At 43.2% G+C, this 110,970-nt stretch overlaps 1 protein-coding gene and 1 pseudogene across 1 annotated transcript; one reads left to right on the top strand and one right to left on the bottom strand.

Moving 5' to 3' along the window:
* Positions 1-1,854: 1,854 nt before the first annotated feature.
* Positions 1,855-61,871, bottom strand: LOC135510863 (cytoplasmic polyadenylation element-binding protein 3-like; annotated as a pseudogene).
* Positions 61,872-66,325: 4,454 nt separating this feature from the next.
* On the top strand, positions 66,326-109,187 carry LOC135510861 (E3 ubiquitin-protein ligase MARCHF5-like). Its single transcript, XM_064932156.1, has 6 exons — positions 66,326-66,428; positions 85,234-85,436; positions 102,904-103,034; positions 103,122-103,305; positions 103,949-104,115; positions 108,377-109,187. The coding sequence occupies exons 1-6, from the start codon at positions 66,361-66,363 to the stop codon at positions 108,512-108,514; spliced, it is 891 nt and encodes a 296-aa protein (XP_064788228.1). The 5' UTR covers positions 66,326-66,360; the 3' UTR covers positions 108,515-109,187.
* Positions 109,188-110,970: the final 1,783 nt, after the last annotated feature.

Below are 110,970 nucleotides of genomic sequence, written 5' to 3'. Positions count from 1 at the left end.
AAAAAAAAAAAACAATTTAAAATGAAGCAAAATAATGAAAAAAAAAATTCAAATCAACCACTTGTTAAATCATCTCTAGAATAAATGTATTTACTTGTTTTTATTTGAATAAACTTAGAAAATATCAATTTCTCTCCTAATATATTTCAAAATTGAGGTATTGCAAAAAAGATTGTGTCAGTCAGAAAGCACGCTTTTGTTTTTCTCTCAACCAAAAAAAAAAATAGCTGACTCTTGAAAACTGTCCAGATAGAAAGAGTAGTGCATAACAAATGTCTATTATAGAGAAAGAACAAACATAGAAACCCTTCTGGGCAGGGAAAGAAATATCACAAAAACACCCAGAATTCACTTTCATAGGGATACTTATTATTACTCATGGTTAGTCTCTTTTTTTTGTCTTTTTTCCAATAAAAAATAAAATAAAAATGTCCATTTTAGCAGGTCATTATTCTACTTCAAGCTTTGCAGGAAAATCTGGATAAATACGGTAAACCCAGATAGCACACAATGTTCTGGCAATGTTATTACAACCCCCCCGCACCCCCGTAGCCATGTCGAGACAACGTTACGTGCGGGCTGAGAAGCTCAGTTAACTAAACCACAAATCTCCAGTAGCTTCAATGTTTGGTCGGTCTTCTCATCACTGGCTTTAATGCCTCGTCACCACAACAGTACAAATGTTAAACTTTGCACCTTGAAGCCCACAGACATCAGGCTTAATGCTTCGCGCAGTATCATCTGTGGTCTCAGTATGTGTTGGTGGTTTAAGTTGAACATATGTTGCCTCTTTGGTTTTTTGGGGACATGATCCTACGCTTTGTCAACGGTAGACAGTGGTTCTGTGTTTCTCAGAGTCAAGCTCACTTAAGTCTGTGTCATATGTTCTGTGTGTTTGGGTCAGACTTTGAGTGCATAGGTGTGTGTTTGTGTGTAGAGAAGAACGAGAACCTGTGTAAAGTGAGTGTGTGTCAGACCTGGGTTCAAATAGTATTTTGATTATTTTAATTACTTTCAAAATTTTAAAATACAAGCAGTTGAATATTGGAATGTATTTGGAAATCCACTTGGAAAGTATTTGAAAATACTCAAATACACTGACTCAAATACACACCCATGCAGTTAATTCTTGTATTTGAAAATACATCAATATAGTAGGCTTTTATAGGAAATGATTTGAAAATACTTTCAAATACTTATAATAGAAGTAGTTGATTTAGGCCACATTATTAGAAAATACTCAAATACACAGAAAATAAGTATAAAAAAAAGAATACTAAAATACACATGTATTTGAACCCTGGTCTGGTGTGTGTGAATGTGTGTACGAGAGAACGGAAATACGTGTGCATAAACTAGCTCATGAAGTTCCACATGACTTTTGTCGGACATCAACAACAGTTAAAGCATATCACAGTTCTATAGGCATACTCAGACCTTACTACATATGGTATAAAAAACTCCACAATTATATTAACAAATCACTGCAAAAAAAGTACAACACCTATCATAGACAGCTTAAATGATATATCCTACATCTCATTGGATTCATGATTCATATGACGTTTTTGTCATCTGATCAGGTTAGCCACCTTGTGCAGAAGCAGTGTTCACACTGCGGCCCTGTGGCTATTAACATATATCGCACTGGAGGTGTAGGATTTTTGACCAGTCTGTTTCCCTATTGTGTCCAGTTTCTTGCTAGTTGTACGTACATCTATAGCATGTTGTGCAAACATGGGCAGAATTGAATAGTAGGCATGTTACTGAAATTATACTGCATGCAGCAACTTGATTGAAATACTGTATACATGCATTAAGGGGCGACCCCCCCCCCCCCCCCTTTACCCCACAACATACTAGGCATAATTTAGTAATGGACAACCCCCTCTCATCGTTAGAAAAAAAATACAAATACATTTGAGTCATTTAACAGACGCTCTTATCCAGAGCTACTTACAGGAGCAAATAGGGTTTAAGTGCCTTGCTCTAGGGCACATCGACAGATTTATCACAGTCGGCTCGGGGATTCAAAACAGCGACCTTTCGGTTACTGGCCCAACCGCAAGTCTACCTACAATGATAGCCTGTCATCATCCTTATCACCAGGTGCCATCATAATTGCTAGAACACCCTAGCCTGAATAAATTACTACGGTATCTGTTAATACCATGGATTTAGCAGCAAAAGCTATTGCGGCATTACATTAACATAATGCTAGAAAATAAAATGTAAAAAAAAAAAAAAGACCTACTAATCAAAAGCGAAACAAAATCTCATTTCACCTTGAGGTATTCATTTTACTATTTTCAAAGTCAAAATAGAGAAAATATAGCCATGTTATTTTTATCTGGGCTACTGTGGCCCACACTACTGGATAACTGTTTAGTCTTGCTACATCTTCATCTTACTATTCAGTTTTTCTGTATGCAGTAATTCTATTTTTGCCTTTGGTAATGTTTTTTTAAAGGGGCAATATCCTAAAAATTAATAAGTGCATGTTCCTTTCACATAGAATGTAATTATCTATATATATATATATGTATAGATATATATAGATATATATATAAAACAAAAAAATATATACCTTTTAAATATATATGTACTGTATAGTCTCACTTCTGCCACAGCTCAGTGGGGTTCTACAGGAGACACTGACCCACCCGGTCATGGAACAGGGGACTCAAACATAAATCAGGTTTCTCCAACATACCATCCCATGTGTGTTTAGTGAGTATTTGTGCCACAGTGCAAATTCTAAGCAGATAGACTTACGCAATACATTTTTTCCCCTCAATTATCATAAGGGTACACTGGACAATGAGTTTGTAGTCAAGCGTTGTAGTTTGAAAAAGAATGAACCATGTATTCGTAGTTCTCTTCACCGATGTCGTGGTGGTGGGGAGGGGGGCGCGAGGGCTCATCTCGACCCCCTCAGCTCCAGCGGAAGGACACTTGTCGAGGGCGGTCGCCCCCCTCCTTCACCAGTGGCTTGTGGAACTCTCGGCCCGCCCGGGAGTGGATACTAGCCCAGCAGTACTCGCAGTAGTACTGCAGGCAGGTGACGTTGGCACAGAAGAAGGGGGCAAACTTCCCCCCGCAACGCGCCCCCTGGCACTCGTCACACATCTGGTCGTCCAGGACGTAGGGCTTCACCTCAACCTGAAGGTCAAAAGTCAGAGAAAGGAGAAACTTTGGTTCATTAACTTGTTGGACTGAGGAGTAGATTGAACTCAAATGTGAATATTGATTCAAACTTGAATCTCTATGGTCAGAATGTAAACAAAGGTAGTCTATACACTTTAGGCAAAAAGTTTGACCAATTGCAAGATATTGCCATTAGTCCGGAAATGTTAATCTATTATTTACCCCTATAATACCACGGTGACTTCCTAAAGGTTCAAAATATCAACTTCTCAAATATGTTTCTGTCTCGGGCGGTCCTTATTTTTCTCTTTATGGGTAAAGCACTGCAAAAACTGGTGTGGCGAATATTGTAGATTCAAAATGGCTGCCATGTGTTACACAACATTCTTAGACCACTGTCGGACTCTTTTTGCACCGAAGCAGGTGCGTGTGGAGAGGCTATCTAATCTGTGTCTCCATGGAGATGACACAGTGTGTTAGCATGGCCTGGTTACATACAGGAGGTCCCTCCACAACAGCCTGACAGTCAAATCAAATTTTATTTGTCACATGTGCCGAATACAACCTTACATTGAAATGCTTACATTCAAGCACTTAATCAACAACGCAGTTCAGAACAAATTAAATAAAAAATAAAAAGTACGAAATAATCAAAAAGCAGCATTAAAATAACAGTAGCGAGGCTATATACAGGGGGTACCGGTACAGAGTCAATGTGGAGGCTATATATAGGGGTACCGGTACAGAGTCAATGTGGAGGCTATATACAGGGGGTACCGGTACAGAGTCAATGTGCAAGTTATATACAGGGGGTACCGGTACAGAGTCAATGTGGAGGCTATATACAGGGGGTACCGGTACAGAGTCAATATACAGGGGTACCGGTACAGTGTCAATATGGAGGCTATATACAGGGGGTACCGGTACAGAGTCAATGTGCAAGTTATATACAGGGGGTACCGGTACAGAGTCAATGTGGAGGCTATATACAGGGGGTACCGGTACAGAGTCAATGTGCAGGCTATATACAGGGGGTACCGGTACAGTGTCAATGTGGAGGCTATATACAGGGGGTACCGGTACAGTGTCAATGTGGAGGCTATATACAGGGGGTACCGGTACAGTGTCAATGTGGAGGCTATATACAGGGGGTACCGGTACAGAGTCAATGTGCGGGGACACCAGTTAATCGAGGTAATATGTACATGTAAGTAGTTATTAAAGTGACTATGCATAGATGGGGGGGAGGGGGCAATAAAAATAGTCTGGGTAGCCATTTGATTAGATGTTTGGGAGTCTTTTGGCTTGGGGGTAGAAGCTGTTTAGTAGCCTCCTGGACCTAGACTTGGCGATCCGGTACCGCTTGCCATGCGGTAGCAGAGAGAACAGCCTATGACTAGGGTGGCTGGGGTCTTCGCCAATTTTTTTGGCCTTCCTCTGACACAGTGATGTACTGGGCCATACGCACTACCCTCTGTAGTGCCTTGAGATCAGAGGCCAAGTAGTTGCCATAACAGGCAGTGATGCAACCTGTCAGGATGCTCTCAATGGTGCAGCAAAATAACCTTTTGAGGATCTGAGGACCCATGACAAATATTTTCAGTCTCCTGAGGGGGGAATAGGTTTCGTCGTGCCCTCTTCAAGACTGTCTTGGTGTGCTTGGACCATGTTCGTTTGTTGGTGATGTGGATGCCAAGGAACTTGAAGCTCTCAACCTGCTCCGTCGATGAGAATGGGGGTGTGCTCAGCCTTACTTTTCCTGTAGTCCACAATCATCGTCTATATCTTGACCACATTGAGGAAGAGGTTGTTATCCTGGCACCACACAGCCAGGTCAATGACCTCCTCCCTATAGACTGTCTCGTCATTGTCGGTGATCAGGCCTATCACTGTTGTATCATCTGCAAACTTAATGATGGTGTTGGAGTCGTGCCTGGCCGTGCAGTCATGAGTGAACAGGGAGTACAGGAGGGGACTGAGCACGCACCCCTGAGTGGCCCCCGTTTTGAGGATCAGCATAGCGGATGTGTTGTTACCTACCCTTACCACCTGGGGGCAGCCCGTCAGGAAGTCCAGGATCCAGTTGCAGAGGGACGTGTTTAGTCCCATGGTCCTTAGCTTATTGATGAGCTTTGTGGGCACTATGTTGTCACCAAAATGGACTGAAACAGGGAGAGACTACCTGAATGTGCCCAATAAGAAAGGCTCTTTTTGTTTTCCATTGCAATATGTTTTTCCAGAGTGTGCACTAATGAATATGACCCAGAAACAGAATGGCACCCAGGCTATTAAATGCAATTAACACCTTAGTGAGTACCATAATAGTCTGAGGTAATTGAACTATTCTGGCCTATCATTAAGACAATTCCAACAGGACATTTACTGCTAATGGAATGATTGTGTTGCTTGGGGTGGAACTGAAATTAAATGTGAAAACAAAAGTGGTGAGGTTGGACACCAATGAACGAGGCCTTAGGCCTCAACCACAAGCATGAACATTACTTTACCCTGAGAGAACTTGGGTGTGGCATAGTGGTGGTTGACCAAATGGGGCTATAGTGTGTATGGAGGGAGGGGAGGGAGCGAGAGGAGCCTTTCTGGGTAGAGCCTCCAATGATGTACCCCTCCCCAGCCAGTATCCCCTCATTCATTCCAAGCTTCCCTTGGCCTCAGACAAATATGGGGATCTGGAAAATAGATTTCTCTCATACCATCTCTATGGCTGATAGTGAGGGTTTGCAGGGCAGAGATCTCATCTATGACCCATTGTGTGCCTTGTTAGTGGTCTAGTGATCTGGGCCCATATTAAAAATGTGTCTCAGAGTTAGGAGTACTGATCTAGGATCTAACTTTTAAGTAATAATCAATATAAGTATATGGAATGGGAGGATCCTGATCCTAGATCAGCACTCCTACTCTTGGACTATGTGAATTCGTCCCAGGGTCAATCAGAACGAAGACACCGTCTGCTCAACCAGCCACTGGGGTTGGATATTAGATGATAGCAGCCCAGAGTGAGTGTGGACCGAGCAGCCCCCCCCAATGAGCCTAGGCCTCTCTGGGCTGGCAGACGATCAGTCTTGGTTGGTCACGATCGGCCATACGCGATCTGGCTGGCTCGCTCAAAATAACCCGTCAGCAGCAGAGCTGAAGTTAATATACATGTGTAGGGAAGTCCTATAATTAAACCCTCCCGCGTCTGGGACTTCTGTTAACCCTCCAGCAGCCAAAGGCCAGGGGGATTACACAGTTCCACAGACCTAACCAGGGCTCCCTGTATTGTAGGCTCGCTGAGTGGTTGGTTGGAAACCAGCATATAATGACAGCTCTTATGTATAGAAAGACTGAATTTGAGTTTAAAACGGTTCAGATCCACAGCAGCACACCAGAGGAAAGCCTACAGGGAGGTAAAACTAGGGTCATGTTTAATCGCCACCAAAACAAACAAAAAAACGACTGGAACAGGGAGGGACTACCTGTGCTGGTCCAATGAGAAATGCTCCTTTTTGTTTCTTGTTGCAAAAAGTTTTCTGCTGCGTGCCCTAATGAACACAACCCAGTCATTACTCATCTGCTAAATATATCTCCCTGTTATCCAGCATTTAGGGCAACTCCTGAATCACTATCGATAGAGACATTTTGAATACAGTGATAGGTCTTCACTAACCCGTTTGTCAATGTCATTGTGCTGCAGTTGAACGAATCGGGCGCTGATGGCAGCGATGTAGCTCTGCTGATTGGAGAAGGCCACACGGCCCGCCCCCTTGGGGTACTTGAGCTCCGGGTCAGTGTCGATGCCGGCATAGCACACGCCGCCATACAGCCTGTCCATGATCATAGCTAGTTCCACTAGAGAGAGAGAGATAGAGATGGAGAGAAAGATATTGACAGAAAGATATTGAGAGAAAGAGCGAGAGAAAGATGGCGACAGAATGTTATGACCGCACGCTTATAGTTTGTCTAATGAAAATGGAGGAAAAAAGTTGAAATTCATTTCTGTTGAGACAAACCGATGCGACATTCAACTTGAACAACATTCTTCGCCGACAGTCAGCAACATTCTTGGGACTGTTGTTATAATTAGCATAGGTCACATAGCAGACAGACAGTCAGTGATGTTTGTCCCAAGCATACCACCTAATGGGCCTTGCATGAATACTTTACATGACCACCAGTTGGCTCACCGCCTGGAAACAAAGTGGATTGCTTTCTCACGGGCACAACTTTATTATTTTTAGTCTACGCTAGTCAGCCAATACACAGACGACCCACCAACTTATCCACTGATCAACAGGCACTTTGACCAATCCCCTTACCTGCACGTAAAGGCCGGGGCACGCCCCCCACAAAGATGGTCTTTCGGGGGTCCAGCGGCTGGGAGCCGTCCATCACAAAGTCACTGTCACTTAGGTTCCAGGGGCGGATCTGGACCTGGAGAAGAGAGATACGTAATTCACGAAGGACTGTGTCGGACGAGGAATTCACACTCATACCCTTTTCACATGATTGTGGCAACCTGGCCCGTACAACCTTGGTTATTTTCCTTACCGGCACAACTCCAGCAACCATGGTGAATGTGTAACCACAATGGCATAGTACAGGTCTGCTTGGCTTGGTTTGGCTCAGTAGTGTGAAAAAGGTATTACAGTACAGTGTAATATTGTAGCCTTCACTTACTGGCTTGTCCTTGATAGTTGGGCTGGAGACACACAGGTAAAGCTTGCCATCGTCCTCAATGCAGGCATCAATCAGGGCCTGGACAGAGGTCTCCTCTTGGAACAGCAGGAAGGCATAGCCTGGGAGAAAAGGGAAGGAGGAAGTGTTTAAAAAAAATCCCCATTCACAGTAAGTACACTGTGTACTGTCTATATTGTTATGAATTTGTGAGTGACCAGTTCAGTGACCAGGTGAAGTTAGTAGTGGCTTTTGAAACAAATCTGAACCATTGACGACAGTCTCTAATGGCCCCATAGATTACTTTTAGGGAAAGTGACAAGAGGTAAGTCTAAGAAAGTGAAAATATCCTCTTATTTTCACGAGTCTATTCATATTTTCAGAGTATCTCCTCTTAAATCTGATTTACTTGAGGTCTGATCCCCTTCAGCAAGGTTTCAGAAGACCGGACTGCACACCCAGTAACTTCCCGCCTGAAAGCTGACACCGCTAAAATGCAAGTCTGTTCCGTTCCACTACTAAAATAGGACGCCATGCAAAATGTATCAACCTAATACTTTCCAAATATTTTTGGGGACAGATAGATTTGTTCCTATGGGATGATGAGGTCTGGCTTTGCAGCAGAGAGAGGGAGAGAGGGCGAGCAAGAGAGAGACAGAGAGAAGAGAGAGGAGAGAGAGACAGAGCGCAAGCGAGAGAGAGAGAGAGAGAGATGTGTACACACAGAGAGAGAGAGAGAGAGAGATGTGTACACACAGAGAGAGAGAGATGTGTACACACAGAGAGAGAGAGATGTGTACACAGAGAGAGAGATGTGTACACAGAGAGAGAGAGAGATGTGTACACAGAGAGAGAGAGAGATGTGTACACAGAGAGAGAGATGTGTACACAGAGAGAGAGAGATGTGTACACAGAGAGAGAGAGATGTGTACACAGATGTGTACACAGAGAGAGAGAGATGTGAGAGAGCGATGTGTACACACAGAGAGAGAGTACACAGAGAGAGAGAGAGATGTGTATGTGTATGTGTACAGAGAGAGAGCTATGTGTATACAGAGAGAGAGAGATGTGTAAAAAGAGAGAGAGAGATGTGTACACACAGAGAGAGAGAGATGTGTAAAAAGAGAGAGAGAGAGATGTGTACACACACAGAGAGAGAGATGTACACACAGAGAGAGAGAGAGAGATGTACACACAGAGAGAGAGAGAGAGAGATGTACACAGAGAGAGAGAGAGATGTACACAGAGAGAGAGAGAGAGAGAGAGAGAGAGATGTACACAGAGAGAGAGATGTACACAGAGAGAGAGAGAGAGAGAGAGATGTACACACAGAGAGAGAGAGAGATGTACACACAGAGAGAGAGAGATGTACACACAGAGAGAGAGAGAGATGTACACAGAGAGAGAGAGATGTACACAGAGAGAGAGAGATGTACACAGAGAGAGAGAGATGCACACAGAGAGAGAACGTGATCGAGCGAGTACACAGAGAGAGAGAGATGCACAGAGAGAGCGTACACAGAGAGAGAGAGAGAGAGAGAGATGCACACGAGTTCACACCGCGCAGAGAGAGTAGCACGAGACAGAGAGCGACACAGAGAGCGAGACGCACAGAGAGAGCGAGAGCGCAGAGAGAGCGTACACGAGAGAGAGAGATGCGCAGAGAGACCCGCGAGAGCGAGCCGCACAGAGACGCGCACAGAGAGAGCGAGCGAGACGCAGAGAGAGCGAGCAGAGCACAGAGCGCGAGCGAGACGAGCCGCACAGAGAGAGAGCGCGAGCGAGACGCGCAGAGAGAGCGCGAGCGAGACGCGCAGAGAGAGCGCGAGCGAGCGAGACGCGCAGAGAGAGCGAGAGCGAGCGAGACGCACAGAGAGAGCGCGAGCGAGCGAGACACACAGAGAGAGCGCGAGCGAGCGAGACACACAGAGAGAGCGCGAGCGAGCGAGACACACAGAGAGAGCGCGAGCGAGCGAGACACAGAGAGAGAGCGAGCGAGCGAGACACACAGAGAGAGCGCGAGCGAGAGAGAGCGAGCACAGAGAGAGCGCGAGCGAGACGAGACACAGAGAGAGCGCGAGCGAGCGAGACACACAGAGAGCGCGAGCGAGCGAGACACAGAGAGAGCGCGAGCGGCGAGCCGCGAGCGAGACGCACAGAGAGAGCGCGCGAGCGAGACACACAGAGAGAGCGCGAGCGAGACACACAGAGAGAGCGCGAGAGAGCGAGAGACACAGAGAGAGAGCGAGAGAGCGAGAGACACAGAGAGAGAGCGAGTGACACAGAGAGAGAGCAAGTGAGACACAGAGAGCGAGAGACACAGAGAGCGAGAGCGAGAGACACAGAGAGCGAGAGCGAGCGAGACACAGAGAGCGAGAGAGAGACACAGAGAGCGAGAGAGAGACACAGAGAGCGAGAGAGAGACACAGAGAGCGAGAGAGAGACACAGAGAGCGAGAGAGACACAGAGAGCAGAGAGAGACACAGAGAGCGAGAGAGAGACACAGAGAGCGAGAGAGAGACACAGAGAGCGAGAGAGAGACACAGAGAGCGAGAGAGAGACACAGAGAGCGAGAGAGAGACACGGAGAGCGAGAGCGAGACAGAGAGAGCAAGAGCGAGACAGAGAGAGCAAGAGCGAGACAGAGAGAGCGAGACAGAGAGCGAGAGCGAGACAGAGAGCGAGGGACACAGAGCGAGAGAGAGAGAGAGACACAGAGAGCGAGAGAGAGGAACTCGCAGTTGATAGGAAAATAATATATATTGTGTGACCCGAGTGAACAAAAGATCATGATAAAAAGTAAACGAAAAATAAAACAATGACACATTTGCGGTAGTCAAGGTATCACAGGGGTATTCCATTCAGTGGATTAAGGTACACTCGCCAATAAAGACATTTGCGGCAACTACTAATAGGCTAGCACCCACCAGAGCCATAAATTCAGCAAACATAGCCATCTGTGATGCACATGATTTGACATATGCTAAATTAGGGGGCCGTGGTCATGTGAGCAGAACAGTGGAGGCACCAGGGACATGCCATGGGAAGCAGCAGAACAGGCAGGAGGGTAAAGGGAAGGTGGGAGGCCCGGGCCCACACGTAGACAGGACACACAGTATGGCGCAGAAGACTGTCAGAGGGGCTGCCTCTGTGTGTGTGTGTGTGTGTGTGTGTGTGTGTGTGTGTGTGTGTGTGTGTGTGTGTGTGTGTGTGTGTGTGTGTGTGTGTGTGTGTGTGTGTGTGTGTGTGTGTTTATTTTCTGGTGTCAGCTGACTGAAGGGGCTAGGCATTTTAAATCTATATATGCGGAAGAGCAGAACGCATTGGCCGAGGAATGGAGTGGAAAGGGGGAACAGAGAGGGATGTGCAACTGTCGTGATTTACATTCCTCAAAGGGACTGCTGCTACAGACGAGGGGGAAAGGGAAAGAAAAATACCCTGACTCAGCAGATTCAGTGAACCGTGAAAGTGTGTGTGAGAGAAAGCTAGAGAGTCTACTTGTAAATGTAGGGGTGTGCGTGTATCAAAGAATGTATAGTTACAAGAATTAGAGCAGGGATTGGTAACTTTGATGGTGGTGGGGACCACAAAAAAAAATCCCCCCCCTCCACACTGCAATTCTACACATTTTGGCATGAAGCGGAAAATAGAATTAGCTGCCGTAGGGGGGAGAGAAATGTTTGCAGTTTTTAATGTGATATCTGAGTGAGACTGACTAGCAAAATCAATGGGGGCCGCCCTCGGCTAGGAATTTGACCATGACTACTAAGTTTAGATAGCTGGCCACTAGACTCATAAACCAATCCCCCCCAAAAAATTGCTGGCGTGGGATAATTGAGTGACTGACATAAGAGTAAAACTGCTGATGCACAACCACATTTTGAAATCGAACCTTGTGTATTCTACTATTCTAACTTGCAACAGTAAGTTCAGACCCCGACCAGAAACAAAGCACTTTGTTCTGAAACTCGTCAGTCGATTCTTGTTCTGAGAACTGAAGGATATTCCATGCGAGAAATTGCAAAGAAACTGAAGATCTCGTACAACACAGAACAGCACAAACTAGCTCTAACCAGAATAGAAATAGTGGGAGGCGCCAGTGCACAACTGAGCAAGAGGACAGATACATTAGTGTCTAGTGCGAGAAACAAACGCCTCACAAGTCCTCAACTGGCAGCTTCATTAAATAGTATCAGCAAAACACCGGTCTCAACGTCAACAGTGAAGAGGCGACTCCGGGAGGCTGGCCTTCTAGGCCACAAAGTTTGCTGCTTCAGAGTGTCTTTAGATATTTTTGTCAGATTTTACTATAGAATACTGAAGTATAATTACAAGCATTTCATAAGTGTCAATGGCCTTTATTGACAATTACATGGAGTTGATGCAAAGAGTTATTATTTGCAGTGTTGACACTTCTTTTTCAAGACCTCTGCAATCTGCCCTGGCATGCTGTCAAATTACCTTCTGGGCCACATCCTGACTGATGGCAGCCCATTCTTGCATAATCAATGCTTGGAGTTTGTCAGAATTTGTGGGTTGTTTGTTTGTCTACCCGCCTCTTGAGGATTGACCACAGGTTCTCAATGGGATTAAGGTCTGGGGAGTTTCCTGGCCACGGACCCAAAATATTGATGTTTTGTTCCCTGTGCCACATAGTTATCACTTTTGCCTTATGGCAAGAGGCTCCATCATGCTGAAAAAGGCATTTTTCATCACCAAAATGTTCCTGGATGGTTGGGAGAAGTTGCTCTCGGAGGACGTGTTGGTACCATTCTTTATTCATGGCTGTGTTCTTAGGCACAATTGTGAGTGAGCCCACTTCCTTGGCTGAGAAGCAGCTCCCACACATGAATGGTCTCAGGATGCTTTACTGTTGGCCTGACACAGGACTGATGGTAGCGCTCACCTTGTCTTCTCCGGACAAGCTTTTTTCCGAATGCCCCAAACAATTGGAAAGGGGATTCATCAGAGAAAAGGACTTTACCCCAGTCCTCAACTGTCCAATCCCTGTACCTTTTGCAGAATATCAGTATGTTCCTGAAGTTTTTCCTGGAGAGAAGTGGCTTCTTTGCTGCCCTTCTTGACACCAGGCCATCCTCAAAAAGTATTTGTCTCACTGTGCATGCAGATGCACTCACACCTGCCTGCTGCCATTCCTGAGCAAGCTCTGTACTGGTGGTGCCCTGATCCTGCAGCTGAATCAACTTTAGGAGACGGTCCTGGCGCTTGCTGGACTTTCTTGGGCACCCTGAAGCCTTCTTCACAACAATTGAACCACTCTCCTTGAAGTTCTAGATGATCCAATAAATGGTTGATATAGGTGCAATCTTACTGGCAGCAATACCCTTGCCTGTGAAGCCCTTTTTGTGCAAAGCAACGATGGCGGCACGTGTTTCCATGCAGGTAACCATATTTGACAAAGTAAGAACAATGATTCCAAGCACCACCCTCCTTTTGAAGCTTCCAGTCTGTTTTTCGAACTCAATCAGCATGACAGAGAGATCTCCAGCCTTGCCCTTGTCAAAACTCACACCTGTGTTAATGAGAAAATCACTGACATGATGTCAGCTGGTCCTTTTGTGGCAGGGCTGAAATACAGTGGAAATGTTTTTTGGGGGATTCAGTTCATTTGCATGGCAAATTAATTGTAATGCAAATTGCCATCATACAAACTGAGGCAGGAGACTGTGAAATTAATTTTTGTGTCATTCTCAAAACTTTTGTCCACGACTGTATATATTTTTTATCCAAACTCGCATGGTCACACACACTCTCCCTGTTGTGGATTTAAAAGCAGAGGATTTGTGTAAACATTGTCTGGAGGGAGGTTCCACCATTGTTAATGGACAAGTTAACTTTTTATCAACCAAATCTGTATTTTTGATGTAAATGGCACGTTATAAATGGCATGTTCAGACACTTTTTTAGCGATTTCACTTGGTTTTTAGAAAAAGTCCAACAAAATGGAATATAACGTTGCTGATAAAGTTAGGAATGACACAATTTAATGTGTAAAACACCCAAAGACCTGCATCTTTTACAGAGTTTATTCATTTGGGAGTGTTTGAATCCTTTGTTCATGCTTCATCTGTGCCCCTGCAACTGCAGAACGAGCATGAGGAAGCCTATATCTCGTGGGTTAAGTTTCTTACAACCAAGTGAAATCGCAAAAATGAAATGTCTGAACACTTCTATCACATGCCATGTACATCCAAAATACAGATTAGGTTAAGGATGGGACCCTTTTTTTCAAATTTCACCTAAAATGACCCAAATCTAACGGCCTGTAGCTCAGGACCCGAAGCAAGGATATACATATTCTTGATACCATTTGAAAGGAAACACTTTGAAGAAGTTTGCAGATATGTGAAATTAATGTAGGAGAACATAATACATTAGATCTGTTAAAAGATAATACAAAGAAAAAAACATGCATTTTCTTTGGTACCATCATCTTTGAAATGCAAGAGAATGGACAATGTATTATTCCAGCCCAGCAATTTCAATACTGACCACTAGATGCAGTGTATGTGCAAAATGTAAGACTGATCCAATGAACCATTGCATTTATGATCAAAATGTTGTATCATGACTGCCCTAATTGGTTTAACATATTTTCAAGTTCATAATTGTGCACTCTCCTCAAACAATAGCATGATATTCTTTCACTGTAATAGCTACTGTAAATTGGAGAGTGCAGTTAGATTAACAAGAATTTAAGATTTCTGCCCATATCAGATATGTCTAAATCCTGGGATTTTTTTTGTTTGTTACTTACAACCTCATGCTAATCACATTAGCCTACATTAGCTCAACCGTTCCACGAAAAAAAAAGTACATTTGTCTTTTAATAAATCCATGGGAGAAAGTATGCTAGTGTGCAAACTTCAGGGGAAGGGGAATTTGGGCCAGACAGGCAGGCAAGCCGCAGTGCAGAGGCTTACTTAAACCAGAGGAGGAGAGGAGAGCACAGATCTGCAGTGGCTCGTGCCTGAGATTTATAGAGCTTAACTGCTGAGCTCCCGACCGCGCCAAGGGAGGAAAGGAAAACATACGGCCAGGCAATCTTGGGCTGTAAAAAATCCCTTTAAAAGATAAACGACAGGTCCGGTTACCTCACGGTCCTACGGCTAACAAAATGACACATGACCAGGACTGCCCGACTCTTTCCCTCGCCGACGGCCAACACTGTCTCACCCGGCATTCGCCAAACACAAACACATGACCTCACAAACAAGCCACTGCAATTTCACACTTTGACTCAAAAAGTTCCAAGACTCCGCTGTACAAACAATGACCAATTTTCCACTTAATTGACTAACTCCTCTTGGAAGCACAGGGCATCCACCGTGGCTCTCCAAGTCAACTTACTTCACAAATCAATAGCCAACATCAACATTACCTCATAAATTACAGCAGGCATTTTTTTGACAGTCAGTTTCCTAAAATCAAAGTTTAAACGATGAGACTCGTTGCGAGACTCATTTCGAAGTACAGTTAAAGTTTGTGTCTGTTGATTTATCAAGGTTAATGTTTCCGGATTCAGGAACCAGTGAATCTTCCCAGATGTTCAGCCCTAAGAGAGGGGTGCAGAACTCGACCGGTCTGGCCTGTATTAGTAAAGCACCTTAGAGTAAGAGTTCTGATCTCGGATCGGGTCCCTGCCGTCTTATTCATTATGCTCTGAAAGGCAAAACTGATCCTAGAGTAGCACCTACTCGGAGACCCTTTATGGATGCAGGCCCAGGACCAGTAGAGAATAAAATCAGTGAGTACTATCTGTGAAGGATGAAGAGCGGACTCTGGCAAAGCTCATCAGCAAAATCGTCACACAAAAATCAGCTCTTTTCCAGTTTGGAAGCTGTCTCAATTGATCATGACTGAAACATATAGCCGGAGCTACCCTGCTGATATTATATATCCTCATAACAGAAAGAAGGAAAGAAGGGGAGAGGACATGGAGGAGAAGAGGGGTGAAGAAGAGTGGAAGAGGAGAGAGCAGACATGAGACATACAGCCAAGCTGTCCTGAAAGTAGGCCTATATAATCCAATCAGAGAAAGAGGGAGGAGGAGAGATATGGAGGAGAAGATGGTGGAGAGAGAGCAGACAAACCCACAGGGAGCTGTAACTCTGTCACTGAAAGTAAATAAATGTCCCGCTGACAGCAGCTTACATGTGGAGAGGAAGGAGGGAAGAGAGCGAGTAGGGAGGGGAAGAGAGAGACAAGCATCTGCTTTCCTCAAACAAATAGGCATGGGAGCTTGACGAGAGCACAGGCAGTCGAGACCAGGGGAGGTGAAATGAAGCTTCACTAATCATCTCAATTTGTGAGAAATCCCTCAATGCATCCTCGATCATCCCCCCACACATCTTCTCAGTACCATGAGTAGAGATCGCTAAACCCATCCTAGAGGTTAGGGCACTGTATAGGGAGCTTCAGTGGCATCATTACAGAGTGGCCTGACTATCTGCCCCCCTAGCCAGAGGAGGTGTTCTGTCCTATTGTGCCAGCCTATGCCTGCCTCATCCAACAACAGCGTAGATAAGCTCCCGGCATCCAGGCTCTGACACAGACACATTATCCTAAAAGCAGCCACTCGAAAACCCCCAAAGGAGCCCCCTCCTTTCCTCCCTCGTTCCGCTCTACCTCCGTATGGAGCGGACAGAAATAGCTTCAGCACCGTTTGGAGCTCGTCTCCAATGGTGACGCCCGGGACTACAGGCCAGAGCTCATGGAGCAGGTGTGAGCAGCACCGCAGTCATGGTGAGCTCATCGGTTGGTGACATCATCCGGCAGCCAGACAGACAGTCCCCATTCTCTCATCCTGCCTAAGCCCAACACTATCACCATTGGACAAAGGTACTAGGAAGTTTGAACTGACCTCAGGCCTGTTCATCAGGGATAACTGCCTGTCTGGACCCAGGCTTGCAACTGATCCCAGTTTAGATCCGAGATGGACCCTGCTCAGGCCTGGGAGCCACAACATGATTCATCCTAATCTCCCAAACCAAAAACTATTACATAATTGTACAGAGACACATAACTGCTCATTTTAATGTGACACAGGATTGAAGAAGTGACTACCAAGTTCCATTAGGTCAGCGTGGAACCATTTTTAACATGGGGAGAGATTGATGACTGCTTAATGGGAATCCCACATCTGAGAAACAGCCATTACAGCCTGTGAAAGGATAGGACACACACACATGCGCAGACACACACACAGTCGTAAGGTTGTGCACTCGCACTCCAGCTAAGAACTTGGCTTTAAGGGCGACTGTCCAAGCTCTTTATTAAAAAACATAGGTGGCCCAACACTACAACACCAACAAATGTGGGAAATTACAGCAAGCGGAGGTGGTTTCCTTGTGGTGTACCAAGTCTTCCCTCCCTCCCTTACAAGGAATTCTCTGACTTTCAAACTCATTCGCCTAAAAGGATGCTGCATTTTCCCCTCGTGAGATTAGGAATACTAGAGAGCTCCGAGCTGAGGCCTATTGAAAATAAAGTTGAACACCCCGCCCCCAAAAAAAGGAAAATCCAAAATGAGCGCGGGAAGAAACGGGCAATTTTCACAGCTTCCCCAGATGCAGCGTATTACCATATGCCTGAGGAATGTCAGCCATTTCCAACCCTCTGCTTTAATAGTTTCCTTAATGACACATTGAAGTGTGTGGAGGGGCGGGCGGAGTGAAGTGATACAGGGGCCTGGAAGGAAGGGCCCTCTCCACTATGGTTACCTGTCCAAATGAAACCCAAGAGGGCCGGTGGCCAGGGGCAGGAGAAAGCCTTTGCACTCTCCCGGTATTGGCAAAAAAACTCTCTCCCTCCTCTGGTCTGAGTGCTCTGGGCCCTTCAGGAGCCTGTAGTGAGACACCACAGAGTGTGTGTGTGTGTGTGTGTGTGTGTGTGTGTTTTTCTATCCCTGAAATAGCAGCAGGGGGCCATATAAATAAATAGACGCCTTAACTCGAGACCTGGGTGATCCTTGAATTCTGGGTATCGTAAACCTTCCCACACAACCAATGCCTTAGCAGCGCAGCATGCTCTCTGAGACAATGACTGAACAATACCATTTGTTACTGTGGACTTGTAAAGGAATTGTTGATTGGTGAACGTCGTTGGTTAATAATCCTATGTCAGGAGGAGGTCTTCCACAAACATTCCTATATTTCTTCATTGAAAAAAAGGTTATTTTACAGACCGGTGTGAACAAACTGTTCTTACCTTTAGGCGGAAAGTAGGACTTGCTCTCGGCTTTGTGGGGCCAATCCACAACCAGGTGTCCATAGCGACGGAAGCTGTTGGTGATCTCATCTGTTGAAATATTTTTTTTTAATGAAATTACCATGGTCATGGAGCAATTTCCCATGGAAACTACACAGAAGAAAAATGTTAACGCAATGTAAAGTGTTGGTCGCATGTTTCATGAGCTGAAATAAAAGATCACAGAAATGTTCCATACGCTCAAAAAGCATATTTCTCTCAAATTGTGTGCACAAATTTCTTTACATCCCTATTAGTGAGCATTTCTCCTTTGCCAAGAGAATCCATCCACCTGACAGGTGTGGCACATCAACAAGCTGATTAAACAGCATGATCATTACACAGATGCAACTTGTGCTGGGGGCAATAGAAGTCCACTCTAAAATGTGCAGTTGTGTCACACAACACAGTACCAAAGATGTCACAAGTGTTGAGGGAGGGTGCAATGGGCATGCTGACTGCAGGAATGTTCACCAGAGTTGTTGGCAGAGAATTTAATAAACATTTCTCTACCATACGGCACCTCTAGTGTTTTTTTCTGGAGGATGTGGCAGTACGTCCAACAGGCCTCACAACTCTCTGTGAACAGAGTGGTGGTGGGGTTATGGTATGGGCAGGCATAACCTATGGCCAACGAACACAATTCCATTTTAATCAATGGTAATTCAAATGCACAGAAATACTGTGACGAGATTCTAAGGTCCAATCGGAGGCCAATTTCTTTTAAAGTATATGTGACCAACAGACGCATAGCTGTATTCCTAGTCATGAAATCCATAGATTAGGGCCGAATTAATTCATTTAATCTGACTGATTTGCTCATATGAACTGTAACGCAGTAAAATCTTTGAAATAGTTGCATGTTGCTCTTATATATATGTTCTGTATATTTGTCCACATGATGCGCAATTGCATGTCAAGCAAGCCATCAAAAAGTCAGTTAAGAACTTATTTACAATGACCTACTCTGGCCAAACATGGACAAGGCTGAGCCAATTGTGCGCCGCCCTATGGGACTCCCAATCACGGCCGGATGTGATACAGCCTGGATTCAAACCAGGGACTGTAGTGACGCCTCTTGCACCGAGACGTAGTTCCTTAGACCGCTGCGCCACTCGGGAGCCCTATTAAACCCTCGTATTGTGGCAACTCATGAATATTCCAAGAGGCCATGGGCACGCATTGTTCACTAATTCTCTGTGCATTTTTTGGGGCGCGTTTCGTGTTCTGTGTTTGTGCGCGTGTTTACTCACGTGCACGTCTGAGCCACATTGAGCCGTGTCACCATTCCAGATTCCCAATGTCCTGCTATGCCCTCAAGCCCTGCTCACACTCTGTGAGATAACACACTATCAGATCTGCTGCCAGACTGACTGCCAGCTCACTGCCACAAACCCACAGAGCATAACCAGTCAGTCCACAGGCCCAGAGAACCAGCTCCATGACTGATAGACAGCATACAGACTGACAAAACCAGCCCTTTAGGGTGGAAGGGAAAGGGGATACCTAGTCAGTTGCACAACTTAATTCATTTAACTGAAATGGGTCTTCTGTATTTAAACTCTCCGAATCAGAAAGGTGCTGCCGTAAATCAACATCCTCGTCATCGGTGTCCAGGGAGAAGTTGTTCTTAGGGGTGCCTTGCTCAAGGGCAGAACGGCAGATTTGTCCACCTTGCCGGCTCGGGGATTTGAACCAGTGACGTTTCGATTACTGATCCAATGCTCTTAACCGCTAGGCTACCTGCCACACATTTAGCCCACTGAACCAGCAGACCACCAAAATACATCTGTAGACCCTCATCTGGCTTGTAAATCCTCCTCCTCCTTACCATCCTAGCCTGCACGAAACCCCTAAACGTATTAATCACATGCCATGCAGCTCATGGGCATTCTATAAGGAAATATAGTGAATGTACAGTAAGGTGCTAGCCTGGTCCAAGACCTATTTGTGCTGTCTTGCCAACTTCTATGGCTGTTGCCACGGCAAACACTGACAATGACCATAGGAGATGGCAAGACAAAACAAAACAGATTTGGGACACAGGCTCGTGCCACTGCCATCTGTCTGTACCTTCATCTATGTCAGGGGGCAGGCCTCCAACAAACACCTTCCTGGAGTAGCGCTCCATCCTCTCTTCGTTCTGACAGCGCGTGGGCGAGTTCAACCCCGGGGTCAGAGAGGGGTCACCGTGACCGTCGTCCAGGAAACCGTCCTCAAAGGGAAAGAGCGAAGAGCGACCTGGAAAGAGAGAGGGGGGAGCAAGAGAGAGGGCCGGGGGGATTGAGAGGGAGAGAGAGAACAAGCAAGGATAACAGGGAGAAGAGCGAGGGAGAAGAAAGGGGCACAGAACAGAAGAGAAGACAGGGAGGATATGAAAGAGAGAGAGAGAGAGAGAGAGAGAGAGAGAGAGAGAGATGGTGTTATTATAACTGGTAACAATAGCAGTCTCCTTACAGAGGAAGGTCAAATCACCATCATGCTGCTGCATTTGTCAAACATTGTGGCTTTAAAAAAACAGCAACATTTTGTCAATGCGGCCAATCCAGCATCTCTGTCACACCCACCATTTAAGTCCCATTTTGACCCCCAAAAAAAACAGAGTCCTTCAGAGCCTTGTTCCTGCAGGCAATAGGAACAAGGGGTGGACTATTTGCCACAGCAGTAGATTACCTCTTCCAGGTGAGAGCAAAAAGGACTGTGTACTGACTGAATGGAGCTGCATGTATCTAAGATCTGGAGGTAGACCAGGTTAGAGGCCTCTGTTAGGCGTAGGCTACTGTACAAATATGTTTTACTTCCCACGCTAACAGGCACACAGGTATAGACAAATACAGGATGACTGACAAAGATAATAACTGTCAGATTTGATCGCTGAGTCATAAGCGCCATCTACAAGTGGACTAATGAACTGCCAATAGCCAGATTTAAAACTCCTATAATTCTTAGATTCAATGCATGCATTGAAACAACAAAGTTTCAAATGTTACCAGGGTTTTCCTCAGTGAGAAAATAGAAATTAGTTGAACACTCCAAATCAGAGAAGAGCATGTCTGCAGCACCCATTCCTTCTATTCAGGACATAAATCGTTTGAGTCAGTGTACTTCAATGTTTTTATGATACCTTGTAAAAAACATGTATTTTTAAAACAGCTCCAAATGGACTTGGTTCTATACATTTGAATTCATTAATAATACACAAGTAGTAGCCAATACAGATGCCTATACCATATAAAATCAGGCTTAGCACAACAACTCAGAATACTAGAGAGAAAACAGGTTTTGGATACAAAATTCGGAAGTACAGTGCATTCAGTAAGAATTCAGACCCCTTCCCCACATTTTGTTAGGTTACAGCCGCATTCTAAAATAGATTACTTTAAAAAAAAATATATATTATCCTCAATCGCCCAAAATGACAATTTCTGGCAAATGTATTCAAAAATTATAATAATAAATATCTTAATTACATAAGTATTCAGACACTTTGCTATGAGACTCAAAATTGAGCTCAGGTGCATCCTGTTTCCATGGATCATCCTTGAGATGTTTCTACAACTTGATTGGAGTCCACCTGTGGTAAATTCATTGGTTGGACATGATTTGTAAAGGCACACACACCTGTCGATATAAGGTCCGACAGTTGACAGCGTATGTAAGAGCAAAAACCAAGTCATGAGTTTGAAGGAACTGTCCATAGAGCTCCGGGACAGGATTGTGTCGAGACACAGATCTGGGGAAGGGTATAAAAAAAATGTCTGCAGCATTGAAATTCCGCAAGAACACAGTGGCCTCCCTCATTCTTAAATGGAAGAAGCTTGGAACCACGGATCAATCGGGGGAGAAGGGCCTTGGTCAGAGAGGTCACTCTGACAGAGCTCCAGAGTTCCACTGTGGAGATAGGATAACCTTCCAGAAAGACAACCATCTCTGCAGCACTCTACCAATCAGGCCTTTATGTTAGAGATGGAAGCCACTCAGTAAAAGGCACAAGACAGCTCACTTAGAGTTTGCAAAAGGCACCTAAAGGACTCTCAGACCATGAGAAACCAGATTCTCATCAGGTCTGGAGGAAACCTGGCACCATCCCTACAGTGAAGCATGGTGGTGGCAAAATCATGCTGTGGGGATGTTTTTCAGCAGCAGGGACTGGGAGACAAGTCAGGATCGAAGGAAAGATGAACGGAGCAAAGTACAGAGAGATTCTTGATGAAAACCTGCTCCAGAGCGCTCAGGACCTCAAACTGGGGCGACGGTTCACCTTCCAACAGGACAACAACCCTAATCACACAGCCAAGGCAATGCAGGAGTGGCTACGGGACAAGTCTCTGAATGTCCATGAGCGGCCCAGCCAGAGCCCGGACTTGAACCCAATCAATCATCTCTGGAGAGACCTGAAAATATCTGTGCAGCGATGCTCCCCGTCCAATTTTGACAGTGAGGCTGTAATCGCTGACGAAGGTGCTTCAACAAAGTACTGAGTAAAGGGTCTGAATACTTATGTAAATGTGATTTTTTCTTAAATACATATGCTAAAATATATAAAAACCTGTTTTTGCTTTGTTTTTACTGTGTGTATATATATTTCTTAATTCATTTTATAATAAGGCTATAACGTAACAAAAAGTGAAAAAGTCAACGAGTCTGAATACTTTCAGAATGTACTGTAATCATCCACCTCTCCCCAACTTCATTAAATGCAATAATGTCAAAAAAAAGTGTGCAAATTAATATGATTTCATCCAATCACGGCACAGACGAAGGCAGATCATGTGACTTCACACTAGAACCCTCAGCCCTGGAAAGAGACACGTCCGTACGGACAGACAAGCAATTGTGCTCGTGCATCCTATTCATTTTGGCAAGCAGAAACACAGTAAAATTCCAAAAGTTACCTCTTCTGCGGCCATAGCTCCTGGCTGCTTGTGAACAGTGGGAGTGGGAGGGAGAGATGGAGGGAGAGAGAGACAGAGTGGTATGGAAAAGAGAGGGACAGAGACATGGGTTTTGTGGGAAGACAACCAGGCAGAACATCACCAAGGCAACAGTGAAACCACAGACGGCCACACCTAATCATCAGCGATGGAGGCAAACGAGGCTTCATTATGGGTTAGCTGGCAGTAACCCACAGGAAACCTGCTACTCCTGGGCTCGACTAGTCTAGAGTAGGATGAGCGATGTTATAATACGCCTTACTACTGAGAAATATTCACCTGCAATAACAGAGCAATGACAATCATATTATGCAGATTATAAAATCAGGCAATAAACACGGACTACTACCTAGCTCACATTTACTTTCCTTTCTGCCCAGCGTCAATATGTATGAATGTGGTTGATAAAGTGACATGCATAGACAGACAGATGTCATGAGTCATAATCATGAACTAGTGAAACAGAGTCTATACAGTGGGACATTTCCACTCCAAGCTGCCCTGTGGATGGAGCCATGGAAGTGCCATCCTGAGTCTCAGGGTCCAGACAGAAAAACTGTTAGAGGATGACTGTCCTACCATGTGATAGGGTTGGCTGGCAGATTTCAATTTAGTGGCCATGCAAAAAAGGTACAGCATACAGAGATAAGCCTTTGTGCCCAGTCTATCCATTTCATTAGATACGGTGTTTGTGGGCTTTCAGAACAAACCTTTGACGTGTTATCTAAGGTTTAGGAAACACAGTAGCAAAAGGACTTACATGAAAGCCCACAACAAATGTGCCATTTGGTGTGGGTGCGTTTTCACACGTTACATTTAAAAAAAAAAAAACCCTTCCTTGAACGCACCCAACATGCCTGAATAGGAGCCTTGCTGTGGCTGAGAAAAAGGCCTACAAGAGGCCAATAGAGTCGATAACGTTAATGCCAGTAGACAGTGAGGAGGGGCTCCTGGTAATACATCCCCAAACAGACCTTACAGTCAAGTGTCACAGAGAACACAGTCTTCTCCTAAAAACCAATATGGGGCTTTCCATTGTGCTGGTGCCCTTTCCCCCCCCCCCCAGCTCTTGACAGAGACATTGTACCCAGACCTTTTCTCTTACTGGGTTTCATTAAAACTCTGGCTCGTCTCACCAGATCACAGTTGTTCAGACCAACGTTCTCCTTTTTAATTCTCCCACTGTCAGGGCCTTAGGAGAGACAAAGGCACCTAGCAACAAGGGGAAAATGGTAGAAGGGTGGAACCCACTGATCTAGTGTAGACTAGTAAGCGCTGTTGGGAAACTGTCAGTCACTGTGGCGAGGGAGAATGAGACGAGGAGGATGGGCGTGAGGGAGGAACGGAAATAAGCACATACTAACACGCGAGTGTCAGAGAGGAGATTTTTGAAGGGATGACTGGAAGATCGTCCGGCCTGAGGAGCGTTGTGTTTGTTATGTCTGCACAGCTTCAGGACACTGTTGTACAGAGGCGAGCAGTTATTACAAATTATCTGCTCGGCCCTTACACTTCTCCTAAGATATCAGTTCATCTTCAACCATAAATCAGTGTTGTAGGCCTTACGGTTCATCCTCCATCTCAGCCACAAAAATCAGTGGAAAATGAGAGAATGTGTCAGACAGATTCTGGGCTACAAGGCTTCATACAGCTGAGACCATGGAGAGACGAAGAGTAGACTAACGTTAACCAGCTTTCCTCACATCTAAAGCAGTGTTGACATTGGAGACTACAGCTGCAAGGGTCAATTATGACAGTTTCCAGGGCTCCGTGCAGATCTGAGATCTGTGCTTAAGTTAAACCCTCCAGAACAGCAGTTTAACATCTATTTGAAATGTGTTTTCCAAAGGACTGATGATGAAAATAACAAGTTGAAGAGAAAACAGACAGCACAGTGTTGTCAAGCTGTGACAGCAGTAAAAGTAGTTACTATAAGCCTTGTTGGAGATCTTCTCCTTTTCCATCCATCATCATTTCCTCTCTTTTCTCACTGCTTCCCCTGCTGGCATCCCCAACCAGGCGAGTGAGGAGAAACCACAGTCGTGTTCCTAAGGCCACGCAACCGAAAACGCTTAAAAACCTTTTGCAATGTTAAACAAAAATGAGCATTTCTTATTGGACAAGTCCATGTAGCCCTCCCCATTTTAGTCAGTTCTCTCTCATTTGGTGCCTAATGATCATGACCCAAGACTCGACTAACACTCCCAGATGTCTTGAGCCGAGCTCCACCAGTCACCATGGACACCCCAATCCGCTCTCCTCTCACTGAAGTTGACAACGCTGAAAGGAAGAGACTTTTGCCAACTCACTGTCTAACTCGGAGGGAAAAGAGAGAGAGTAAAAAACTGGACGAAGGGAGACAAAGTGACACGAATTATGAAAAACAAAATCTCTCTCAGACCAAAGGGGGGGGGTAATCTAGTGTTATTCAGGTCGGATATTTTTAGAACCGGTATTCAGGGGTCGTCGCTGTGGTTTTCCCCCAGCTCCGGGCTGAGAGATAAACCCAGCATGGGAGCTAACACTTGGGATGCGAGGTGGGATTAGCAAGGGAGGGCATCTGTGCCCTGCTGTGTATGGGCACGGGCCCTGTGGCGATCCCTGCCTCAACCCTATGGCATATCCTGAGGCATCCTGCATAGGTGTGTTCATGACGACACTACTTCGGAATAGGTTTCTTATTGCAAGTTTCCATACAACAGAGAAGCAACACTGCCTGTCAAACCCGAATGCCACAGTTAAAGCACAAATACGTACATTCATAATAACATACAGAGGGATTTACAAAGAGAAACGTAGCCTATTGTATGTTCTGAAATACTACTCACTGTTTAATGGCGTAATGTGCTCTGCTCCGGGGTGGTGGAAGTTCAGACCCATGCGTCCTGTAGAAAAACAAGATATTACAGGTTATAACCTGCATGTAGGCCCTACATAAGTGTCTAAAACACAAACCCTCATCACGCTCCACACCAACAACACAAGACGTGGAACTGCTAACGCGAAACAGATTTTTTAATGCAAATGTTCTGAGGGGACAAGATGTCGCATACAACATGTTATATTTTACGTACGTTATACTGTCGACATAACCGGGCAAAAAGACACCCACGGAAACTAAAATAGTATCATTGAGAAACCAAACCAGGGCAAACGTGTGTGTGATGAACAACAACAAAATGGTGTAGATTAGGCTATGGAAAACAGTCATTCAATACTATCCCTCTCATATGTCGCAGCTCACACACACAAACAATGGACACTCCAATGCAAAGAATTTGACAGAGGATGCATTCTGCTCTAGAGACAACGGGAAAGCATCACAAGGCCTGGCTGTCCGTGTGTTGTGGACATGCCCAGGCATCCTCCACCTCAACACCAGCCAGTGAAAGGACTTCCTGGTACATACCCTAGTACTGTCAAAAGTACCCCTCTATCATTCTGGCTCGATCACTTTCATACACACAAACAAATACTACAGTTTTTTATTTTACCTTAGTTTGCGTCTTCGAGGCCTGGGTAAGGCCCAAATGTCATAAATATTCCAACTTTGATTAAATATTTCTCAATTATGCTTTTAGATATAAAATGGCAAATATGTCACCAATCCTTACTTCAAAAAAAACATTCTATTGATAAAATATAGTGAATATCCTCAAAATTGCGGTATTTTGTTGTCCTGGTTTCATGAGGAATCACTCTAGCAGTCTGTTTCATAGTTAAGTTATGACTCACTGTATCCAAAGACAAATGAGCATCTATCTTTGACACCATTTTGTTGCTCCCAGCTTATAGACAGAAACTAAAACAGGAAACGTCCGTGCATAGGTCTGTTCAACGCTGGTCCGACCAATCTGATTCCACGCTTCAAGATTGCTCCGATCATGTGGACTGGGATATGTTACGGATAGCGTCTAACAACAACATTGATGTATACGCTGATTCTGTGAGCGAGTTTATTAGAAAGTGCATCAATCCCCAACCAGAAACCGTGGATTGATGGCAGCATTAGCGCAAAACTGAATGCACGAACCACTGCTTTTAAATCAGGGCAAGGTGACCGGAAACATGAGTGAATACAAACAGTGTAGCTATTCCCTCCGCAAGGCAATCAAACAAGCTAGGCATCAGCATAGAGACAAAGTAGAGTCGCAATTGAACGGCTCAGACACGAGAAGTATGTGGCAGGGTCTACAGTAATTCACGGACTACAAAAAGAACACCAGCCCCGCCACGGGCCCGATGTCTTGCTCCCAGACAAACTAAACAACTTCTTTGTTCGCTTTGAGGACAATACAGTGCCACCAACATGGTCCGCTACCAAAACCTGCAGGCTCTCCTTTACCGCAGCCAACGTGAGTAAAACATTTAAACGTGTTAACCCTCGCAAGGCTGCCGGCCCAGACGGCATCCCTAGCCGCGTCCTCAGTGCATGCGCAGACCAGCTGGCTGGTGTTTTTACAGACATATTCAATCAATCCCTATCGCAGTCTGCTGTGCCCACCTGCTTCAAGAGGGCCACCATTGTTCCTGTTCCCAAGAAAGCTAAGGCTGTTGCCCCGTAGCACTCACTTCAGTCATCATAAAGTGCTTTGAGAGACTAGTCAAGGATCATATCACCTCCACCCTACCGGACTCCCTAGACCCACTCCAATTTGCTTCCCGCCCCAATAGGTCCACAGACGACGCAATCGCAATCACACTGCCCTAACCCAAGCTCAGTATTTAACTCCATAGTAACCTCCAAACTCGTCATTAAGCCCGAGACCCTGGGTCTCGACCCCGCCCTGTGCAACTGGGTCCTGGGCTTTCTGACAGGACGCCCCCAGGTTGTGGGGGTAGTAAACAACATCTCCACCCCACTGATCCTAAACACTGGAGACCAACAAGGGTGCGTTCTCAGCCTTCTCCTGTACTCCCTGTTCACCCATGACTGCGTGGCCATGCACGCCTCCAACTCAATCATCAAGTATGCAGACGACACTACAGTGGTAGGCTTGATTACCAACAACGATGAGACGGCCTACAGGGAGGTGAGGCCCCTCGGAGTGTGGTGTCAGGAAAATAACCTCACACTCAACGTCAACAAAACAAAGGAGATGATCGTGGACTTCAGGAAACAGCAGAGGGAGCACCCCCTTATCCACATCGATGGGACAGTAGTGGAGAAGGTGGAAAGTTAAGTTCCTCAGCATACACATCACAGACAAACTGAAAATGGTCCACCCACACAGACAACGTGGTGAAAAAGGCGAAACAGCGCCTCTTCAACCTCAGGAGGCTGAAGAAATTTGTCTCATCACCAGAAACACAAACTTTTACAGATGCACAATCGAAAGCATTCTGCTGGGCTGCATCACCGCCTGGTATGGCAACTGCACCGCCCAAAACCGTAAGGCTCTCCAGAGGGTAGTGAGGTCTGCACAACGCATCCCCGGAGGGCAAACTAGCTGCCCTCCAGGACACCTACACCACCCGATGTCACAGGAAGGCCATAAAGATCATCAAGGACAACAACAACCCGAGCCATTGCCTGTTCACCCTGCTATCATCTAGAAGGCGAGGTCAGTACAGGTGCATCAAAGCTGGGACCGAAAGACTGAAAAACAGCTTCTATCTCAAGGCCATCAGACTGTTAAACAGCCATCACTAACATTGAGTGGCTGCTGCCAACATACCGACTCAAATCTCAAGCCACTTTAATAATAAAAAATATGATGTAATAAATGTATCACTAGTCACTTTAAACAATGGCACTTTATGTTTACATACCCTACATTACTCATCTCATATGTATATACTGTACTCTATACCATCTACTGCATCTTGCCTATATCTTTCGGCTATCGCTCATCCCTATATTATATGTACATATTCTTATTTATTGCCTTTACACTTGTGTGTAAAAGGTAGTTGTGAAATTGATAGATTACTTGTTAGATATTACTGCACGGTCGGAACTAGAAGCACAAGCATTTCGCTACACTCGCGTTAACATCTGCTAACCATGTGTATGTGACAAAATAAAATATGATTTGATTTGATTAACCACACAGTGACAGACTTCTCCAGTCCTTCCTTTCTACAACACTAAACTACAGGCTGGATTGCAAACATATGGGCAGCAAAAATGCTACCATGGACAAACAGGGTTCAAGAGTTTGCGTAATGAAAAGATGGTCCAGCAACTCATCCTTGCCTTTAAAATGACAGATATTTCTACATCAATTACTCAACAGAACATGTGCAACTAACTAGTTGGCTCCAACAGGGCAACAAGTTTCGTCACAGTGCTCAAAATCTGCACTTAGCCTCCCAGTATGTTAACACAGCAAGGGTGAATGGCAGGGGCAGACATCTGTTTTACTTAGAGAGACACACACCACACACACACACACACACACACACACACACACACACAGAGAGAGAGAGAGAGAAGGCACAACTGTGCTGTAAGCTGGAATGGCCCCAAACAAGATGAGGTGTAGAAAAGTTTCAAAACTAAGCCGCAGCAGACAGATAAGCATTTCAACAGTTTAGACCAGGGTCAAATTCATTAACGCAGAATGAAGCTAAGGGCGGCAGGTAGCCTAGCATTTAAGAGCGTTGGATCAATAACCAAAGGGTTGCTGGTCCGAATTCCCAAGCCGACGAAGTGAAAAATCTAAAGGCTCTTAACCCTAATTGCTCCTGTAAGTTTCTCAGGATAAGAGCTTCTGGTAAATTACTAAAATGTTCTTATTGGACAACTTCTAGTATAGTCCCTTTCTGTTTCAGTTCGTGTTCTTCCAATTGGTGCTTAATGAATACGACCCAGTCCTCCTCCTAAGCTGGAATCATCAGTGGAACTAGTAGTGAGATTTGGGTGAAAACGAGAGAGAGGGGGAGTGGATAGAAGCCAGTGCAGCTATCGCGTCCTACAGATGAGAGCAGATGTGGATTTCCTCAAGGTTCTCAACGATTCATAATCCAGCACGAGAACAGAGGGGCTTTATATGGCAACACTGCGTGGACACGTATCTATCCCCCCTTCTTGCTCATGTTTTGTTGCTGTGCAAATCATGTGGCTGCTATATCTTGTTTGATTGACATCGATAAAAACACCCCCCCAAAAAAATGTCTAACAAATCTCTCACACACACAGTTGATTGTCACCCTCGCTCTCTCCTACTGCCAATTCCAACTGAATGAGAGTAGTGTGGCCATCTTGAGTGTAGAAATCTTATTGTGACATGCCCGAGGTAGCATGTCATTCTTCAAAAAAGGATTTCAAAAGGATATTCCATAGAAACTAGCCCCATTCCTTCTCAGAAACTGTAAAAAGATATGGAAGATAACATCCATAACTCACCCTGAAAAAAAAAGTATTTTATTCTAATTGATGAGACATGAGCCACACTCAATGTTGACAGCATTACTCGAGTGTTAAGTCACAAAGCCAACACTAAATATATCCAGCCCTCTAGCTCTAGCTGCACTGGGAGGAAAGCCTCCATTTTGCCTATTAAATAGCCTTGGTCCATGGCAGTCCTACCTAAACCAGGGTCGTATTCTTTAGGGCACTACGTAGCAAAGCGTTTTGCAACAGAAAATTAAAATGACAGCTTTTTATTGGACACACATTAGGTAGTCCCCTCCCTGTTGCAGTCCCTTTTTCTTCCATTTCGTGCCTAATAAGTAACACCCAGGCATTCTAGTGGCAACAGAGTGGACAGTTGCTCCTGTAAACCCTAAAATAGCTCTGGGCCATCTGCTTTCCCCAGTTCAGTGGCATGACCTCAGGGCGAGGCCTGGGGTTATTCTCAGACTGTGTGTGTGATCAGTCAGTGGGATGTCATCCGCCTCCTTCAGAACAAAGTCAGTAAGTCCCTCGTCCCCAGGCTTCTGATGAAGTGCAGACTGATACAATTGCAAAACATAGGGATGAGGTGGGGAATACTGGTTAGAGCAGGGGTGTGAAACATATGGATCCGGTGGTTCGAGCCCTGAATGCTGATTGGCTGACAGCCGTGGTATATCAGACCATCATTTTTTAATGCTCTAATTATGTTGGTAACCTGTTTAAAATATCAATAAGGCACCTCGAGGGTTTGTGGTATATGGCCAATATACCAGGGCTAAGGGCTGTATACAAGCACTCCACGTTGCGTCATGCATAAGAACAGCCCTTAGCCGTGGAATAATGGCCATATACCACACCTCTTCGGGCCGTATTTTTTAAATATGCACTACCGGTCAAAGGTTTAAGAACACCTACTGATTCAAGGGTTTTTGTTTACTTTTACAATTTTCTACATTGTAGAATAATAGTGAAGACATCAACACTATGAAATAACACAAATGGAATCATGTAGTAACCAAAAAAAAAAAGTGTTAAACAAATCCAAATATCCACCCTTTGCCTTGATGACAGCTTTGCACACTCTTGGCATTCTCTCAACCAGCTTCATAGTAGTAGTCACCTGGAATGCATTTCAATTAACAGGTGTGCCTTGTTAAAAAGTTAATTTGTGGAATTTTTTTCCTTCTTCATGAGTTTGAGCCAATCAGTTGTGTGGTGACAAGGTAGGGGGGGTATACAGAAGATGTTATTTTACCAAATAGGGCTAGGTCCTTATTATGGCAAGAGCAGCTCAAATATGCAAAGAGAAATGACAGTCCATCATTACTTTAAGACATTTCACAGATTCAAGTGCAGTCTCAAAAACGATCAAGCACTATGATGAAACTGGCTCTCATGAGGACCGCCACAGGAAGGGAAGACCCAGAGTTAAACACAAGTCTCAATGTCAACAGTGAAGAGGCGACTCTGGGATGCTGGCCTTCTAGGCAGAGCTCCGCTGTCCAGTGTCTGTGATCTTTTGACCATCTTAATCTTTTATTAATGCTGGCCAGTCTGAGATATGGCTTTTTCTTTGCAACTCTGCCTAGAAGGCCAGCATCCCAGAGTTGCCTCTTCACTGTTGACGTTGAGACTGGTGTTTCGCTGGTACTACTTAATGAAGCTGCTAGTTGAGGACTTGTGAGGCATCTGATTCTCCAACTAGACACTAATGTACTCAGAACAAAAATAGACTGACGAGTCTCTGAAGAAAGTGCTTTGTTTCTGGCCATGTTGAGCCTGTAATCAAACCTACAAATGCTGATGCTCCAGATACTAGTCTAAAGGCCAGTTTTATTGTTTATTTAATCAGGACAACAGTTTTCAGCTGTGCTAACTGCAAAAGGGTTTATTAATGATCAATTAGCATTTTAAAGTGATAAACTTGGATTAGCTAACACAACATGCCATTGGAACACAGGAGTGATGGTTGCTGATAAATGGGCCTCTGTACACCTACGTAGATATTCCATTTTAAAAAATCTGCCGTTTCCAGCTACAACAGTCACTTACAACAAAATTGTCAATTTGATGTTATTTTTAAAAATGGACAAAAAAACTGCTTTTCTTTCAAAAACAAGGACATTTCTAAGTGACCACAAACATTTTAACGGTAGTGTGTGTGTGTGTGTGTGTGTGTATATATATATGAATATTTTTTTTCTATTATCTACATCAAAACTATGAAATAACACATTTGGAATCATGCAGTAACCAAAAGTATGTGGACACTTGCGTGTCGAACTTCTGATTCCAAAATCATGGGCATTAATATGGAGTTGCTCCCCCTTTTGCTGCAATTAACACCCCCAACACTTCTGGGAAGGCTTTCCACTAGATGCTGGAAGATTGCTGCAGGGACTTGCTTCCATTCAACCACAAGAGCATTAGTGAGGTCAGTCACTGATGTTCGGCAGTTAGGCCTCGTTGGCATTCGGCGTTTCAATTCATCCCAAAGATGTTGGATGGAGTTGAGGTCAGGGCTCTGTGCAGGCCAGTCAAGTTCTTCCACACCAATTTCAACAAACCATTTCTATATGGACCTCGCTTTGTGCACAGTGGCATTGTCATGCTTAAACAGAAAAGTGCCTTCCCCAAACTGTTGCCACAAAGTTGGAAGCACAGAATCATCTAGAATGTAATTGTATGCTGTAACGTTAAGATTTCCATTCACTGGAACTAAGGGGCCTAGCCCAAACCATGAAAAACAGCCCCAGACTATTATTCCTCTTCCACCAAAATTTACAGTTGGCACTACGCATTGGGGCAGGTAATATTCTCCTGGCATCCGCCAATCCCAGATTTGTCCGTTGGACTGCCAGATGGTGAATCGTGATTCATCACTTCAGAGAATGTGATTCCAGTGGCGGCAAGCTTTACACCACTCCAGCCGACACTTGGCAGTGCGCACGGTGATCTTAGGCTTGTGTGCGGCTGCTCGGCTATGGAAACCCATGTCATGAAGCTCCCGACGAACAGTTCTTGTGCTGACGTCACTTCCAGAGGCAGTTAGGACCTTGGTAGTGAGTGTTGCAACCTAGGACAGATTAGTTTTTCGCGATGCGCGCTTCAACTGTCGCCGGTCCCGTTCTGTGAGCTTGTGTGGCCTACCACTTCACAGCTAAGCCGCTGCTGCTCCTAGAAGTTTCCACTTCACAATAACATCACTTACAGTTGACCGGGACAGCTCCAGCAGGGCAGAAATTTGACAAACTGACTTGTTGGAAAGGTGGCATCCTGTGACAGTGTCACGTTGAAAGTCATTGAGCTCTTCAGTAAGGTCATTCTACTGCCAGTGTTTGTCTATGGAGATTGCATGGCGGTGTGCTCGATTTTATACACTTCAGCAACGGATGTGGCTGAAATATTGCAGAACGTACACATATTAAGCGGTGACCACATACTTTTGTACACACACACACACAAAAAGATAGAGAAATGATAATGGACCTACAGTCATAGTTTCTTGACTGTGTCCAGCTCATTAATAATCACTGAAGAAAAGTGCTAATTTTGATGGCATGAAATTATAACATTTTCAGTGCGTCCCTCTGGACCTCGTTGAAGACCGAATGCTGAGATTTGATACCCCTGGGTTAGAGCAGTATTTCTTAATCCCGGTCCTGTTTTTTTGTTGTTGCCTTAGCACTACACATGTAAATCAATTGATCATCAAGCTTTGATGATTTAAATCAGCTGTAGTGCTAAGGCAAAAACTAAAATGTGCATCCCCAGGACCAAGTATGTATCAAAGAAAAAAAAAGAAAAAAAGAAAACACTGGGTTACAGCACTGGACTGGCTGGAGTACATACAGTACCTGCTGCATACTACTTGGGGAACTGGTCAGAGTAAAAGACTAGTGTCCCCATCTCTCCAATCCACCTCTGATCTATATTAAGACTAGCCCTTAGAAAGGCTAGGTGCGTTTGGTTTAGTCTAAATTGACTGGTTTTCATGGGGCTGCATTCAGAGAAGTGTTGGACAGCATATTATGATCTTAAAGGGTTTAACCTTCCTCTAGATTCCATGCGGTGCTCATCAGCGACTGCCGTACACCTGCAGTTCCCCCGGACTCTGCCGTTGCCACGTTTATTTACTCTCTGTTCCACATTAAATAATGTATTAAAGCTCCTCAATAACTCCCTTTGGAAAAAGCCAAAGCAGCAGTTAATGCCGGAGGAATGGCAATTCAAGGAGGAGGTGTGGAAGTGTTAACCCTGCTGACAAAAACACCTCCAGACGAGAGGACAGTCTCTACTTAGGCTACTGGCAATGACATGCAACGCTCAAACTGTCTGAAAAGCTCAAAGGATGAAAATTACAGCTTTATTTACACTAGATGTTCTTGAAATGAGAGTTAAGGAGACTTATTTCCCTACAAAAAACATAACACCCTCAACGTAAGGCCAAGAGAATACAAATTCTCTCATCAACTACTGTACTAGTAGAGTCTGGATGGACAAAGGCTAAACTAAGCTAATGGTGTGTGTGTCTAACCTTTACCACTTCCAACAAAGTTTAGAACGTTATTATCTCCCAACAATGATTGCAGACTGTTTAAAGTGCAGAGAAATCCTCTATTGTCGTCAGTGATAGAGCAAATTATTAAAGGTGCATATTTGAGTTAGCCTAGCCTACATTTGGCTGGACTAGGTAAAGTTCAGGTTATCGGTCAGCCTGGCCAAGAGAGCCTGAAGGTCTGGGTGACCTTTTGATGACCTACCTCAAGGTCAAGCTCTGTGACATCTCTCTGACCCAAAAGAAACAGCATTCACTGCTCTTCCTCCATCTGACTACTCTGAAGCTCTAGCTTCCCTCTCGATAAAACCTTACTCTTGCCGCCCATTTTATTATCTATTGATTTGTAATCAACAAACACACTAAGACAAACAGCATTGCTCAATAGATCTGTACTCAAGTTAGAGAGACTGGAGAGTTTAAACTAGTGAGATGTGTATTCTCATTAATCAACCACAGCATAGATGTCATTCTTTTAGCATGTAGTTCTACAAGGCAACTGACCCCATCTGTCATATAAGCCTACACACTTGCTTAAGTCTCCATCAAACCAATACAAATGCCCACATCACCCAACACACATAACCCAGAATGACCCTCTCCCCCACACACACAATCAAGAGTTTATTATTGTATTCTATGAACGTCAGTGGTATAATGGCTAAACTCTTTAGCTTTTTAGAAACAAACAGCAGGCATATTTGTTATTACTAGGCTACATGTTTCTACGCACTGCTGACATTTATGGTAATGCAAACATGACTAAATACCTTTCAAACCCATAAAATGCCATTTTCAAAAGCTCAAGTTGATTAAAACGCACACAAATTGACAATGGAGACTCTTCGTCGCTGAGGCATACATTTGAAAGGCCATGTGAGGCAGAGCAGCTGAGCAGCAGATGTGTGTGGACATGAATACTTTGAATAGAGCGTCTGATTTGCATGTGGCGGTATATGCTAGTCAGTCTATGGAGCGGTGGAGGCCTAATTCTAACCCTTACGCTCCACCCTTGAGCTCAGCGGGCCTGTTTGTTCAGGCCATCCCAGACCTGCCTGCTCCCTTTCAAAACAGAGCGTAAATTCCCCATGCATGCCATTCCGATCGGCTTAAATCAGCATTCAGGAGTTGGAGAGGATCACAAGAATTGAGTAGCAGTCAGTGGCACCCGCTCCTCTCCCTTTCCCTCCCCCTGGACTGAGTCTCTGGACTGAGTCCGCTTCAAAACACAGAGTCAACTCTATAGAGGCTTGCCCTTCTCACCGCCAGACAGAGGGTGGTTCACATTCACTCCCCTTGTGTAACCCCCCCCCCCCCCATTATCACCATCACACACCCCTGTATGCCCTCTCATTCCTCACACAGTTTCCTCTTCCACACACACTCAGCGCATGTGATGGTAATCCCAAACAACACTCGCCACAGTCAGAGGCTGGCACTAAGACAGCATTGAATGAGCTGTATTCTGCCATAAGCAAACAAGAAAACGCTCACCCAGAGAAAACACTCCTAGCAGCCTCTCCTAGGGACTTTAATGCAGGTAAACTTAAATCCATTTTACCAAATTTCTATCAGCATGTTAAATGTGCAACCAGGGGAAAAAGATCTCTGGACCACCTGTACTCCGCATACAAAGCTCTCCCTCACCCTCCATTTGGCAAATCTGACCATAAATCCATCCTCCTGATTCCTGCTTACAAGCTAAAAGATGCTACAGGACTGTTTTTCTAGCAGACTGGAATATGTTCCGGGACTCCTCCAATGGCATTGAGAAGTACACCACATCAGTCATTGGCTTCATCAAGAAGTGCATCAATGAAATCATCCCCACAGTGACCATACGTACATACCCCAACCAGAAGCAACGGATTATAGGCAGCATTCGCACTGAGCTAAAGGCTAGAGCTGCTGCTTTCAAGGAGCCCGGAAGCTTATAAGAAATCCCATTATGCCCTCTTACGAACCATCAAAACAGGCAAAGCGTCAATACGGGACTAAGATCGAATCGTACTACACCGGCTCTGACGCTCGTCATATGTGGCAGTGCTTGCAAACCATTACAGATTACAAGGGGAAACACAGCCGAGCTGCCCAGTGGCACGAGCCTACCAGACGAGTTAAACTACTGCTATGCTTGCTTCGAGGCAAATAACACTGAAACATGCATGAGAGCACCAACTGTTCCGGAAGACTATGTGATCACTCTCTCCACAGCCGATGTGAGTAAGACCTTTAAACAGGTCAACATTCAAGTCCACAGGGCCAGACGGACTGCCCGGACGTGTACTCCGGGCATGCGCTGACCAACTGGCAAGTGACTTCCACAGCTGATGCAATCCACATTGCACTCCACACTGCCCGTTCCCACCTGGACAAAAGGAAAACCTATGTGAGAATGCTATTCCCTGACTACAGCTCAGCGGTCAACACCATAGTGCCCTCAAAGCTCATCAATAAGCTAAAGACCCTGGGACTAAACACCTCCCTCTGCAACTGGATCCTGCTCTTCCTGACGGGCCGCCACCAGGTGATAAGGGGGAGGTAGCAACACACCCACCACGCTGATCCTCAATCACTGACAATGACGAGACAACCTATAAGGAGGTGGTCAGAGACCTGGTCGTGTGGTGCAAGGACAACAACCTCTCCCTCAACGTGATCAAGACAAAGGAAATGATTGTGGACTACAGGAAAAAGAAGATGAGAATGTGCGCATGCTCGGACGAGTGGGGCTGCAGTGGAGCAGGTTGAGAGCGTAATATTTCTTGGTGTCCACATCACCAACAAACTAACATAGTCCAAGCACACCACGACAAAGCCTATTCCCCCTCAGAAGACTGAAAATATTTGGCATGGGTCCTCAGATCCTCAAAAAGGTTCTACAGCTGCACCATCAAGAGCATCCTGGCTGGTTGCATCACTGCCTGGTATGGCAACTGCTTGGCCTCCGACCACAAGGCACTACAGAGGGTGCGAACGGCCCAGTACATGACTGGGGCCAAGTTTCCCGCCATCTAGGACCTCTATACCAGGCGGTGTCAGAGGAAGGCCCTAAGAATTGTCAGAGACACCAGCCACCCTAGTCATAGACTGTTCTCTCTGCTACTGCACGGCAAACAGTACCGGAGCGCCAAGTCTAGGTCCAAGATGCTTCTAAAGAGCTTCTTCCCCCAAGCCATAAGACTCCTGAACATCTTGTCAAATGGCTACCCAGAATATTTTCAGTGCCCCCCACATCCCCTCTTTACACCACTGCTACTCTCTGTTGTCATCTATGCATAGTCACTTTAATATCTCTACCTACATGTACATACTACCTCAAATAACTATTAGCAAGAAGCATTATCATCTGTAGCCCAACTGATGCAGCAGAGCGACTATAAATAAATAGGCTGAAGCATGGGGTTGCCAAAATGCATTTACCTCATTGGGATAATGATTAGCTAGATCCCAATTATTATGTTTTAACTAGTTAGCATCCTATTGATGAATTTTAGTCCCAAAGAACTTTCATAAACACAGTGAATATAATGTAGACCTACCTGCTAGGGTAACTTGGGGTAATCTGCCACCCGGGGTAAAGAGACCCCTTCCTGTACTTCTTACAGAAACCACTTCATGTCACCCCCAACACTTTTTTCCTGGTTGCCACTACTCTTGCTCTACAAAAAATAAAAATAGTGAAACTGATTTACAAGTATAAAAAAAAATTGAGGTATGGTGGCGTTTCAACCCCAAGTTACCCTACAATTGACCCGATTACATTTAGTCCCACTTTCCCCTACGCACTCTCAGCTAATTGCTAATTGATAAACATGCTGCTGCTAACCATACTGCTGACAGCCTAACATAGCAGGCGTAAAATAAACGCCTGAACTAGATCTCCTACATACTGGTCTTGACGAGGAGGTTCTCTTCTGCACTGTTCAATCAATCTAGTAAATGTGGAAATAGAGTTAAGATGTCGTGTCACCTTGTTAACATACAAAAGCGTTAGTCGGGTCAATGGCTCCCTTTCCCTTTCCATTTCCACCGAAAACCAGAACAAATCCGTTTTTTGGGGGACTCTGCAGAGGCTGTGTTGTTTCTAAAAACTCTGGGTTTAAAAATGGTGTAGTTCACTAATATTTAGGAGTTGAGAAATAAATAAACAAACTAACAATTAAAACTGCTGTTTTCCCAGCGATTGCAAGAATTGTTGTACATTGACTGTCATGCACGTTTCCCTTCCTATCGCTCATAACTTGAATACGCCTCGAGAGGAACATTTATCTTGCATAGAACAAAAAACAAGAAGCCGACTACGTAAATAAATAAAGTATTCTACTACAAGGTTGCCTGATTTGTCTATTCATTACTCGTTTTGTTTGGTGAGGAAAAGTAAATGTGGACTGCTCTAGCGTCTTGAACGTCTGAGAAATTTTCTTTCTTCATGTTCCATATTTTTTTGCAATTATTTTGGCGTGGCGCAGCGCCACAGCTAAATGACTGCAACAGCAACCTTGAGTCAGCATCACTTTGAGATAATAACACAGGGAATGGATGAACAAAGTGCAAGCAGGGGTGAAAGTAGATTTCTGCCCGGGACAGGAAACCCGTACATTTATTTTTTTACATATTCTATGATTACACCTAGGCTATGGAATCCCTATTCATTTCATATGATCTCTGCGGGCCTCGTAAAGATGTGTCATACCACTTAACATCTATTACCCTTTAACGTGGCATTGGCATAAACACAAAACAGTCATGAGGCTTTCATCTGATTGTCACTTCCCATGAACGGTCGTCCACTCACAAAATAATTCCAGCATGAATTAAATGATGAATTAAAAAAAAGACACAGCGGTCATAAAACACATACACATGTACTGTAATGACATTCTGAGATTGTCATCGGGCCTACATTTGGAGCCTGAATAGGTGCGTCCAACGCTGTGCCTCGGTCTCTGCCACTCATCTCCGCCTTGGCAAAATGGAAGTGTTCTCCTCTAACCACAACACAATTTGGAGCGTATATCACTGGATTCTTAAGTCAATTCACACATTTATCATGCGGTAATGTTAAATAATAGCCTATAGCTTTCTTGCGATTTTGTGTTAATTATTGTGATAATCTCAGTTTTAATGGTATGGCGTACCCCCACTATTTCTTCTGCCAGGACCATATTTCTGCACTTACTTTTACCCCTGAGTACAAGTGACTGATCTTGGTAGTTGTCCCTAAGCCTGGTCCCAGATCTGTTTGTGCTGTCTTGTAACTCCTCTGTTCAGAGTCAGCGTCCATTGTCAATAACCGTTGGCAAGACAGTACAAATAGATGGCTGTCCTGTGCCTTGCTGTATTAGGGCAGCCAAAGCCAGCGGAGCCGAGGGAGGGGAGGAGGACACCAACAGGGAAGACCTGCTCTGTGACAGGCCAAGCGGCAGCACGCCTCTCTGAAGGCAGCCACACACTGTTGACATGAGGAAGGGGAGTAAACAGTGCTGGGCCAGGAATGTGGAACTATCCCCCCTTCTCTACCACAGGGGAACATTTTCAGGAGAAGTCTCTGTCTCCTCCCCCTAGTTCCAGTGAAGTTGAGCCTGCCCGGGATGACCTTTGGGGTGATAAAACAATCCTCTCCTGACACAATATTGAAAAACCGAATCTATGCATAAGAAAGCAGCAGGCCGCTACTCATAATACCCCCTCCCAACTCCACACCTCCCAAGCGTTTCCATTGTCTGGCAGGCTAAGAAAACAACACTGAACATGACAGTGGGCAATAGGCCAACAGGGATCTGAACGCAATGGAGTCCGTTTTCATAATAGGCATGTGAACTAACAGAATTATCTCAAGGATTCCGAGTCTGTGACATACAATGTGACAGACATGTGTTGTTCAAAGAATTTGGGAGGTCTCTCCATTAAAAAACAAGATGTTGCTTTTCACAGTGAACACTCTATTCTCAGATAAAGATAGACCAAGGGCTACCTTTGTGTTTCTCTGAAATAAGACATTGGAATAATTGCGTTGATAGTTCTTTGTATCAAATCATCTCTATGCCAGCCTTTAGAGTTGCATTTTACTTGTATGTTCCCAGCAATCCAACAGACACATTTGAACCCATTTCATTGACCCCAAATGAGATTGAATTAATGTTATGGTCATCCGGCAGAAGAGGAGAAGCCTGTTAAGGGGTAACATTAGCTCGGGTTCATACCAATTTCACTTCCTCCAACATCCTTCCTCCTAACTTAATAACAGGAACAAATACAATCTGACTTGAACCTTCACTGTGCCATAACGGCACCAAATAAAAGACCGTCAATGATTACGGTAGTAATAAATAAATGATTCACACGCAAACAGACACCTTCAAAAAAGGCACACAAAAGTAGGACACACACACACACACGTGAACAATCAATCATTCACGGTCACTCAAAACATTGCAATATACCATGACACAGGTGCCATCAATATAAATATTTATTTACATGTGACCGACCACAATATTAACCCGGGAAACAGAAGCAAAAATGTAATCACGAGGATTTGATTAAAGTCAGGAGAAAATGCAGAAGCAGCTTGTAAAGGAATATTTTAAAAAGCATACACCACACACAGAGTGCAAGAAAATTGTGTCCAATTTTGCAGGTTAGGCCAGTGGTTAATTTATCGCATAAAATGTATGATCGCAAAAACTAGATTGTATTGGTGATACAGGCAAATAGAACTTTATTGCCATTTTTTGTTGTTGAGGCCTAAATAAAATAAAAACAAAGTGTGGATGTATGAATATTCCTAACCTGCAAAATGATTCCTCCATATAATATCAGCAATACTCATTGGTGGGCCACCAGCAAGGTGTGGTTTACCTTTGTCGTGATCAGTCCTTATCATATCCATTAAGGAATTCTCCAAAGAGTGCAAGCTAAATGCATCAAAGGGCCGATTCCGGTCCTGCAAGAGAAGAGAGGGTTCAGAGGTTAGACATCTTATCTGTTGGTTATCAAAGTAGAGCACAACAACATCACTACGATTGGACCCTGTGAAAGTTATTTAAAGACTAGCTTGGAGATAACAGCGATTTTATTTTGATGACTTGTGAGAGGATAAGGAACACTCATCATCCACACAGATGCACAAAAACATACAACCATATCCATTTGTTGAAAGTTCAGCAGTGACCCTGATAAAGGAGAGAGCAGGGTTTCAACTAAATGAGGGCCTCTTACAACTCTCATGCCCAAGTCAAAGAAGACAATCATAGACCATACATCCTGATATTACACAGCATAAACCACGGGAAACAAGCAGATTTGTGTTGGTCTGATAGGAATGTAAATAGCAGAGGATTTCAAGAGTAGGGACACACCTAGAAAATCTAGAGTAGATGAAACTAGTGCCAAGAATGTTGTGGTTTGTGAGTGTGCTCTTTCCTCAAAACACTTAAGATGTTTCATTTCCGGAGTGGGCTATTTTGAAGTTAGGAGTGTGTGTGACAAATCAGCTGATTCAGTTCTCCTGGCTAGCTGACCTGCCATGTGGCCACCCTCTGAACGAGAGTCCTGCATTGTATCGGGTACCTACGGTTAACCAGCAAAACAAATATATATACAAAATCAGCTTATTTCAACCCGTGGGTCAGCTCACGGTTCAGAACAATTATATTGTGGGTCGGAAACATTTTAAACCATTATAAAATTGTATTCTTTTACAAACTTAAAAGCTTGTTGTGTTGCAAATTCCATTCTGTGACTGGTGAGGCAGACATCTAGGCTACCAGCCACGCATGCAGTGGATCAGGGAACTGTCCTTTATTTGTGTGGTGCTGAAACATGTGTTTCATCCCCCCACGTGATAATTAGTACCCAAGTGTAATTTCCCTGGCAAGCCTAGCTCACGTCGGCCGAACCGGAGAAATATGAAAAACACCATTGTGAAATTCCCAATTTTGGTTCAGAAGGATTTTGGAGTCATTGTGGAAAAGGACAACAACCCGGTAGACGGCTACACAGCCAGCAAAAAGTGCAAGCCGGTATTTGTTTACGATAGGCTAATATAGTTTATTATCAGTTAACCCATAAAAGGTTCACAATTTATTTCTTAAAATGGCAGGTTATGGTAATGATAATAACAAACACCCTAAATAGTTCATTTTCATTCCTTCTTTTCAAGTTACATGTTTTAAATGTCACATGCACAAGTACAGTGAAATGCAGTTCTTGCAAACTCAAAACACAACAATACAATAATCAATAACAATCTATTACTAGAAGAAAAAAAAACACGAGAAATAAGAATAGTAAATATGAAATACACAAAAAAAGTAAGTAAGCATATTAGTGATGGAGGAAGATCGTTGAAGTCGGAAGTTCACATACACCTTAGCCAAATACATTTAAACTCAGTTTTTCACAATTCCTGACATTTAATCCTAGTAAAAATTCCCTGCGTCTTAGGTCAGTTAGGATCACCACTTTATTTTAAGAATGTGGAATGTCAGAATAGTAGTAGAAAAATAATTATTTCAGCTTTCATTTCTTTCATCACATGGTGCCCCAGTAGAATCCGTCCATCATATTCTTGAGTAGATGCTATAAGGCCTACATTCATCTGATCTGAATCAAAGTTCCTAGCGAGTTGGAGGAGGGAAGGACATTGAGGAGTTCGCTCCGTATGGATTTCAGCCTATAAAGTTTAGGGCCATTTGGTATATATTTTGGCCCAGACTACAGAGCTGATTTAGTGAGCTTATTCTGGCCCACTTCCTGGTTCATTGATGGAGAGACTGTTCCAATACGGAGCCTGTTTCGACACTAGTGACCTTAAAAATGATCTACTAGAATGTCTCTGATTCTATCATAAAAACTTTTAAATCGTAGGTGAGTGAGTAAATCAGCAAGTGAGGGAATGACAGGGTCTAGGCAGGTAACGGAGTGACTTACAGTGTGCTAGCAACACAGGAGTTCAGGCTAGACCTAGCCCTTGGCAGCTGTGTCCTGTGAGTTCACTGCCCTAGCCGTGGGGCCACATTGTTTGCACAGCAGTGCTATTGTCGTGCATTCGGCCGGGCATTCAACAGCGTTATTCCCCCCTCTCTGGATCCGGCACTGCCGTGGCAGATAAAAATCTGCCCACTTGGTACAAACGGTAAACACTTAAAATGCTGAGCTTTTCATTCCGCTCCCCTCTTTTTCCACCACCATGCACTCTTCTGATCCTAAACACAGAGTGAGGGGCATCATTCACAGTCAGTGGGGGGGTTCATTAGGCCGATAAGAAACGCTCATTTTACTTTTCCATGGCAAAACGTTTTGCTACGTTCTGCCTTAATGAGTACAACATTGAGGAGATACCCACCACACACAGCATCTCCTCTATCAGACCACTCCACTACTGCTTTTAGTGTTGTTAATACACCACACAGGATATCCAGCATGTGGGATACAGACTACCTGCCATTGTACCTGCTCCCCATTCTCAAAATTGTCTCTATACATCTGACCCATAATCAGGATATGGCTCCCGAGTGGCGCAGCGGTCTAAGGCACTGCATCTCAGTGCAAGAAGCATCCCCGCAGTCCCTAGTTCGAATCCAGTTTGCATCACATCCGGCCGTGATTGGGAGTTACATAGGGCGGCGCACAATTGCCCCAGAGTCGTCAGGGTTTGGCTGGGGTAGGCCATTAGAAGGGCCATTTGACAAAAAGAAGGAGAGTGATGGAGTGCTGCATCAGATGACCTGGCCTCCACAATCACCTGACCTCAGCCCAATTGAAAAGGTCTGGGATGAGTTAGACCGCAGAGTGAATCAGGAAACAAGGGCTCAGCATGTGTGTGAACTAGTTCAAGATGGTTGGAAAAGCATTCCAGGTGAAGCTGGTTGAGAGAATGCCAAGAATGTGCAAAGCTGTCATCAAAGTAAAGGGTAGCTACTTTGAGGAATCTCAAATATATTTAGATTTTCTCCATACATGATATTTCATAGTTTTGATGTCTTCACTATTATTCTACAATTTAGAAAATTGTAAAAAATAAATAAAATAAAAACCCTTGAATGAGTAAGTGTGTCCAAACTTTTGACTGGTACTGTGTATATAATTTAGATTTTTTTTCCCATACAGGATCTACTACACATTTTCAAAGTGAAAGAAAATGATTTTAAAAAAGACCCCTTTTCCAAATAACAAAATAAGTGCAGGGCGCAGCTTGACGCAGCCTACGAGCCAGCCTGAGATCCTCTGGCAGGGCACTGTTGACCATGCCAAAGTCTAGGTTGAAAATGAAAGGAGACATGGCAAATGCCCTTAGGGCCCCTAGAATCAGGCTTTTTCATTCTCTTCCCTCTGGGTCTTTGTGTCTTCATTAGTACTTTTATTTTATGATGCAAAGCACATAGTGACTTGTAATGAAAAAGCAATACAAAGAAAGCTCTTCTTGTTGATTGCGTATGTCTTCACACCCCGGAGCTAATACTTGGTGGAAGCACCTTTGACAGCTGTGAATCATTGTGGTGGCAGCACCATGTTATGGGTATGCGTGTCACTGGCAGGGACTCAGAAGTTTGTTGGGATCGAAATAATTATGAAGGGAGCAACGCCCAGTTAAAAAGTTTGAGGAAAACCCGCCTCGGTCTTCTGAAAACCCTGGGAGAGTCTTATTTTTCAGCGGGACAATTACACAAATCTTAATTCCAAAGACACACCAGAATGGCTTCCCAAGAAGTGTTGAGTGTTCCTGAGTGGTCCAGCCTCAGTCCGGACTTAACTTAAATTTGCTTGAAAATCAGAGACAAGGCTTAAATATTGCTGTCCAACAATAATTCCCACCAAATTCCCTAAGCTTAAGCAATGTTAACAAAAACAATGGATAAACGTTGCCCTAAGAGTCACGCAAAGTTGGTAGAAAATTGTTCAAAACAGTGGAGGATGCTGAGCGGAGGACGGCTCCTAATAATGGCCGAAACGGAGCGAAAGACATCAAACCATGTGTTTGATACCATTCCACTCATTACCACAAACCCAACCTCCCCAATTAAGTTACCACCAACCACCTGTGATTCAAAATGATTTATCGCTGTAATGGCTGCCAAAGGTGCTTCCACCGACTACTAAACGCAATAATTTGTATTTATTTGGAAAATGTTCTAGAATTTTTCTTGCACTTTGAAAATGGGCAGTATTTTGTTTAGAGGTGTAGGGAGAAACAAATCTCAATGTATTCCTTTTTAGCAAAATGTGAATAGTGTGTAGACTTTCACTAGCGACTGTACTGCATGCGTTGTCAGGCTAAGCTTCAGTGTATTAATCAAACCTCATGCATAACAAAAGTTATACAGAGCAACTTCATCATGGAGGAAAACTGAATTTACGCTAATAAAAAAAATAGCCATGACATTTACACTACTTCTAAGGACATGCACATATGGTTTACATACCAAATTTCATGGCTCCATATCCATCGGTTCAGTTCCTATAGCCCTGATGTGATATGGTGCTATCTAGTGGTGTAGCATGGCCGACTTTGAATGAGGCAATTAAAATCACTGAAGTTCATTAAAGGCTAATTAGTTGAGTCTATATACCATGGTTCATGACAATATTTTTAGCATCTAAAAGGTAAAAAAATGGCCATATTTTTTCTCTCAAAACCATTAAAAACAATTCAAGCAAAACAAAAAAATCTGGAGTGAATCTGACGTATGGTTCATGAGGAGAAGATGATTGCAAGATTTTGAGCATTAGCGTTACATATGCAAAGAATGAGTTGTTAAAGAGCTGTCTTGTTTTTTAAAGATATAATTAGCAAATTCATTTTGGTTCGTTTTAGGGACATCCATGATAGCGATGACAAGTTAAGTTGATAGCCCACTGTGTAGCACATTTACAGTGGTTTAGATTGGCACGTAAAATCTTTTTTTGTGTGTCAATAACTCAGCCATCTTTTGACCAATCCCTTAGATTTTCAAACTAAATCAAGACATGTACCATGGGCCTGCATTCCAAATTTGGTGTCATTTGTCATATGGTTCATGAATAGTATTTTTAGCATAATCTACTGCATGTGGTCTCCAACAGATCAATCATGAGCTACCAGTACCTAGCAACCCACCTATGAGTAGCTCGCCAAACAATTCTGAAAGTACATGAAATTTTAACGTGTCATAAACAAATCTCAAAATGTATCAGACACTGCAAGTTCCCAGCTACTATCAACGCAACATTATCCCACCCCTGGTTAGCCACTATTGGCTAAAAAAAAAGCCAAGTGAAACAATATGACAGTTTCCAGCAATATTGCCCATCAGTCTGTGTGGTGCGCACATCTCTATCACTTCTTGTGTAGCCAGTTGATGTGATAGTCATCTTGAGGGTCGACAAATACTTTCCCCAAAACCTTCTCAATTAAAATGATAGCTGCAAAGTAGGCTTACCTAGAAGAAGTACAGTTGAAGTCGGAAGTTTACATAAACCTTAGCCAAATACTTTAAAATCAGTTTCACAATTCCTGACATTTATTCCAAGTAAAAATTCCCTGTCTTTAGGTCAGTTAGGATCACCACCTTATTTTAAGAATGTGAAATGTCAGAATAATAGTAGAGAATGATTTATTTCAGATTTCTTTAATCACATTCCTAGTGGGTCAGAAGTTTACATGCACTCAATTAATATTTGGTAGCACTGCCTTTAAATTGTTTAACTTGGGTCAAACGTTACAGGTAGCCTTTCCACAAGCTTCCCACAAGAATATGGCTGAATTTTGACCCATTCCTCCTGACAAAGCTGGTGTAACCGAGTCAGGTTTGTAGGCCACCTTGCTCGCACACGCTTTTTCAGTTGCGCCCACACATTTTCTATAGGACTGAGATCAGGGCTTTGTGATGGCCATTCAAATACCTTGACTTTGTAGTCCTTAAGCCATTTTGCCACAACTTTGGAAGTATGCTTGGGTTCATTGTCCATTTGGAAGACCCATTTGCAACCAAGTTTTAACTTCCTGACTGATGTCTTGAGATGTTGCTCCAATATATCCACGTAATTTTCCGTTCTCATGATGCCATCTATTTTGTGAAGTGCACCAGTCCCTCCTGCCGCAAAGCACCCCACAACATGATGCTTCCACCCCCATGCTTCACGGTTGGGATGGTGTTCCTCGGCGTGCAAGCCTCCCCCTTTTTCCTCAAAACATAACTATGGTTATTATGGCCAAACAGTTCCATTTTTGTTTCATCAGACCAGAGGACATTTTTCAGAACGATCTTTGTCTCCATGTGCATTTGCAAACCGTAGTCTGGCTTTTTAATGGCGGTTTTGGAGCAGTGGCTTCTTCCTTGCTGAGCGGCCTTTCAGATTGTCGATATAGGACTCGTTTTACTGTGTATATAGATACTTTTGTACCCGTTTCCTCCAGCATCTTCACAAGGTCCTTTGCTGTTGTTCTGAGATTGATTTGCACTTTTCGCAACAAAGTATGTTCATCTCTAGGAGACAGAAGGCGTCTCCTTCCTGAGCGGTATGCCGCCTGCATGGTCCAATGGTGTTTAAACTTGTGTACTATTGTTTGTACAGATGAACGTGGTACCTTCAGGCGTTTGGAAATTGCTCCCAAGGATGAACCAGACTTGTGGAGGTCTACATGGTCTTGGCTGATTTCTTTTGATTTTCCCATAATGTCAAGCAAAGAGCCACTGAGTTTGAAGGTAGGCCTTGAAATACATCTACAGGTACACCTCCAATTGACTCAAATTATGTAAATCAGCCTATCAGAAGCTTCTAAAGCCATGACATAATTTTCTGGAATTTTCCAATCGGTTTAAAGTCACAGTCAACTTTGCGTATGTAAACTTCTGACCCACTGGAATTGTGACACAGTGAATTATAAGTGAAATAATCTGTCTGTAAACAATTGTTGGAAAAATGACACGTGTCATGCACAAAGTAGATTGGGGCGGCAGGGTAGCCTAGTGGTTAGAGCGTTGGACTAGTAACCAGAAGGTTGCAAGTTCAAATCCCCGAGCTGGCAAGGTTCAAATCTGTTGTTCTGCAGTTAACCCACTGTCCCTAGGCCGTCATTGAAAATAAGAATTTGTTCTTAACTGACTTGCCTAGTGAAATAAAGGTAAAATAAATAAAAAAAGATGTCCTAACCAACTTGCCAAAACTATAGTTTGTTAACAAGAAATTTGTGGAGTGGTTGAAAAACGAGTTAATGACACCAACCTAAGTGTACGTAACCGTCCAACTTCAACTGTATATCATGAGTAAGTATATAATTTGTATCTATTATTTGTTTCTTGCAAACTTTGCCATGAAATGAATAGCAGCAGTACAGAACCATCGCTAGACTGGCACATTAGACAGCACATTTCTCACTCGCTAGTAGGCTTGGGTAGTATACCGGGAGTATTTCAAAATAGCCACGGGATGGTTTTTAAATACCTTCAATAGCGTTAAAACAAATTTGGCGTTTTTATGAATTTGAATATTTGTAGCTACATTTAAGTAAATATCTGCAGTCAACTTGTGCAATAAGTTGGGAGATAAAGAGTGCATACTTAATTTCACCTGTCACAATTTTTCATTATGAACCTGACTGGTAGACTCCAATCACGTGGTGCTTGTTTACAAGCACACAAAAACGAGAGACTGGAGCCTTTTAAGTCACTCACTGTTGTGCAGCCAGGTGATCTAGCAACAGTGTGGAATTCACATCTAAATGCTTATCAGCTAGATATCTTACAACTATTCTAGTTAACTGACCGAAAAAAATACAAAAGGTTGTGCATTTGTTTTGCTAATTTGGCTAAAGTGGTTAGCTTCTTCCAAAATCAAGTTTCACTTGGTAACAGCAGAGAATCCCCTCCAGGATCAAGAGCCTTGCAGTCTAATATGCATTTTAGGTGTGCAGCACACTGTAAAAAATAATTTGAGTTACTTGTATACCTTTGAGCTGCAAATACATTAGGTCAGAGACCGTATAAAATGTTAGCAATACGCTCATTAGCATTTGTTAGCATTCTCTATGGGATATGACATGAACTTGTTAGCATTGCTAATCTTCTAAATACAATATGCACCCCTTGTGCTCAGTGCCAGTATTACCAAATATCCCGGTATGGCACAAGGTTGGTATGAAAACTGGATACCGCCCAAGCCTACTCGTAGATGCATATAAAAATGGGCCAGATGCGCAATTCAAGGGGAATTAAAACAAAAATCTACATTTGTTATTCATCTTCAAGACCTAAAAATGTTTTATTCTGATGTGATTTAAGAATCAACATGGACTCAGCACATCCAATTCAGTTCTTTCTCTATGAACAATTGTACATTTGAGTGTGAATTTTGTTTGGGGCCCAGAAAAATAAAAACAGAAACTGATTTTGGGAGAAACAAAATCAGAGATTTTATAGGACTCCCATGAGAGTTGTTTATTAATAACCTGTTTGGGATAGGGGGCAGCATTTTCATGTTTGGATGAAAAGCGTGCCAAGAGTAAACTACCTGCTACTCAGTTCCAGTTGCTAATATATGTACATTATTATTTGGATAGAATCACTCTGAAGTTTCTAAAACTGTTTGAATGATGTCTGAGTATAACAGAACTCATATGGCAGGCGACAACCTGAGAAAAATCCATCCAGGAAGTGGGCAATCTGAGGTTTGTAGTTTTTCAATGCTTGGCCTGTTGTATACAGTGTCTATGGGGTCAAATTGCACTTCCTAAGGCTTCCACTAGATGTCAACAGTCTTTAGAACCTTGTTTGAGGCTTCTACTGGAAATGAGGGGCTCATAAGGGCTCTTTGAGTCAGTGGTCTGGCCACAAGCTCGTGACGCTTGTTCACATGAGAGTTAGCTCGTGTTCCATTGCATTTCTGAAGACAAAGGAATTCTCCGGTTGGAACATTATTGAAATTTTTTTTTCAACATCTTAAAAGATTGATTCTTTACATGGTTTGACATGTTTCTACGGACTGTAACGGAACTTTTGGACTTTTTGTCTGCACCTCGTGATCGCGCGTCATGAAGTTGGATTACTGGGCTGAACAAGCTAACAACAGGGAGGAATTTGGACATAAATGATTAACTTTATCTAACAAATCAAACATTTATTGTGGAACTGGGATTCCTGGGAGTGCATTCTGATGAAGATCATCAAAAGGTAAGTGAATATTTATAATGCTATTTCTGACTGTTTTTTTTGTTAACCCCCTTTTCTCCCCAATTTCGTGGTATCCAATTGTTAGTAGTTAATATCTTGTCTCATCGCTACAACTCCCGTATGGGCTCGGGAGAGACGAAGGTCGAAAGCCATACGTCCTCCGAAACACAACCCAACCAAGCCCCACTGCTTCTTAACACAGCGCGCATCCAACCCAGAAGCCAGAAGCCTGGGTTGGCACCAATGTGTCGGAGGAAACACAGTGCACCTGGCGACCTGGTTAGCGTACACTGCGCCCGGCCCGCCACAGGAGTCGCTATTGTGCGATGAGACAAGGATATCCCAACCGGCCAAAGCCTCCCTAACCCGGACGACGCTAGGCCAATTGTGCGTCGCCCCACGGACCTCCCGGTCTGGGCCGGCTGCGACAGAGCCTTGGCGCAAACCCAGAATCTCTGGTGGCACAGCTAGCACTGCGATGCAGTGCCCTAGACCACTGCGCCACCCGGGAGGCCATTTCTGACTAATGTTGACTCCAACATGGCGGATATCTCTTTGGCTTGTTTTGGCTCTCTGCAAAAATCACCGGATGTTTTGGAAGCAAAACATTACTGAACGTAACGCGCCAATGTAAACTGAGATTTCAGGATATAAATATGCACTTTATCGAACAAAACATGTATTGTGTAACATAATCTCCTATGAGTGTCATCTGATGAAAATCAAAGGTTAGTGATGAAGATCAAAGGTTAGTGATTAATTTGATCTATATTTCTGCTTTTTGTGACTCCTATCTTTGGCTGGAAAAATGTCTGTGTGTTTTTGTGACTTGGCTCTGACCGAACATAATCATATGTTGTGCTTTCGCTGTAGAGCCTTTTTGAAATCGGACACGATGGGTAGATTAACAAGAAGTTTCTTTAATTTGGTGTATTGCACTTGTTGATGTGTGAAAGTTAGATATTTCTTAAAACGCTGCCTTTTCAGCAGAATGTTGTCGAGGGTTCCGCCATAAGAAGTTAACCATTATTTTACATAGCATGAAGGAGAAAGTGTTGCAGAGGAGAGAAGAATGTGCTTATTTGAAAGCTATTAGAAAAAAAAGTGATTAAAAAAATGTAAATAACTCATGCTAGATAAGGTTGGAGACCCCTGATCTACTGGTATAGTGTGGCCATCTTTGACTGCAATAACATTATATTATCAAACTCTTTAAGGACTATTGTGATGAGTTCAAAGATGACATTGAGTGAATCTGACTAAGTCCATTGGAAGACAATTTTTTATGATTATATTAAGAATTAGCGTTACATTGTCCAAAAAGTGAATTGTTAATAGTTTCCTTATTTTTAAGATATCAATCCCAAACTTAACATTGTAATGGTAATGTATTTGATCACCGTAAAATGTTTAGAGTTGATAGACCATTGTGAAGTGGATTTACAAAGGATTTAAATGGACATGTAAAATCTGATTTCATGATTTATCAATAACTCAGCCATCTCTTAACCAATCCATTAACTTTCTCAAGCTAAGAAGAGATCTAACATGGTCCTACATACTGATTTGGACTTATGGTTCACGAGAAGAAGTTTCCCACAATTTTGGCATAAAATGCTTTGCTAGTGTGACCTAAAGAATATGACACTGGTGATACTCTGAAGTGACTTTAAACCACTCTTCTCCAAGAGTTTGTGCATGGTTTGATAGCTCCTTTGCCTGAATTTCACTTTAGCAACCAGGGCACTCAGCCTCTGACATGTGCCCCCTTGACCTTGTCTTTGTCATAACCACCTTCACGAGCTAGCTAAATAGAGAGCAAAAAGATTAGAGGCTCACTAAATGAAATAAAAAGTGAGATGAATAGTGGCAAAGGGAGAGGGGTTAAAAAGAGAATAACAGACAATAGTCATCCTCATCTACTCAATATGTTTCAATCAGGTTTGAATTTCACCAGGTTCCATTGGCACGTTGTTCCCAGCAACAGTTTCACATTTTGGCTCACACTACCTTCCCCGTGGTTCTTCCTTTTGAGTGAATGAACAAATACTGCCCACTCAGTGAGTATGAGAGCGGATTCATCCATTTGAGGTTGGAGCATGTTCAAAGTAGCCTATAGTGGAGATATGTATTATAACTGAACAAAAATATAAAACACAACATGTAAAGTTCTGGTTCCATGTTTCATGAGCTGAAATAAAAGATTGCAGGAATTTTCAATATGCACAAAAACCTCTAAAATGTTGTGCACACATGTTTACATCCCTGTTAGTGAGCATTTTATCCTCAGTCAAGATAATCAATCCACATGACAGGTGTGTCATATCAAGAAGCTGATTAAACAGCATGATCATAACACAGATGCACCTAGTGCTGTGGACAATAAAAGGCCACTGCTGAGGACCATTTCTGTCTGTAATGAAAGCCCTTTGTGGGGAAAAACAAATTCTTAATGGCTGGGCCTGGCTACCCAGTGGGTGGAGATCCATAGTCATGCGAAATCCATGGATTAGGGCCTATTGCATTTATTTCAATTGACTGACTTCGTTATATGAACAAACTCAGCAAAATATTTTACATTTTTCAATGTTGCGCATATACAGTGGGGAGAACAAGTATTTGATAACCTGCAAAATCGGCAGGTTTTCCTACTTACAAAGCATGTAGAGGTCTGTATTTTTTTTTTATCATAGGTACACTTCAACAGTGAGAGACGGAATCAAAACAAAAATCCAGAAAATCACATTGTATGATTTTTAAGTAATTCATGTGCATTTTATTGCATGACATACAGTAAGTATTTGATCACCTACCAACCAGTTAGAATTCCGGCTCTCACAGACCTGTTCGTTTTTCTTTAAGAAACCCCCTGTTCTCCACTCATTACCTGTATAAAAGACACCTGTCCACACACTCAATCAAACAGACTCCAACCTCTCCACAATGGCCAATACCAGAGAGCTGTGTAAGGACATCAGGGATAAAATTGCAGACCTGCACAAGGCTGGGATGGGCTACAGGACAATAGGCAAGCAGCTTGGTGAGAAGGCAACAACTGTTGGCGCAATTATTAGAAAATGGAAGAAGTTCAAGATGACGGTCAATCACCCTTGGTGTGGGGCTCCATGCAAGATCTCACCTCGTGGGGCATCAATGATCATGAGGAAGGTGAGGGATCAGCCCAGAACTACACGGCAGGACCCGGTCAACGACCTGAAGAGAGCTGGGACCACAGTCTCAAAGAAAACCATTAGTAACACACTACGATGTCATGGATTAAAATCCTGCAGCGCACGCAAGGTCCCCCTGCTCAAGCCAGCGCATGTCCAGGCCCGTCTGAAGTTTGCTAATGACCATCTGGATGATCCAGAGGAGGAATGGGAGAAGGTCATGTGGTCTGATGAGACAAAAATGTTGCTTTTTGGTCTAAAATCCACTCGCCGTGTTTGGAGGAAGACGGATGAGTACAACCCCAAGAACACCATCCCAACTGTGAAGCATGGAGGTGGAAACATCATTCTTTGGGGAAGCTTTTCTGCAAAGGGGACAGGACGAATGCACTGTATTGAGAGGAGGATGGATGGGGCCATGTATCGCGAGATCTTAGCCAACAACCTCCTTCCCTCAGTAAGAGCATTGAAGATGGCTGGGTCTTCCAGCATGACAATGACCCGAAACGCACAACTAAGGAGTGGCTCCGTAAGAAGCATCTCAAGGTCCTGGAGTGGCCTAGCCAGTCTCCAGACCTGAACCCAATAGAACATCTTTGGAGGGAGCTGAAAGTCCGTATTACCCAGCAACAGCCCCGAAACCTGAAGGATCTGGAGAAGGTCTGTATGGAGGAGTGGGCCAAAATCCCTGCTGCAGTGTGTGCAAACCTGGTCAAGAACTACAGGAAACTTATGATCTCTGTAATTGCAAACAAAGGTTTCTGTACCAAATGTTAAGTTCTGCTTTTCTGATGTATCAAATACTTATGTCATGCAATAAAATGGAAATTAATTACTTAAAAATCATACAATGTGATTTTCTGGATTTTTGTTTTAGATTCCGTCTCTCACAGTTGAAGTGTACCTATGATAAAAATGACAGACCTCTACATGCTTTGTAAGTAGGAAAACCTGCAAAATCGGCAGTGTATCAAATACTTGTTCTCCCCACTGTATATATATTACACATAAACGTTCAAAAGTTTAGGTTCACTTCGATATGTCCTTGTTTTTGAAAGAAAAGCAATTTTTTTGTCCATTAAAATAACATCAAAATTATCAGAAATACAGTGTGGACATTATTAAAGTTGTAAATGACTATTGTAACTTGAAACGGCTAATTTTTAATGGAATATCTGCATCGTTGTACAGAGGACCATTATCAGCAACCATCACTCCTGTGTTCCAATGGCATGTTGTGTTAGCTAATCCAAGTTTTTAATTTTAAAAGGCTAATGGATCATTAGAAAACCCTTTTGAAATTGTTAGCACAGCTGAAAATGGTTGTCCTGATTAAAGAAGCAATAAAACAGGCCTTCTTTAGACTAGTTGAGTATCTGGAGCATCAGCATTTGTGGGTTCGATTATAGGCTCAAAATGGCCAGAAACAACAACTTCCGGGTGTTTTTTTAGGTACTATTTAATGAGGATGCCAGTTGAGGAATTGTGAGGCGTCTGTTTCTCAAACTAGACACTAATGTACTTGTCCTCTTGCTCAGTTGTGCACCGGGCCTCCAACTCTTTCTATTCTGTTTAGAACCAGTTTGCGTGTTTGTGAAGGGAGTAGTACACAGCATTGTATGAGATCTTCAGTTTCTTGGAAATTTCTCACATGAAGTAGCCTTCATTTCTCTGAACAAGAATAGACTGACGAGTTTCAGAATAAAATTTTGTTTCTGCCCATTTTGAGCCTGTAATCGAACCCACAAATGCTGATGCTCCAGATACTCAACTAGTCTAAAGGCCAGTTTTCTTGCTTATTTAATCAGAACAACAGTTTTCAGCTGTGCTAACATAATTGCAAAAGGGTTTTCTTATGATCAATTAGCCTTTTAAAATGGTAAACTTGGATTAGCTAACACAACGTGCCATTGGAACACAGGAGTGATGGTTGCTGATAATGGATCTGTACGCCAATGCATAAATTCAATTTAAAAAAATAAAAGTTTCCAGTTATAGTCATTAACAATGTCCACACTGTATTTCTGATAAATTTGAAATCATATTTTACAGACAAAAAAACAAGAGCTTTTCTTTAAAAAAACAAGCAAATTTCTACGTGACCCTAAACTTTTGAATGGTTAGTATATAAGCACAAGTCAAAAGTTGACACTCCTACTCATTCAAGGATTTTTTATTTTTACAATTTTCTAAATTGTATAATAATAGTGAAGACATCAAAACTATAAAATAACAAGCATGGAAGCATGTAGAGTGCCCCCCCCAAAAAGTGTTAAACAAATCTAAATATATTTAATTTGAGATTTTTCAAAGTAGCCCCCCTTTGCCTTGGTGAGAAATTTGCACACTCTTAGCATTCTGTCAACCAGCTTCATGAGGCAGTCACATGGAATGCATTTCAATTAACAGGTGTGCCTTGTTCATTTGTAGAATTTCTTTCCTTCTTAATGGGTTTTAGCCATTCAGTTGTGTTGTGACAAGGTAGGGGTGGTATACAGAAGATAGCCCTATTTGGTAAAAGACCAAGTGCATATTTTGGCAAGAACAGCTCAAATAAGCAAAAGAGAAATGACAGTCCATCATTCCTTTAAGACATGAAGGTTAGGCAACCAAGAAAAGGTCAAGAACTTTGAAAGTTGCTTCAAGTGCAGTCGCAAAAACCAAGCGGTATGATGAACCTGACTCTGAGGACCGCCACAGGAAAGGAAGACCCAGAGTTACCTCTACTACAGAGGATTTCATTAGAGTTAAATGCACCTCAGTCTGAAGCCCAAATAAATGAGTCACAGAATTCAGAGTAACAGAAACATCAACTGTTCAGAGAGGACTGTGTGAACCAGGCCTTCATGGTCGAATATCTGCCAAGAAACCACGACTAAAAGGACCCCAATAAGAAGAAGAGACTTGCTTGGGGCAAGAAACATGAGCATATTTGACCGGAGGAAATCTGTCCTTTGGTCTGGTGAGTCCAAATTTGAGATTTTTGGTTCCAACCTCCGTGTCTTTGTGAGACGCAGAGTAGGTGTGAACAGATGATTTCCGCATGTGGTGGTTCCCACTGTGTAGCATGGAGTCGGTGTGATGGTGCTTTGCCAGAAACACTGTCAGTGATTTATTTAGAATTCAAGGCACACTTAACCAGCATGGATACCACAGCATTCTGCAGTGATACACCATGCCACGCCATCTGGTTTGCGCTTAGTGGGACTATCATTTGATTTTCAACAGGACAAGGACTCAAAACATACCTCCAGACTGTGTAAGGGCTATTTGACCGAGATGGAGAGCTGCATCAGATTACCTGGCCTCCACAATCACATGACCTCAACCCAATTGAGATGGTGTGGGATGAGTTGGAACACAAGAGTGAAGGAAAGTCAGCCAACAAGTGCTCAGCATATGTGGGAACTCCTTCAAGACTGTTGGAAAAGCATTCCTCATGAGAGCTGGTTGAGAGAATGCCATGAGTGTGCAAAGCTGTCAAAGGGTGGCTACTTTGAAGAATCTCAAAGATATTCTGATTTTGTTTAACACTTTTTTTGATCTTGATTCAACCTTACAGTTAACTAGTCCAACGCTCTAACCACCTGCCTCTCATTGCACTCCACGAGGAACCTGCCTGTTACGCGAATGCCGTAAGCAGTAAGTAAGATGCTGACTTGCATTAAACTTACCTTATAAAAAACAACCAATCAATCAATCATAATCACTAGTTAACTACACATGGTTGATGATATTACTAGTTTATTGAGCATGTCCTGTGTTGCATATAATCGATGCAGTGCGTATTGTTCTTGCTCCAATGCGTACTGTCCTTGCTCCAATGTGTACCTAACCATAAACATCAATGCCTTTCTTAAAATCAATACACAGAAGTATATATTTTTAAACCTGCATATTTAGCTAAAAGAAATCCAGGTTAGCAGGCAATATTACCCAGGTGAAATTGTGTCACTTCTCTTGTGTTCATAGCACGCAGAGTCAGGGTATATGAAACAGTTTGGGCCGCCTGGCTCATTGCGAACTAATTTGCCAGAATTTTACGTAATTATGACATAGCATTGAAGGTTGTGCAATGTAACAAGAATATTTAGACTTAGGGATGCCACCCGTTAGATAAAATACCGAACGGTTCCGTATTTCACTGAAAGAATAAACGTAGGTATTCGAACCAGAGTCCTTTCGGTTACTGGCCCAATGCTCCTAAATGCTTGGCTAGCTTCAGTATCTGACTCAGGGGGTTGAATACTTATCTAATCAAAATATTAGGGTTTTATTTTTCAAACATTTTCTACAAAGGTTAAAATAGTTCTTCCACTTGTACATTTGAGTAGTTTGCTGACAATGAATGACAAATAAATCCATTCTAATCCCACTTTGTAACAACAAAATTTGTAAATAGTAAAAGGCTGTGAATAGTTTCTGAAGTCGCTGTATCTTCATTAAACAATGCCTTTGTATCTGCTTTTGAAAAAGGAGATGTCTCAGGCCCAGTGGTAGCCAAAATAGAAATGGGCAGATAGGATGGCATTTCACTGGTGTGTCTGACGTAGCTGTAGACATCAGAGAAGGCTGCTCTGAGACAGCACCTATCACTGACGAAAAGCACACATAACTCCTAGGTTATCTCCACTGCAGTCCTGGCAAACTAGGCATGGAAAACGTGACTTACATTGGCAGCATTCTAGTACTCTCCTTTAAAATAGTGTAAAAGTATTTAGTTAATGACTCAGAAAGGGACTACTTACTGTTTACGGCACATCAGGCTATAGTGACAAAGTAAAAAGTTTGCACAGTAAAACAAGAGGGGTTGGACTCAATGTTTCATACGTCACTGTTACAATGCAATTATGACTAATAATGTATCGCAAAGCGGATACTTACATTATCATTTGGTTACACAGTATAATCATATGAGAGCAGTGTAACGAAGACCTACCACCCACTAGACTAAATGCCGCCCTTTAAGAGCTATTATTAAAGAATTTTCTTCAATAATCACAATGATTTTCACTACCATAGAGTGGGAAGTGAACTCCAGAGCCATTTCTCAATGGAGTCAGTCCCCCGACCATAGAAATATCATTAATAGAACGGGCTAGGAACCTCTAATCCTGGCAATTTGACAAGTAAACTCATGGGTACACATGCAATGGGTGCCTGGTATTGTGATGCAATAATTGACATGTTCACAGAATGTTCATTCAAATGATTCTAAATGTATTTTTCTTTAAGGTCAGTTGAGTAGCTTTCAACAAATCACAGCACAAATGATTGATGGGCACACTTCCTGCTTTGCTCCAATGAGTACACACAAAATGGCTGTCAGTCAACCATTATGCCATCACTGACTTGAATGGGGAGGGCCGTTCTATTCATTCTATTTCTGTGCTGACACCGATGGAAAATAGGAAATTATGCATAGAAACCTTATTATAAGGTCATGATAGACTAATCAATATCATAACATTATAATAGCCTAATCACATACTAAACAATCCATTATGACACTTCTTTAACATTGTTTAAATGCAACCTATTAGCATACATATGGCTATAGGCTACTTCTACAGTTTCAGAAGTTCTCTCATGACGTGGACAAGTCATCATCATATTCTAACACTTGTGCCCCTTGCATTTAATTTACATACCAATATTGTTTATTATGAAAATGTTTAAAATTGGATTAAGGTTTCCTTATTATTAGGCCAAACATACCTGAAAAGGCAGCATATTGTTGCTGTTGTCCATCCTTAAGGCATTGTCCTCCATCCAAGATTTCTGGGTGAGGAGACCAGCTCTCGGGAATTTTGGGGGTGCTATAACGTTGCTAGAATAGGGCTTTTTCATCGGGGAGATGGGGTTCATGGAAGAAGGCACCCCTACACCGACCCCCACACCAACCCCGACTCCCACAGCTCTTCGCGGGTCCCTGCCTGCCTGGAGACCGCTCCATGGATTGGAGGCTGTGCTCCAAGTGGCATTTTGGTGATTATTCCAACCCGAAGATGAGGCAGGTGAAGAAGCCTTGCTATTCATGACAGACTGGTGACTGTAAGCGTTTCTCTGTGGAAAGGGACCGTGGTTGGGGCTAACAGGGGATCTCCGTTGCTGCGCTGGCTGGTGCTGGGCTTGCTGCTGTGGATGCTGAGACTGTGCCAAGCCAAGCTGAGGTGAGAAATTGCCTCCAAATACCGGATTTATGTGGTGGGAAAGTTCTGGAAAAGCATTGTTCCGTTCACCGAGGGTATTCCTTGATTAAAATTGTCGTCCACGGTATTTGTAGTTCCAGTAGACCAAGTGCTACCATATGAGGGGGACAGGGTGCCACCGGTTTCCTGCGGCTGATGAAAACTCAAGCCTGGCAGGATCGGAGACTCCATCGGCACTTTCTCTTTGTTGAGAGCTGAAGCTGCTTGGTTGCTCACACTCGACGGGCTCTCATCGAATGTAGGGCGATCTGAAGGGGTCGGGGTGGAGGGAGGGTCTACTGCTGGATCTAGCTGCTGATGAGGTTGGGCTTTGTTTTTGTCCATCAGTAAATCATCCTGCATGGTTTGCTGAGCTGAAACGGGGAAAACAGATAAGTTATTTACCATTGAGAATGTCATAGACTAGCCTCTCTGGGCTGTTGTGATATTTTAGAGAGAACTCTGTGGGGAATTTTTCTGCTGCTGGAGGCAAATTAGTGATCACCCATTTAGAAAAAAATCAAATACTGCTGGTGTATTACAATAAAGTGCACTTCAGCAAGAGATTAAATAGTTTCACCCTTTCTGACGCCAGCGATCCACTCGGATGTGTGCGGGAGAGACACGCAGAGGACACCGATATTCACCATGTCTTGTTTTCCTTTACCCAGAAACTCCAAACTACAATGTGAGACTGATTCTTGTTCCTGTTTAATTTTCTCCCTAGAACCAACCCTGAATTAATTTGCAAAGAATACAGCTGCTGCATCCTTCAAGGTTAAAGAGACACACCACCTTGACCCACCCACTTCTTAGCAAAATTGACTTTTTTGTTTGTTTTAGGTTTCCGTGACAATGATAGCTGCATAAGAGATGATGCACTTTTGTATGGCATTGGCCTAGAAGTAGGCAAGACATGAGCTACATGTTTAAGTGACTTCACAAAACAGCTTGCTACATAGGCTAACAAGCTTCACCCTAAAAGCATGAATGTTATAGAGATTACGATAAGAGGCAGCTTCAATTACTGCATTAAACTTGGTACATTTTTCTGTCACCCTTTTTTATATGCAGATTTTCTGAGTAGGGTGCAAATGGGTGCTATAACAGAGACGCATATCTATGTTCACAAAAGCCTAGAGGAGCAGTGTCGCGCCTCTTCTTTCATGCCTGCCTGCATTGATCAAAATAATATTTATTACATTTTGTTAATTTCGTATTTTAAGGCTATCATAAACTATTTGTAGAAGTTTATTCTGGACGGCCGTTAGCATAATTATAGACACAATTAGGCCCATCGCTGGTAATAAATGTACTAATATTAAAATAATTCTACTTGAAAGCGGATCTTTGAATGAGTCAGGATACTGCACGGTTTAGTTTCCATTTGAATTATGAACCATTCGAGATAACTGTGGCCTAATAAAGCCACAATGTGATATTTAGAAAGTATTCAGAATAGGCTAAAACGACTCCCACACAGTAGCCAGCCAAATGTATGTTGAGCACATCATTTTAATTCTCAGGTTTTTAAGAATATCCTATTCCTAACAGGTGTGACGTAGACGTCTCGTAGAAAGTAAAACATTGTACAGCATTTTGTACAGTGCTTAATCCTTGTTTTCTCCTCGATGCATAAACGCTGCATGTTCATAGTCATCAAGTAACCAAATACGGGTGCAGTTAACCAGCCATAAAGAAAAACAATGCACCAATTTCGATAAACAAAAAAATCGTATTTTCCTTTCGCGTTGGTTATACCAGACATTAGATACATTCACAAGCGGACTATTAAAAATTCGTATCCGACCCACAATTGTACAGGTAACGTTATCACCAAACAAACACCGCAACAGCATGCACACCCGTGTCGGTTTTCTGTCTCACATGAAACTCAATTTACCTTTATCTTTCACCCTTTGGGACTCTGTAAATAACGCTATTTCTGTTTGCCTCGTCTGGGTTAAGATATGACAAATGAGTTACCCTTCGTGCGGAGGTAGTCAGCAGTTGCTTCAACAGCTGATCGACTGCGGCGCATGGATGAGGAGGGTTCAGGGAAATGTAGTTTATTAGTGTAACTTGTCCGGAATACAAAGTTTGGTCGAAAAAAATACTATTGTTTTGGTCAGCTTTTGTTTTGAATGTAGGCCCATGCATTTTTGCATTAAATTAGGCTAGCATTTAAATATTACTTTTGACTATCATCGTTAACCCATTCATAGCCGGTAAATAGAGTTAGTGTTCCCAAGGCCATATCTCAATGTTAGAGCGCTTGTTTAGAGGCGGCGGCCTGTGCTAAGTGCTATCTAGCGTGCTACAAACACCTGTGTGTAAGCGTAAGTGGGGAGAAAGTGTAGTTCATTGATTTGAGGCAAACACAGCATATAGAACTGTGCAAATCTGCCACAGTAAGTGCATCTGTTTTATTTGAAAGATTATTCGTCGCTGATATGAAAGATAAGGGCCATACGTTTCAAACCATTTCGCAAGCAATAATTGACGTTTCTAAAACCAGTAAAACACAGCGTCAGAATTGTAGTTCATAGGCAGCCGTTGGCGAAGCTAACTGTTTGAAAACCCTAGAGGGAGGTTTTCGTGAGCTAGATGAAACTTGGGGATAGTAATGGCTAATGTGATGCTCCATTAGCCGTTTAAGAAATAAGGCCCGAGGAGACATGGTATATGGCCAATATACCACGGCTAGGGGCTGTTCTTATGCACGACGCAACTCGAAGTGCCTGGACACAGCCCTTAGCCGTGGTATATTGCCCATATCACAAACCCCCGAGGTGCCTTATTGCTATTATAAACTGGTTACCAATGTAATTAGAGCAGTAAAAAATAAATGTCATACGTGGTATATGGTCTGATAGGTCTGATATACCACGGGTGTCAGCCAATCAGCATTCAGGGCTCGAACCACCCAGTTTAATACCTCCTCAATTCCTGATTTGGAATACAACCAGTGTCTTCTAAACGTTCATGTCTAGTTGCGAGGTGTCATTTAAATTTATAAAATGCTACATTAAAAATGAGTAATCCAGCAATTAGTATGCCACTATTGTTTATTTCAAATTCTCTCACTGATCGAGACAGGTGAGTATCATGACATGCAGCACTTTGGGGTGGACACCCACCTGTCTCAATTAATGAGAATATTTGAAATAGATAATGGCAGTGTACACATTGTTTGATTATTTCATGGAACAAAACATTTAACTGAGCATTTTCTAAATTCAAACAAAACCCCTGCAATTATAGACATGGAAGTAGAAGACATTGTTTGTCTTCCAAGTAGGGAATTGAGGTAGTATTGCCAAGTTAAAGTTGGTATAAAAAAAATCTGTGCTGAACCAAATGGGAAATCTAACGCTTATCAGCCAGCTGGAATAGAGTAGTCTGACTAGGCGATATTTTAATAGCTACATTAGACGAGGCTTCTTTTCTTCACCTACCACAGACCCATGTAATTAGGGGGGGGGGGGTATCCCAGATCACATTTGCACAATATCTTCCATGACTGCTAAAACTGTTGCAACATTTTGCAGTCATTTTAACCAAGTAAATTTAAAGAATAAAGATTCAACTGAGCCATTAAATGAGATGCACTCATATGCACTGCCCGAAGCTTGTGGCGTAATAACGCTACAGAGCGCTATAATAAATGCAACCTACCGCAATACGAAGTATTCTGTAGCCATATGTGTATCTTCATGATGCTCGTCTTCCCAAGTAGGCTTGGTGCCTCTTAGGTAGGTCCGCCTGCACAAGTTAGAGAATTAATTAATTAGATATTTATTTTGCAACATGAAGGAGTAAAACTCGGGTCGGACTACATATCCCAGGCATGCTGTAACTGATTTCTCAGCCTCTGACGGGCATGTTATTGTTGGTGACGTAATACGCACCAGGAGTTCCCGTGCGTTACCTCATAGAGAGAGCCAGTCAATTGAGTCAAGCAGTCGCGCCGAAGCGTTAAAAATGTGTTTTTAGCAAACTATTAAACTGAAACCGTAGATGAAGCATCGAGTTGTAAAATCATTAGTTATGACTGCAAAGGAACTGGTTTATAGTTCAAGTTTTAGCTAGTTCATTTCGGTTAGACAAGTTAGCTGGCTAGCTAACGTTACACTCTTCGACTTCGTGCCAACAGAAAAAGCCTCGCCGCTTTCAACAAGGCCAAGCTACCTAACCTGCATATGTAATTAATACACTCAACACGTTTGAGTGTACTGTTGTTTTACTTTTATTGGCCACATGTCGGAAGAGAGCGCATTGGTAATGCAACAGAATTTGGACAGGTGAGTTGAGTTAACCGTTAGCTAGCTACCTAACCAGTAGCGAAGCTAGCTATTGTAACGTTACGCTAGGTGGACCTTGGATTCATGGTTAATAACTTTACAAATTCTTACCTTGTTGCAAGTATTGTAGTTCAGCTAGTCATATTTTGCTCGCTATAGTCATTGTTTCATGCATCTTGGTAACTAAAACCATGTGTTTGGATCAGTGGGCTGGACCATCATCAGATGTGAGCTGGGGGGGGTCACGCGAGTTATCTGGCTGAGGATGGCCATATCATCACGCAACCTCTCTTTTTTGGCCGTTGATTGACTACTCAGGGGACTGATTGGGATTGTGTAGTGTCAAGGTGGTGGAAAACAACCACAAATTAATTGCTTGTTCAAATTTAGCCTTTCATTAAGGTGTGGTTGACCTGTATTACTGCTTTGCCCTTCACACTAGTCAGGGATTGCCAGGGCCGCCGCCCAGACCTGGGTATGCTCCAGTCCTGAGTCTGATAACAAGATGCACATTTATTTTGCATGTGCAATGTCCATGTGCAATTACCAGAGGTAAACCAGTTAAAATCTGAAGTTTACCATAATGGCTGGTCTACTACAATATCACTAAACCCAATGTGAAACACTAATGGAAATGCTGGTTTAAATTAGATTGTGCTTTTACATTCAATATGAACTGGGGTATTTATTATGGATCCCAAGGCAGCAGCTAATCTTCATGGGGTCCAGTAAAATTAAGGCAGTTATACATTTAAAAAAACATTACAATACATTCATAACAGATTTCACAACATATTAACTGTGTTCCCTCAGGCCCCTACTCTATACCACATATCTATAACACAAAATGCATGTGTGTCTATTTGTGTTGCTTCACGGCCCCCCTGTTCCATAAGGTTTATTTGTATCTGTTTTTGGCCACTGCCACGTGACTCGCTGTCTGAAGAAGCTAACCATTTTCGTGAATGGGGTGGTGTACTTAATCAACTGGCCACCGAGTGTAGATGGGCCTAACCTTACAAACATTTTGATCTGGTATGTCAAGTTAACAAAACTGTTCTATACTCTGCTCTGCCTAGATTTTAAACATTTCATCTAATAGGCCTGTGTATGCTTAAGTCAAGTAAGTTCATTTAATTTTGCCGTACTGGCCATTGTTTGTCAATGCTGTGACTAATCATTCTCACCTCAGAGGCCATAGCAACAAGCTTGCTTGACCTTCAGAGAGAATCTGGTATTCACTATGAGTTAGTTATCAATCTTCATAGCACCATGATGACTATGGACCTATCTGTAGCAGCCAGCTACTCTTGTAGCTGTTGAATTACTTTAGGCCTACAGTACATGCCAATCAATACTCCGTTGTTGTCTTTGATCAACTTTCCTTCAGTTGGAAAAAAGGCCTATAACGTAGATTACTTTCCATAGAGGGTTTTAGGCTAAACCTTGCAATCGAAGCTCATCTAAAATTTAGAGACCTGTGATGAATGCTGTAACTATGGATTGTGGTGGTGATCCAGAGGGAGTTATTGATTTTCTCTGGTTGTAGAGCAGGCCTGTTGTCTGTCTCCTGACCTTGCCAGTGTTTTATTTTCCGCTGTGGGCAGTATTTGCCCGAATGTCCCTGCTTGTGTACCATAAAGCAAATTCGGTAACTGCTTTGGGCACGACAAGTGAAAAGCACAGGTGAGCTGTTTTCCGTTTTTTTTTATTTTATATCATAATTTGTAGCCCTATACTAAAGCATGTGACATGGCACATTACATAATTTGATCTTTTGGAATGTAAAAACATGTTTGTTTTTTAGATGACAGGCCTAACTATTGTGCAGTGGAAGGCAGCCTCTGCGATTGCTAAATGTGTAACAGCTCTGCATGCCGCTGCCATGCCAGGGCTCTACACTGACATTTGTTACAAGGACTTGGTCTCAAGAAGAAAAACAAATGCATACAAAGAAATATATTTGAGAAGTTAATGTCAAGAATTGCCAGCTATTACAAAATACAGGGTTTAGAAGCACTAGAATTTTTTTATTTTTAAGATTACCCCTCACCTAGATTGAGTCTTGGTTTATATGAACCCTCGGTACTTTTCAGGCTTTTATCCTGAAGAATCTCTCCCTTTCTATGCTACCAAGTGTTTGCGTACTACTGGTAAAGTAACCACAAATATTATGATAAATATAATCTATAGTTACTAGGTTGTTAGTTAGCTAGCTAATGCTGTGTAACATGCTAGAGCAAGGTTAGCGGCTCGCAAGTAATTTTAGAACGGCCTGCGCTGTGGTTTATGAGTATAAAATGCGGTCCTGCCAATCTGCGATAGAAAGAGAAACACGTTGCACCGATATTATGGGTCAACATTTGGTCGTTTTGGGCTAGAAGCGAGCTGTTACTGGGCTCTACAGTGTGACCATTTTACTTGCATATGCACCTAAATATTTCTGTGCCACCTGACATTTTGTATTTAGGACCACCGGTGTGCTCTAGAAATATTAAGGATTTTGGCTTCATTTCATTTTTCATTGTGCGCCTAACATGCTATTTGTGAAAATAATATAAATAATAATAAATACATTTTTAAAAGTCAGTGTAGAGCCCTGCGTTCTCTTTGTAGTAATGGTGCAAGCATGATGGTCATGAATCAGCAGCCTGTGTATTCTCTATGGCAGTCAGAGGTGCACTGGTGCTCCCAAATTAAAATTCCATGCAAAATATTTGGGGTCATATGCTCGGAGCAAAGGCATTAACCCTGAGTTTGACGAAACCGATGGCAGGAAGATGTATGTCACGTTCCCTTCGTTTTAGGCGGTTGTGTTTGTTGCTCTATCAGTGACAAACACACGGCTCCACGTGTTTTTGTCTGGGCCTGCCACGAGCAGCAGGTTCCCCCTGCAATGCAGTGTTTCACGAACGGAGGAGGGAGACACTCGCACACACAACCTCCATGATTCTCTACCCTTTTATTTTGGTTGGGCATTAGCCATACTACGTTGTCGTTTTCCATTTCCATCTTTGTTTTTCTGTAATTATGTCATACAATTCATATATTGTCGACACTGGACAGCAAAATGTGATTTTGATATTCTGAAGCAGGGGTTCTTTAAACTTTTTCAGCCTGGGGCCCAAATGAGAAATTCTGTGTTATCATGGGACCCAAGCTTATGAAGAAATGCAACTATGTGTAAATATTGGTACATTACATTACCCTTATGCCTAAAACAAATGCAATATAGACAAAAACAAATACCCGTATAATTAGCTATTTATGTTTATTTTCCCCATTCCGTTTTAAAATACAGTAACTATTTGTTTATTCGGAACTGGAATAAACTGATCAAATCACACTGGTCGAAGTTTTCAACAAGCATGTCTATTCTGGACTCAGGTTTTGATAGTGCAACATGGAGGTCATGCTCAGCGTTGAGTGTGTTTCTGTACTTAAAAAAAAAAAAAGTATGTCAGAGATAAGAATCCTGACTCGCATAGGTATGTGGTGCCGGACTGGATCAGAACATCGACTGCTTTCTCAGTCAGGCAGGATACCACTTCCTGCTATAGATTACCAACCCCGAACTTTGTGTGTTTGCCTCTAAAAGCATCTTACTTCAATCAGTTTATTCTAGTTCAGAATAATAAAAAAATACTTGTTTTTCAACAGCAACAGTTGCAATTTAGATTTGTTTCAAAATTTCTTCAGTAAGATGTACAGTAGGCCTGATCATTTTGTCTTCATCTGTATTTACTGTTACTATACGGTTATCAGTAGCTTGCTTTGGCCAACGTTACTATAGCTATTAGCTGTATACAAGGCTAGGGGATTGTTTGAAAGAGAAACTCACATCTATGAGAGAGTACTCCTTTATTTCTGCTTATTGTTATAAAATGACAACAATGACTTGCTAGCTGAGTGACCTTTCCACTGTCGGCGCACTGTTTCCTGAAGCATTCTTCCCTGTTCTGAAGGAACTCCCTGTGTTTACCCTCATGCTGTGGATGTTTGGACAGGACGTGTCGTTTTATAAATTTTTTGAAAACTTTATTACTAAGCACTTCCCTACACAAAACACATTGTGGGCGCTCCTCGTTATTTCTCAAAGTTGGTATGAAACCAAGAGAGAAACTCATCGGTGTATTTGCGTTTCATGACGATGGAGCTCAGTCAGAACTTGCTAGCTTGAGTCATTTGATGACAGTGGTGAGTGCTGGCGAGTGGGAATGACAAGTCAGTGGCTGACAGCGCATCATCTGCTGCTGAACGACAGCGCTGCAGCGTGTTGGTCGCGGAGTGATCTTGAAGAAAACTGCAGAAAAAACTGGCATCTCCCGCTTGCGCAGCTGCCAAACTGAGCAGAGACCGCTGCTAAGCACAGAGTGCACTGAACCGTGAGCACAGTTATACTTAGCCAAATCAATTTCAGTAATCAATTATATAATTATACATTTACTCTGACACGTTGCAACCCACCATTAACAGGTCCACGACCCACTACTTTAAGAAAGAATGTTCTAAGGTCTTGGCTGTTGGTTGATGTGACTCCTGTTTGAGGTTGGAATGATGGGGTTTGGGGGGGAGAGTCGTGAAATAAGAGCTGCTAGTCTTGTGGCTTTCCCTGGGGAGGCGAGCGTTGAAGGCATACTCATAGGTTTGGGTTAACTGGGTCCGACCCCTGAGCCAAACCGTAAAATATAGACTCCTGCGGATTCACGGTGTAACTTAGGCCAGTCTGACTGGAAACAGATGCCAAATAGCAAGTCCCAGCTTGACATTTACCCTGCTGTTCGATGCAGGTGGCAACAATACACAAGGTTCATGGCTTATGTGCTTGATTGAGTAGAGGTAGACTACACAATGTTGTTATGGAGGTAGGTTAGTAGTAGAAGACAAGTGTTTTGATCTGTTAGATTGGAGTAGGCCCAACTAAGGATTTGTTTGGAGTTGAGGTAGGCTAGATGTTACTTGTTTGTTGTGGAGTAGAGGTAGCCCAAGCATTTTTGGTGTGTAGAATATATTAGATGCAGACTGAGTCTATTTGTTATGGGGTGGAGGCACTAAGGCTGTCAGACATGCGGAAGCCCCCGGACCTTAACCTTCATTGAAGACCTTTTGTGGGCCAGGATCCGGTCGCCTGCCTTTGTGCTAACGGACCCTCCAGTTTTCCCACAGTCACGTGACCGCCGCTGAGTGAAAGGAGCCTTTGTGTGAGTGGCACTGGCACTTCTTAAAAAACAGAAGCATGACTCGTGAGATGTGGAGGTAAAACTAATCGTACCATCACCCTCGTCTTTGTACCGGACTGTGATTCACTCCGTCGTGCACCCCATCTCTCAATCAAGTGTGCCTTTTCACTCCATCTTTACCCAGTTTTGAGAAATGGTGCAAAACAAAATGATTGAAGGTTAACTTAAATCATGGGAGTTGTTGCTGCGTTTTTGTTATTTTCCAGAGCCAGCTTCTCTTCCTGCTGGTTGTACACAAACACAATTGTCCAATAGTGCTTAGGTTGCTGTGTCGCAGTAGCAACATTCTTTCAGCCCTGGCAAGGAGTGTTGGGCTTGGAGTGATTAAATGGTGTCCACTACTCGTCACATCCCAAATCTCACACACTAACGCGTGACATGACTTTAATGGCCCTGTTACCACAGTAACCTCCCGCCCTTGAAGGTGCAGCTGAACATTTAGTTTCATCTGATATTTTGGTTAAAAGGCTACGGTCACAAATGTTTTTATTGAGCAATATACCACATTACTTCTAAATATAGGTGTTGTATGAATGTTACAGGCAGGGTCCTGAATGTTCTTCTGCTGGTGAACCTCATCTTGTGTAGGGCAATGGCAGCCGGTCTGGCAGTACTCCATGACCTTGGACTCATAGACTCTGCACTTTGACTCTTGCCAGCCCTGTGCTGTCTTTTCCTCTTCTCAGTCTGATGTTGAGCTTGTTCCCTGCTGAAAGCTTTCATCCAATGGGTCTATAGGATCTGTACTAGTAAAGCTTGTGTCAAGGTCAGCAGCGGCAGTATTAGTCTGTAGGACAAACACTAACCAGTCAGGGATTAGCCACATTTGACTACTTTGTCTCCAAGACACACAAGGTACTATATCTACCCACCCCCCTTGTGTCAAGAGCTCATGCATACTAACCTTCACACACAATACCCACCCCCAACATACCAGTCAGTTACCAACACCATCCCCTCCAATTTAGACTTCTAGCTTTGCATAAACGACCAACTAAGGCTCCATAATATAGAGAACTACATTAGAAGTGATAAACACACCAACTATGACAGGAAGACATGGACCATGTTTATGCCTAGCTCCAGTATATTTATTTGCTCATCATGGAGTCAGGGAAATATTTTGCAAAGGTGACTTCCACTAGTTCCTGGTGCTGAGCTTGATGCTGCTGCATGCATGCAGACGTTGATGGGATCAGACGTTGTAAATAGAACACTTAGGCCAGTCACATTAGCCTCTGCGATAGTTAGTTAGCTAGCTAATGTTTAGATAAAGTCCATTAAGATGTAGCTTGCAAAGTTACAAATCACATCAACAAAAGTTTATTTATTTATTTCATCATTATTGAACCAGGTAGGCAAGTCGAGAACAAGTTGTCATTTACAATTGCGACCAGGCCAAGATAAAGCAAAGCAGTTCGACACGTACAACAACACAGAGTTACACATGGAGTAAAACAAACATAGTCAATAATACAGTAAAAAAAATAAGTCTATATACAATGTGAGCAAGTGAGGTGAGAAGGGAGGTAAAGGCAATAAATAGGCCATGGTGGCGAAGTAAATACACTATAGCAAGTAAAACACAACAATGGTTGATTTGCAGTGGAAGAATGTGCAAAGTAGAGAGAAATAATGGGGTGCAAAGGAGCAAAAGAAATACAGTAGGGAAAGAGGTAGTTGTTTGGGCTAAATTATAGATGGGCTATGTATAGGTGCAGTAATCTGCAAGCTGCTCTGACAGCTGGTGCTTAACCTCTAGCGACGAGCAATCCCGTATCCAGGAGCGTAATCATAGCCTCAAGCGCATTACCATAACGCAACTTTTCCTATTCATGAAAATCGCAAACGAAGTGAAATAAATATATTCAAACACAAGCTTAGCCTTTTGTTAACAACACTGTCATCTCAGATTTTCAAAATATGCGTTACAGCCAACACTAGACAAGCATTTGTGTAAGTTTATCGTGGCATAATGCTATGCTAGCTCTGCTGGCATCAGGCAACATTTTCACAAAAATAAGAAAAGCAACCAAATTATATCATTTACCTTTTGAAGAACTTCGGATGCTTTCACTCAGGAGACTCCCAGTTAGATAGCAAAGTTCCTTTTTTCCAAAAATATTTATTTTTGTAGGCGAAATAGCTCCCGTTTGTTCATCATGCTTGGCTGAGAAATCGACCGGAAAATGCTACCATTACAACGCCAAACTTTTTTTCAAAATTAACTCAATAATATCGACAAACACGGCAAACGTTGTTTTGGATCCATCCTCAAGGTGTTTTTTAACATATGTATTCGATAATATATCCGTCGAGGCAGTTGGTTTCTCATAAGAAACGTTTGGAAAAATGGCTACCTCAGTATTTTACGCAAGGTTTTCTCCGGGAGACACCATGCGACCACTCGCCCTATATGGTCTCTTACAGCCATTCTCCAATGGAAATGCCTAAAAAGATGTCACAATGCTGTAGACACCTTGGGGAAAATGTGGAAAACGTAAGCTGACTCCTAGCTCCTTCACAGCCATATAAGGAGTCATTGGCATGAGGCAGCTTTAAAAAATGCGGCACTTCCTGATCGGATTTTTATCTGGGTTTTGCCTGAAACATCAGTTCTGTGGCACTCACAGACAATCTCTTTGCAGTTTTGGAAACTTTAGAGTGTCTTCTTTCCAAAGCTGTCAATTATATGCATAGTCAAGCATCTTATCGTGACAAAATATCTTGTTTAAAACGGGGACGTTTTTCATTAAAAAATTAAGAGCACCCCCTATATCCAACTAGTTAAAGCTAGTGAGGGAGATAAGTGTTTCCAGTTTCAGAGATTTTTGTAGTTCGTTCCAGTCATTGGCAGCAGAGAACTGGAGGGAGAGGCGGCCAAAGGAAGAATTGGTTTTGGGGGTGATCGGAGAGATATACCTGCTGGAGCACGTGCCACAGGTCGGTGCTGCTATGGTGACCAGCGAGCTGAGATAAGGGGGGACTTTACCTAGCAGGGTCTTGTAGATGACCTGGAGCCAGTGGGTTTGGGGACGAGTATGAAGCGAGGGCCCGCCAACAAGAGCATACAGGTCGCAGTGGTGGGTAGTATATGGGGCTTTGGTGACAAAAAGGATGGCACTGTGATAGACTGCATCCAATTTATTGAGTAGGGTATTGGAGGCTATTTTGTAAATGACATCGCCGAAGTCGAGGATTGGTAAGGATGGTCCGTTTTACAAGGGTGTGTTTGGCAGCATGAGTGAAGGATGCTTTGTTGCGAAATAGGAAGCCAATTCTAGATTTAACTTTGGATTGGAGATGTTTGATATGGGTCTGGAAGGAGAGTTTACAGTCTAACCAGACACCTAGGTATTTGTAGTTGTCCACATATTCTAAATCGGAGCTGTCCAGAGTAGTGATGTTGGGCAGGTGCAGGCAGCGATCGGTTGAAGAGCATGCATTTAGTTTTACTTGTATCAAGAGCAATTGGAGGCCACGGAAGGAGAGTTGTTTGGCATTGAAGCTCGACTGGAGGGTTGTTAACACAGTGTCCAAAGAAGGGCCAGAAGTATACAGAATGGTGTCATCTGCATAGAGGTGGATCAGAGACTCACCAGCAGCAAGAGCAACATCATTGATGTATACAGAGAAGAGTCAATCCAAGAATTGAACCCTGTGGCACCCACATAGAGCCTGCCAGAAGCCCGGACAACAGGCCCTCTGATTTGACACACTGAACTCTATCAGAGAAGTAGTTTGTGAACCAGGCGAGGCAATAATTTGAGAAACCAAGGCTGTCGAGTCTGCCGATGTGGTGATTGGCAGTCGAAAGCTTTGGCCAGGTCAATGAATACAGCTGCACGGTATTGTTTCTTATCGATGGCGGTTAAGATATTGTTTAGGACCTTGAGCGTGGCATGAATAGATAGCAACTGGCTAATTACATTGATTTGCTTTAGAATGTCTAGCCAGTGTATTATGAAAGCTAGCTAGAATTTGGTGTAGATAAACAAATGTAGTTCCTTAGCTAATGATCTACATTACCGATGCTTGACTTCTTAGTAAGGCAACCACTTAAGTGTTACCCCAGCAACCTGTGCTTGCATGTAGTTTGCACATCCAGGTGCTGAGCACCATACCATAACTAAACCTTTCGACATAAAAATAAATTGTTTTCGCAAGCTGATGTCCTTTGAATGAGTGGCTGGTCCAGTGAGTAACGTTAGCTACCTTTTGACACCTATTCTCAACAGCATCCACCTCGACAGGGGCGGAACTATGTCCTGAAATGCCTATGGATTCTGGATATTATGGTTAGCTCACAACCGGGAATTGTAGATGAACAGTTTCTACCGGCGAGATGCAGCATTGCTCGTATTTACATGTAGTGGGGAAATTCTAGTTTTTTATGACATGTTAATAACATATTAACGTCAGTCTTGAATTTGGCCTTTACTACTATAGCCCATAGAAACATATTAAATAAAGTTCATACAGACAGTCAAAAAATAAATAATAAGGAATAAGGTTTTGAAGTGTCTGTCCTATAGGAGATATAAGCAATGTTAGGACATATTTTAGTGCTTAGGACACACAATAAGCCCCCATACCTCCTGCAAAAAAAGCTTCTCTCAAATTTTGTGCACACATTTGTTCACATCCTTGTAAGTGAGCATTAATCCATTTCCAAGATAATCCAGCCACCTGACAGGTGTAGCATATCAAGAAGCTAATTAATCAGCATGTTTCACTACACAGGTGCACCTTGTGCTGAGGACAATAAAATGCTGTTTTTTTTTAAATGCCGTTTTGTGGGGAAAAACTCATTCTGATCGGCTGAGCTTAGCTGCCAAGTGAGTTGGCCAATGCCTTCCAAGGCCCACCTATGGCTGCACCCCTGCCCAGTCATGTGAAATAGATTAGGGTCGAATTTATTTCAAATTCCTGATATCTTTGTATGAACTGTAACTCAGTAAATCCTGAATCACATTCATATTTTTGTTCAATATAGTTTGTCGCACAAATGGTTCAGATGCTAAAGACAGAAGTTGGCACATCTGCAGTACCAACTACAGAAGAGTCGTGGGTGTCGTAGAGCAAAACGGTCGTACGACAGACTTTTGTCTCATGGTCTGACAAACACCTAACTGGGCCACCTTCCACCGCAGATGCGGATGGTCGATGCTGTGGATTGAGACACAGCCTATGAAAAATTATATCTCTAGTTTAAATTGACAGATTTCTATGGGGATTTTTAAATTATGTTACTTAGATGGACGCACAAATTAATGGACATATACAGTGAAAGAGCAGCGATGACATTATTTGACAAGTGTGGTTTAATTCAAACCAGTCTCTTGTTTCAAGCCTTTGTTGGTTATTGGTTCGCAGGCCTAATTGCTTTTGAGTTGAGACCTGACTGAAGCTTTTGGTCAGTGCCAGTGTTTTGTTTGAATGTTTAGGCTGTAAAATTGGGCATCGGGACTGTGTTTTGTAGTGTTTGTCTTGTCATATGTTCTAGTGTTTGGAGGCCTGTGTTTGTGTTATTTGCTGAGCAGGACCGAGCGAGGAGAAAGCCAGCCAGGGGTTAGGGTTTTGTGAAGAGGATAGCGTTTCGCCAGTTGTATCGTGGCTTGTCATGTGGAGGGGCAGCATTACGGGAACTGGAGCCAGTGTATCTGGGGGAGCACCCACGCTTGCCTTTGTTCCCCACGGCTGTGTTCCTGTGGAGACATCTGTCTACCCTTCCAATCAGCTTCCCGTCCTCCCGTTTCATCCCTCTGTCTCTCTCTGCTGCTTCTCAGCTCAGGTTCTACTAATCTCCTTCCTCTGGGCCTTTGTTTTCCCCGGTCAGGCTCATAGTCAGGCTCATAGTCACAACGATATGCTCATGTAGTCAAAAACTAGGTTGATTTTTATAACCCGAAAATTGCTATTCTGTGACTGGATGCTCTGTGAATCTGGATTAGGAACAACCTCCCCTGGGATGGGATATTTTCTGACCTCCCCTGATTTTTAGGGTAGGAACCCAGCTACAAAAGGGCATTTGACCCATTATATCCACCGTAGCTAACTGTACTGTAACCGTAGTCACAGATAATACAAGAGGACTTGTTGTGGACATCCCAGCAGCGTGTCGTTTCACATTGTGGATAGAGTCATAGTGGGAGGATGGATGAGGTTAATTTGAGGATGGTAGAGCAGAGGAAGAAGAGTTAAGATCAGACTCTGTTTCGCCACGTGGCCCCTGTTCCTCCGCAGGCCCACGTTACCCAAGCACCCGACCCCTAGGCTCCACTAAGCTCTCCCTCATGTTTTGTTCACCCCCTGGAGGATGGAAAATCAGCCAGATATTTACCTAGTTACCTGAGCAAGCGACCGAGACAGGCCCCCCTGCAGCCTGGTAACAGAGCACACCCTGGGCTGGAGGATTATGACCGATAGCCAAAGATTTGCTATCCATTATTCAAGCCTAGTAGCAGGCAGGTTTAATTATACATGGTGGTATTATGGGATTTTGCCATGTTAGACGAGGGTCTGAAAATCATATCTACCTTTTATCATCATAAAATTCTGCCATATATCTAGATTTTGTGTTATTTCTCTAATATTTGTACAATTAAAGGTGAAATACACTATATTCAAAAAGTCAGCAATAATCTAATGAATTCAGTTCTTGTTAACTTATACCTAGGCTAAATACAGTATAAGCCTTCCACAACCATAAGACTCAGTAATAATGTAATTATTTTATAATAAATAGTTTAACCTGCATTTTTTTTTTGCAGTAATTACTGATCTGGCTTTCAAGTCAGTCTATGAAAATGTGCATTTGGTTACAAATTTAATCAGAACCATGCATAATGCACATTCACTATTTGTAGCGGGCATGATAGAAAATTAATACAGGTCTCATAAACAATCTCTCAAGCACAAGCCCACTTGCTAGTGAGTAGCCAGCTACTCTTTATAGGAGTCCTTTTATTTAAAGTTTATCCAACTTGAATCTATTTGCTAGGTAACAAAGCAGAACAGTGGAATTGTTATGAACACACCCTTCTGTCCGTCACCAACTGTTTGAACAGCATGCTAGCCTTTCCACTTTTTTCCGATGTTGAAATCAAGTGGCCTAGCTTATTTCTCAGCTTGCTAATTTCTTATATAATTGTTTTATGCTTATTGCACATTTTATAAACCAGGCTATTGCAGACTAAAAAGGGAAGCACAGCCGGGAGCTGCCCAGTGACACAAGCCTAGCAGACGAGCTAAATTACTTCTATGCTCGCTTTGAGACGAGTAACACTGAAGCATGCATGAGAGCATCAGCTGTTCCGGACGACTGCGTGATCACACTCTACACTCTTGTTGACCTGTTTAAAGGTCTTACAAGGCTGCAGGGCCAGGCGGATTACCAGGACATGTACTCAATGCATGCGCTGTCCAACTGGCAAGTGACTTTACTGACATTTACAACCTTTTCCTGACTGAGTCTGTAATATCAACATGTTTCAAGCAGACCACCATAGTCCCTGTGCCCAAGAACACTAAGGTAGCATGCCTAAATGACTACCAACCCGTAGCACTCACATCTCACTCACATAATTAAGTACATGATTTGATAGAGCAGTCTGACTGAGTGGTGGTAGTCAACAGCAGACTCGTAAGCATACATTCCAAAAGCACTTTCCTGCGTTTGCCAGCAGCTCTTCGCAATGTTTGAAGCACAGCGCTGTTTATGACTTCAAGCCTATCAACTCCTGAGAATAGGCTGGCAATACTATAGTGCCTATAAGAGCATCCAATAGTCAAAGGTATATGAAATACAAATGGTATAGAGAGAAATGGTCCTATAATTCCTATAATAACTACAACCTGAAACTTCTTAGCTGGGAATATTGAAGACTCATGTTAAAAGGAACCACCAGCTTTCAAATTTTCTCATGTTCTGAGCAAGGAACTTTAAATGTTAGCTTTTTTACATGCCACATTTGCGCTCTTACTTTCTTCTCCAACACTGTGATTTTGCAATATTTAAACCAAATTGAGCATGTTTCATTATTTATTTGAGACTTAATTGATTGAATTGACGCGTTGAGTATTGCTCTCTCTACCATTTGTATTTCATATACCTTTGACTAATGGATGTTCTTATTGCCAGCCTAATCTCGGGAGTCGATCTTGAAATCATAAACAGCGCTGTGCATATTCTATATTGTAGAAAATAGTAAAAATTAAAAACCCTGGAATGAGTAGGTGTGCCCAAGCTTTTGACTTGTAAATGTGATCATTCTTGATTATTATTTTTTATTCACAAATGCGGGTGAAATGCTCCCACTGTGGATCCCTGACCACCTGCCAACGTGGCTGATGAAATAGACACATTACTCGCCTATGCCAAAATCTATCCGTATTTGGCCAGTGGCGGGGTGTTAATTTTAGGCCCTGTTGGTGATTGAGTTGGAGACGTGCGTGGCCTTGCAGTTATGGGTGAACATGGAGTACAGGAGGGGGTTGAGAATGCCACTCTGTGCTGTCCCTGTGTTAAGTATCAACATGGCAGAGGTGTTGTTGCCTACTTTCACCACTTGGGGATGGTCTGTCAGGACTTCTGGACCCAGTTTCTACTGAATCTATTGGAAACCAAACGGGAGGTGAGGGAGATGAAGAATTTAATTTAATTTTTGGTGGCGAGGGAGACTAAATGAGTTAATGTTTTTTTTGTGACTATCAGCTTTGAAATCATCATTTTGCATTATGGTTTGCATCTTATCATAAAGTACTAGGGCAGTGAATTCACCTGTAAGCTAGTAAATATCGTCTTGCATTGTAAAAGTGTTCTAGCCCGTAAGGACATTGTTTTGCGAACCGTAATGCAGTTTAAACATATCTACATGCTGTGCTGCATTATTCAAGAGTGATTAATTTCTGTGCAGCGTGAATGGGGAGCTAACAATGCAGCCCAGACAGCTCTAGCAATGAATGAATGAATGAATGAATGAGCAGTGGAGCAGGCACTTTGCTTTACATGCTTTGCTTTACATGCTAAGGGGTGCTCTGATAGACTTGATCCTCTCAATCACGTGAGTCACATTTGACAGTAGTAGCTAAAGTGTACTTTTTTTAAATGTATATGGAAAAAAATAGGTTTTGGTATACCGTGCCACACTAGTTGGAGGCTCACAGGTTGCTAAATGCCCATTATGACCTACTCCCTGGCTGAGCTGAATACAAGGATAAGGTTGAGATGGCCGACAATGAGATGTGAAATTGAGCTCCGGTGCATCCTGTTTCTATTGATCATCCTTGAGATGTTTCTACAACTTGATTGGAGTCCACCTGTGGTAGATTCAATTGATTGGACATGATTTGGAAAGGCCCACACCTATATAAGGTCCCACAGTTGACAGTATATGTCAGAGCAAAACCAATCCATGAGGTTGAAGAAATTGTCCATTGAGCTCCAGGACAGGATTGTGTCGAGGCACAGATCTGGGGAAGGTTACCAAAATATTTCTGCAGCATTGAAGGCCTGCAAGAACACAGTGACCTCCATCATTCTTAAATGGAAGAAGTTTTGAATCACCAAGACTCTTCCTAGAGCTGGCTTCCCGGCCAAACTGAGCAATCGGATTAGAAGGGCCTTGGTGGGGGAGGTGGCCAAGAACCCGATGGTCAGTCTGACAGAGTTCCTCTGGGGCGAATGTCCTCATCATGCTAAGGGGATGTTTTTTAGTGGCAGGGACTGGGAGACGGACATATCGAGGGAAAGATGAACGGAGCAAAGTACAGAGATTCTTGATGAAAGCACTCTGGAGCACGTTCAGTCCCTCAGACTGGGGCGAAGGATCACCTTCCAACAGGACAACAACCCTAATCACACAGCCAAGACGACACAGGAGTGGCTTCGGGACAAGTCTCTGAATGTCCTTGAGTGGCCCAGCCAGAGCTCAGACTTGAACCTGATTGAACATCTCTGGAGAGACCTGAAAATAGCTATGCAGTGAATACATATGTCAATGTGATATTTTTTAAATTTAGTTATTATGGGGTATTGTGTGTAATTTAATCCATTTTTAGATGTAACAATGTGGGAAAAGTCCAGGGGTTTGAATACTTTCTGAAGGCACTGTAAACCAGTAGGCTAAATACTTGTAGGCTATAAGAGACAGACTAGTTTGTCATCCAGTCTCCATACACATCACCAGGTCTTATCTCTGGGTGCTGCTATTTGTTACGTTCCTGCATTGATCAAATAATCATTATGGCCATTGTTTTCTATGAGGTGACGGCCGCATGTTTGCGAAAAGACTTGCAGGTAGTCTCTTCCCTTTGCAAATGGTCCTAGACATTCTGATGTGGTTGGCCTTGTAGGCTATGCCTGTATAAAAAATAAATAGAGTAGGCTGCCTACCCTTTGACGCTGCTAGGTGTGTAGGCATCCACAGCATTTCAGTTCATTTTGCTCACTTAGCAGATTATTTTGTTATTGATCTTGTTTGAGTTGTGCACAGTCACTGCACCAGAGTATGTCTGCTCTGTATCCCAGGATACATTTATTCAGTCTACTGTCTGAGAGGAATCTTTGATCAATACACTACACTGTTATCGGTCCCAAGAGCTAGGCCTAGCCTAACAAAATATAATTTCTTCCAAAATCAACCCCAAGTATAAAAGCCAGTGTTTTAGGAGTTGACTTTGTTCTGCTGACTGCCCACTTTCACCGAGTGCTGTCCCCCTGAGGCCATGGCTGAGATTACTTTACTTGGCCCTCGGCTTTGGACAGTGTACTCACAAGCTTTTTATCTTTATCTCAGATGTAGGGGGATTTTATTTTTTTTAATCTTCAGCTGCAGCGCACACTGTGTGTGTGTATGTACATACAGTGTATTCATACACCTTAAATGTTCCACATTTTGTTACATTACCGCCGTATTCTAGAATTGATTAAATTGTTTTTATTTTGGCCTCCCGAGTGGTGCAGCGGACTAAGGCACTGCATCGTAGTGCTTGAGGCGTTATTAAAGACCCGGGTTTGATCTCAAGCTGGTCAGCACCCGGCCACGACCGGGAGACCCATAAGGTGGCGCACAGTTTGCCCAGCATGGTTAGGGGAGGGTTTGGCCGGCCGCGATGTCCTTGTCCCTTCGCGCTCTAGCGACTCCTGTGTTTGGCTGGGTGCATGCACTCTGGCATGGTTGCCAGTTGTACAGTGTTTCCTCTGACACATTGGTGTGCCTGGCTTCCGTGTTCAACGAGCAGTGTGTCAAGAAGCAGTGCGGCTTGGCAGGGTTGTGTTTCGGGGGACGCATGGCTCTCGATCTTTGCCTCTCCCGAGTCTACGGGAGTTGCAGCAATGGGACAAGACTGTAACTACCCATTTGGATAAACGAAATTGGGGTAGAAAATTATCATATTAAAGAATGTTTTTTTCCCCCTCATCAATCGACACGCAATACCCCATAATGACAAAGCAAACATGGGTTTTTACACAATTTTGAAAATGTATAAAAAATAAACACATTTACAGAAGTATTCAGAACCTTTACTCAGTACTTTTTGAAGCACCATTGGCAGGGATTACAGCCTCGAGTTGTCTTTGGTATGACACTACAAGCTTCGCACACCTGTATTTGGGCGAGTTTCTTCCATTATTCTCTACAGATCCTCTCAAGCTCTGTCATGTTGGATGGGGAGCGTCACTCCACAGCTATTTTCAGGTCTCTCCAGAAATGTTAGATTGGGTTCAAGTCCGGCTGGCTGGGATACTGAAAGACATGCAGAGACTTGTCCCGAAGCCACTCCTGCGCTGTCTTGACTGTGTGATTAGGGTCATTGTCCTGTTGGAAGGTGAACCTTCTTCCCAGTCTGAGGTCCTGAGTGCTCTGGAGCAGGTTTTTATCAAGGATCTCTCTGTGCTTTGCTCCGTTCATCTTTCCCTCAATCCTGACTAGTCTCCCAGTCCCTGCCGCTGAGAAACATCACCGTAGGGATGGTGTCAGGTTTCCTCCAGACGTGATGCTTGGCATTCAGGCCAAAGGTTTCAATCTTGGTTTCATCAGACCAAAGAATTGTGTTAATGATGGTCTGAGTTCTTTGGGTGCCCTTTGGCAAACTCCAAGCGGGCTGTCATGTGCCTTTTACTGAGGAGTGGCTTCCGTCTGGCCGCTCTACCACAACGGCCTGATTGGTAGAGTGCAGCACAGATGGTTGTCTACAGAGGAGCTCTGTCAGTGCGGCCATCATTTTCTTGGTCACCTCCCTGACCAAGGCCCTTCTCCACTGATTGCTCAGTTTGGCCGGGCGGCCAGTGCTAGGAAGAGTCTTGATGGTTCCAAACTTCTTCCATCTAAGAATGATGGAGACCACTGTCTTCTTGCGGAACTTCAATGCTGCAGAAATGTTTTGGTAACCTTCCCCAGATCTGTTCCTCAACACAATCCTGTCTGAGCTCTACGGACAATTTCATTGACCTCATGGCTTGGTTTTTGATCTGACATGCACTGTCAACTGTGGGACCTTATATAGACAGGTGTGTGCCTTTCCAAACCATGTCCAATCAATTGAATTTACCACAGGTGGACTCCAAGTTGTAGAAACATCTCAAGGGGGATCAATGGAAACAGGATGCACCTGCGCTCAATTTTAAGTCTTATAGCAAAGAGTCTGAATATTTATGTAAATATAGTATTTCAGTTTTTTTGTTTTATACATTTGTAAACATTTTTAAAAACGTGTTTTCACTTTGTCGTTATGGGTTATTGTGTGTAGTTTGAGGGGGGGAATAATAATTTCCTGAATTTTAGAATAAGGCTGGAACGTAACAAAATATAGGAGTCAAGGGGTCTGAATTAGAGGTCGACCAATTATGATTTTTCAACGCCGATACCGATTTATTGGAGGACCAAAGAAAGCAGATACAGATTTTAATCGAACAATTTAAAAAAAAAAATGTCATTTGCAATTATAACAATACTAAATGAACACTTATGTTAACCTAATATAATGCATCAATAAAATCAATTTAGCCTCAAATAAATAATGAAACATGTTCAATTTGGTTTAAATAATGCAAAATCAGTGTTGGAGAAGAAAGTAAAAGTGCAATATGTACCATGTAAGAGAGCAAATGTTTAAATTCCTTGCTCAGAACATGAGAACATATGAAATCTGGTAGTTCCTTTTAACATGAGTCTTCAATATTCCCAGGTAAGAAGTTTTAGGTTGTAGTTATTATAGGACTATTTCCCTCAATGCCATTTGTATTTCATTAACCTTTTGACTATTGGATGTTCTTATAGGCACTTTAGTATTGCCATTGTATAGCTTCCGTCCCTCTCCTCGATCCTCCCTGGGCTCGAACCAGGTACACAACGATAACCGCCACCCTCGAAGCAGCGGTACCCTTGCAGAGCAAGGGGAACAACCACTCCAATTCTCAGAGCGAGTGACGTTTGAAACGCTATTAGCGCACACCCTGCTAACTAGCTTGCCATTTCACATCGGTTACACCAGCCTCATCTCAGGAGTTGATGGGCTTGAAGTCATAAACAGCGCAATGCTTGACGCACAACGAAGAGCTGCTGGCAAAATGCACAAAAGTGCTGTTTGAATGAATGCTTACGAGCCTGCTGCTGCCTACCATCGCTCAGTCAGATACTCGTATGCTTGTATGCTCAGTCAGATTATATGCAACGCAGGACACGCAAGATAAACTAGTAATATCATCAACCATATGTAGTTAACTAGTGATTATGATTGATTGTTTAATGATTGTTGATTGTTTAAAATAGGTTTAATGCTAGCTAGCAACTTTCCTTGGCTTACTGCATTTGCGTAACAGGCAGTCTCCTTGTGGAGCGCAACAGGCAGGTGGTTATAGCGTTGGACTAGTTAACTGTATGGTTGCAAGATTGGATCCCCCGAGCTGACAAGGTGAAAATCTGTCGTTCTGCCCCTGAACAAAGCAGTTAACCCACCGTTCCTTGGCAGTCATTGAAAATAAGAATGTGTTCTTAACTGACTTGCCTAGTTAAATAAAGATTAAATAAAGGTGTAAAAATATTTGGAAAAATCTGCCAAATCGGTGTCCAAAAATACCGATTTCCAATTGTTATGAAAACTTGAAGTCGGCCCCAATTAATCGGTCTACCTCTAGTCTGAATACTTTCTGAATGCACTGTGTATATATATATATATATATATATATATATATAATACCAGTCAAAGGTTTGGACACCTATTCATTCAAGGGTTTTTCTTTATTTTACTATTTTCTACATTGTAAAATAATAGTGAAGACATAAACTATGAAATAACACATGGAACCATGTAGTAAGCAAGAAAGTGTTAAGCAAATCAAAATATATTGTAGATTCTTCAAAGTTGCCTACCTTTGCCTTGATGACAGCTTTGCGCTCTCTCAACCAGCTTCATGTGTTAGTCACCTGGAATGCATTTAAATTAACAGGTGTGCCTTGTTAAAGGTTAATTTGTGGAATTTCTTTCCTTAATGCTTTTGAGCTAATCAGTTGTGCTGTGACAAGGTCGGGTTGGTATATAGAAGATGGCTATATTTGGTAAAAGACCAAGTTATATAAATTTAACTTTTTTTTAATTTATTTTTATTTTACTACATCATTCCATATTTATTTCATAGTTTTGAAGTCTTCACTATTATTCTACAATGTAGGAAATAGTACAAATAAAGAAACTCATTCTAGGGTTTATCTGTGTCCAAACCTTTGACACAGAGAGGGACGGACTATTATGGCCTAAACAGAATAATTATATTACTCAATAGTGTTTGGATCTTGTAGTCTTTAACCTTTTTTCATTATATTTCATGATGAATGCAAGGTCACATGTAGTCTGCCTTTTCTTGGGTACATGTTTGTTTTCTCATCCTGTCCCAGAGGAGCTGCCTCTCTCTCTCCCTGCCTGCCACTCAGTGCTTAGGGGACAGGGCTTTGGTTGTGTTTCCTGCCTCTGAACATCCTGTTTAATCAGCCAGTGTGTTGAGTAACTTTGAGGTTTACAGGGTGAAGGTCACATCATCTGGATGGATGCAAACCCTCTACCTGATACACAACCATGAATTAATTGTCAAATGCACTGAGAATACTTAATTTGCTGGTATACAGACGTCGACACCAACAGCCCCAGTGTTTCAGCCAATGTGGGTGCGGGCATGGGTGCATCTGCCTTCTCGTGTGTGTTTATGTGCCTGTGGAACGAACACCCCTCTCCTGTGTTTGTGTGCGTTTCAGGAGCTGCTGGGTGTGCTTCGCAACGGACGAGGATGACCGCACGGCGGAGTGGGTGCGTCCGTGTCGCTGCCGTGGCTCCACCAAGTGGGTGCACCAGGTGTGTCTGCAGCGCTGGGTGGACGAGAAGCAGAGGGGCAACAGCACGGCCCGCGTGGCCTGTCCTCAGTGCAACGCCGAATACCTCATCGTCTTCCCCAAGCTGGGTATATGATATGACATGGGTGGGGTGGGGTGCTATGGGCTGGACTACAGTTTCCCTGGAATATTAGTTGGGGGTAGGGTCACAGATAGTTACTGAATGCATGCTTTCACGCTGTTTGTAGGCCACATCATCGAATTGGTCTCACCCTGTCCAAGCTAGTGCCTGTCCTGATTTTCATTTGTATGCTTATCACACATCAGAAGTAAAGAGATTAACAGCTTATGTGATGTGTTTATGATTCAGGACCATGTGAAAAATATTGATGTCATTTGAGAGTTTTGTAATTCCGTGGCAGCTTACCTAACAGATGGAGACAGATCTGTTGTGTCTGTCAGCACACAGTCATGTAATAACAGCTGAATCACTGGCAAATTTGTAGTATCTCACTTTACTTGAACTTCACTGTCAAAATGTCAGGACAACACTTAACTTCCCTACCTTTCCAAAGGGGAAGTAGCATTAGAAGGCAATTTCCATACCTAAATGGACTTCTGAGTTGGTCCTTTGAGGACAGACAACTAATGGCTGTTGTTGCTGTCTCCCTAATAACGGTTGTAGCTCAGGGACTCAGTGCTGTGAATAAGGAGTGGGAACTGAGAGCTCTAAAAACCGCTCAGCCTGTCTCAACTAACTGCATGTTTATTTATTCCCAAAACCAGGGTGGGTTATGTGGTGAGTCTGGTAATTATACCTTTTGAGGGAGAAGTAACACAAGGAATTGGAGCGGGCAGGGCAACCGCCAGATGCTCATTACCAGACCTGGGTTCAAATGTTATTAAAAATATTTAAAATAGTTTGCCTGGAGTGCCAGATATGTGGATTTCTCACTTGTGTGACTATTCTGTCAGTTCCGTTGCACCAGGAAAGCTCAATTAAACTCAGCGAAATCATTTTGAATAGTATTTGAACCCAGGTCTGCTACCCGCTCATTACCGGCCAGCTTCAGCCTCACTGGAAAATGCCAATTTGAAGAGGGGTGTAGAGAGGAGAGGTGCCCACTGTAATTAACCCCAGCACGTCAGAGTGACGGGGGCACTGATTGTTCCCAACACAGGCACTTAGTCATCAAGTAAACATGGCTCTGCATTTGTTCGTTCGGCGATTACAGAACTTTCAGCTACGTCAATCACCGTAAGAGAGGAAACTTTTATGTAAGTGGAAACTGCTTTGGGAAATGACACTTGTTGTACATTTTATAGCACCTGGTAAGCTATTAAATCACTCTGCATGCATGTCTAATTAGGTCTAGGTACAACCTAAGAAGTAGGGCCTGGACATAAGACAATGTATTCGGGAGGGCAAGCTATGCTGGTAAGCAGGGCCATGTTGTATTTTTAGATGCAGGCCTGGCTGTGCTGTCAGTCACCTGTGTTGCTATAAGCAGCAGGCGTTGCTAAACCTGCAGGACTGGAGCATAGAGATCAGGGCACTTAGTTCGGATTCGTCTCTGGAGCTTCGGGTCAATGGGAAGACTCAGGACAGTTCCTAGTGTCGTATGCCATGTACAGGACAGAACTAATGATGTGTCATTGATAGTCATTGAAGTCATGTCACGTGACAAACCGGCACCCGAGAATTCTCAAGCAGTACTTTGTGGACTTAGAACACACATCAGATCAGTGGCATTTGTATTTCCACGTTCACTTTCACTTCGCTCCCCCATTTGAAAGTATCTGGCTCACTGAAAACCATAATTATCCCGTGTCCCATCATGGAAGCGTTTCTACTGCTTAGTATTTCAGATAACATTGATGGAGCATGAATCCATACTGGGGATTTGGTTTGGTGGCAGGCTTTTTGAATGTCATCTCTGATTCCCCCGGCATGATAAGTAGATGAGGCGACTAGTTAATCTCAATGTGAATATTTTTGTTCCAGATGGGCATTACTGTCTCTTTCTCCCAATATGTTAATGGTTATTGGGTGTATAGAGTAGCCGATCTGTGTTAGCCTGACACTGGGCCTGCTTGCATGTTCAGGAAATAACCTTGTCTCTGTCTTCTCTCCTGAGGCCCACCGTGCCTGCTGCCTGCATGGTTATTTTGGGATAAGTCTGTCTGTCACTCTCTGCCCTTGCCCCCACCGGTACATTTATCCGGTTAACCTTCAAAACAGGTGAAGGGAGAAGAAAAAGTGATGTTGGGCTCGTTGTCCCCCCCTACACACACACACACACACACACACAGAGAGAGAGAGGAACTAATCTCTCATTCCCATTCAGTAGCTACTGAAGACTTGTTCTGGACACTTTGTTTTCATTGCCCCCTTTGCTATCCGGCTGATCAGTAGAACTTCTTTGTGGTCAGTTGTTTTTTTTGGCCAGCATCTTCACCAGATTAGTCATCATGAAATGTGGCCTAAATGTTTATCAAGTTCATCAGTTCCCCTACACACACATCCTCCACAAGTTTTGTTTGTGTTCCCTTTTGAATTACCCCAGTGTTTTTTCCAGGCAGTAACTGTGATTAGATGAGGGGTCGTGAGGCAATGGGTTATTTGGACAGGGCCTTCAATGTTCCCTAGTCTGTTGAAAGATAACGTCCTTCGTAGAATCATGTACTAGGCTTAGGCCTTGATCGCTCATCGTTTATTGAGTCGTGTACACCGGCTCATAGGGGCTTATGTTAACTTCGATTTAACAGCGCGTGAAAGTCCTCTGAAAGCTTTCGGAGACTTTCCGGACACTGGGATGACAACTTCCCGCAGAAGACCAGGGAGCATACAGATGGGCATTTTTATTTACGCCATCTGCCAAGGCCCAGACCAATCTACTGGTCATCACCCATGTGTGAGGGACGGGGAAAGGACGAGACAAGTGTCCTTCTCCAGGTACCAGAGACTGAGGTAGATACCCACCAGGCTGTGTAGGAGCCAGAGAGAGGGTACAAGATGGGGATGGGATTGTTGGTAGATGGGGAAACGATGTGAGATGGCACGAGAGAAAGAGGAGAGGCCCAGTCATTGACTTGTACCAGTCTGCCTCCTCCCCTATGCATTCTTCCTTTGCCTACCCCTGTGTTCAGACAGAGGTGTAGAGAGAGTGGGAGGGAGAGAAGGAAATTAGGCCAAATTATGAGGAGAGCAGCTCATCAACCAACGGCCGGAGAGGAGACCGGGGTTGCCCGCACTGCTGCTGATGAATCACTAAAAACCCAGGTCCGAGAAATACCTGACGGCCCAGACAGCACCGAATGAATCAGCAGCACACTGACGCTGCCATCCTACCACCTGGAGCAGCCATCTGCCCGGCGCTTCCCAATTCTCCTCTGTAATACCCTGCCTGCCCTGGGGACTGGAAACGCTCAGAGAAATTGCTTTCCTCTGTGTGAAAGCAGTTCCCAAAGCAGCGGATCGGACAGTGAGTTGACAGACAGAATGTTCTGGTGCTCACCTCTCTTAGTGGCTTTTATTTACAATATTAACAGGTGCAGGACTAATTGGCCAATAAACTTTGTACAGAAAATAACAAACAGGATGTTGACAGAGACTTGAATAAATCAAACATATTCTCAGTATAAACTATTGCCTATGACGAAACTCTAGCCAACATATTACCTGTCCAGCCTGCTCTCCCCCAGGCAAAAGCCAACTGAGTACCTAAACACTCTTTCCAGGAACTCCTTTCAGATAGGAATGTTCCATCATGATAGCCCCAAAACACATTTCTACCATAAAGGCCTAATTTCTCATGGATATAGTAATATAACATTATAAACAACGGTTTTACATAAACACGCACACTTCAATAACTTGTGCCATAACTTCAACTTTAAGTCACGATACACATTCATGAAGTTATTCACCCCTGCAATAATGAATCACTTTGGTTATTCCCGTCAACCAATAAATGTTCCTTGGTGACAAGTGGACTAATTTGCCTCACACCGGCACTTCTACAAGGAAGCAGCGTGAGATAGGTTAAATGCTGTGATTATACTCTACCAACACTTCGATCATTCTAATAATATATTTCACATCACTAGAGCATGTACCTTTTAAATGGGCAGCTTTATTCACGGTAGAAACACTGTTAACAAGTTACATTGTTTTAGTAACTGTCGTGCGCAACAAACACTTTGGCGCCTTCATGTCAAAGTATTGTTGGCAAACAAAATGCGCTACTCAATCCAAAATTCTCTTTTGATTTCAGGTTTCTTGACTTTACCGTGAAGAGATACAAAGTCTCTTTTTTTCAACCAATAATTTGTTTCATTGTCTGCAAGTCAATAGACATGCGCTCCAAGACACTCTGACATTTTATGTAACTCCACCGTGGCATCATTAGACTTCAGCTGCCACATAATGACACGGCTTCCAGAGGTCGTGATGTCACTGTCTGACGTGTGCTTTTTTTTTTTCTCCACCTGAACTCAACACAGTATTCTGCTCAGGCAGACTCGATGGACACCCGAGGATAGTGTGCTAGTATTGCCTCAGTGGGTGTCTCTGGTGTTGTCAGTAGTGTTTAATTGATTAGTTAAGTCTTTTTTTTTTTTTTTTTTTTGCGCATCTTGTTTCACAACTTGTGCCGTAGAGCTTTACCTGGGTTCCTCTGTGCGTTTATGTGCTAGGCTACATCACCGCACCTCACCCGGGGGCTGCCTCCTACCTTTTTTGCCTTTATAGAATTAGAGTTTAATAGGATGTCTGTCCTCATTTGTATGCTTAGGATACATAAACATGTGCATTATAGTTTGAAGTAAGCACAGTGCTGCACTCAATTGAACACAAAAACAACAGCGCAATGTTGCTGGCTCCTTCCTACAGTCTTCTAATGTAAAGTACTAGTCTGTGTTCTGGGCTTGATCACTGTGGCATAGGCCAACAGACAGACACGGGACTAAACAGCTTCTGTGTCTGGATTTACAGTCACCCATCTGACTGTGCTAAAAGTAGAAGTTAAACTTTTAGAAAGGGGGAGAAAAATGTGTTTACTTCTCCATCAGTTGGTAATGGCTTTTAAAGGTGTTTCAGTGACTTTAATCAGCCTCAGAAACATGGCACTTTCGCAGCTCACAGACATTAGAGCACAACTTTCAATTGGTGTAATAAAGGCCGAGCTGAAGAGATGGGTGCTGGGTGGTAAGCTTGCTGACGTGTAGTCATTTTGTCGTTGCGCTTTGCTGATCCCAGCTCATTTGTTAGCCTGACAGGCGTTACTCATGTTCCTACTCAGGGCCGGGCCTCAGGTTAGTGCAGCATCACATTGATGGATTTACACCGTGGTGGATGTGTTTGGCTATAGCACACCACTCGTGTTAGGTTTTTCTCTGCTTGTTTTGGGCTGTAAACTCTTGAGATTTCAAGTAGAAAAGTGCAGTTAGCCGTTTTTTTTTTTACCTCAGCAACTGAAGATTTCCACCCACGCTATCATTCTGATTTGGCCGGTGGTGTAAAATGAGGAACGGCGTGTCCTTGCTGGCTCTTCTGTGAGAGGGTAAAAAAAAGTGGGTTGGAACAGTGTGCCAACATGCCTGCCCGTCAGTGAGAAAGTGGGATGCAGTTGCAGTTTCTCTCGATCCCATCCACTCTTTTAATTATGTTAATTAGGAATTTGCTACCAAGCTCTGAAATTAATTGCTTCGCTTTCCTTTTTGCCAATAGCCATTAAGTGTGACCCAGTTCCCTCTGGCTGTGGATGGCATAATGCTTAGGCAGGGACAAAGCGGAAGGGATTCCGACGGTGTCATCAAAATATGCCCAGATTAATGTGTTGAAGAGGCATGAGATCAATCTGGTTGGCAAACATAGGTGCACTAAAGCACAACCCTGGAAAGTGGCAAAACTGACAGGATACAGGAGGCCAATGTGTTTAATTACTTTAAGAAATGAAAAGTGTTTGTTCCCCGTTGTGCCTGTTGGATTCTTTGAGGTGACACGTCACCCTTCCATTGTTCCTTCAGGTCTCTGTTGCACCATTGTTCCTACATTTGAGACCTGATTTCACGGCTTTCTCCAAAAATGACAGCGTCACTATAGGCATTCAATGCAAATATAAAGTCCCTGACGTTTTAGCCGTGGGCATTGCTGGATTATTTGACCAATTGTGGTCACCACCAATGTAACCTCAATTTTTTGGGGGCACTGAGCAAGTTTCAGCTCTGCTGAGCACCAACTTGAACATTGGGAAGATTCTATGCAACTTCCAGCAAACGTTTACTGTGGACACGGAGGCTGTACCTGCTTTTAAGTTTAAACAGTGGCCATGTAGGCTATGGAGAAAATATTTTAACATGGAAATAGCTGTTCTGTCATTCAGCCAATGTGTAGTGTTCAATTTAGGTCTACATTCCATGAGACTTTTGAAAGAGAAAAAAAACAAACATGCATGGCTTGACATTAACTTTAAAAAAAATTTAAAAAATATGTACTTTTTCCTCAGTTTTGTGATATCCAATTGGTTAGTTACAGTCTTGTCCCATCGCTGCAACTCCTTTACAGACTCGGGAGAGGCCAAGGTCTTTAGCCATGTGTCCTCCGAAACACGACCCTGCCAAGCCGCACTGCTCCTTGACACGCTGCTCGCTTAACCCGGAAGCCAGCCGCACCAATGTGTCGGGAGGAAACACTGTCCGACTGGCGACCATGTCAACGCGCTAGAGCGCGACGGGACAAGGACATCCCGGCCGGCCAAACCTTCCCTTAACCCGGACGACGCTGGGCCAATTGTTGCTTATTGCTGAATACAAATTATCTATAACTGGGCTAATAACTCACTGACTAGCAAAGGATATGAACAAATTGTGCACGTGGCTACATGCAGCTCTCGCTTTGATCTCAAAACAAGCGCATCTACTCACGACTGCTCATGCTGTAAACACAGTCCAGTTCAAAGTAAGTGGCACAGATCCATATATGGCTATGGTATATTTGCATATAGGCCAACTGCAACTCTGATTGTTAATGCCACACCGGTCTGTAAAGTATGGGCTGAGTAGTGTATGTTAATGCAATAGAATCGTACTCCAAAGGGACCTTCTTGCAGTTCCTACTGCTTCCACTGGATCTCACCAGTCTTTAGAAATTGGTTGAGGATTTTCCTTTGTGTAATTTTTTTTTTTTTTACCTTTATTTATCTTGGCAAGTCAGTTAAGAACAAATTCTTATTTTCAATGACTGCCTAGGAACAGTGGGTTAACTGCCTGTTCAGGGGCAGAACGACAGATTTGTACCATGTCAGCTCGGGGGTTTGAACTTGCAACCTTCCGGTTACTAGTCCAACGCTTTAACCACTAGGCTACCCTGCCTAGTGGAAGCCTTGTTTAAAACGAGGGTCACTTCGACTGTACTGTTAGAGGCGCATGACTAGAAAGGTAGCGTCAGTTTGTTTTCTTCCTGTATTGAACACAGATCATCCCGTCTTCAATTTTATCGATTATTTACTTAAATACCTAAAGTTGTTTTACAAAAGTAGTTTGAAATGTTTTGGCCAAGTTTACAGCTAACTTTTGAGATATCTTGTAGTCACGTTGCGTAAGTTGGAACTGGTGTTTTTCTGGATCAAACGCGCCAAATAAATGAACATTATGGATATATATCGACGGAATTAATCGAACAAAAGGACCATTTGTGATGTTTATGGGACATATTGGACTGTCAACAAAAGAAGCTTGTCAAAGGTAAGGCATGATTTATATTTTTATTTCTGTGTTTTGTGTCGCGCCTGCAGGGTTGAAATATATTTTCTCTCTTTGTTAACGGAGGTGCTACCCTTTTTGCCAAAAAGCCTTTTTGAAATCTGACATGTTGGCTGGATTCACAACACGTGTATCTTTAATTTGGTATCTTACATGTGTGATTTCATGAAAGTTTGATTTTTGTAGTAATTTATTTGACTTTGGCGCTCTGCTAGCGTCCCACGTATCCCAGAAAGGGATATGGCAAGTCAGTCAAGAACACATTCTTATTTTCAATGACGGCCTAGGAACGGTGGGTTAACTGCCTTGTTCAGGGGCAGAACAACAGATTTTTACCTTTGTCAGCTCCGGGATTCAATCTTGCAACCTTACGGTTAACTAGTCCAACGCTCTAACCACCTGCATCTCATTGCACTGCACGAGGAGCCTGCCTGTTACGCGAATGCAGTAAGAAGCCAAGTTACATTGCTAGCTAGCATTAAACTTATCTTATAAAAAATATCAATCATAATCACTAGTTAACTACACATGGTTGATATTACTAGATATTATGTAGCGTGTCCTGCGTTGCATATTATCGATGCAACACAGGGGGATGATTGAACAAAAGCACATTTGTGAAAAAAGCACAATCGTTGCACCACTGTACCAAACCTTAAACACCAATGACTTTCTTAAAATCAATACACATAAGTATATATTTTTAAACCTGCATATTTTGCTAAAAGAAATACAGGTTAGCAGGCAATATTTACCAGGTGAAATTGTGTCACTTCTCTTGCGTTCTTTGCACGCAGAGTCAGCGTATATGCAACAGTTTGGGCAGCCTGGCTCATTGCGAACTGATTTTCCAGAGTTTTACGTAATTATGACATAACATTGAAGGTTGTACAATGTAACAGTAATATTTAGATTTAGGGATGTGACCCGGTTCCGTATTTCACTGAAAGAATAAACGTTTGGTTTTCGAAATTATAGTTTCCGGATTCGACCATATTAATGATCAAAGGCTCATATTTCTGTGTGTTATTATGTTATAATTAAGTCTATGATTTGATAGAGCAGTCTGACTGAGCGATGGTAGTCAGCAGCAGGCTCGTAAGCATTCATTCAAACAGCACTTTTGTGCGTTTTGCCAGCAGCTTTTCATTGTGCGTCAGCGCTGTTTAAGACTTCAAACCTATCAACTCCCGAGATTAGGCTGGTGTAACCGATGTGAAATGGCTAGCTAGTTAGCGGGGTGCGCGCTAATAGCGTTTCAAACGTCACTCGCTCTGAGACTTGGAGTAGTTATTCCCCTTGCTCTGCATGGGTACCGCTGCTTCGAGGGTGGCTGTTGTCGATGTGTTCCTGGTTCGAGCCCAGGTAGGAGCAAGGAGAGGGGCGGAAGCTATACTGTTACACTGGCAATACTAAAGTGCCTAGAAGAACATCCGATAGTCAAAGGTATATGAAATACAAATGGTACAGAGAGAAATAGTCCTATAATTCCTATAACTTCAACCTAAAACTTCTTACCTGGGAATATTGAAGACTCATGTTAAAAGGAACCACCAGATTTCATATGTTCTCATGTTCTGAGCAAGGAACTTAAACGTTTAAAAGCTTTTTTACAACACTGTTTTTGCATTATTTAAACAAAATTGAACATGTTTCATTATTTGAGGCTAAATAGATTTTTATTGATGTATTATATTAAGTTAAAATAAGTGTTCATTCAGTATTGTTGTAATTGTCATTATTACAAATAAAGACAAAAAATCGGCCAATTCATCGGTATCGGCTTTTTTTGGTCCTCCAATAAATCGGTATCGGCGTTGAAAAATCACAATCAGTCGACCTCTACTATAGGCCCAATACATTATCGCCACATTGGCTTTGCTTGAATTGTCCTGCCAGTGAATGCAATGTTGTTCGGCACATTTTCTTACTTTACAGAATTGTAAAATGCAGTAAATCGTTTTTTCCCCTCCTCAATCTATAAACACTACCCCATAGTGACAAAGCAAATGTATTAAAAATAAAAACATATCACATTTACATACGTTTTTAGACCCTTTACTCAGTACTTTGTTGAAGCACCTTTGGCAGTGTTTACAGCCTTGAGTCTCTCTTTAAGTATGACGCTACCAACTTGGCACACCTGTATTTGGGGAGTTTCTCCCATTTATTCTCTGTCAGGTTGGATGGGCAGCATCGCTGCACAGTTATTTTCAGGTCACTCCTGCGTTGTCTTGGCTGTGTGCTGAGGGTCATTGTTCTGTCAGAAGGTGAACCTTCTCCCCAGTCTGATTTCCTGAGCGCACTGGATCAGGTTTTCATCAAGGATCTCTCTGTACTTTGCTCCATCATTGTTAAATAGAAGAAGTTTGGAACCATCAATGCTCTTCCTAAAGCTGGCTGCCTGGCCAAACTGAGCAATTGGGGGAGAAGGGCCTTGGTCAGGGAGATGACCCAGAACCCGATGGTCTCTGACAGAGCTCCAGAGTTCCTCTGTGGAGATGGTTGTCCTTCTGGAAGGTTCTCCAATCTCTGCAGCACTCCACCAATCAGGGCTTTCTGGTAGTGGCCAGATGGAAAACACTCTTCAGTAAAAGGCACATGAAAGCCCACTTGGAGTTTGCCAAAAGGCACCTAAAGACTCTCAGACCATAAGAAACCAGATACTCTGGTCTAATGAAACCAAGATTGAACTCTTTGGCTTGAATGCCAAGCACCAAACCCTACAAAACCTGGCACCAAACCCTACGGTGAAGCATGGTGGTGGAAACAAAATGCTGTGGGGATGTTTTTCAGCAGCAAGGACAGCGACACTACCGTAATTTCCGGACTATAAGCCGCTACTTTTTTCCCACGCTTTGAACCTCGCGGTTTATACAATGACGCGGCTAATTTATGGATTTTTTTCCCGCTTTCTCAAGATTCATGCCGCCAAAAAACTGAGCACCGTCACATAATGTGACGTAAATCGAGCGCGCTCAAACTTTCCATCATTCTGATTACGGTAGTCATTTTGTCACCCTCATCATGGCAAAGACATGGAGAAATGCATATTATGCAGCTTTCAAGTTGAAGGCGATCGATCTGGTTGTTGGAAAAGGAAATAGAGCTGCTGACAGCGTGGAACATTGTCAAAAAACTCCACTATCATCAACGGGTTTCGAAAGGCTGGACTGCTGCGTGTTGAAGAGGGCAGCGATCCAACATCGGATAAAGAAATTCTGAGGCTATTCAACTCCGACACCGAAGGAGATGACTTCAGTGGTTTCAGTGCACAGGAGGAGGAAGATAGTGACCAATGACTTTCTTGGTAGGCTACTGTTTACTGCTATTTTTTTATATTTTTGTTGCAAGCCGTTTCGTTTAAAGGCTGTGTAAAGTTAATTTGTTTCAATGTACCGGTAGGCACGTGCGGCTTATTTATGTACAAAATACATTTTTTTATTTATTCCGTGGGTGCAGTTTATATTCAAGTGCGCTTAATAGTCCAGAAATTACGGTAGTCAGGATCAAGGCGAAGATGAATGGAGAAAAGTACAAAACCTGCTCCAGAGTGCTCAGGACCCCAGACTGGAGAACACTGACCCTAAGCACATAGCCAATACAATGCAGGAGTTGCTTCGGGACAAGTCTGAATGTCCTTGAGTGGCCCCGCCAGAGCCCGGACTTGAACCCAATCGAACATCTTTGGAGAGACATGAAAATAGCTGTGCAGCGACGCTCCCCATACATCCTGACAGAGCTTGAGAGGATCTGCAGAGAAGAAATGGGAGAAACTCTCCAAATAAAGGTGTGCCAGGCTTGTATTGTCATACCCAAGAAGACACGAGTACTGAGTAAAGAATCTGAATACTTATGTAAATGTAATAATTCAGTTTTTTTTTAATCATACATTTGCAAAAATGCCTTAACTTGACTTTGCTTTGTCATTATGGGGTGTTGTGTGCAGATTGATGAAGGGGGAAAAACACATTTTAAATCAATTTTAGAATAAGGCTGTAACCTAACAAAATGTGGACAATTCAATGGGTCTGAATATTTGCGATGGCTGTGTGTGTATGTTTACAAACTCAGTAAAATAAGATAATAAGAAACGCCCCCTTTTCAGGACCCTGTCTTTCAAAGATAATTCGTAAAAATCCAAATAACTTCACAGATCTTCATTGTGAAGGGTTTAAACACGGTTTCCCATGTTTGTTCAATGAACCATAAATAATGAATGAACATGCATCTGTGGAATGGTCATTTAAGACACTAACAGCTTAAAGGTGGTAGTCAATTCAAGTTGGTTATGAAAACTTAGTCAGTAGAAAGGCCTCTAGTTTCCTATCAAAAACACCAAAAGAAAGATGCCCAGGGTCCCTGCTCATCTGCGTGAACGTGCCCTAGGCATGCTGCAAGAAGGCATGAGAATTGCAGATATGGCCAGGGCAATAAATTGCAATGTCCGTACAACACCTGCACAGGATCAGTACATTCGAACATCACACCTGCGACGTTGGGTTTGTACCCATAGGCAAGTCACGGTTTTGTCTCACCAGGGGTGATGGTCGGATTCCCGTTTATCGTCAAAGGAATGTGCGTTACACTGGGGCCTGTACTCTGGATTGGGATTGAGGTGGAGGGTCCGTCATGGTCTGGGGCGGTGTATCACAGCATTATCGGACTGAGCTTGTCATTGTAGGCAATCTCAAGACTTCCTGCAGGCTAATCCTGACCTGACCCTCCAGCATGACAATGCCACCAGCCATATTGCTCATTCTGTGAGTGATTTCCTGCAAGACAGGAATGTCAGTGTTCTGCCATGGCCAGCAAAGAGCCCGGATATCAATCCAATTGAGCATGTCTGGGACCTGTTGGATCGGAGGGTGAGGACTAGGGCCATTCCCCCCCAGATATGTCTGGGAACTTGCAGGTGCCATGGTGGAAGAGAACTGGCAAATTTGGTGCAGTCCATGAGGAGGAGATGCAATGCAGCTGGTGGCCACACCAGATACTGACTGTTGATTTTTGACCTCCCCCCCTTGTTCAGGGACACATTATTCAATGTCTGTTAGTCACGTCTGTGGAACCTTTTCAGTATGTCTCAGTTGTTGAATCTTATGTTCATACAAATATTTACAGATTTTAAGTTTGCTGAAAATAAACGCAGTTGACAGTGAGGATGTTTCTTTTTTTTGTTGAGTGATATACTTTCACTCTAGTGGTAGCATGAGACTGAGTCTACAACCCACACAAGTGGCTCAGGTAGTGCTGCTCATCCAGGATGGAACATCAATGCGAGCTGTGGCAAGAAGGTTTGCTGTGTCTGTCAGCGTAGTGTCCAGAGCATGGAGGCGCTACCAGGAGACAGGTCAGTACATCAGGAGACGTGGAGGAGGCCGTAGGAGGGCAACAACCCAGCAGCAGGACCGCTACCTCCACCTTTGTGCAAGGAGGAACACCGCCAGAGCCCTACAAAATGACCTCCAGCAGGCCACAAATGTGCATGTGTCTGCTCAAACGGTCAGAAACAGACTCCCTGAGGGTGGTATGAGGGCCCGACGTCCACAGGTGGGGGTTGTGCTTACAGCCCAACACCGTGCAGGACGTTTGGCATTTGCCAGAGAACACAAAGATTGGCAAATTCGCCACTGGTGCCCTGTGTTCTTCACAGATGAAAGCAGGTTCACACTGAGCACATGTGACAGACGTGACAGAGTCTGGAGATGCAGTGGAGAGCGTTCTGCTGCCTGCATCCTCCAGCATGACCGGTTTGGTCGTGAGTCAGTCATGGTGTGGGGGCCGCACAGTCCTCCATGTGCTCGCCAGAGGTAGCCTGACTGCCATTCGGTACCAAGATGAGATCCTCAGACCCCTTGTGAGACCATATGCTGGTGCAGTTGGCCCTGGGTTCCTCCTAATGCAAGACAATGCTATACCTCATGTGGCTGGAGTGTGTCAGCAGTTCCTGCAAGAGGAAGGCCTTAATGCTATGGACTGGCCCGCCCGTTCCCCAGACCTGAATCCAATTGAGCACATCTGGGACATCGTGTCTCGCTCCATCCACCAACGCCACATTGCACCACAGACTGTCCAGGAGTTGGCGGATGCTTTAGTCCAGATCTGGGAGGAGATCCCTCAGGAGACCATCCGCCACCTCATCAGAGCATGTCCCTTGTAGGGAGACACACATCATTTTGACTTGTTTTAAGGACATTACATCAAAGTTGGATCAGCCTGTAGTGTGGTTTTCCACTTGAATTTTCAGTGTGACTCCAAATCCAGACCTCCATGGGTTGATAAATTTGATTTCCATTGATAATTTTTGTGTGATTTTGTTGTCAGCACATTCAACTATGTAAAGAAAAAAGTATTTAATAAGAATATTTAATTCATTCAGATCTAGGAGGTGTTTTAGTGTTCCCTTGTTTTTTTGAGCAGTGTATATCACACACACAATTATTTGTATTTTTTGGGTGGACGGACATTTTAGTGTTAACATAAAACGACCATATATATGTTTAATTTATTACTCTTTGGACATAGGCGGCCCTGAAAAAAACACTAAGGTGGCCCGCCCAAGGCTTTTCCATGCAGAAGAAACCCTGCACGAGTAGTTGACAGTGTCTGTGTACTGATTTGGTGTCTCTCTGAAATCCCAGACCTTGGGCAACAGCACTTGAACATTGTTCACGTGGGAGGCAACCTGTCTGCCCAGGGAGACAAGTCTGAGTTGGATATGACCAGTGGTTCTGCTCCAGCAGAGGGGATGGGCTCTGCTACAGATGCCATGGCAACAGTGCCAAGTAGTGCCACATAATCAGCTCATTGGCCTCGTTGAGGATCACTAAAACATTCCACATTCAAAGTCAAACTGATGCTGTTGCCTCGGCCGGGTAACTCAAACAATGATGCAGCGTTAGTCTTCCAAGTTACACTTCGGGCATGTCGCCTACTTAAAAAATAAAGTAAAAAGACAGCTCAGCATAGCCATCGATGAGGACAATCCTTCACATCAAAGAGACCTGATGTCCTGGACCCCTCTCTCCCTTTAGTGTCCTCCACTGGTCTCCTGTAAAGCAGGTTGCCTCCTGTCCCCGTAGATAGGGTTAGGGATGATGAAAAAGGTTAGATGGAGGTCATAGCTATTACTTGACTCTCTAAGGGGTCATATGGGGTAGGCTACTATATATGACAGAGTGGCTGCCTAATCTGATCTTGGACACAGGCCTGTTCTTATGACAGTTAGAGCCAGGTTCACACACATGGTCTCCCTCTAACACTGTGAAGGTGTTCCACAGCCATTGTAAAATTGGCAGCCTTCATCTAAATAACAATCCATTTCTCTCCTCTGCCTAATCCTCTTTTGCTACACATTCCAGTGCAAATGTTTTCCAGTCAAACCCAATACTTCACATGCTTTTGCTCTGAGCACAACAGGAATGCTGAGTAAAGGAAGCTCATTCTTTTGAGCGTTTCCACGTTGCTGAAATCACATTACTCATTGTACTTTAATAATGTCTCACAACGGTATGTCTTTCTTTGGTTTATTCTGTGTGCTTTTCCTCGCTGTTGAAGTTACCTTACTCGATGAATATCTCACGATTGTGGCCTATGTGCGTGCCTACATGTATCTACACTACATGGTCAAAGGTATGTGGGCACCCCTTCACATTAGTGGACTCTGCGATTTCAGTCACACCCGTTGCTGACAGGTGTATAAAATTGAGCACAGAGCCATGCAATCTCCATAGACGAACACTGGCAGTATAATGGCCTTACTGAAGAGCTCAGTGACTTTCAATGTGGCATCGTCCATAGGATGCCACCTTTCCAAATTTCTGTCTTACTAGAGCTGCCCCGGTCAACTGTAACTGCTGTTGTTGTGAAGTGGAAATGTCTTGGAGCAACACCGGCTCAGTCGGGAAGTGGACACAGAACGGGACCACAAAGTGCGAAACCTGTAAAAATCATCTTTCCTCGATAGGAACTCTGTAGTGAGTGTTGCAAACTGCTTCTGGAAGCAACGTCAGCACAAGAACTGTTCGTCAGGAGCTTCATTTCATGGATTTCCATGGCTGAGCAGCCACATACAAGCCTAAGATCACCATGTGCAATGCCGAGTGTTGGCTGGAGTGGTGTAAAGCTCGCCGCCATTGGACTCTGAAGCAGTGGAAACGCATTGTCTGGAGAGATGAATCACGCTTCACCATCTGGCTGTCTGACTGACAAATCTGGATTTGGCGGATGCCAGGAGAACGCTACCTGCCCTAATGCCACCTGTAAAGTGGAGGAGGAATAATGGTGTGAGGCTGTTTTTCATGGTTTAGGCTAGGCATCTTTAGTTCCAGTGAAGGGAAATCTTAATCGTACAGCATACATTAGATTATTCTATGCTTCCCACTTTGGCAACAGTTTCCTGTTTCAGCATGAAAATGCCCCCATGCACAAAGCAAGGTCCATACAGAAATGGTTTGTTCAGATCGGTGTGGAAGAACTTGACTGGCCTGCACAGAGCCCTGGCCTCAATCCCATCGAACACCATTGTGAAAAATTGGAACGCCAACTGCCAGCCAGGCCTAATTGCCCAACATCAGTGCCCGAGCTCACTAATACTCTTGTGGCTGATTGGAAGCAAGTCCAAGCAGCAGTGTTCCAACATCTAGTGGAAAGCCTTCTCAGAATGAAGGCTGTTTTAGCAGCAAAGGGCAGCAAACTCCATATTAATGCCCCATGACATTTGGAATGAGATGTTGGGCGAGCAGGCGTCCACATACTTTTGACCATGTAGCGTATGTGTTTTTCCTCATTGCTGAAGACATGACTTTCTCATTTGTACTTCAAGTAGGGCTACGTTCATTGTACTTAGGACACGGGTTAGTGTCTGCGAGTAGGGTGGATGGTGTATACCACAGGTGTCATTCATTCCACAGAGGGTCGAGTGTTTGCACTCCTCCCTGGTACTTGATTGATGAATTAAGGTGCTCTCACCTGGTTGTCTCGGTCAGTGGCGGCCAAACCGGGGCATGCGAGGGTGCATTTTCAAAATTGGGTAGTGCATCAGTTTTCCACCAGTCATGTCAGTCATTACATACCTTTTTAGAGAGCTTATTATAACTTGTTAGAAATGTTCAGATCAGCTAAAGATTCTTTTAGTTTTTTTTAGGCCATAGATTTTGTTGTAATGTTTTGTTTTGAAGCTATCAAATATCACACGAATACACATGAGACGTGGCACAGTGTATAGAATTGCAAGAAAATGAGCTTTAAAACAGTGAATGTTCTCTACACATTTTGTCAAGGGGTGCAGACTTGCAGGAAATGAGCTTTAACCCTGCAAAATGTTCACTCTGCCAACAAAGAAGTGTGTGAACAGTGCTTGTGCCCATAGAAATGGACGTGCGTATTTGGGGGGGGGAGCGGAATGTTTCCCAATGCTTGAATTGGGACCGGAGTGTAAACATTTGGGATTCCCTAGTCTAGGTCTTAATTGAAAGAAAAAAACAGCAGACAAGAGGGCATCCATGGAATGACTGACACCCCCACTAAGCATTCTACAGTACCACCAGGAATCTTATGACCCCTGCTGGAGAGACAATCCCAAACTGTCATCTGTTAGGGACTCTTCTTTACTCCACCTCAGCATGAGCTAGTTGTAAAGTTCTAGACAGGCTCTACTTTGCCCTTTTTCACTGTAAAAACATAACATTTATAACACAAATGGCCAGTGATTGAAAACCGACACTACGGTGTGTCCTAATGAATATGACCCAGGCCACAGAGGGGACAACACCCTTCCCAACCCTGTTTTTACAATCGGTAACACACTATCTTTCTGTATCCCTCCAGGGCCGGTGGTGTATGTGCTAGACCTGGCGGACCGGCTAATCTCCAAGGCCTGTCCCTTCACCGCCGCTGGCATCATGGTGGGCTCCATTTACTGGACCGCTGTCACGTACGGGGCCGTCACTGTCATGCAGGTGAGACCATAAAAATAAAACACACAGGGCTGTGTTTATTAACAGTACGGCAGACTACGGCTTGACCATGGTGTCCCCTGTGCCCAGGTGGTGGGCCATAAGGAGGGCCTGGATGTGATGGAGCGGGCAGACCCCCTGTTCCTGCTCATCGGCCTGCCCACCATCCCCGTCATGCTGATCCTGGGGAAGATGATCCGCTGGGAGGACTACGTGCTGCGCTTCTGGAGGAAGTACTCCAACAAGCTGCAGATCCTCAACAGCATCTTCCCAGGTCAGAAAGGACACATTGGTAGGGATGCCCACCGTTCCGCAACACCAGTGTTGTACTAAAATTGGTGGAGTTCAGCTTATTCATTGTGTGTGTGTCTGTATGATGAAGAGTGGGTGATAAAGATCTTGATAGATGATGCTACCTGTGTTAAAGACTGTAAAGAATTTTGTGCACAACATTGAGTTTTTTGTGCGCATGATAAATGTCTGATAATTTATTTTGTGTGAACACCATGGCTTTCCCAGGGTGTGCGCAGTGTTTGTTGGGGATAAAAGAGTACTACGAGGTGGTCCGTCCGTTGGGGCTGGTGGTGGTGGTGGGTAGGTCCAGTAGAGGGGGGGAGGGGGGTTCCTCTGATCTCATCAAGGTAGTGATTGGTGCGGGGAGAAACCCGACAACCTTTTCTCTCTCCAGGCTCAGCTTGCTGGGCAAAAGCACTCCTCTACCCCCAGTCGGCTGCCCGAACTAGAGATGCCAACTCAAACTGGTACAGACTGATGCATATACTCATCACTTGATGAATGTGCTTTTGTGTGTATTGTGCGGCATATCTAGCTTTGTGAAGATGTATTGGCAAAACATCAACACCCACAATGCACCAAACCCCATCCTTACCCTGCCCCCTCCTCTCGGTCTCTCTCAGGGATTGGGTGTCCAGTGCCTCGTATCCCGGCAGAGGCCAGCCCCCTGGCAGACCACGTGTCAGCCACTAGAATCCTATGTGGAGCTCTGGTCTTTCCCACCATCGCCACCATCGTAGGCAAACTCATGTTCAGCAGCGTCAACTCCAACCTGCAGAGGACCATCCTGGTGGGTAACAAAAACAAACATGTGTGTCATGTCAGTCATACACAAAGAGACTGTGGGCCTGGGTCATTGTAGTTATCTCCTATTTAGTGATTGCAGGGTTTTTGCAATGGCTATACAGTGCATTCGGAAAGTATTCAGACCTCTTGCTTTTTTCCCACATTTTGTTACGCTACAGCCTTTTTCAAAAATGGATTAAATAAAATATTGTCCTCATCAATCTACACACAATACCCCATAATGACCAAGCGAAAACAGGTTATTTTTTCCTTCTCACATTTATAAAAAAACAAATACCTTATTTACATAAGTATTCAGACACTTTGCTATTGAGCTCAGGTGCATTCTGTTTCCATTGATAATCCTTCAGATGTTTCTACAACTTGATTGGCGTCCACTTGTTCTAAATTCAATTGATTGGACATGATTTGGAAAAGCACACACCTGTCTATATAAGGTCCCACAGTTGACAGTGCATGTCAGAGAAAGAAAACAAGCCATGAGGTCGAAGGAATTGTCCATAGAGCTCAGAGACAGGATTGTGTTGAGGCACAGATCTGGGGAAGGTTACCAAAACATTTCTACAGCATTGAAGGTCCCCAAGAACACAGTGGCCCCCATCATTCTTCAGTGGAAGAAGTTTGGAACCCCCAAGACTTTACCTGGAGCTGGCCGCCTGGCCAAACTGAGCAATCGGGGGAGAAGGGCCTTGGTCAGGGAGGTGACCAAGAGAACCCTATGGTCACTCTGACAGAGCTCCAGAGTTCCTCTGTGGAGATGGGAGAACCTTCCAGAAGGACAACCATCTCTGCAGCACTCCACCAATCAGGGCATTATGGTAGAGTGGCCATACCATGAGAAACAAAATTCTCTGGTCTGATGAAACCAAGATTGAACACTTTGGCTTGAATGTCAAGCGTCATGTCTGAAGGAAACCTGGCACCATCCCTACGTTGAAGCATGATGGTGGAAGCATCATGCTGTGGAGGATGTTTTTCAGTGGCAGGGACTGGGAGAATTGAGGGAAAGATTAATGGAGCACACAGCCAAGAAAACGCAGGAGTGGCTTCGGGACAAGTCTCAATGTCCTTGAGTGGCCCAGCCAGAGCCCGGACTTGAACCCGATCGAACATCTCTCGGGTTTCTCCTAGTCTCTCCAAAAACAGGTATTCCGAGATTGTAGCGTCATACCCAAGAATACTCGAGGCTGTAATCGCTGCCAAAGAAGCTTCAACCAAGTACAGAGTAATGGGTCTGAACACTTATGTAAATGTGATATTTCGACAAACCTGTTTTTGCTTTGCCATTATGGGTTATTGTGTGTAGATTGATGAGGGGGGAAAAACATTTGAATCCATTTTTTAATAAGGCTGTAACATAACAAAAATGTGGAAGAAGTCAAGGGGTCTGAATACTTTCCAAATGCACCGTACCTATACTATCTCCTCCCTCCTTCTGGCCCATTCTGAGGTAACTATTCCTCAGCCAAGGGGAACTCTCCTACTTTTATTCTAGAACTTCAACCCTTTCTTGCTGAGGGACCCCCTCCAATACAAACCGACGAGACAGGGACCCCCATCATACGTTAGCAAAAAAATGTTTTTCCCACATCTTATCACGTGAATGGTAATGGCAAGGAGAAGTAATCAACATTTTAAAATTAATAGATTTGGCAGATGTCTCCACATTTATAATTGGAAGAGGAAGTGTGAACTCTAACACAGCCTATTAACTAGAAAGGTAACTCCAAACTAGAGGTCGACCGATTATGATTTTAACGCCGATACCGATTTATTGGACCAAAAAAGCCGATGCCGATGAATCAGCCTATTTTTTTTTTTTTTTTGTAATAATGACAATTACAACAATACTGAATATAATACATCAAAATCAATTTAGCCTCAAATAAATAATGAAACGTTCAATTTGGTTTAAATCATGCAAAAACAAAGTTTTGGAGAAGAAAGTAAAAGTGCAATATGTACCATGTAAGAAAGCTAACTTTTAAATTCCTTGCTCAGAACATGAGAACATATGAAATCTGGTAGTTCCTTTTAACATGAGTCTTTTTTATTCCTTTTAACATGAGTATTTCATTAACCTTTTGACTATTGGATGTTCTTATAGGCACTTTAGTATTGCCATTGTATAGCTTCCGTCCCTCTCCTCGCTCCTACCTGGGATCGAATCAGAAACACATCGACAACAGCCACCCTCGAAGCAGCATTACCCATGCAGAGCAAGAGGAATAACTACTCCAAGTCTCAGAGCAAGTGACGTTTGAAACGCTATTAGCGGTGCGCACACCGCTAACTAGCTAGCCATTTCACATTGGTTACACCAGCCTAATCTCGGGAATTGATAGGCTTGAAGTCACAAACAGCGCAATGATCGACACACAACGAAGAGCTGCTGGCAAAATGCACGAAAGTGCTGTTTGAATGAATGCTTACGAGCCTGCGGCTGCCTACCACCGCTCAGTCAGATACTTGTATGCTCAGTCAGATGATATGCAACGCAGGACACACTAGATAACTACACATGGTTGATGATATTACTAGTTTAACTAGTGATTTATGATTAATTGTTTTTTATAAAATAAGTTTAATGCTAGCTAGCAACTTACCTTGGCTTACTGCATTCGCGTAACAGGCAGTCTCCTTGTGGAGTGCAATGAGAGGCAGGTGCTTATAGCATTGGACTAGTTACTGTAAGGTTGCAACAGTCTTGCAACCTTACAGTTAATCGAGACTGATCCCCCGACAAGGTGACAATCTGTCGTTCTGACCCTGAACGAGGCAGTTAACCCACCGGCAGTCATTGAAAATAAGAATGTGTTCTTAACTGATTTGCCTAGTTAAATAAAGTTGTAAAAATACCGATTTCCGATTTAAAAACTTCCCTATTTAATCGGCCTTTCCGATTAATCGGTTGACCTCTACTCCAAACACATTTTTGCTAAGAGCAGCTGTTTAGTTTGTTAAACAAAGGTTAGTCATAATGTATGTCCAAGTCAAGAAAGCTTACCAGCAGCCACACTGATAGCCTATCCACCCACGGGTGCTTTTTCAAAGTTGAATTGCCTCCAATGAGTGTAATTTGCGAGAAATGAAGTTGACATCATTAGAAATTATATTCTCTTCTACTGTAGGTATGTAATTCAAAATGTGTTTATTCTATTGCTAGCAATATTCATACACCGAATAGAAATATGAATGGGTCCAACATGTAAAGTGTTGGCCCTATATTTGAAATTTGAAATTTAAAAAATCCCAGAAATGTTGTGCATAAATTTGTTTCCATCCATGTTAGTGAGAATTTATCCTTTTCCATCCACCTGACAGGTGTGACATATCAAGAAGCACGATCATTACATAGGTGCACCTTGTGCTAGAGACAGTAAAAGGCCACTCTAAAATCTTCAGTTTTGTCACACAACACAATGCCACAGATGTCTCACGTTTTGAGGGAGTGTGCAATTGACCGCAGGAATGACCACCAGAGTTGTTGCCAGATAATTGAATATTAATTTCTCTAAGCTGCCTCCAATGTTTGAGAGAAATTTGCAGTACATCCAACCGGCCTCACAACTGCAGACCACGTGTAACCACGCCAGCCCAGGACTTCCACATCCGTCTTTTTCCCCTTGTGGGATCGTCTGGGGGCGCTGAGGAGTATTTCTGTCTGTATTAAAGCCCTTTTGTGGGGGAAAACTCAATCTGATTGGCTGGCCCTGGCTCCCCAAATCCCTCTAAGGCCCACCCATGGCTGCACCCCTGCCCATGCATGTGAAATCCATGGATTAGGGCCTAATTCATTCATTTCAATTGACTGATTTCCTTATATGAAATGTAACTCAGTAAAATATTTGAATGTTGTGTTTTATATTTTTGCGGACCCTCTGCAGCACCCCCAGTTGAATACCCTTGTTTTAGACACACACAACTGAGAGTGCGCTTCCAGCCAGGTAACCAAAGTGGTAGGGCTTGTCTGTTATATGACCTGTGCTTCCCCTTCTGGACATTCCATCTCCTCTGCCCCACACAGACCCTCACAATCCGGTTCCCTTTAACCCCCTAAGGTCGACGTCTGCACCCCCGCAGAAATCTAATTAGCATAAATTCAACAAAAAAATGGCAGTTTATGCTAGAGATGTATCTCAATCCACACTTCCGCATCTGTGGTGAGAGCTAGAGCGGTGTTTGTCAGACCTCAAGACTCCATCCCTCACCCTGACCTTCTGTTCTTTGTGTCCTGTCTGCAGGGTGGGATTGCGTTTGTGGCCGTCAAGGGAGCGTTTAAGGTGTACTTCAAACAGCAGCAGTACCAGAGGCAAGCCCACCGCAAGATCCTCAACTTCCCCGAGGCAGATGAAGCCTGGACAGACAGACAGACACACTGACACAACGGGGGAGTGGGTGGAGCGGAACAGTGAATTTTGAGCAGGAACACTGTCGGACAGACACAGGGATCATTGCTGCCCCCTACCTCTTGTACCCCTCCGAGCAGCCTCGCCTCACATTCTGTTTCTGCTCTCTGCGGAGTCATTGTCCTATGCTGCTGACATTTGTGCTGTATGACTATTGCCATGATCTATTGCGTTTTTAAAACACGTAGACTAATACAGACATGCGCGGACGCAGACTTATGCATATTGCACACAGGAATGTGACTTGTTTTTGTGACTACCGCACTGCAGTAGCGAGTTGAGTATTTTTTTTACATAACCAGTGCTTGCTTATTTTAAGATAAATCTGGGACAGGTGTAATTATTAAGCAGGAAAGTTTTAGAAATAATTTGCCAATGTGAAGGGTTTAATGAGGAATATTGATTTCCTGTGTTTTCAGAGAAATAAGAAAAGTATCTTTATCACTAAGAGATTATTATTTGAAGGAACATCTTGCCTGCTGCTCTCTTCAGACATTGCCACTGATGTTTCCATTGGTGGAAATGCATAGTCGTCATTCATCTATTTTAGAAGCATAGTACGAACCTCATGAAAGTGTGATTGTCTGTACATATTTCATTTATTCTGCATCGGATTAAACCTTTTTGAGGGTGTTTTTTACTCGTATGCCTCAAGTGTTCCCATTAATTATATTTTTAGTTATTTGTAAGGGATTTTTTTCCCCCAAGCAACTAACCCTACAGGTCACTTTTTCTCTTATGAAATACCCAATCAGTGCAGATGTCTGCGGCTCATATAGACCTGACACATGCTGACTAGTATCTTTTAACCCAAATCACAATACGCCACATAATTCCTTGCTAAAAACCAGATTTGTTTATTTTTGTGCATTTGCCTCAGGGCAGTCACAATGGGTTAAAATTACAACTATAGTTGTAGAACCAGTATACAGGTGGTCTAAGCTGCTGCCTCCGGATCACATACACCATGGGTTTGAATCTGGTCCACTGTTATTTGTAGCAACTCTTATCTATCTTGTCCAATAAACAAAAAATGTGAGTGGAACTGCCCCACCCCTTAAATCTAATGGTGTGAAAAAGGCATGCTATAAACCAACCACTAGAATATTAATTTAGCATGGTAGACGGATATAATCTCTGGTAAACTCAGCTTTTAAATTCACTGTAAAGAAAATGTATTGACTTAAATTGAAGTTAGTTTCATTGTAGATTAATGTATTTTTTTCTAACCTTGAAGTGGATGTGTTGAGTCTATTCTAAGGTCCAGATGCACACTGTAGGGCAGATTCAATCCAAAATCCTTAGACATGAACAAGGGGCTACTATGGCTGTAAAACAGCTTGAATGAACCACCATTTCATAGCATATTGCTGAAAGATTACACTTTCGGTTGATGTATAGTGTGCTCTTCGGAGGCAGCTATATCTGGGATACAAATCCTGTGTAGACATTTCAATAAGACAACTATTTGTTCCAGTATACAGTGATTTATTAGATAAACACAGGACAAAATTTAAGCACTCCTGCATTACTGAGCCCTGAACATATCTGCAGTAACTCAACCAGCCAATTTACAGCAGTGTCCACTGACCGTCTCACTGAACCGCCTTCCATTTGATCAGGCTGCTATTCAGTAGGGCACAGTGTAGCAAAACATTTTGCAACAAAATCAAAACAAGCATTTATCAGACAAGTTCAGGTAGTCCCTCTGGTGCCTAATGAATGCAACCCAGTATCGCAAAATGAACCTGCATAGTTATTCCCATTTCAGTGTATACGGATTACTTATGGAAACTATTGACGAAAAACTGCTTGGTTTCCCCCTAAATACATTAGCAAGCAATGACTACTGGTTGCAAGAGACTGTTATTCCTACCAAAGGAACATAGCCTGCAGGTCAGTTATTGGTCCCTACCATTGTAAGGTAAGCACTGAACAAACCAGTGGAATTCAAGGGAATGTTCGGTGTATGTCAGTATACAGCTGTACTTCCTTTAGAAAAAAGTTTGAACATAAGAAATGTCAGTTTCTACCTTGTGGTAAAACACATTACGTTAACCTTAGTTGATATATAGGCCTGAGAACATATGGGAGACATTTGCTGTATCAGAGAGCGGTTGACACCACCAGTGGTTTGACTTGGCAAGGCTTGTTAACACCTGAGACTAGGCCATGGTATAGAGACAGACATGGCACTGATATGAGTACTATCCATGCATCACATGCCAGTTCCAGTGTGTCCATTAGGCTGGATGAGAGAAAGGACTCAAGAATGCAGTGTCCCCCACTTCTACGTAACAGTACAGAGGCCATTAGTGTGTTTAAAGCCACACTACTCTCAGGTTCCCCAGTTTATTGCTTAGTGAGAAGTGCATATTGAGAAACACAGGCCTGACTACACCTTCACCCTCCATACATAGGCCTCTATT

The sequence above is a fragment of the Oncorhynchus masou genome, chromosome 23 (genome assembly GCF_036934945.1).
Source record: "Oncorhynchus masou masou isolate Uvic2021 chromosome 23, UVic_Omas_1.1, whole genome shotgun sequence".
Classification (NCBI taxonomy): Eukaryota; Metazoa; Chordata; class Actinopteri; order Salmoniformes; family Salmonidae; genus Oncorhynchus; species Oncorhynchus masou.
Note: the sequence above shows the minus strand (reverse complement) of the source record. Positions and strands in the feature narration are given on the sequence as shown.

What these genes read in the sequence shown, in the direction of transcription:
- LOC135510861 (XM_064932156.1), top strand. Translation starts at nt 66,361, where the DNA reads ATGTCCCTGCTTGTGTACCATAAAGCAAATTCGGTAACTGCTTTGGGC. An exon ending in CCTCAACAGCATCTTCCCAG is followed by an intron (nt 103,306 to 103,948) that starts GTCAGAAAGGAC and finishes GGTCTCTCTCAG; the next exon opens with GGATTGGGTGTCCAGTGCCT. An exon ending in ACCTGCAGAGGACCATCCTG is followed by an intron (nt 104,116 to 108,376) that starts GTGGGTAACAAA and finishes TCCTGTCTGCAG; the next exon opens with GGTGGGATTGCGTTTGTGGC.